The sequence below is a fragment of the Puntigrus tetrazona genome, chromosome 1 (genome assembly GCF_018831695.1).
Source record: "Puntigrus tetrazona isolate hp1 chromosome 1, ASM1883169v1, whole genome shotgun sequence".
In the NCBI taxonomy this organism is placed as follows: domain Eukaryota; kingdom Metazoa; phylum Chordata; class Actinopteri; order Cypriniformes; family Cyprinidae; genus Puntigrus; species Puntigrus tetrazona.
In genome coordinates this window covers 4,620,090-4,750,133 of record NC_056699.1, presented here as the reverse complement: position 1 = coordinate 4,750,133, position 130,044 = coordinate 4,620,090, and the positions used below count along the sequence as shown (strand labels likewise).

Genomic DNA, 130,044 nt, shown 5'->3' with positions numbered 1-130,044 from the left:
AATGATTTTTTTATAAATTGCTTTAAAATAATATGATTGGTTTGAATTGTTTTTTAATCGGTTTTAAAGTAATCGCATCATAAATACTTACTTTTTGCATGTCTGAAACATCCATAAAACTATTATTGTGGAAGGAAATGTTTTAACCTTTTTCCTCAGATGCATTTCCTGGAACTTCTTAAGATGAATAAAAATAGACCTAAAACAATTATTAATATGGCATAGAGTTAATACCGATCACATTAAATGTTCTTGAATGACTATTACACGAGGATTGTATTTAGACTGCATACTATCAGGAGAAATATCTGAAAAGCTCTTCTTATTTAAATATTTAAAACAGCCCATTTGTAATTTTGTGTTGATGTATACGACGTAAAAATATCCCGTCCATGTAGCCATTAGCAAGCCGATGGGATACATGAAATATTCACTTGTGTTTACAAGATTGCATTTATATTTGCATGAGCGCTTTCCCGCACGGCAGACATGTGCACAAATAAAAATGATTTGCGCGTTATGTCGTGTCACAAACGCTGTTTGTGTACATTAAAACTCCCCTCATTAACCGGGAAAGACAAAACACGAGCACGGACTCGGTCTCGTTCCCATAGCAACTCCAATCAGCGACGCACACGCTAACGAGCCCCTCCTTAAAATTCCTCATTTAACCCCGGCAGATCCACAGATTCACTGATGCTTTTATATTTCCAGACGGCTCTCCCAGCATTTCTCATTTATGCTCACAGAATGACATCGAACCCCTCAACATCAGCAACGACTGTCTCGAAAGACTGGATTTTTCATTATCTTCCTTGCACAACTTCTGTAACAATGTACTATATGTGTTGGTTGCTAGTTTTTTCATTGTCCATAAGGTAAAAAAAATCAATGTAATGGCTTAAAAGCAACCGCATGCCTGTCCTTAACATCACTTCATGAGCTACGCACTAAAGTTATTTAATTTCTGTAAAAAGTGACTAATATGCTTTTCAAACGATGCATCTTAAAAACTTAATAGACAGGGATTCACAATATTTAACAGACTGACTTCTTATTCCATTCCATCAGTTATCTGTATTTGTGATCTGTGTGTGTTTTCTTTATCCTTAGTTTGCTAACAATTAGCCCTGAATTGTCTCTTAACACCCATTGTTAACACCTCCTCGAGGAACCCTTCCCTGATAACGTCGGCCAATGAGTGTGTGTTAATGAGTGTTTGGATGGCTCTGTCTGACAGGAGGAGTGGCGGCTTCCTGACGGAGACGGATAGAGAGATGAAGGAGAACTCCAGGATTTCGAGAGGACCACATTGGTTGGGGCTCAAAGCAGCCGAGGAATGGTGTTTTCTGGATGAAGAGCTGCTCCAGGGGTTTTAAAGGTGCTATGGAGTAGTAAAAGGATTGTTTGCTTCTGCGTTATTTCAAATTAAACATTCGGAAGTTTGGGGTCAGAAAAAACGCTTTTATTTAGCGAGGATGCATTAAATAAAACAAAGGTCACAGTGAAGATTTTTATGTTGCTGCAAACTATTTCTGTTCATTCATCAAAGGATTCTGAATAAAAAGTATTATACATTTTCACAAAAGTATTATGTAGCATAACTGTTTTCATCATTGATAATAATAATAATAATAATAATACATATTTTTTAAGTATAGCATAGATTAGGAATATGTCACACCTATAAATTTTTAACATACATTAAAATATAAAAAAATTTAATAATATTAAAAATATTACTGTTTTGCTTGATTTTTTATTAAATAAATGCATTCTTGATGAGCATAAGAGACGTATTTAAAAAATAATAACATCGCTGACCCAAAAAATATAAAGAGTGCTAGTGATAATCAGTTTTAGTCACAGTTTTATTTTAATTTTTTAGGCAGTATGCATGAATCATTTTGTGTTAAAACAAGCCAATATATTAAAGTGGTCTTATTATGGATTTTTTAAAAAGATCTTTTATGCAGTGTATAACTCAGCTCCAAGTGAATAAAAACATCCTGCATGTTGACGTCAAGGTGAAACATTAGCATATTGCCCGCCCACATGTTGGTCTGAATGAAAATGCTAATTCATTCTTTGTCACTAGATGGCGCTGTTAGAGCGGTAAAATCAGCGCGGTTTCTCCGGTAACGCTGTACACAAAGCAGCACAGACCCTGCTCCATCAGGCATCACAGGCATGATGCAATGAAAACGAGTTATTAAATTAAAGGGGTTTGGAAAAATGAATAGCACAAATCGCTCGAGAATCGTTGTGGAAGTAAGGTAAAGATAAATGCACATCGTAAGACACTGAAAGTGTTTCATGACCGTGCACGCATGTCAACCTGATACTCGAGACCCCCAAAACATGAACCTTTCATTACCCATAATAGGGGCAGTTTGAAATAAGATGAGAAGTGTTTTACGCTATTGAGCATTACATGTAGACACCAGCGTATTTACAATGTTAGCAATGTCCCATGATGCATCTGAGAAGCGTGTTGTTTTGCTCATAATGCCCTTCGTATGGGGTCACTCACGGTGTTTGTTTTCTGCCCTCAGCTTTGGCGTGAGCACAGCTTTACCTTCACATCTTATATAATCAGCTGGCGTCTGATGAGAATGCTGTCATGTCACCAGCGAAAAGCACGTCCATCATCACATCTCCAGCCAATAGCCCGAGGAGAGGTGGGTCACGGGCCTCTGTGATTGGTTGAGAGGTCTGCGTTCTGCCTTCAGGCTAGAAGTACGTCTGTCTGAGCCTGTCCAGCTGCTCATATGCGTCTGTGTGTTCATATCTGTGTGAAGAACAAAGAAACATGGCTTTTTCTACCACAGTATGGTATTACTAACACCACGGTACTAGTTTGTACACCGTAGTACAGAATTAACTAACTACATACAACTTAAATGAACTAACTACGTATAAATACAGAAGATAAATCAGCCATGTTTAGAAACACAGTAATACCATGGTACATCCAAAAAAAATTTATTATTATAATTTTTTTTTATTAGTAACATAATATTTTACAAAGTGCCTTACGATACCATTTTACATGATATTTGAAATTATTCTGATATTATTCCCATATCCTTGTGCTGCCATACAGTATTGTGTTTTATTATCAGAGCAATATAGACATGTTACCAGCTCCAAAGAACATTATATTAACAGGGTATTTTTTATTTAATTTTAATTTTTGAGAACTAGTCTGGTCTGAGATCTTTCTCGCTCCCCAACAAAGGAAGAATAATTGACAAATGAAGTATAATGTCATCTTTGGCACTTTCTCTGGCTGCTGGCAGTCAACAGCCATTACTAAATGAATCTAATGATGAATCTTTTATCATCCTCTTAAGGTAAACTGTCTACTTTAATTATGGTCTACATGCTCTTTCCACAAATGGTCAGAATGCGTATATATGCACTCAGGCCCTTGTGATATCTACTATACCAGGCTCTCTTCCAAACCCCTGCAAGCTGCCTCTCCGTCTGCATTAACCACTAGCATGCTAAAATAAATCATATGCACTGAAAAAAAATTCATTCAGAAGGAACAAGTCAAATTAAAAGTAGAAAACTGAAATAGCTATTATTTTGAAACATTCTTCAATACGTTGTTTTTTTTTTTACTTTAACACACACAGAAACACATGTGTACTGTGTATATTTATTATTTACATATAAATATTATTAAATAAAATATATAAATAATATAATTATATATAGATATAATTATATATAATTATAATTAAATATAATTTATATATAAATATTATTTAATCAGTATTTATTAATATATGAATTAGCTTCTGTTTTTATATACTTTTTCGTATAAGATTATTATTTTATTTTAAATTTCCATTTGATACATTTTTGTTTTGTAATAGTAGTACTTTAACTTACTTTCTTAAGTTCTCATTTTGTTTAAATTTTATTTTAATGTGACATATATATATTTTTATTTCACAATTTAGTTAGAGATCATACAATAATTGATGGGCTTCTGACGGGCCTCTGTTTACCAAAATTGTATTTGTTTCACAATTGATTAATTTTACAACACTCTTGCTTTCCTGTTTATCAACTTGAAGCCGTTTTGAAACAATGCGTGCCGTAAAAAGCGATGCTAGTGAATGTGAGTTGACTTGAAATACTGTAAATCCAACTTTTTCCAAAGTTTTAAATAGTCCGGCTCCATGTGACGCTGAATGTCTGAAAATGAAGATGTTATTGCTAATTAGACGGCATTTGCGTTTATTGTAATATTTCCCCGCTGTGTATAAAAAAGGTGTGCTATGAACTCCGTGGAGTGAGTTAGTGAGTGTGTGTGGTGCACTGTAAGGGTGGGTCTCCAGCAGGATAGGTAGATTAAAGGATACATGCATAAATTACAGCGTGATGGAAGAGCAGTGGGTGGGCTGGGACGCTCTGAAATCATCTGTGCATATTTTTAGAGGAAAGACAGGCTTCAGTCGACGCTCTGCTGTGTCTCGCCACTTGTGGAAGACAAATTATCGTGCACTGTTCGTAAACTATCTTAGAGGAGTTCTCATGAATAATAAACCATGCTGTTATTTATGGCAGTGGCGGGGCGTATTTTCTGCTTCTTCATGCTTGTGTGTGTCATGGACGTTTAGACGTCATAGTCTTAGCTCTTTGTGTACTAAAAAAGACCTTAGAAGGCAATTTATGGGGGTGAGGGTTTATTTGAACTATTACATTGACTATCAGCATGAAGTTGCGTAGATATAGGAAGAAGCGTTATAGTATTAATAGTTATTTCAATCAGGTTTTATTTTTAGATTTTCAGTTTTATTTAGTTGTTGTTTTAGAATTTGTTTTTATTTGCATTTATTTATATATATATATATATATATATATATATATATATATATATATATATATATATATATATATATATAATCAAACTACATTTTTCATCTCATATTTACATTTTATATTATTTCAGCTTTATAATGTCAAATTATTCCTAATTTGTAAAAATTTGTGTGCATTTCTGAGAACAGATTAAATATTTAGCTGCAAATTTGACATACTTCTGGTATTTTTAGTAATTGTATTTTTTTCTGTTTAGATGTAATCAGCTTATTGAATTTTTTCAGTATTTTTTTCAGTAATTTTCCCCCCAAAAATCTTTTTTTTTTCTTTTTCTCCACTTTTTGGCACACATTAACATTTTACGTTGTTTGTTTCACATTTAGCAATCAAAATCTACAAACCTTTGTCCTCCTTAAGTCCAAAAAATGCTATTTTTTAGCCTATATGAAATATATATGTGCCTGGTGTAGTGGAAGAGTTTTCTGGACTGTCAAAAAATGGCTCTTTCAGCTTTTTAGGTGCCACATTTAGCATTGTAAGTTCCTCAGTTTCTGTCTGTGCGAGTTGCCCATCTCTGTTCTGAAGTCTTTGTAATGTGTGATATAAACAGCTGAGACAGGTTTATCCTGAATCCTGCTAGGAATGACTTTTAAGACTATAGTTCAGGCAGAGAGAGAAAGAGAGTGATGGTTGGAGTTGCGTGTTTTTCGCTGCTAATCTCTAATAAAGATTACAGACTCTTTCATTTGTATTCTTAATGTGACAGCACCACCGCCAACCAGGCCTTTAGCACACATCTGTTCCTCATCACTTTTCAATTATCCCCGTGAAAGTGACCCGGTCCCTTCGCTGTCGCCCCATCACGTTCTCAGCTCGTGCCATTCGAATGAAAAGCAAACCTGCACTGCTTCTGTTTTCTTACTTTTCCGTTCCTTATTGATTGACTAACATTCTCAGCACACCGTTGTTTGGTGACACTCGATGAGAACGCTCCATTGAAATCTATGAAGCTGAAATGTCACATTTGTTGCGGAAGCCAGAAGAAACACTTTCGGTTTTACGTGCCGTTATATGTTGAAAAACCTTGCCCTTTCCTGAACGCCAAAAAGCTGAATGAAAGTATAAAATAGGACTTGAAGCTACTGTCTAGTGGGCAGAAATAAAGCTTGTTTCTAAATGAACTCTCAGATGCAAAACTTGAGCATCTAACGTTGCTTTAATATCTCTCTTCATCCCTTTAAAAATGAGATATTGAAAAATGAGATCGAATGGAAGGCGGATGCTTCTCAAAGTGTTCTCCTCGCATAAAGATCTTCATGTTTTTCATCTAGAGTTTAAGTAGATATTTCAACAATGTTTTAAACTGTGCTCAAGTTTGGAATCACAAGTCAGCAAATTCAGTTATTTCTCATCTTATAGTCATTGGAAAGCAATCTATGCAACTGGCTCTGTGTCAACAAATTACTCGAAGTCTTATTTTCCAAGATCAAATGATTACGCATTATGCCCGTACTCTTACTGTCACACATGAATTTTTAAGGAAAGTGAATGAAATTTTAGAAGCAATGCCTAAGAAGCACATGCAATCTCCATTAGGTCTCAAAATAGAGGAAACAAAAAAACCTCAGAGTATTAAATGTTCTGTTTAAATGATGGCATCTCGACTCACGTTTGACTCATGTTTTCCAGATTCCATGCATGGATGAGGAAACGGGATGTGTGATAATGCAGCAGAGGGAATGTACGAATGGATGCTTAATGTTGACCTGTTACGGAGTAGATGTGACTCATGTGCTTACGTAAATAGTGAAGTTCCTGCGAGTGTCTGCGATGCCACAAGAAATAAACACATGTTGAGTGTGTGTGTGTGTGTGTGTTTATGCAGCCGTGCAACACAAGGGAAGGAAGCGCGCACGGAACCACCAGGAAAATAAAGGATCTTATTCACTGAATCGTACTTTCTGATTACACACAGGACGCATCTCACCTTCTGTCTCTGCTATTTTTGTGCCACAAGATTTGTTCGTTACAAATTCAGCGAGGACTTGGAGTCTAGTGTTGTATGACAAGAAAAATGAAAGCTCATTTTAAAACAAAGATGTATTTTTAGTGGAGTTTTAGAGGCGACTGACAGCAGGCTTTTGGAGTGAAACAGGACGTGACCTCATAGTCTTTGAAGGCCTGCCATCGCTCCCGTGTAGAGAGGGGTGTTGAGTGAGTGAGACCTGATGGCCAATTGTACACATGGCTCTCTGTTCCTCACGGACACACTGGAAAAATGATTCTGTGGTGAGGGAAACATAGCAGAAAGGACTTTCGCTGAATAGGTTACTTCGAGCTTGGCTTGAAAATGTCAAGCAAATCCTACATTTGCGCTTAATTCAAGCGTGACGAAATGCTCCTGTTTGTGTGTCCTTATGACCTGATTCAAAAGAACTTTACAATATACGCATTTTTTACACGATGAGTAATGAAATGAAATAAAACGTACTTTATTTGCTAGCTGACAGATTAGACAACTTATATTTATATCTTTACATGTATAATGCATCTTAAAAGTACTATGTATGACTGAGTTTATATATAATATATTTCATATCTGTACACTCTCTGTCAACCGGATGCTTTAAGGTGTATTTACTGACTTTAATTAATGCCACAAACTAGAGTTTACATGTTGTTACATCATTAAAATTGCCTCTTGAAGAAAGTCTAAACCTCTTATTTAAATGCCTTATCCATTTTTTTGTTCCTTGCACTAAAAACAGCCATAATTTAGCTTATCGACTTAGTTTGATCATTTCCACCCTGTACAGTAAATGAGTTATTCTTACCTTTTAGGCTTTCATATAGACACACACACACACACAAATGTAAATGTATATATATATATATATATATATATATATATATATATATATATATATATATATATATATATATATTTTTTTTCTGATTATTAGCATGTTTTTATTATCATCTTTTCTAGACCGTGGCAGAAAACGCACCCTAACTTTGTCTGCTTAAAGTTAACGAAAATTTGCATTAATGCATAAAAGCATAGCCTAGCAAAACAATCATAAATTGGCCTTTTTGAGTCATGGGCACTAAAACTGAATGTCAAACATGCTGCTGCGTTCTGCATGAAAATCTGTCCTTCCTCTTGCCTACTGTAAATTCCTGGTGTGAAGGCCTTCCCAAAAGCAGTTCTCGGTGAAGTATTTTCGGCATGGCATAGCTCTGCTGTGTCATTAAAAAACCTCTGTGCCTGTAGTTAGAGCTTTTGATTGTAGAGCAGCTTGGCTTGGGTGGGGTGGTTCTGTTCTGTGGCCGCCGGTCCAGAAACATACGACATTTCAGCCTTAGATTACAGTTCTCATCTAGTCCGTGCCAACGGGCACAGAAACACACCTAAAATCCTTAAAACTGTGTGGTCTGCATAAAAGACATGCATGTCGTGGCTTTAGTGTGGAACATGAAGTCACCGAATTCTTCACTGTATGCTTCTTTTAAAGAAAATATTTAAGTTTCATGATCTCGTCATGTTGCACGTGAGCGGCGTTCAGTAATCATCTGTGAAATGAAATTGCATGTATAATTCAGCTCGAATCCTAACTTTTGACTCAAGTAATCAGTCATAAAGATCACTGCTGTAATTAATTTCGGTTCAGTTGTCACACTGGAAGGGGAAGTTTGGGGTTATTGTTATTTTTTAAGATTATTATGAATTATTGTCAATTAAGACATTTATAATGTTACAAAAAATTTGGTAAGAACAAAAGACAATGAATAATAATTATAATAATAAAACATTTTACCAAACCAAATAATTTATATGCAATAAAATTGTATTATTTATATTACCAGTATTTCCATGATTTATAAAAGAGAATTATAGCACACGTAACACATTATTTTATATAATAATTAATTGTAGGGGGTTAAACAATAATTAAAGCTGTATATTTTATTTTATTAGCATGCATTTTAAATGCATTACTGTACTTTGCTAAGCATAAAAGACTAAAAAACATTAAAAAGTCAACTTTTCCGCTAATATTTCTGAACTTTTCTGGTAATGCTCTGATACCGCTCTTATTACATGCAAAATTAATAAGAGCAGTATGTTATATGCTCTTGCGAACACGGGCATTATGAGTAATGTCAAAGAAAAACAAAATCCTCAGTGTATCCTTTAACAGACTAAACAGATGAGATTTTTTTGAAATGAGAAACCGTGAAATGTTAGTTCATCAGGAAGGAATGGCTATGCACCAGACATTAATCTAGTCCAACTGCTGTGAAGGTCGACAGTTCTGGCTATGCTCCTGCTCTGCCCTTGACGACCCATGTTGTTCAGGTCCTGTGGTCAGGTCTGTCCCCCTGGAGGTCAAATCACGCAATGACTTCAGATTTCGGAGCTATGGCAAAACATGAAATAAACATTGCCACACATTGCCTCATGTAATTGTGCATTGCACACCTTGCCTCGTATCACTATGACCATTGCTACGCACGTGGGCAAGACTATGATCTTTGCATTTGCCTTGCGTGCAAGCCACCTTCCTAGAAAGGTGAACTGGAATTTGTATGATTTATCATGGTTTCATCATATGATGTGATATCTTGAAAGTTAATTGCATTTCAGGCTGTGTATTATTGCTAGAGAGGAAGGCCAGTCAAAATCCAAAAATAACATGCGCTGTAGCTTTGAGTCTGTCTGTGTGTGTGTGTGTGTGTGTGTGTGTGTGTGTGTGTGTGTGTGTGTGTGTGTGTGTGTGTGTGTGTGTGTGTGTGTGTGAGCCTGAGTTACTGGCAACTGATGAGGAACACAAGTGCGTGCGCGAGAATGAGAGAGAAAACGAGTGCTGATGTTTTATTCACAAATGAATCATTGTTTGAAACGGTTATAGCTACATTTGAATGTCACACGACTCTTTTAGTGAGAACATTGACACAATCTTGTACGAAAACATAGTGATAATCACATGGCTATTTGGAGCTTCTGATTGGTCGGTTGCATTCGGCAGATGTTTTTGCATAATGACCTAACCGATTAGTCATTTTTGAACTACTTCATTGAAAGTGATTCGCTGTAATGAATCGGACTGTCAAAACCGAGAACGCGCGCGCGCGCGCGAGAGAGGGATGGTTAAACATAAAAAAAGCTGTTTTAAGAAATGACTTTTACCGTTTACATTTATTCTCCTACTACCAACACTACAGATAATAACAGTCTTAAACGCGAGCTAATTGTATCTTTTAAGCGACTGATTCAATGGATCTTTTCATTGAAACGAACCGCCTCTCACAATTTAGCAAAATGCATTTAGCTTAGGAAACAGGAATGATTCGCAATCCTTCATTTTGAAACGAATCTACTAAGGACTCATTTGAATGCAACTTCTGTTAACTTTTAAACGATGACCAAATTAATGAATAGGTAGACTGAAACGAACCGAATCGCTACAACGAATCTGCCTCTAAGTTTTAAAACGCGAGAGAAATGTGGATCATCCACTACTGGGTTTATTTGTTTTTTTTTTTTTTTGAATGGGTCGCTTTTTAATGCTCGTGCTTATTTAAACGATTAAGCTAACTTTCGTGGTAACCTTTGAACGATGGCCGATTCTACGGATCTGTTCATTGAACGAACCGACTCGCTCAAACGAATCGGACTTCTCAACGCTCCGACAGAGAAAGAGAGAGAGAGAGAGAGAGAGAGAGAGAGAGAGAGAGAGAGAGAGAGATGTTCTCTAATCAGTGACTGAGGGGAGGCGGGCCAAGAAAGCTCAGTGTAATGCGATAGCTGCGCCGCTCAGAAATGCTATTACACACATACTGGCTCACACACACACACACACACACGCACACACACACACACACGCTCGCGCTCTCCCGCACATCCACACGCGCTACCACAGCTCCGCGCGAGCACAGCAGTGCGCTACAACACGCTTCTGTGCGCAACGCAATTCCAATCCTGCCCGGCAGTTTGGACAAAACTTGGTGCCTCCCGAGTACGACTGAATGACTCGCGAGAGCAAGAAGATATCAGAACATTTAAACCAGGAGGGCAGCGTGTTTTAAGCGGACGATTAAGGGAGAGATCCCTGCGGAAACCTCTATCAAACCATCGGAGACCAATAAGGCAATGGAGCGCAATAACGCATGCAAATCCGCGACGGCTTTATAACGGAATACAGTTGAAGACCTCTAATTTAGTGTTATTTGCGGGAAAAGCCGGCTGTGTTAGGACAAAGCGTGACTTTATGAGTGTATGAAACAGATCATGTTATGCACAGTTCGCATTAGCTGTGCGCAATTGGCTCAGAACTGCGTTTGAATATGAAATTCTGATCAGCGTAAAGACAAAAAGGCTTGCTTTCTGTTCTTTTCTCATTCTGTATCACCGGCGCGTGCTTCTCGAAGAAGATCACTAGTTGAATACAGGTCACTTCTTCAAGGCAGCGCAATTTTTGGGAAGATGGATTTCTGGGTATCTCACCAAGGGATTGCGTTTATTTTTTGCTTCGTTCTGAAAGTCGGCGCAACAGAAAGTAAGTTTGTTTGTCTCTCTCTCTCTCTTTTTTTTTTCTTTAGCTTTCATAACGGTATCCGCGCGTCTAAATTCCCATCCAGTGAGGCTATCCGCAAATGGCAAACAGATTTCTCTCCTGGCGAAGCGACGCGTGTTTCTGCTGTCCAGGCAAACCGTGCCGAGAAAACGAGAGCTTCTGGTTCGATTTAGTCGAGAAAAGCAGCAGATTTCTATCGAATAATTGGCAGCCACGCAAATAAATGTGAAACCCGGCAGTTTCACATCCTTAAGTGCTTTGCTGAGACGTTGCATTTATTATTAGTATTATTATTTTGGTGAAACAGAAACATTCTGACTTATCTGGACAACTTACGGCTTCCAGAACAAAGTGGGGTGTAATGCGTGTCACATGTGATCATAAAAAGTAACTAAAAAGCATGGAATAAATGTTCCGATTTCCACATTTTGACTTATCTGGGCAGCTTAGGGTTTCCAGACCAAACCGGGGTGTAATGCATGCCGTGTGCGATCATAAAAAGTAACTAAAAACTTAAAAATGAAGGTTCCTATTTCAACATTAAAGGCTAATCGGATAACAAAAGTTCTATGTAGATATAAAAGCATGTAGTTTAAACATAAAGAACATTTTCTATGAAGAACCGTGTAGATGCAGTCTTTATATAAACCGAGAGAGCACAGCAGAAACCAGAGCATGAAAATATCAGGACTTCCAGAAAATATCAGGACTTGATTTTAGGGTCTCGCAGGGTGCATCTCACTTAACCCTTATGTTAAGTTTCTTGCGCTTCTGACGAGATCGTGGGAGAGTTATAGCCTATAGTATTCCCCTGAATGATCATGATAGCCCATTCATGTATTCCAAGGGAGCTACCTCAAAATATACCGCCGTAGTCGATGTTTATGCAGAACGATATGGATTTAGTGCTAAATCAGAAAAGCGGTCAGTGTAGTGTCGAACAGGAATGGGCTACACATTGCAACGATGAAAAGACTACAAAACTATCGTTACATCACGAACACTGCTACGGCCTCAGCAGATGAAATTTACTTTAAAAAGTCGACCCGGAGGTGTTTGCATGTATGTTTGACAGTGGCAGTCGTTGCCCTCTTCTCGAAACGTGCCTGTGCTCGGGCATGGTCGGTCTTCTGAAGGGGTTTTACCGGGAAACGGAGCCACGGCGCGAGGGGACTTCAGAGCGCGCGTGCAAAACACGCATAATATATTAGTGTTAAGTGCGACCCGCTTCGCCCATTTCTCCCGGAGTAACAAAACAATGGTTCATTAGAAGCTTTCGAATAAGCAGAAGTGATAAGGCTGCAGCAACACAATGTCGACCAAGTTTCCACGGGAGATTGTTTTCGCAGATACCGTCAACAATGCATCGTTCATTTTAACGTTTGCAGCTAGCCTGTATTAAGTGAAAACGAGCAATCCGTCGTCTGGCTCAAAACCTCTTAGGTTAGATAATAATAACTATATGTGACGGTGTTTTGTGCAGTTTACAGTAGCTAGTCTCCATGCCCTAGTCCTCTCAAAGAGCATGCATTTATTTAGCAGCACCTGCAGTTTCCCACCAACAGGTAGAAACCCAAAATGATGAAGCAGCTAGAATTAGTGGCGAAGGGACTTCCAAAGATTAAAAGTTGCAGCTGCGAATGAATGAAGCCTACGCTTGCTTATGCACGACACTGTGGCTTGATTTAGGCTCTGTGCCATTGTTGCATTATTGCTCTTGACAGATAGGCTAAAAACTCTCATCATTGGAGCAGCTGGCTTAAGGGTACAGTGACATTGCAAATCATATTAGGCTACTTCTAAGGAATAACCACTTTGGATTGGCTAGGGTCTGAAGCAGCTTTGGAAAAGCTGGGCTTGCGCTGTTTGAAGCAGGTGAATAGACGTGGCATTTTACAACGTTGTTTACTTTCTGCGATTATTAGCAACGCCTGCAATTACATTTTGATAATTGTTTTCATGTTTACTCTAGGGGTGATTTGCGTAAACAGTTTTGATTTGCAAACCCCTATCTTGTTGCAGACAATTACACCATTATTTTAAGGTCGGGTGTTGGAAAAACCCATTTGGACCGCAGCCTGAAAGCGTACACATGCAGCGCCGTCGTAGGTACTCCTGTAACGCCCCTCTCCCAGAGCAGCCTCGACTGCAACAAGCACAACACAATGCACTGAATTATGGACAACAAAGACACAGCGTCTCTTGTGTGAGATCCATGCCTTTAGGGGCCTTTCTCAGCGTTGTCCTGGCCAAAAAGTGACACATTGACCCACATAGAACGATATCGGGCTGTCCTTGCAGTGGCAGATTTTCTGTTAATTGAAAAAAAACCAACACAATTTTCACCTGCCTCTCTATTTGTGCCTATTTACATTTGGTCAAACAATACCCTTAACTCTGGAGACTTCTCAACGAATGCTTCTCAGATAACTTTTAATTAAAGAGGCGGCCTGTTTGCAATTGCATGTTTACTGGGTATTTTACGTTTAAGGAACCTGTAACTGGTGGAAATCTATTATATTTCACCTTGTTTTTGGAAAATAACTGCATTTTGCTGTTTTTGAGCTGTCATTATGCTAGGATGTAATGGATGATTGCCAGGGTGTTGATATGCGGTTTAGGATGCTTTGCTAGGATTTTTTTGTTTATACATACCGATAAAAAACATCCTTCCATTATTTGCGGTCCCTATGTAGGATGATTTTACTTATTTTATCATCTGCCAGGTAAACTCGCACATTTGATTGACCACCTCTGCACAGGTTGTTCATGTTCATCACAAATAGAGCAAGTTTAACCGAAGTTTATTTTTTAGGGTTTATTTAAATCACTAGTATGAACAACGTTGTAGCTCTATAGTAATCATGATAATTGCATATGCTTTCTTTACTTCTAGGACAGCTTTTTTGTGTCCACTTTAGCTTGACACACCTGGTAAAAGGATAAAGAGACACATATAAATACTTCATGTGAACAAACAAAGCACTTAGTTCTCCCCAGCGTTCCTGCAAATAGACAGGAAGACGCACACACACATTTCCACACATCTTCTTTTCATCTACAACACCCCGAGTGGTTGTGTATGCCGTTTCATCCTATTTTTCTGGTTTTCGTGAATAGGAGAAATACTAATCTATGCAGAAGCTAGCAGTCTCGGCTCCGAAAAGAAGGTCAGAAATTTGCATTTGCAGGAAACCACGACCGGATCAATCCCCGCGGAGGCAGTGGGTGCTGAGAACTCCCTGGATTGCTTGAATTGAGGAGGAATTAAAAATATAGCATAAATAATTGAAACGGCCCCTCCTAGTTAGTGTCATTTTGAGCTTTTAGTGGAGCATGAGTGTGGGTGTGAGAGGGAAGACAGACAACGTGACACATTGATGTTTGTAAATTAGGGCACCGCAGAAGTTTCGGTGAGCCATAACTGTAAAATTTATGATGCATGATCAGATCGGATATGGGAATTGGTGACTGAAGTGCATTATGATATCTCTAAAATCTGATTGGATGAACTGCGTTTCAGAGTTTTTGCAAAACAGCTGATGCAAGGGCACATCATTTTTGAAACAACCATAAGTTGGTCTAAAAAACTGACTGTGATTACTATTAATACATGTGATTATTTATTGAACATTGTACTATTTTATACCACTTAGTTCTGGTTCAGTTGCTCATTTTGTGATTTATAATGCTCTAACTGTGAAACTTGGTAGCTCTTTCATGAAGTAATTAAGGTGAAGTGGAAAAGCGAAACCAAAATATTTCAGTCATGCAAATGAAAAATGCAGGGATAATTCAACTGAAAATTCTGTAATCATTTACTTGCCCTCATGTTTTTACATGTAAAAATCAGACCAAGTATGATAAAAGCCAATAAAAGTCAATATGACAAAAGTCAATATGGCTTGTGCGCTGTGTTTCATGTCTCCTGGATCCGTATGAAAGCTTTGTAACAGGAATAAAATGAAATTCATTTCATATGGATGACTCTTGGACTCTTTTGGCGAGTGCTCAGATGGTAGTGAGACTCGTGAGAAAGAGCGAATGAGAAAGAGTGAGCGAGAAAGCTTTGGTAAGGATGAATGGATCAGTGCTGATTTCCTCACCGCGGGTGACAGCACTTTTTAATTAAGGTGCGAATGCAAGGATGGAGAGAGAAAAGAGAGAGAAAAAGAGCGGGTGAGAGAGATGGAGATATGTCATGGTCTCTCTACATGGATGCAACTTATCGCCACAGAGACAGCTCAGCACAGCGATGATTCCATTAATAGAAATTAATACCAGCAGAGAGGAACACAAAACATTGGGTGTGTGCTCAAAATATTTAGAGTTTCAGATCCCCTTTTGTTTTTTGACATTGTGATTTTTTTAGTCTTTAAAAGCATCAACTAGATACATGTGTCACTATTTCCTCACTTTTTAGGTTGTTCTGAACGTGTTCGACTGAAATATGAGTCATTGTTTATCGCTAATCTTTTCCTAACCACTGCAACCTGAGAAGTAAACTGGTCTGATCCGTCAACATTTTTTAGGCTGGTTTTGTATGGATTAATTGAAAAGATCTGACTCAAAAGAATGATCTGTTTGCAAACCGGAAATTTCTACTTCTCTAATGAAGGTGCAAAGAAAAGCCAGGGATGTCACGTTTGAAATGTTATACGTATGAATGAAATCCTAATTTTGATATCAAATCTTTTCTGCGAATTGGTTTATTTGGTCCGCAAAACTGGTTTGAGAGATTTGTTCACAGATTCAGCGAACCAGTCACAGCTCGATGACTTTCAGTCTGTTCTTCACAAAAAAGATGGCACGCATATGGGCCATGTTTTCATGGAGGTTTTTGGGCATATTTGTTTGTCGTCCTTCTCGTTGCAACATCTGCTTCTGTGGAAAAAAAAAAAGAAAAATGTGAATTTGAAATTACGTAAGAGTGAGTAAATGTTTTATTTTCGGATGAACAAGCCATTTAAAGTTACACAAACCTTATTTTTATTCTTTGTTCATTCCTGCAGCCAGGTCTGAAATCTCTTCTCGAGGCTGTCTGTAGCCCCTCTCCCTTTCTGTCTCTCTACATGAAAGGACAGATCTGTCTAAAAAAAAGTGCCGAGCTCGCAAAATCCCCCCTCGTGGATTTATCCTCAAGACCCTCTTCCCTGAAAACAGACAATAGAGCGATAGACACAGCCAGAGAATACATGCAGACAGAATGAAAATGCTAGAATGATTGCTATCTGTCTGTCCTTTTGTGTTCCTATAATATATTGGGTAATAATACAGAGATGAGGTGAGGAATTCATGGGAGGAGGGCTGTGAGGGAACTGTCAAGTCATCTTCAGCACAAAATAAGAGAAAAAAAAATGAAGAAGAAAATGAAACCTATTTTTAGGCACTTTTTTTGCAACGTGACAGTATTTTCATGAGGACTGTAAACACAAAAATCCCCAATGTAATGCAAATAATAATAATAACACCAATAATAAATGTTTTTCACTGTAATTGCTAGCTTAATTTAGACAGATAGACACATGAATAGATAGATAGATAGTGTGTACGTATACATTATATATATTTTGTGAGTGCACTTACATTTTACTGGCGAGCTTTTCCCCTTCAGAGGATGTAGTTGAAAAGGTTTGTCAGGATTCGGTTGTTGCCTTAAATGCCACCTCATTTTAAGTGTACCTTTTAAAAAGACATAATAGCAGTGGAAATGTCAACACTTGAAAGAAGCCCCAACCACCCTTATACCTTTTATTCAGGCTCTTATGACTGGCACGAATGGGAGTCTTGGCTTCAGGCGATACTCAACTCCTTGTCTCAAGATTTTCCACCACACCAATGCATAGCGCTGAAGATCTTTAACATGGGTTTAGGATGCCCTGCAGCGCACCTTTGAAGGTCAATTTCACAAGTTTTCAGAAAATTCTGAGATATTGAGAGTTCTGGAGTTTAAGGTTGAGTTTGTGTCTCATTTTTCCGTGTCTCATTTTTGTTTTGATTCTTCCTGGCTGCATCGCTATTCCTTTGTTGCTTAAATATTAGCAACTCCATCTGTTCTCATCTGGGTTATGATCGTATAAGCCATGCAGTGTGCCCATAGATTCTGTTATATGCTGGAAACATTTGGGATAAGGGCGAAGTAGTCATGAAGTTTGTTCTGTCAGAAAGAGGAGAAGTTTTCCTAACGCTAGCTAGACAGCCATGTTTATCTATGTATTTGCAGAAGCCAACATCAGACCCAGAACTGTCAATCAAACCACCCGCTTCCTCTCTGAACCTGCACTATTCCCACTTTCCCTTTCCAACGTGTGCTGTGATGTATCCTGCTAAACATAAGCGTGTTAACCAGTTCCACTCACCTTTTGTGGAGGTGTACATTTTTATCATACAAAAAATGTAATCTTTAGGCTCGTCATCTCATAAGGTTGATGGCAGTAATCATGTGTACCCATGCTCTCAATGTCTGAGTCATTTCTTTCATGCAGTACCTTTTTAACTCTGTAACCTTTAAAAATGAATGTGATTCTATTTTCATAAATATGCACAGGTCAAGCGCAGACACTTCAGCTTTATTCAGTTTAATGTGATTATTTATTTGCATAAAATGAGCAGGACTGAAATGGAGAGCTAAAGTTAGTCACTGCATAAATGAGGCAGTGAAATATAGCTTACTTGAGGATGGTATGAAGCTTGCTTTGATATATCTTTTTGAATGCCTTTTGAACCAGGTTGAAATGTTTAAGAGTTGAATGTTTTAAGCTGATTACAAAAGACTGACAGGATATAAAGTGCATCAAGGACATGGGAAAAAAACCTATAAAATGATGACCAATTCAAAATGTATTTTTATGAAACATGTTGAATATTAAAGGAATAGTTCACCTGAAAATGAATATTCACGCCTTCCTCATGTCATTCCAAACATATAATCTTCGGAAGACAAATTAAGATATTTATGATGAAATCTGAGTTTTCAGAGCCTTCATAGCTGTCTATGTGACATCAGTGGTTCAACCATAGTTTTATATAAGCTATGAGAATAGTTTTTGTGCACAAAGAAAATAAAAATAGCAACTTACTTCAACGATACTCTTGAAAAAGTATTCCCATTACTTCATAAATTGACAATTATACCACTGATGCTGTTTATGCAGGGTCAGGAAGCTCTCGGATTTCATAAATAAGATGACACAATGACACAAGGGGGAGTAATTAATGAATTTTTATTTTTGGGTGAACTACCCTAATAATACATTGCATTTAATACAACAGCACACATGCCAACAATGGCATTATCATAATTCAATGGCATAATTCAAACTTAAATAATTAACTAATTTAAAATAAATATAATCGCGATGTTATGATGAAATAAAATATATTTGATTTCCATTTATGCAAACTGTGAGCTAAATATTTTTTTGAAGGAAAATATAGTAGGAATGACCCATCTGCTAATTCCTCAGTTGTCGTTTGGCTGGTATGCGGTTAAAAACCCCTCACTGCACGGTTGTCATGGTGAAAGACCAGAAAGTATTTCTGTCTCCTAATCTTAGCTCCATTTAGAATAATAATGACCAGAGTGATATCCTCTATGTGTGAGGGTGGCATGAAAAAGGGCTGTTGCGCATGTTAGCATGAACGCTAGCATGTGGAAGGAGTGTTTGGTGAAGATAACAGTGAAACCACGTTGGGTGAGGAGGTAGAAGAAAGGCTTTGTTATGCTGGATCCCATTGCAGCTTTCGGAGTGACCTCTTGAACCTCCAGAGAAGAGACCTGTGTGTCACTTCCTGCCTCATAGTTGACTGCGGTGGACTATTTTATTTTTTAGAGTGCAATGGAAATATGTTGAATGCTTCCAGACTTCTACATTAACATTGTGGGATAGCCTAAAAGAACATAAGGTAATTGGAAATGTGGGCTTCAAATTGTCAAATTATAAGCTTTATTTACTGTAGAAATACAGTATCCACATAGCAATGCCATTAAGGAGATGTTATTTTAGCTTAAAGTCAGCATTCCCATACATTTTCCCTCAACTTGTATAATGAGATGTGTTTTTGAGAGGTGAAATCATTCAACATGTACCAATTACTTGCAGGAACTTGTTTAAATGAACACAATAGGGCTAATGTTGATTTAATGACTTTTTTGTTCAACTTCATATAGCATTGCTTTTGTCCCTTGTGTGTTTTGACAACTTGATAAGCATTCCTGGCAGGCACGAATTGCTCACTCAGGGATTTGGTAGTTCTTGTGATTTATGTATTTAATTTGCCTTAAGTTCATGCTGCACTGCTTGACCAAATTAGCGTTAAGTATGTGGCTAATAACTAGCTTATCTAAGACTATACCTCACTTCACTTTCTTTCTATTTGTCTCTCTCCCATTTGTCTTAGTTGAGACATGCGGAGGCCAGCTGGATGCCAGTAACGCTGGTTACATCACATCTCCAGGATACCCTCTGGAATACCCACCCCATCAGAGCTGCCAGTGGGTGATCACCGCACCAGAACCCTCTCAGCGCATCGTGCTGAACTTTAACCCCCACTTTGAGCTGGAACGACTGGATTGCAGGTGAGAAGAAAGTCTGGGATAAAGGAAATTAGCTGGAAAAAAGGGGGAAATTAAGCACAGTCCTATGGAACGATAAGCACGTGCGTGCAATTAATTTACCTCCAATGGAGCATTTGCAAACCCTGCCCTGTGTGCGGAATTGTTGATGAGGCGAGAGTGGAAGATAAGGGAAAAGAGGGTGTGAAAGAGGAAGACGTCGAACACACATAATTTATCGGATGAGAGAGAAAGATGTGAGTCAGGGGGAAGGGGCAGAGAGGATGTGTGAGAAAGAGATAGTGGATTTGGGAGAAAAAGCGACCCAGAGAGGTGGAACTACTGTATGTGAAGAGAGCAATGATGTTGAGGGTAAAGTTAAGAGAGATATAATAGGGTTTAGAGCGAGCCTAAAGGGCTTACTCAGGGATGTAGTGCAGCTGTCACTGGGAAAGGGGGTCGTCTAGAAGGCTTTTTGTGGAACTGTTTCCCCTCAGCTGTAAAATTAATTACGTTCATCCATAGGCTCTCGCTTCTCAGAGTCTGACTTAAATTACAATGACCAGTAGATCTGCTCTACCAATGCCACTCTGCTTCTTTTACCCTATAGGACAGGGATTGGCAGCTCTGGTCCTGAAGGGCCACTATCCTGAAAAGTTTAGCTCAATCTCTAATCAAACATCAGCTCATAAAGCTTTGAGACTTGGGATATCCTAAAACAAGTATGCCCAGACCTGCTGCTGGAGGGCCACTGTCCTGCTAAGTTTAGGTCAAATTCTAATTAAACGCACTTGAACTAGTTAATCAAGACTAGAAACTTCCAGAAAAGTGTGTCGGGGCAAGTTGGAGCTAAACTCGACAGGACATTGGCCTTTCAGGAGCAGGATTAGACTTTCTTGTCCTACAAGGTAATTGTTTAAGACATTTGGAAATATGGTTAAAGATGTTCTGTTCACCAGCAAATTTTCAAAGTAAAATCAGTTTGTGAATTTTTTATGGGGTCTAGATCTCTAAATGGAGCATTTATAATGGGAGCAGTGACTGCTAGCAATGAAATAATATAAAGAAGAGTGTTAAAATTTGGCAATCCATTCAAAATCCATTCATAATTCACACAAATATTATAATTTTGTGATCATTTTCTCACCAAACTCGTATGACTTTTTTTCTTCCAGGGAATTGAAAGGAGAAGGCTATCCACATGTTTGATAAAACATGAGAATTAAAGAATCATGACTGAGTTTTCATTTTTGGGTGAACTATTCTACTAAGACTCTCTCGACAAATGACAAATGGTCTTGTACTTTGGATGCATTAGTCAAAATTACTGTCTGGGATTTTACTGTCTAAAATTACTGTCTGTCGTCTTCAGGGCTGTGTTGTCCCTGCTGGTGTGAAATTGATGTTGTTTTTAAGCGCTTTCTTTTATGAGTGGTTTAAACCCACTGTGGCTTCCCCACGGGCCGCCCATGTGCATGACAGCAACGGGGAAGGGTGTGTCTCAGTTATATCTGTTGGATAGCCCTAAAAAACAGCCAGCTATGAATACACGGGTACCATTTGAGGTAGGCCATGTGTTTATATATTTATGTTTGTATAAACAAGCAAGATATTTTCTGCTTTCTGCTTTGTGGTAGCTACATTTGGAGGCTTTATCCAAACTGTCACGGAAGAGACACTGGGAGAAAGTGGTAGAGATAGAGAGAAGGATAGACACCAGAAATACACACCTCAGTGGCTGATGTCTTTTGCTGATACAGCTCAAGCTAATGCCCCCTCACTCCTCAAATGAACATTCTGGATTTGCTGTGTACAAATGTTCAATCTCTTTTCCTGCTTGGGTGGCTTCTTGAGGTTGGACAGCTCTGGCTGTATTTGTGGTTCAGATTAGGATTCCTAAATGAGATAGAGTGCACACAGGTTTGAGAAAGGTATTACATTGAAACACATTCCCAATTGGACTCCAAAAATGGGTGAAAATGTCAGGCCTATTAGAGGAAAATGTAAAGGCGGTTGCTTCAGAGTGTGCAAATAAATACTTAGTTACAGTAAAACAGACATGGCCTGGTCTTGGAAGACAACTTTTCTGCAGAGTTTAGCTCCAACACACCTGTCTGGAAATTATTTAGTAATTCCAGAGTCCAATTCCAATATAAAGCGACATGAGCAACAGAGACTGTTGACGATATGAGAGTCAGCAGTACAGCTACTCGTCAATCTCCAGCAATATTATATCTGTAATAAAAATAATTGGGTTTGCTCAGGGATATGTTTGTAACAAAGTTCTTGGAACAGATTTCAAAGATTTTATGCCAAGAAAGTTCCAAATTTTGCCGAATTAAGAGCATAGTTTCTTGGAAGTTCCTTGCTTTCTTGACAAACTGATATAACGCTGTGCACCCTCCCATACTGACTAAAACCAGCCCATCAGATTAAAGGAAAGCCACTTTTGGAAAGCATATTTTTTGTTTGCTGTGTGTATCACACAATATCCAAAGCAACGGGCAATAATTTTACCTTTAGGTGCACAGCTTGTCACCGGGGCAATACTCTTTGCATTTTATGTATGCATAAAAGGTGCATATCAGTATCTTAAAGTGGTATAATATGAACCCTTCAGGTACTATTATAAACCTTAGGGGGAAATAAGGTGTAAATATCTCCTTTCATGGGTTCTTGACAACTCTTAGGTAGTATTGGTAGGTAGTATTTCATTTTTACAGAATGTAGAGTCCATCTGAGGCTGATATTCAACATTAGCAGGCAATTAATGTGGCTGTTTATATGCCGTCGGTTCAGTAGTGGGCTGAAATTGAGCTGCAGGGCTTTTGTAGTTGTGGCTTGCAAGATTATGATGCAAGAAAACACACACTGTCTATTGACCACACTCATTCTTAACCCTCATTACTCTGTCTCCCAGTCTGAATAAGGGCAAGGAACTCGGGAAGAAACGTGTGATGAAAAATTGTAAGAGGTGTCAGATGCTTTACGCTACTGTGCTTCATAAACTGGTCTCTTTCTAATGGTCCACTTCAAGCTTTCATCTCCTCCATCTGTATTTTGCTATATATACAATGAGTCATCGTCAGCACATTTAAGGGAGGTATGATTGAAAGGCCTGGCTCCGTCTTTTAGATGGCAAACACTTACACACACTAGCAAGCAAATTTAAATTCACCTTGTGCTTATGAGTGCTGGCTCGGAGTCTCTGTTACTCGGAGGAGCTGCCTCGGTTTCGCTTAGCTTGCACAATTTACTCTAGACAAGGTCAAAGCAGCTTCTTGTGCCCTAAACCATACTAACTAATGTGCTTCTAAAAAGCATTTTGTGGCTCACATGATGTAGTTAGGATAGGTGTGGTATCAGTGACATTTTTCAAGGGGCACTTTCAGCAGGGAATTTTTATTCCAGGAGCAAAGCCATATGGCTTTTACCTGGAGGGCTATGAGCAGATTGATCTGAGATAGATGCAATAAAAATGGCAAATGAAATATCTGGCCGTATCTTTAATGTGATGCTCCTCTCCTTTGAGATGAAAGAAAAAGGGCGGAGAGGTGAGAAGTGAACTCTGTTTTTATCTATCTATCTATCTATCTATCTATCTATCTACAAAACTGTATAGCTATCTATCTATCCGTCTGTCCACTATAAAGTCATTTTTTTCAGCCCTACATGTCTCCACCCAGTTTGCCTCATTATCATTCTCCAAATAGATCTCCATTATATTTTCTTGCCTTAACACATTAATCTGTATGCAAACAGCAAGTTCCTCCTGAATGCTAAATACTGAGTTCACGTAATGCATACAGAGGAGTAAGTAAATTGTTGTAGAAGGATTTAAATGTTGTACTGCAGTGGAAGGGCTTAAGTCGAAACCAGATCTCTCAGACATAAACTACTGACAGAGAGACAGTTGTTTGGGCTGAGGAGGGAATCTAGAAGAATTACTGGTAAGAGTGAGACAGATGTGTGCGATGAAGTCTGCATCACTCGAGGGAGTCTGCGCTCTACTCAAGTGATGAAAGTTCTCACGTTTACTATGCAGCGCTATCTGCAGATGTTGAGGTGCTAAGCTATTGAGCAGCATCAGCGTTTCTAAACTGCAAGCATGATATCACCCTCTTTCCACTTTTCCTCTGGGAATGGGATCAATGTATGTCCTTTGCCCTTAATGAAGAATCGATGAACCCAGCACGTTCAGAAGAGTGAGGTCATGGTCAAGAAGGTCACGGACCAGCGGAGGAAAGGCCACAGGGGTCATGCGCACAAAATCAGCATCACATAAATAAAAATGCCACAGATATAATAATGGCTATTCTTAGATCAATAATTGCTCAATTAACAGTATATATAGTTTCCAGCTCCTTTAGTCTTAAGTTGTGGTAAAATACCCATACAATGCTTTTGAATGCATATCAGTCACTGCTTAGTTTGAAATGCAACTATATGTTCGTCAGCATTATTGGCAAGTACATGAATTATTCCTTTGTCCACTAACTGGCCACAGTTAATCAATTGTCTGGATATCTTTGTATATGTATACATCAATGCTAACGAAGACTTGTCATAGTAGAGCTTGATGATTTCATAATTATTCAAATAGGTCAATAATGTTTTTTTAGGACACATCAGTGATGTTTTTAGGGCATCGGAAATATATCAGCAACCCCGGAGTGTATCAAGATATTGATAGCTCCAAAAAATGCAATCAGTCTGGAGCAGTATAAAGTGACACATTTGGGAATTCAAAGATTTAAAAAAGTCTCTCTTTACCCTGAGAAGCCAATTTTCCCCGAAAAAAAAAGTTTTAATATCCTTGATGGAAAAAAGGACCTAATGCATTCTGATAAGGCCTAAGGCTTTCAATGGCAACATAATGGGAATTGGGAGACGGAACGTTTTGACGGGAACTTGCTGATTCTCGGAAGGCCGGAAAATTCTCTATCCTTAAAGGTGTGAGTTTTGAAAAAAAAAAAAAAAAAAAAATGTCACAAATATTGCTTTAAAGCCAGTTTTAGTGTTGTTTATGAAAGCCTAAGGCTTCTGCGGTCTACCTCAGTCATCTGTAAATGTCAGCACTGTATCGGACAGCCATGCTATTTGTTTCCCGACCGGATTGAAGATGGCAACCCTCCCTCCCCCTTGGGAACCCTCCCCGGCATCTATTTAATATTTCACAGGCACTTATAGCTTATTAGGCTGCCCCCCCGGGGGCCGAGAGCGTGCGGCTTTCCATGCAGACTCTCAGCATTATTTAATTTCAATTTTAGTGTCTTGGCCGGTTGACGAGCCGTCCTGGAGCACGTCCTGCGGCTGCTGGCCTAAAAGCATGGCAGAATTCAAATGAGCGGCCATTGTGTTATTCGATATTGAAAAGCCAATGTGATTGTGTGTCAGACCGAATTATATTCTGAAAAAGCCATTGAGCTGAGTTTGAGAAAGATAGAGCTACAGGACGTCTTCATGGGATAATAAAGATATGCCATGCAGACTATAATAGCTGTTTGGTTCCAACAAAGTTTCATTTTCAGGAATCAGGAAGGAAGTTATACTTTGGTCACATGTGAAATGGCTTGTCGAAATCAGTTTTAGTTCCTGTACCAATGTATTTCATAATAAAACAGAAAGCTTAGGTACGATATAGTAGACTACATGTTACATTTTACATTACAATCCATTTTTTATTAGTTCTTGTTTTCTGGTAAAATATAACCCATGACTTTGGTGTTGCTAGCACTAAATGTTTACTAAAGGTTAACCATAACCATAATTTGCTGTAAAGAAATAATTAAAATAGTATATAAAGTATTTTAGAATATATATATATATATATATATATATATATATATATATATATATACTTTATATACATATATATATTTAATACTTTTACTTTTATATTATATTATTTTAAATTATCGTACGCTATATTATGTTACGTTACATTATATTATATTAGATTATATTTAGTGCTGTCAAATGATCACGATTAATCCCATCCAAAATAGAAAGTTTTTGATTATATAATATATGTGTGTACTGATTATGTGTATATTAATACAGGCACATTCAAGTTTATGTTTAAGGAAAATGTTACATTTCTATAATAAATGTGTTTATATATTATATAATTACAATAATATAAATATGTACATGTAAATAGTTTCAAAATATATGCTGTATATTTGTATATGTGCGCAATGCACACATATTATGTTAAACGAAAACAAACCAAAATAATTACATTATGGTATATTATATTATATTATGTTAAGCTCCTGAGCCAAATATAGGATTCAGCAGTGTTTTTTTTAGCAAGCCAGAGGGTGTTATGATTTAAAAACGCATGCTGAAGTGTTGTTTATTGTGTAGGTAGTTGATTTCAGGCGGTTCAGAGATTAATGGGGTCCAGGCTTATGTTACGCCCTAGTGTCACCCCAGCACATCTCTTTTCATTTGAACACTGCCAAGAAACAAACACGCTGTATTACTATATATGCACAAAACAAACACAGATAGTAGCATCTGCACCCCTGTGTATCTGTCTGTCTGTGCCTCTCTCCAGACAAACTGCTCTTTAGGGCAGCTAGTGACACCTCGGGGGACTGTGTAGGCCTGAAAAAAATGCTTGAAAAACACCGTAGGTGTGAAAAGCAATTAGCAGTGAAGCGGCTGGAGGGGAGAGGAGACAGAAAGTGAGATTGGAGAGGAAGACATGTCTGAACATGAGACAGGGACACGGGGCCTTTGCCCTCCTCGTGTCAAGCCTCTCTTCCCTGCTCACACTTACAAACATACCTCTGTCTGGGGAGTTTTCATCACCGCCTGTAGCACCTGAATAACCATTGAATCGTGCATAATTAGCATGCATAATTGCAGCTCTATTGCTCCCCAGTAAACAATTTGAGCTTTACGCCTATAAAACAATGTTATATTGTTGGGATAATGAGAAAAAGCTTCTTGGGTTCAGTCACAAGTGCTGTGAAATTGATACAAGCTTTTTTGTGAGGTAAATAAGCGATCCGGGCATTTCTGTTGATCAATGGGCATCCTGGTTTGTTTCCACTTTCAAGCGCATCTTGAAACGCACCGGAGCCAAGTGGAGGTGTCTAGAGACGGTCAATATCCACATTTGACACACTCACTTGTCACTGCTAATCCAGGAGCCAAGAGCCCCTACGAAATCAATTACAACCTAATTACACTTGCACACAGTTTACAAGCCTTCATCCCAGCTTTTCTAGTGTTCGAGGTGAGATGGACGCAGAAAGAAAGTGAGTGAGAGTTTGTGTGTGTGTCGTTTTACCTATGATATAGTTTGTACAGTAGCTTTAGTAATACAGCATTCACTGTAAAAAATAAAGAAAGATTTTTTTTCTTAAAAAACTTAAAAGTTTAAGGCAACCAGCTTCAGCAGATTTTTTCCCCCCCAAAATAGTTTATTTTAAAAACTTATATAAAATTATAAAAACTTATATTCATATATATTAGCATTTTATGTCATTTATAATATATATATATATATATATATATATATATATAAAAAATAAAAAATCTCATAGTTTGGGAATTTTTAAAATATGTTTATAAAAGTATAAAAATATATAAAAAATAATATAAAAATGTTACAATTTTAATCACAGTCTTGTAGTTTGCTAATGTATAATGCAATTTTTTTTCTAATTAAAAAAATTATGATAGCTAACTATTTGTATTAATAATCATATCAAAAGGCTGAAATATTTTCCCTAGTCTAAAGTTATTTCAAATGTTTCAAAATGATTCATCTGAAGTCTTATGCGTTAGAAGGATTTCTGATGCTGTACATGGATATGTAAGTTTGTTTGTGAATGTGTGTGTAGTCTAAATATACACTCTGTACCTGAAGTCTCCAAGTGTGCGGTCGGCCAGGGGGGTCCAGAGCAATGAAGAGTCAGAGACACCTGCCTCTTTATGTCATTCTGAGGGGCCCGGGGCCGTGTCAGGTTTTCACATACACACGCTCCCTGAGTGACGTGGAGCCAGCAGTTATGCGCCTCAACCAGGGATAAAACAAGGGAAGGAAAAGTTAAAAAAGGCGAAACATCACGTCTTCATTCTATTCTGGTTTGTAGAAAGTGCAGATACATTCATAGGCATCAGTGTATTTTTGAGTTTCTGTACGATTCTTTGGAGACTTTCTTTTTTTAGTGTTTCGTTATAGGTTTTTTCAGATCAGTGTTTTGGTTTTTGGATACTCTAAAGTACCAGAACAGTGATGGATTTCTAAAGAACTGGAGAATTACGAGTAACATTTTGAAGTTTGATTCATTTACTGAATCAGTTCATTCACGGAGTTCAACCTGACAGAAACCCTGATTTATATTCTTTGAGCATCTTTTCCACTTTCTTGTCTGCCTTTCTAAGATTACACACTTTACAAAACAGAAGAAAATATATAAAATAAAATAAAGTAAATGATGGGCTATATATAAGTCCCAGTGCAGTTTTATGTTTAACTCTTATAATAAAATCTTTTCCCATATTGTCAAATGTTGTGTTGGTTTTTTCCTTTGAACCATATTTTATTACCAAAATAATTAAAATGTTTATAATATAATATTTACTAATAATGTTTATTATTATTAATTATTCTTGCCATTTATGTTTTACCCCTGAACTCACAGTCCAGTTCTAAAAATGCTTTGTGAGTCAGTTTAACTGAATCATTTAATCAAATTACTTCAAAAGAATCATTTAATAAATTCAGTCAGTTTTAGGCTATGAAACATCTACAAGTGATTTTCCTCTTCATTTTTAGGAGCGTAACGCTAAGTTAAAATGCCTCGTACACTGTCTAAGTACGTTTTTTAAAGGTGCAGAGTAATTTATTCAGTATAGAGAGGTCTGGCAGTTCGGTTGGGAATGATGGCCTATGTTTACAGGGATCTTGTTCTTGTTGAGGGGTTAAATGGGGCAAGCATTCCTGAGGTGTGAGAAGAAGTCTGACTCATGCCTCTCTATGGCCAGATTTATTATAAGGAAGCACTCATGCAGACAACCGGCCGGATTTTTGAGAGTCTTTTGCCTCATTTAGACATTGTGTGTGAAGTGTTTTGGCAAAAGAGGGCAACGCACATTAAGGGATTATTTTGGCCGGACAGGTGGTCATTGTCTCAGCTCCTTCAGTCTGTCTCTGAAGTGACATGAAAAAATGTGTGTTTGTTGTGATAAGGCAGCAGTCCACTAAGGGTCAAAGGTCACCCCAGCTCAAATTAAAGCGACTCCTAGCAGTTCCTTCATAGTTACTCTTTTGCTGCAGAAGATATTGAATTGCACTTCCTTGTGTTCTTAATGTTTTTCCTTCCCAGAGGAACATTTTTTATTGCTTTTACTGCTTGGTAGACTTAGTTATGTTTAAATACCAACTTTATTCGCTGCAGATCATTTAGGAGAAGTATGTTTCCAAATGTTATTTTATTTGAACTTCTTTATTTTATTAAATGTGAAAATAACATTTTAGAGTTTTCATGGTTCGATTTTTAACTATAATATTCCTGTGGCAAACTTTGGCCTTTTTTTGGCCACACAGGAACATGCCAAACAGACAAATCCAAAAATAGCTTTTATGCATGTACTGTTTTTTTGCTTCCAGGTATGACTTCATAGAGATCCGAGATGGGAATTCTGAGTCTGCGGACCTGCTGGGAAGGCACTGCAGTAACATCGCTCCTCCTGCCATAATTTCCTCGGGTCCTGTCATCCACATCAAGTTTGTGTCTGATTACGCTCACCAGGGTGCCGGCTTCTCCCTGCGATACGAGATCTACAAGACTGGTGAGTGAGCTCAATTCTGCTGCTGCCGTGTGGTTAAGGAAACAGATAATTTTTTCCAAGGAAAATTTTTGGTTCCTGACAATGAACAGCTCAAGCATTCTCAGCCTATCCTCAGGTGCTTTCAAGTGCGCTCATGCTTTCTCCTACCACGTCAAAATGGGACTCTATTATACATCTAGATTGCGGCTATTATAAGTAGTGGAGAGTACCGTGTCACAATGCACCTTTACCTTTTAATTGTATATGCATATATAAATAAATCCATTCCGATTAATCTCAAACTGCAGTTGGGTTACTTTGATTAAGTGAAAAATGACTAAATATACAACCTAATTAACGCAAGAAAACATCCAAAAAAATATTAGAACGTAATAAAATTTAATACAATTTTAAAAAATGTATAAAAAAAATGCTTTGCAAAAAGTGTTGCATAAAATCTATTTTTGTAAATAAGCTCTTCATATTAATATTTATATATATATATATATATATATATATATATATATATATATATATATATATATATGTATATATATATATATATATATATATATATGTCATTGAGCATTGATTCATTGAGATTAATTCATCAAATCAATCGAAAGAAAGATTTTAGTTTGCATAATATATGTGTGTATATTTGGTTTATTTATTATTTATATGTAAATATATACATGCAGAATTTGTATATATATATATATATATATATATATATATATTAATGGATAAGAATAAGAAGAATGTGATTAATATTTTGAAAGTATAAATATATATATATATATATATATATATATATATATAATGCTTTTTTACAAATGTAATTTTTTTATTATTATTTTAGTCCTTCTGAAGTTACTAGTGTTTAATAACTAGTGTTTGGTGTCGGAGGGTCCTGCTGACAAGATCTCTGCAAATGTTAGGTTTCTGCATTTCAAAAAATAAACGGATTCTTTCAACGAGGCAGTATTTGTTAAGAAACGCCGGGCACACTTCACATAATTCATGATTTTTTTTTGGTCACTGTCTCTCCAGATGTTGAGACAAGCAACACATTTTCTTTAGCTGTTTTCTTTCATCACTCAGTGGTCGGGGTGTTTATGTGCGAACTCTCACTCGGCCTCAACCTTTGATTGATGGTTGATTGGAGCAGGCTGGTTTTTGAGGGTCACGAGTGGCTCAGGTTGATTTTGGAGGCGCTCTTGTTACGCTGTAAATCTCGTTAGCGGAATGACCCCCTGCGACCTTTAACTCGCTCTTCCAGAAGGTCGCTGCTCCTCCGTCCTGCTGCAAGGGCGTCAGACACACTGATTCTTAAATGTTCCCTCAAAGTTTCCGAAACGCTCCCAGACCAATTAAACATCAAGGGAGAGAAGAAAAGAAAATAAACTGAGTTTAGAGGAAAGGCGGAGAGGGGGCGACGCTTAACTCTTTTCATCCCTCCCCGAGCATGCCAGGAATGCCCTGTTAATTGGACTCTGATCTCTCGTCCTTGGGGAATTAGAGTTTGGAGTGCATTGGCAATTTGTGCATGGACTTTTGTAGCCATTTAGAGACATCTGTAGGGATTTTACTGTGCTAGCTGGAAATACATAATTGCAAGGTGTCAGAAACCTAAATTTCTATATGTTTTAAAAGTGCTAGGCCTGTGTGTGTTCATGCTAAAGTTGCTCCGGGTGGTTGTTAAGACAGTTGCTAAGGTGTTTTGGGTAGTTGCTAGGATGGCCGTAGACAGGCTTTGAAAATGAGCGAGGTCTGGGTTGGGGTTTACAATTGTGCTACAACAAGCCCTACTCTTTATATACACTTTGTTTTGAAGGAGGGGTGATTATTGTGAAATCATACCATATTTAGCGCATCAAAATTTGTTAATAGGTTTCTATAGGTTGGGTGATTTTATCAGCTGTTTATTATTAATGCAACAATATATATTACTGTTATAGTTTTCATTAATGTGAATTGCTAATATATAGATGGTAGAATTGTCTAGTGCTCTTGTCTTTAGCATAATGAAAATTTAACTAGGCCTACTGTACTGAAATAGCATAGACTTATTCATATTTCATTCATTCTGTAACCCACTTTTTTTTAGGTCTGTGTACTAGTGTTAAATCCTTCGGTTTTTGATAGCGTTGATAACATTTCTGACAGATAATATAGTGATTTGCTTTGCCCGTCCTGTAAACCTCAACTTCCTACTGTATTAACTTTTTAAAGTGTCCAATTAAGCAGAAAAGACAAGTCCAAGAAGGGTTATAATAGTTGTATCTAGCAACACAGCATAGGCTATTTCATACAATGCATGCAAAACTTTATTGCACACTATCTAAAATAAATTTTACATACAAACACATATATATGTAGTTTAGCAAATTAGACATTCAGAGAATGGTTCGAATGTAAATAAATGATTACATAATATATTCATATTATTAAATATAATAATAAAATATTTTTTTATATTTTTGATTGATTTATTAATTATTAGTACTATTATTATTATATTGAATGTAAAAAATAAGCTAAATAAAATAAATACAAATGTTTTTTTTTTTCAAATGTATTATTATTATAATTTAATACAACTATGCATATCTATATTTTATTTTTATATATATATATATATATATTTTTTTTTTTTGAATATTAATAAATATAATATTACATTTTAATTATGTACTTATTGGTTGCTAGATATATTTTAAAGACTTAATTCTGTCTGATATTATGGTCTGTAGACATGGCTCAGGTCCCTCCATTATACAAGTCTATGGGATTAGACATAGCTAAGTGTAATCAGTGGTAATAGTGATATTTGTCTTGGCAAAAGTCATTAACTACCACTACTGCGTTCCTTCAGGAACATTGCGCTAGCCGCGTACTCGTGGGAGTGCAGCGATTAATGTTGTTTTGCAACAGCGATGATTAGCCTGGTAACATAAGCACCGTGGCTTCATCATGGCTGATGGGAAAAACAGAGTTATTCTATCTCTAAGCCTTCACCTCACCTCAGTAATTGCTGAAATCATCACCATTGCCCTCAGGTACTGTTACCACAGATACAGTTGCTAACTCTAGTAGTATGACTCACGTGATAAGCCCACAATCTCATTTTACACTAACCAGAGACAGCCCGAGAACATCTTTTAATAAAGGCATGATATGCTTTTTCTCTTTTGGGATGTTAATATAGCCATGTGTGGGTGTAGCAGAGATGGAGTGGAGAGCATAGATATCTGACTTGTAAATGCTTTTCTGATCACTTGTCATCTGTGATGTGCCATTTTTGTGTGTTATGCCACTTTGTAGTCATTTCAGAATAATCTGTATATTTAATCATTTTATAATTAATTAAATTAAATAATGCATTTTAAAGAATAAACTTAAAAACATAACAAATATTTGAGTAATATTCAGGTTTTTGTGTGTATGTGTGTGTGTGTGTGTGTGTGTGTGTGTGTGTGTGTGTGTGTGTGAGTATGTGTGTGTGTGTGTGTGTGTGTGTGTATGTGTGTGTGTGTGTGTGTGTGTGTGTGTGTGTGTGTGTGTGTGTGTGTGTGTGTGTGTGTGTGTATGTGTGTGTGTGTGTGTGTGTGTGTGTGTGTGTGTGTGTGTGTGTGTGTGTGTGTGTGTGTGTGTGTGTGTGTGTGTGTGTGTGTGTGTGTGTGTGTATGTGTGTGTGTGTGTGTGTGTGTGTGTGTGTGTGTGTGTGTGTGTGTGTGTGTGTGTGTGTGTGTGTATTATGCTGCCTTCTAGTCATGTCGGAATAATCAGTATATTTAATAAATTTATAGTTCTTTTTATAGTAATGCATTTAATTTTTAAATAGACTTGTATAGAGACTTGATATATTTATATATTAAATAAACATATAAATAAATACATTTAAAAACATAAAAATTGTATTGTTTTATTGTATTGTTTTTCTATTAATTAAATATTAGGCTAATTCAAATGATTTAATTTGTTATAAATCAGTTATAAATATTTTTTGCTAAGTTTATGTGCACACTTCTACATTCTACATTTTATAATATTATATAAGTGTTTAATATAATCTGCAGTATCTGAACTTATAATTAGATCAATACCAGTGACTATAGTTTTATTTAATTGTTGCACATTCATATTAATTTCATTGTACCTTCCCATAGTTCTTAGTTGCAACACAAGAAGGTTAAAATACACAGATAAACCATTAAATGCACATCATTATATTCTTTTAGCGCTAAAAGGCCTTCTGTTTTTGTCAGGGGAGTGAAATATTAAATTTGTCCATATTTTTTTCTGACCGTAATCACTTGAGCGCGTATAATGTCATAATTGTGATTTTCAAACTCATTAGGAGCATCCCAGGAGGAGGACACGAAGACGGCATTAGTCTTCGTGCGTAAGATCCAGACGTTTCTTCTCAAAGCCAAACGACCGGCTGTTGCCATTTCCTGCGCACACAGAACAATGGCTGTTTATTTTTTTAATTCCAGGTTTTGAGGCAAAGTAGCTGAGAAAGTGTGTCTCTGCAGGTTTTGAAAGTTATAAAGACTGCCAAAAATGAGGAACAAAAAAAAAAAGGCGCTCATCTTTGAGGGACCTGTTGTTTACACAAACCGCTCCAATCAGTGGAATTGTGGGAAAGTGTTAGCGTGGGTGAGTCTCAGCGTTTATGTCTGTTTATGTGGAGAGGCGGCGCAGAGATAATGATCTCTGGTGAACACTTTCCTCCGATGCATGTTCTGTTATCCAGCACTGGGAACATCAAACCCTCAATTCATGTTCATGCAGAAATCCCACACTGCTCTCCGGCTGACCCTCGGGTGGCATGATATCACACTGTTATGTAGACAGTCTCTCAGGGCCGTTATGACTGACTAACGCTCCTTGATTTTGTTTTTTGGGCTTTTGCAGCTTGTTTGGCTTAGAGCAACAACACCTTTAAAGTTGAATAGTGCTGACAAGACACCTTCAAAAAGTTTACAGTGTGCAGCTCCAAGTGGATTAGCTCACGCTTTGCTTGGTCTTGAGCAGAATCTCAACACGTTTATGTAGTTCAGTGCGCACTGCATGTTCGTTTATTGTTCATTTTGTCTAATTTTGGTAACGGGTGCACACTACAAATGAGTTTTTATTTTGCAGGATAGGAATGAGTGAAATGTGTTTTAAGGGCGTGGAAAGATATGGGAATATAGGGTATATATAAATGCACCGGGAAATTATACTCACGTTAAACTTTATTTAATGTATTATATATATGCTATTAATTTATTTAATTTATTTTATGAATGTTATGCTGTTGCCACAGTTACTGATATTTAATGATATATGATATAATGTTAAAAAACAAAGAACATTTAATATTTTTACTATTTAAAAAAGCTAAAATAAAATAAAATATATTCCATGATAAACCTAAACTTTAAAAACTTCCAAAATGATGCTGAACCTCATTCATTTTCATTATACAGACAAAAAAAACACCCTTAAGCTAAAGCTAAACACTATGCATTTTTGTTCTTATAAAAGCTATAAAAATGAAATAAAATGTAAATATTTCATTTAAAGTTATGCAGAAATCAATAAATAAATTTACTAAAATAAATATGGTTAATTTAGAGTGTTAAAATTACTAAAACTAAAATGGAAATTTAAATAATTTCATTTTAAAATGCAAAAATTACTGAAAATGGTATATATATATATATATATATATATATATATATATATATATATATATATATATATATATATATACACATATATATATGTATATATATATATATTAATTATATATATGTGTGTATATATATATATATATATATATATATATATATATATATATATAATTAATGATAACTTATTTAATAAATACTGATTCAATAGTAATAGTAATTAAGCTTTGATTCTGCAGAAAAAATTTGAACGACTTACAGGAGCTAAAGATAATACGGTTTTAAGTCAACTACCCCTTTAAGCTCATGCATGTGTCTCAAGAATGAGTCTTGCTGCAAAGTTGTTTTAACCTTTAACCCTTTATCTCCCATGGTTGTGTATGACCTCGCAGGCCTGTCAAGACCCATCACTTCCCTAAACCCCCTGTTCATCTGCTCCCCATCCCTTATGCCGCCCCGTTTCTCTGCCCCAGTTTAGTCACGCCAGTCTGTTACCCCAGTGGCATGTGCAACACAACAACCCCTCCTGCCCCGGTCACATGACTGCTACGCTGTTGCCACGGTTACTGCGGAAGACTTCCCGCCGAGCAGCCTTCAGGCCCACCGCCTCTGCCGCCTTCTGAGTGCACACTTAAAAGAAAGCGCTAGAAGAAGCGATTAGGCCCATAGGTCTCTGTCGCTCTGGGTAACGTCACCTGTGGTGGAGAAGCGGTCTGGAGGCTGTGCTGCTCGGCCGCTGGAATTTACTGCCACTTTAACAGTTGCTTTGAATCAGGTGCCGTCTGTCTCTCTGTCTCGCTTCCTCTGCTCCTATAAAACGGCTCATTTAAAGCCTTCAGCCCTAAATACCTCTTCTCAATGCAACCAGACCCAAAGAAATATCTTTCCTCTAGATAGCATTGAGGTGAAATGGAAAGCAAATGGATGGACGTCGTTTTAGATTTTCCTCCACAGCAAAATGATCTTAGTCAAAATTAAGCTCAATAATGCTACAAATTTGCTTGGCTATCGACCCAGAAGAAAACAAACAGATCAATAACTTGGATCTTGGATGACTCTTTATCTCACAATTTCAACTTTGACTCTAATTATGACTTTGCATGTCGCAATAAATCTTTTTTTATTTATCTTGTTTTGAGTTATACTTTTTTAATATCATAATTTCAAATTATTGTATATTTATCACTTAGTTTCTCACAATTTTTAAGTTAATGTTTTAATTATCTTTTTTTTCTCTCAAAATTGTGGCCTTTTATTTTGCCAAGTCAAAATAAATCATAATGCAACAAATTTGCTTAAAATGCCAACCCCCCAAAAATATGTTGGATTACTTTTACCTCACAATTTCAACTTTTAAGATGATTATGATTTAGTATTTCACAATTTTTATTTTTATTTCTTACGTATGACTTGGTATGTCATTATTTCTACCTTTTATGTTTTAATGTATTTTATTAATGTAATTTTTGACTTCTTAAGATTAAGCATGTCACAAATTAGACTTTTAATTTAGATTTTTATTAGCTAATTTATATATATATATATATATATATATATATATATATATATATATATATATATAAATAAAATTAGAATTTTTCCAGAATTTGTGTGCCATTATTGAGCTTTACTGTCAGTTTTGATTAATTTAATGCAACCTATGGAGAAATGCTGGAAAAAGTACCGACCCCAAACATCTGAATGGTAGTGCAATATAATAATTATATATTAGTATATATATGTAGTGTTATCTGGTGGCAGCTGTAAAACATTTTGTTCAATCCTCATGTGCTGTTTTTCTATTGTAAGCACACATAATAATTAAATAAAAAAACGTTTCATCTTACAAAACTCGACAGCAGACCATAATAAACCATGACCAATCATCCGGAAAGATGTTACTTTTGTTATTTGTTAAAAAATCACCGCCATTCACTATGCCATGCATAGCAGAATGGCAATTTTCCATTTATCCGTTCAATTTAACGGTTAGATGCGTGTTATTTTTATTGTGAATTGAAATCCTGGGATGAACGAAAGACACAGAGCAGCGTCATCAGAGTTTCACTGACATCAAGGAGATCTCGAGCGACTGGTGAAAGCGTGTGAATAATGCGGTGAGTGAACACAGGCTTTGCCGTCCCGCGAGAGGTCAGTCGGACGAGCGACAGAAGGGGAAAATCCCTCGCACCCGAGTTTCTGCCCAGCAACTAACCCTTTCATTGCCACGCCTCCTCCATTACCGTACGGTCAACTGTAGTGGCAGGCGGGCCGCAGACACTGTACCGCAGCGGGAGGCATGTCCCGAGGAGGAGGAGGAGGAAGAGACTGTTTTTGGTGTGTTCAGAAGCATGAACTAATAAGCAGTAAGAGTGGGCGCTCATGCATGCATGCTCCCCGTGACTGCTCTTTACGCACACACAATGCACTCATGCAGCGGCGGTATGCATGGCAGGCTTGAGTGTGTCGGGCAGACGGCCAAGTGGAGTAATAGAAGCGGACTTTGACGGGACGACCCACTGCTAGAGGAGACTATGTGAAGAACTTAATTTAGAACAAACACCGACACGGATCTTCTGTCATGTAAAGGAAAACAAATAACTGCTGTGAACCAAATATGGGTCAAAATATTGATTTAAAACTATAATAGCAAAAATAGCAAATCCTAGGCCAAACAAAGTACACCAAAGTATTCGAACGTTAGGCCATCCATCTGAAAGAGCTAAAGCTTGGGTCATGCAACAGGACAGCGATCCCAAGAAAAGTGAGAGTATCAAGCCCAGTTAAAGTCCAGATCTCATCCTGACTGAAATGCGGTGGCAAGTGCTGTGCATAAACAGACCCCGCAAACCTCAAGAAACTGGAGCAAGGTTGTAAAGAAGAGTGAGCCACAGTTGCTCCAGAACAATGTGAGACACTGTTAAAGTCATACGGAAAATGATCACGTTATTGCTCTGGATCTTCAGGCAGTTGATTCATAGGGTGAACTTAGTTTGTCATCCATGGCTTATCCATATATGCTTTATTTTGGCTAAATAAATAATGACACAGACTTCAGTAGGGTGTATATTCTCTTTTTGAGTGTGTGCTCACACATCTATCTATGTATCTATCTATCTATCTATCTATCTACATATATATATGTACATCTGATTTAAAATGTCTTTCCAAATGATTCCAATTTCTCTTGTTAAAGGTGCTTTCTTCGTATAACATGGAGTGGTGTAGCGCCTCACACACGCTAAAGCAGTGATATTTCCATCAGTGTGTGTGGGAGAGCGAAGGTAGCGTTTGAAGAGCATGAAAGCTTGCGCGCGTTTGTATGTGCGCTACACTGCACCTCGTCTCATTTTTGCTTTCCTTCCTCCTGCTTGTGTGGCTTCCCGGGGTTTTTGTCTGCGCTCAGGAAAGCATGTGTATCCAACACATACATTTACCGCAGTACCGACCGTCACTCACCCGCGTGCTGAGTGTCACAAACATACTGGAACCTGCTGTTCATTTGGCCTGGAGTCGCACAGGTCCGCTGCTCCTCATTAGGCACGTCGAGACACTGACCTCTTGACAGCCTCCACAAGTACCTATAAGACCTGTCTCTACTTTTTATAGAATTCTGGGTAATTTGCTGCCCTCCTCACAGGCTGTTTACCACGAGGAACACTGCAGTGGAGGAAACAGCGTCGGTTAGGTGGTGTCACTGGTGCGAGAAACAAACAAGAGGGACCACGAGTAATTTGCACATGGTTTTACTGAGAAGAATCTGATTGCGGTGGCCGTGTTAGACACCGGAGCCTTTCTCAGAGCTCCTTAAAGGGACAGTTCACAAACGAATGACGATTCTGTCATCATTTACGCAAGAAATTATCTCATCCTAGTGTAATTCCAAACCTGTTGGAGGTCGCTCCTTCTTAACACCACAAATGGACATGTTAGGCAGGAGGATCATGCTGTTTTTTCCATATAATGATGACAGTAAAAGGCCAAAATACCCAACATATATATATGTATATATATATATATATATATATATATATATATATATATATTTTATATATATTATTTTTATATAAGATTTTTCTTTTTATTTCTAAATTGATCATATGAAATCATATACTATATAAATATTGAGTATGTATATATTTATATAATCTTTAGTATTATTATAGTGATAATATTATAGGTATACTTATATTATTATAATTACTGGTATTACTGCAATTTATTTTATTACGTATAAATAAGTTTAAACATTAATTAATTCATGTATATTTTCTATTTCTATTTTTATTTTTATTTATTTACTTATGTAAGAATGATAAATATTAAATAAATATGTTTTTATTAATACATTATATATATATATATATATATATATATATATATATATATATATATATATATATATATATATATATAACATATTTAAATAAAACTGTGCCAGAAGGCAAATATTGCTTCTAAAAACAGAATCAGTTCTGATCCTAATGTCATAAAACATCGCAAGTGGCCATTTCTATGAGATTCTAATACCTAAATTTGCTTCTGGTTCCTCCTTAATCTTTTATCCAGTTACACTCTTAGCGTCTCGTATAGGCGTGTTTGAGAGCAAGGCATGATGGGCTGCACTTTTGCTCAAGGTGAGCGTCCTGCATAATCTGTATACTTTACAAACTGCGTCCATCTTCTTGTTTGTTTCGTTTAATCTCTGCGCCTCATATTCGCGCTTGGCCCTCCTAATTTCCCTGATGATGAGGCTGTATTCATCCGGCGTGCCGACAGCAGTGGTGGTGGTGCCCATCAGCACTGAGCAGAGGTGGGAGAGGTTGAACAGCAGTTTGAAATGTGAATTAGAGGGGAGAGGGGCGTGCGAGAGCTCTCCGAGGCCAGGAATCAGTAACCACGCTTTCATTTTATGACATTCTCTCGCTCGAGTGTGTCTGGTAAACACATGCACAGAATACAGCGCCGCAGCACACCGCCGAACAAGAGCAGCCACGTTCACCAGAACATCTCAGGTTTACGAGTTCCTGAGGAATTGCTTACTTTAAAAAATCTGCGATGTGATGAAAACACACACGAGTTTTGATTTAACAAACTCAGTTTATTCATTGTTTGCGCGCGTTTCATGTGTGGGGCACGAGCAGGGAGCAATTGAACAGCAGTTTGAAATGTTTATGGGGTATGACAGAGGTATCACAGTTTGAAGGTGATTTATGAGGACACTGCCAATGTAGTTTCCCGTAAGGGGTAGGTTTATGTGTAGGGTTGGCGTAGGGCAACAGCACATACAGCTTGTACGGTATAAAAACCATTACGCCTGTGGAGAGTCCTCGAAAACCACAAATGCCAACATGTGTGTGTGTGTGTGTGTGTGTGTGCTCGTTTATTTCCCACAAGATTAGTAAAACATGAATTTTTGGTTCGGAATGTTTATCTGAAAGTAAAATAATGCAAACAGATTTTCTGTATGGAGCATGTTTAGGGTTACAGTTATTTCATTCGGTCAGTATAAAAGTAATAGTAGTCCATGGAATGTCTCCAAAATGTAAAGAGATGTGCGTGTGTTGTGAAGAAAGTCTGCTTATCGATTCCAATTCCTGTCGATTCTGGTTCTGATCAGTTCCCAATTTCGATTTAAATGTGATAAAAAAAAGTCACACATTTAGATATCCAGCATATTTATTCTTTGCCTCTTTTTGCTGAATTGCTGCTGAAAACCATAAACAAAAATCAGCCGGCTACGTACAAACTGGACTTGATAAGATCTGTTTGTGTGCAAAAAAAGAGATGCACAATTCTAGATAAAGTGAGAATGTTTTTTTTTTTTTTTTTAATGGGGGTTGTAGTTCTCTCACAGTTCTGAAGAAAAAATATTAAGCAATTACATACAATCTCACGGAATTTATGAATGGAACGATTCGATGACTCGCTCAAGATTTACCTGTTTAGGGATGAATCAGTTGTTTGAATGAGTTACTTCAATAAATGATTCAAAGACAAATACATTCTGTTCTACAAATACATTCCATTCTGAAATTAGAATTGATTTCCCAACCGTAGTTCCAAAACGAATCTTACCACTAGAATGTAAGCGACACTATTCAATTACAGTGTGTCTTAATCCACGTTCTCTTTTTGTGTTTCTGTTTGTTCTGCAGGAGCCGAACACTGTTTCCGAAATTTCAGTGCTCCGACCGGAGTGATTGAGTCTCCTGGTTTCCCTGACAAGTACCCTCATAATTTGGAGTGCTCCTTCATCATCATCTCTCCTCCTCAGACGGAGGTCACGCTCACCTTCCAGACCTTTGACCTTGAAAATGACCCTTTGCTGTTGGGGGAAGGAGAATGCAAGTATGACTGGCTGGATGTTTGGGACGGCCTGCCGCAAGGTTAGTGTCTGTATTTTTGTCATATACTGTATACACGCACAAACTACTGTTCAAAAGTTTGATATGAAATAAATACATACTTTAATCGATGCATTAAAATGATCAAAAGTGTCAGTAATGTTACATAGGATTGAAATTTTGAATAAATGCAGAAAATGAAGATTCTATTTTTTAGACAGCTCTGAAAAAAAGCAACACATTGTCTAGAAAATTATTTAAATGTATTTAATATTGGTAATACATTTTTCTTAAACACCAAAATAACATATTAAAATTATTTCTGAAGGATCATGTGAAAATGAAGACTGGAGTAATGACGCTAAATTGACATTTAAACAATATTACAGTATTTACTGTATTTTTGATTAAATAATGCATCCTTGGTGAGGATAAGATACTTTTTTCATTTGAAAAATGTTACCAGTTCCAAACATTTGAGCAGCGGCGTGTGATTTCTTGCATTTTCCTAATATATTTGATCAAGTTACACAAATAGTGTAGAAGATGTTTCTAGAATCGTGGACATCTTGTCCATTCACACAGCACACCAAATTTCTCACCCATCTCCCATCAGTCTGGGATCAAACTCAGCTCTTGTAGCGCTGACATCCAGTGATCACATGAGCAAAGGAGAGGGACAGTAAATCAGGGATAAGTAGGAGAGAAATCAGAGGAATACTGCGAGGAAAGCTCGTAATCCATGGAGCTGAGGGAATTTGATGTCTCAGTAGATCCACTTCACACTGAGAACCACTTCTAGTCTCTGTAACTGATCTCAGGTCAGCTCATTTCCCTCCTTTCTTGTGTTCAGTGGGACCTCTGATCGGGCGATACTGTGGGACGAAGATCCCTCCGGAGATCCAGTCTTCTACAGGCCTTCTGTCGCTTTCCTTTCACACCGACATGGCCGTGGCCAAAGATGGTTTCTCTGCCCGCTATAACATGACTCGCAAGGAAATTAGTGACAGTAAGTATCATTACAGTAGGTAAAGTGTATAATTTTCTGACCATGTCTGTTGTCTATCCCAGCAACTAAAATATAAACACTATAATGGAAAAAAATATAGATATAGTATATATATAGATCATGTCTCCCCCCCTAACTTAATTCAGCTTCCTCGTTTAAACCTCAAAAGGTTACCTCCTTCTCTTCCTCTAGACACACACACATCTCATGCATTTTATCCCCTCATTTGCATGTTGCAAAAACACTTATTGACAGATGCAACTCAGACATAGTGCTTCCAAACCAGTCTGAACTGGTTCTGTGGTCCGCTCTGTTTGTGCTCAGCTTGCTTCCCACTCTTCCTACTCTTGCAGTTTAAACATTCCCGTTGAACTAAAGCAATTAATAAAGGCAATAAACTCAAATAATGATCCAGATAATAAATGACAGCAATGAAATTCAACCACAGTTTGATGCATTTCATTTATTTTCATTTTAAGTTATTAATAGTTTATTTAAAAATCTTAATTTAATAAATAAATAAATAAATGCATGCAGATAACAAGAAAAAATAAATATATATGTAAATGCATTTTAAAAAGTACAACGTTTTAATGAATGTCTTTTTCTCTTTCATTCAGCATTTCACTGTAGCAATGCATTTGGACTGGAGTCTGGTAAGATCTCTGACGATCAGATTTCGGCGTCCAGCTCATTTTATGACGGTCGCTGGCAGCCCCGTCAGGCTCGTCTGAACAATGAGGACAACGCTTGGACGCCTGGTGAGGACAGCAACAAGGAATACATACAGGTGAGCCGGTCACACAACTCACTGGTCCAGTGGACACTCCTGCAATATTTGGACTCATTTTCATTTGATTGTTTTATTAAATTTATTTAAATAGAATTTTATTTAATCAAATCGTTTACATTTTAGAAACATTTCTGCCTTACTGTACAGGACATTTGTTTGTTCTGTTTATTTTATCCAAATATACACTACACCTCAAAAATCATTTATTCCTCTGATGCAATTTTTTTAATTTTTTGCATCATTACTCCAGTCTTCCGTGGCACGTGATCTTTTTTTAATCAGTGTAATATGCTGATTTGCTGCATTATTATCAATGTTGAAAGCAGGTGCGTTAATATTTTTGTGAAAATCTTATTTTTTCCCCAGAATCCTTAGATGAATAAAAACTCGCAATATTTTGAAAAATAATAGTTTTGTAACATTATATAAAAAAAAACACTGCCAATGGATCCTTGCTAAATAAAAAATCTAAATGTTTAAAATATAGTCACAAATAAATAACTGCATTAATAAATAAATCTGACCTGCCCCCAAACTGTAGCATAGCTTAATCTAGAAATATGTCATGTTATGAATGAAAAATGCATTTGTTGCATTTGTTGACTTTAAGATATTAACACATATTAAACGATTCTGTCCCTCACAACCACATTTGCGTCACATTAAAAAAGCCATTTACACTGTCCTTGATTTGTTCCCTTTAACCCATTGGGATTCTCAATCTCTCTTTCTCACACACACACACACACACACACACGTGTGGTATATTCCTACACACCACTACATTTCCAGAAGCTTCTACACCCTCAATAGAGCACTCCATCTTGCCCGTCAGCACACACCCCTCAGCTTGAGCGCTGCGTTTGTTGTGTTGGTGCAGAGCGATGATGCACAGAAGGTTGCTGTGATGCTAACCGCTCGATGATGGATGAGGACAGTCTGGAGAAATCCGTAGTTAGCAACCTTCTCCAGTGCTATTGATTTCGGAGCTGGTAGCGTCTCTCCAAACACCCCTCACCTGCATCCAAACGCACAGGATCCGGATAGCATTATATTTGACAGATGAGCATGTGCAGAGGTCAGGGAGTTTTAATTAGGCCAGTGATACATCATTGTGTTGAATTCTACTTTTATTGCAAATTCCCTGAATGCATTGTATCAAACTTGAACGTTTTATATCAAATAAAATGCAATACGGTATTGCTCAACAAAAATATTTTTGACCGGTAGTGCATATAATATCACAGTTTTCACAAAAATATTACATCAGTAATCTGTAAATATATTTAAAATATAAACATAACTTATTTTTACTTATATATTTACATGTATGTGTGTGTATTTATATGTATAATTAATATATGCAGTACACAAATATATGTTATGTTAAAAAATATATATTGGATAGCGTTTAAATTGCAATAAATGTCATATGACATATGCAATAAATCATGAATGAGGTTTTTTTGTAACCAAAAACAGACACAAAATTTCTTGGTGAATGTTTATAATGATTATTAGGATAAATAAATGTAATTATTTGCTGTTGCCGCCATCTGCATTAATGTCTGTGGATGTGTTTCAAGGTGAATTGTGAAGTGTAGGTCTGGTTTATTTATGTGTAAAATATGACCCTTGATTTTTCACAGATATGGCAGCACTAGACGAATAAACATGTTTTTTTATATACATTTTCAAAATAGATTTATTATCTGCAAAGGAACTATTCATTACTCATATCAGAAATCCTCATTGATCGGCTGTCAAAAGAAGCTAAGTTTGGTCGGATCAGTCGGGCATTGTTACCGTTCCTTGTTTCCCACTTTCATCAATCACTCTCCTTTCCCAGGTGGATCTTCACTTCCTCAAAGTACTGACCGGGATCGCTACCCAAGGAGCCATTTCCAAGGAGACCCATAAGTCCTACTACGTCACCACCTTCAAGCTGGAAGTCAGTACTAATGGAGAGGACTGGATGATCTATAGACACGGGAAAAACCATAAGGTAAAGACCATGGAAAACGTTTGTGTTCACTATGTGTTTACAACTGACAAAAAAAACGCGACTACAAAGAAATAACCAATTTGTAGGAGCAACACTTACAGCAAAAATAAAGAGAAATTTGTAAGAATATTCTAGAATTTTTTCTTGAAAAAATTGTCCATCACTTTTTTGGTTGATTAGAATCGATTATTTTAAGAACAGCTTAAAATATTCGTTTAAAAAGTAGTATTTATTTGCTTACTCATGGCATTTTCCTGTCTTATATATATTATATATATTTTTAGTGCTGCATATGAATTACAAATTATCCTGTTTGTAATCTTATAAACATTAGATAAATGTTATATTTATTTATTAAATAATTTGATAAATTAAATAAATTATATTAATATAAACAAGAAAATAAAGAAAACAATTTGCATGTGATTTTGCAAATTTCAAAGAAATAAAATTTTTCAATATTTTTTGTAATAATAATTTTTGTATTATTTACTTTTTTAATTTTAATATTTTTTGTAATATATATATATATATATATATATATATATATATATATATATATATATATATATATATATATATATATATATATATATATATATAGCCAGGTATTAAACATTTATATATATATAGCCAGGTACTTTTTTTGCCAAATCTATCATTAGACCTTTGTTTTCAATGAAAACGGTCGCTTAAATGAATTATTCTAATGAAATCAGTAGGTAGGTATTCAATTTTAGCACAAATCCGTTGAATTGAATTAGCATAAGCTGCTGTAGGAGGCAGTTGAGCATCTGCAGGAAGAAGCAGCTCTAGTTCCAGGTGAACCTTGCTGGTCTGAACAGAGAAAGTGACATGGGAACAGGTTGAGAGATGTTTATCTGGAGGTGGAGAACAATGAGGCCCTTTCTGCACTCTTATCTCTCTGGCCGTTCCTAATGCCTGCGAGCTACCTGCCGTAAACACACCTGCATGACCGGTCACACCTGGACCAGCGAGGGATATGCTGATGCGTGTTCGTACATTACCCCCGTTCATGGGTTTGACCAATTCGAAGACTGTTTTTCAAATCATTTTCCCTTTCTAGATAGGTTAAGACTGATCCCATCAAGACTAATGTGCATTTAGTTTTGAGGAAGGCATAATTTTCCGAATTCAATCACAGAGCTTCAGACAACCCTCAGTAACTCCATCAAAAAACGTTTAAGAAGGATATACGGCATTTGGGCTGCGAAGATTATTGCGGCAAAGTCAAATTACGGTGAGGACACAACTGAGCAAACCCGACGGAAACGCTTTTGTTTGGCTAGCATTAGAGCGGCTAGTAATTAAAGCATCAATCAAGCGCCATTGCTTCATTTAGCCTGCTCGATGACATCCTAATCTCTGTTTGTTTTGACGCTGTCCGTCGCTTGAAAGATCGTCTTTCTCGTTTCGTGACAGCTAATCCCACTGTAACCATGCTGGCCGCAGTTTAATCAGAGCCTCAGAAAGATGCTTATGTATTTTAACTCCACGTTACGCCGAGGGATGCCGTGTAATAAAAGTGCTAGGATTAACCTTTTGATCGTCTTTTTGGTGGATCTGCTTTTGATTAAAAGATCAGTCTCCTGTTTGAGAATAAGTTGCATGTAAAAGTAATATTGACCCGCAGACGTGCCTGGGATTAACGCTCTGGACGTAATCCTTGATCAGACCACTTTTACAACAGAGTTTGGGATGGTTAAACTTCTTTGACAATTTTGAATCCATAGAATATTGAATAGATCGATTTAATGATGGTTTTTAATTACATACATTTTTTGCTATTTGACCAGATTCAATTATATATTTCCAGAATATTATATATTACTAATGCAACAATTAAAATACATCAACACTTGAAAAGTGTATATAACATTGTTGACAATTTTATTGTAGTAATTAATTAATTTAGTTATTTATTGAGTTTTACGGTCCATTTCTGCTACCTATTCATAAGAGATTAATTCAATTTCATGATTAATTGTCAATGATTAATTGCCCTTGTCAAATGCATTTGCTTCTGTGGATTGACATATGGATATTTTCATCATGTTGGCTGTTTATAATTTGAATATATATATATATATATATATATATATATATATATATATATATATATATATATATATATATACATATAGACTTGTGTTTTTCCAGAACATTGAACAATTGTTATCCTACTCTGAGGATGGAAGCGCTTAAAAATATCACAAATATTCACTTTGTTGCATAATTATATGTATACAGTAAACACATCACAAATACATCATGAATATTTAATATCACTCAGCATCACTGCATACACATATATACATTTACTAAACCACATAAAGGTCCCAGAAGTGTGAGAAATTGCAACATACCCTGTTTATTATTACAATTCTCATAAATCCCTTGTGGACAGCTAGTAATAAATCTGTCACACACTCACTTGATACATGATGAATATAGCATATAAAGCCATTTAAGCCTTTGCGTTTGCCGCCCTTGACAGAAAAGTGACGATTGGGAGAGTTAAGAAGGATGGGACAAGAGACACAAAGATGCAGGAAGATGGAAAACGAGACAGACAAAAATAAATTGGAATTAAGGGTGTTTTGTCATTTCTTTTTCATTGAGAGAAAGCTCACTGGAGGGGAGCAGGTACACTCCAGTGTTCATTCGCTGTCTCTCTCACACACACATTGTCTGTTTTCCTTCTCTTCAAGACGTAGCTTAAGGCTGGTGAGCCACCAACCGGAACCAGCTTTGACTGGCAACATCTTCATCTAGAGACGAGTGAGAGAAAACAGGTGGACAAAGAAAAGAAAGAAAGATTTGATTCGAGTAAAGACTGAAAGCATGAATTTTTTTCCTGGTTAGTGCTGGTTTAGCTGGATTTCCAGCATATTGTTTGTGGCGCAGCTGGTTGATCCAGTTAAGAAAAGTATCACTATTTCTACGTAGTGAACATTTTCTTCTTATTCAGTTTAATTAAAAAGTATGTGGAGTAGAGAGTTTATTTTTGTTTTCAGAGGGCTTACAAATTTTTTCAACTTAGTTTCTCTGCTCATGTCTTTTGCTAGACATGCTCTTTCATGACTTTCATCAATACTTAAACACCTCGAGACCTTTTGTCCCCTGGCAGTCTGCACAGGACGTGTGTTCTGACCAACCCAAGGGTGGAGACGGACCCCTTCACCTCCTACCGTTGTAGGGACGGTGGAAAGGGTCTTTATAATTTCATGACCTATCAGTCGTAGACACACAACATGGCAGGTTTAATTATTTAGTTAGCCCAGCTAGTGCTCTACTTCAGCTGGATGGGCGGGACCATCCCGCCGTGGGTCGCCCCGTCAACAACTCTCTTGTTGTCAGGCAGATTTTGGTCTTGTTTACGACAATGAATAGGTTAAAGGTTAAACAGCTTATAAGTTATTTAAAATTTGGTCAATATGACACACGTCATTAGGCTTTACTAAAGCTTTAGTACTCGTTATTTAGAGCACCAAATTGCACAACCTGTTCCCAGAAAAAATATCAGCTTACTCTAGAAAGAAAGTTTTAAGCCATTGCTAAAATCCAGTTCTAAAGAAATGGTCTGTCATTATTAGGCAAGAAAAATAGCCTTTGATTGATTTTACAGGAAAAGGTCATTATTCAAGATGACTTGGTAACGCGTTGCTCAGACCTCTTTGTAATCTTAATTAACCTTAGAACTGTGTAACTAGGTTTATTGACAGGGGTCAAAGATCACTGTTGAACCACTGATGGAATCTTTATTCTCTGCAGAGGAAGAGAACTTGAATACATTAACCACAAGCAGTTTCGACCTCTGACCTTCCTTGACTGCTCTTAAACTGTACCATATTTCTTTTCCTTGTGTTTGATCTACACCTAATTCTTGTGTGATTAATGGTCTTTAGTAGATGCCAATCAATCTTTCTTGAAGTTTATATCATATTTCATTTTTTCAACCCATTTCTTTCTGTTCATGAAAATAAGTGCTTTACTCTTTTGAAAAATAATTTTTACAGGAATATATCTCAGCCTCGGGTTCATTCCTGTCAAATTAAATATGCCATTTACTCTGATTGTGGGCCAATCCTTCTTTCTCATATTTTTCCAATTCATCTGGTATTTCTGATATTTCCCCCCCACGCTTTTTCAGTCTTGTTGATTGGTCTGTGTTATCATCCCTCAGACCCTGTTCTCCTCCTCCCCGTCTCTTTCGTTTAACCTCTGTCTTCTCTTCCGTCGTTATCCGTGAACTCTGCGGAGCTGCCACAATGTTTTGCCACGGAGCTGGATGGCTGACTGCGTCCTATTGCAGCGTCTGGAAAGGGGTCATCCGTCTAGTCAACTGTCTGTCTGTCTGGCTTCAGCAGCCACAACACATTCGAGATCAGCATTTTAAAAAAAGGGTTCGAGAAAACCTTCCCCCACCTCTCCACCCTTCCGTCACTGCATCATTGAAGCATTATGAGTGTGGTCCTTTGTGAGTGTGCCGAATTCCCCTACTGGGAATACACACACACACACACACACACACACTGAGTTGATAGAGCATTTGTAGCCTTGAGCGTATAGCACAGAAAAGGGATTCTTCCATATGGATTGCTCTGCCCAGAGCCCGTAACTCTCGATGGGACATGACTTGTGGTCACTGGATGGAGAAGATGAGGCGAACAATGGGGATGAATGAGGTTTAGGCCTTGAGGATAAAAGGAATGGGGTAAAATTTAACGGTGGTGAAAACGAGCTCAATAGACTCTTTGTTTGTCTTCATCTAATCCACTACTTCTTCTAGTGCCACTTGACTTAATCAGCCCGTTTCACTGCCTCGCTGGTGTCGGTCACAGTCGCAGCTTTGTAAGTGTTTGTGTGTCTGCGTGTGTTCACTTTTGAAAGCCTTTACCGCCCATCTTGGCCTGTGTCACACTTGATCTCAGGTGAGGAATGTGTTCGCTTGGCTAAGACACATTCACCGTTGAACCTCCCACGTGGATGGAAGTGTCTGTCGTTAAATCATTTACAGCAAATCTATCATAAACATCATTTGCATCGTTGAATCATCCATTCAACCAGTTCAAATTGACTTTGCTTTAATTGCACTCAAGCAATTAGTTCCTTTATGAGTGAGTCATTGAATTATTTACTTAATCTGTGAAAACGTGTGAATGCTACTAGCTTCATGAATCCAGATAGCATTATGAAGTCATTGAGTCATTTCATTCAACCAATTCATTCTGGAGCAATGACTTATTCAGGACTTAATCAAGTACCGGGACCCTAGGAATGGATCTATGAATAATTTGCTCATCCAATTCATTTAAAAGAACCGTATTATTGAGTGAATCGTAAAAATGTTGAATAATTCACTCATCCGGTTAGTTCAAAAACATTTAAGCATGAATTGATTCACTGAAGAGACTGTATTGGAGTGAGTCACTGAATCTTTCAGAAACACCAGATGATTCTGATGTGGCTTCGTTTTGAAATATTTTTTATTGGCAAGACTAAAACAGAAGCAACTTTCAATATTGTGTCAACAATGTAAGTTACTCAGTATTAATTTCCTGTTTTTCTGGACTGTTGTATAAATTCTTGTGACAGTTACACAGTTACCTTCATTAGCTTTTACAAATTTTCTGTTAATACCACTTAAACCTCAACCTCACTAACTGCATGTCTTATGTTTTCCTCATATTGAGGGTATGTTGGTTTACATTTCAGTTATCTGTCAACCATTTGTCTCTACATGGGAATTTCCTCTCTTATCTTTAGAGATTTTTCACTGGTGTTCGGTTTAATCCACCCCTTATCAGGCTTTACTGAGAAACTGTAGGATCTCTTGTGGTTGTGGATCGGAGTGTTTTATCACAGCAGTTTATGATGTTCCTACCTTTAATTTGTAATATGTTTTAAGGGATGTCTTCGATAACAGCAAAGAGAAAATTACATTTACTGTAAGTAAGGTGACTCTATGGGACCAACAGTTTTTAAGACATTGCTATGGTGTTATAATTGCTAAATATGGCTCGTTAATGTATGACTATGATTTTGTCCTCTGGCCAGATACAAGTGTATACTGTATGTTTTATTGATGTTTTGAGCACAAACAAGTTACATACCACAGTTTAATACTTAATAAGGTTAGGGGCTTGTTGGAGTGAGTATCAGCAGTAATACTGGTGATGCATGGATTAGCCATCATCAACGATAAGCTTCAAGCTTAATAAATCATTCCTACTTTTCATATCAAACTATGATGTCCTTCAGCGGAATACCTCTTAAAAGGAGAGGAATAATACTTCCTTTCATTGATCCTGACTATGCACGTAGAAAAACAAAAATCTGAGTAGGGGTGTCGTGAAAGAACAAGTTTTTTGGGGGGAATAATTATTTCTAGTGTGTAAAAAGTTGAATGGATTTGTTGATGCTTTGCAGCAAGTGTAATTGTTGCTGTGTTTTCTCTCCTTTGCAGACTTTCCATGCCAACACTGACCCATCTGAGGTGGTGTTGAATCGTATTCCTCAGCCTGTTCTGGCCCGGTTTGTTCGCATTCGACCACAGACCTGGAATAATGGCATTGCACTACGCTTTGAGCTTTATGGCTGTCAAATTACAGGTGAGTGCTTACAGTCACAGTGTTTTCGTCTTAATGAAGGTCTTTATATAACTCTCGTCTGCTTAAAAAAATAGCTGAAAATGTTTTCCTCTGTTGAAGATCTCAAATCTATGGAAGCCCATTTCTGTCACTGAAAAAAAAATAAAAAGAGCATTTCTGACTTTTTTTCCAGAATTGTGTGATACAAACTCGCAATTGAGAGCGATAAAGGCAGAATTGTGAGATATAAATTCTCATATCAGTCTTTTTTTCTCTCAAAATTGGACTTTATATCTAACAATTCTGAGAAAAAAACACAATTGTGAGATATAAAGTCACATTTGCAAGTTTATTTCACTTTTTTTTCTCATAATTGCGAGTTTATATCTCACAATTTTGAGAAAATAAGTCAGAATTGTGAGTTTGTATCATAAGGCAGAATTGTGAGATAAAAAGCCACAAAAATTTTTTTTATTCAATGGCTGAAACGGGCTTCTATACAAATCTATGTTTGTTTGTTTGTTTTAGAAAAAATCATAATACACCTAAAAAAATGAGAATATGATGATCATATTTAAAGTAGAATTTTTTTTACTGTATTAAGTGTACCGTGAGACATTTTTGATAACAGTGTCTGCAACATGACCGTATCTTCATTTGAAGGCTGAGGAGAGTGTGAACTTCTCTCTCTCATTCTCTTTTTTCTCAGATGCTCCTTGTTCGGAGCTCCAGGGAATGCTGTCCGGGCTCCTCCCTGATTCCCAGATCTCAGCCTCCTCGGTGAGGGACCTCCACTGGGCTCCTGGAGCAGCACGTCTGGTGGCCAGCAGATCAGGTTGGTTTCCTGGCCCTGCCCAGCCTATAGCTGGAGAAGAATGGCTCCAAGTGGACCTCGGGACACCCAAGACGGTACGAGGAGTGATAACCCAAGGAGCACGGAGTGGGGAAGGAGGAACCAGCTCAGAGAACCGGGCTTTCGTTCGGAAATACCGTCTAGCACACAGCATGAATGGGAAAGACTGGAACTTTGTAATGGATAGCAAGACTAGCATGCCCAAGGTATTTCATTTTCTAAGAGCATGATATAAATGTATGCAGAATACTTATTTTAATAACATGCACTTTCAGCTTTGCCACCACAGGAAGGCAGTTATTTAAAATTGTAATAATATTTCACAGTATTGCTGCTTTTACTGTATTTTTAATTGAAAGAATGCATCATCGGTAAGAATAAGAGACGTATTTACAACAATTAGAAAACTTACCAACGGCAAAGTTTTGAATTAAAGTGTAAATGGTTTGTCGCTGGTAGGGTTAGGGCTCTAAACATCTTCACCAGTATGGTTGACATATTCCTGTTTATTGCTACCTGTCCTTACCTTGTCATCTACAATGACAAAATTCAAGTACATTAGATGGAAGCCCATTGGAAGATGATCACTGGAAGATGATATGAAGAAGATATTCCAGTAGGGAATCAGTAGGGAATCTTGCTATTGTAATTATTTTACTAGCAGGTTAACCACATCTGTGAGACCTGTTCAGATGCCTACATTCCGTGCGCGTGTGTGAAACGTCTTTTCTTCCTGCAGCTTTTCGAGGGGAACACACACTATGACACCCCAGAGCTGAGGCGTTTTGAGGAACTGGAGGCACAGTTCATCCGCATCTATCCAGAGCGCTGGTCTCCGGCGGGGATCGGAATGAGAATGGAAGTCCTAGGCTGCAACCTGCCAGGTAGGACACGGCTCTCAGAGACACCACTATTGTGAAATCACAAGCTAAATTACTTGCTGATGATTGGGCAGTTCCAGTTGTAGGGTGAAATTTATTCTCACTCTCTACAACTGACACCGAGCAGCTGCCCGGGAACGCAACGTCAGCTGAAAGCTATTGCAGCTTGTACAATGTTTTATTTATTTATTTATTTTTTCATTTTTGGTGGGGGGAAGTAAAAGAAAATGGATAGACTGATATGAAGAGAAAATAGAAACATGGAAACAGGAATTGTCTCTAAGCGAAGTGGATAGGAGAAAACAAGCATTAAAAATCGGTGGAGGCTATAATATAACATCTCAGTTGTTTGTGTGCTGCTGTTGTTCAAATGTTAAGACAGTAATATTTTTAAATAGTACTACAATTTTAAAAAATCTGATTTCTACTTGAATATATTTTACAATAGAATTCTTTTCCTGTGATTCAAAGCTAATTCTTCAGTGTCACATGATTTTTCGGAAATCATTCAAATATGCTGATTGCAGCTCAAAAGCTTTTCGTGGTATTATCAGTGTTGTAAAAATACCTCTGTTGTGCAGATTAATACTTTTGTGGGAACAATAAAAAACAAGTATAAATTCTGAATGCTGGTATATTGCCATTTATGTTCGTTTTAGATGTTTCAACTAAAATTTATTTGAAGAAATACAAATAGATGCATACATTTGTTATTATAATCAATGATGGTTGTTTGTAGCTATCTGACTTACTAGAGCATCAGCCTGGATGAATACGTTCCCATGTCTACAATAAAAACATGAAAGCCACACTAACACACTCATGCAGCACTACTATAATCAGACGGCGACCCTCTGTGCCAATTATCCTCTCTGTTGTATAATTTATCATAGAGCTGCTGGAGATACATCTGATTCAGTGTGTGTGTGTGTGTGTGTGTATGCAAATGTACAGTGTGCTCCACTTTTAGGTGCGAAAAACACTCAAAGTTCTAGAGACCTTTGACATGTATATAGTTTTACATATATATATATATATATATATATATATATATATATATATATATATATATATATATATATTATTTGTATAGACAATAGTAAGGATAGATCTTATATTGAACTATAAAATAGATTTTTGTAAGTAAAAAAAAAAAAACTATACATTTTTTTTTTTGTTAGAAAGTAAATCCTTCTTCATATTTTTTTTTCCAGTGGAGATTGTAAGATATAGAAAATTATTCAGTTCGGATGTAATTTTTTATATGAAAGGTGATTAAGAATAAAGAATAGGATTTTTAAGAATAATGAATAAAGAAAGGACTTTTTTGGTGAACTGTCCCTTTAAGAAGCACAACCTCTCCCTCAATTCCATTCTTTTGTTTTAACTTTTTTGCTTTCTAATCAGTCTCTTTTTCTCTTTCCCACCATTTGTTTTCAGGGAGTGTTCTTACTGTGTAAATGTTTTTCTTTTGGTCCTGTTCCTCTCACTTTTCCTCTTCTTTCTGTTTCTCATCAGTGACTATATTGCACTCTTTTCCTATGTTCTCTCTCCCACACACACAAACTCATATGTTATACATGTTCATCCCACGGAACAGATGTTGTTGTGTATGCAAACATATACCTGCCCACACTGTGTTACTTAGCATGTGCTTGGTTTAATCTTCCAGTAACTCTTTTCTGAGAGGTTGCTTGATTCTTCAGAAACATAAAATTAATTGTATTTTATTTCAGCCTTCGCATCATGTGAGCATATATTTTTCAGTTCCTAGGTTTTATACACTCTGGTCTTCATGAAGCGATCAAACGTATATATAATATATAGTACAATACATTGCATGCATCTGAGGTAAATTATGGGGCCCCAAAGGCAGCTATTTATTTTCCCAGCATGCACTATTGCACTCTGCTGCCTTGCCAAGCTGTGATTGGCAGGCTGAAATATGCAGGAAAGCTTTATGCATAATTGAGGCTCTGTTATTTATTTATTTATATATCTATTTTTTATTATTGATTTATAATTTTTTGCTGAATCAGGGTTTTTGGAGAACGATGCGACAGCTTTCCTGTAGAAAGGGTGAGAATATGATGAAAGCAGAAATGACAGGACAAGAGCAGGGAGAGAGAGAGAGAGGAGAATGATGGGATATGAGCTGAGAAAGGGGGAGCAGAATGGAATGGATGGAAGACAGATTACAGCTATCAATAATATGCTTTCATTTCTTTGCCTTACTTCCCATTACTTCCAACACACTCAGACACGCACACACGCACACACGCACACACACACACACACACACACACACACACACACACACTGGAGGCAATGATCTTCCCGCTAGTCTTAATCACATTAAGGCAACTGCAGCCTGCGGTGAGGTGTACGGTTACACGTATGCTTTAAAGAGACGGATAACATACACAGCCATTTTGAAACAGCAATAACCTTCACTCTAGGAAATGACTATAAAAATAAAGCCCAATGTACTGTTAATTCTTCTCTATTGATTTTCACAGGTGTTTTAACCATATTTTTGAGTTACACATTGCATTGTGTTGTGTTGAGTTAAAGAAAATCACTGCAATTTAGAGGATGATGTCCCGGCAGAAAATTGCAAGCACCTGTTTTTTTTTTTTTTGTTTGTTTTTTTACAGATAAAAAAAAAAAAAAACTTACTGAAATTTAAATGATTGAAAGTTTAGAATATGTTAAAGACTACACAAGCGCACACACAAAAAATTGATTTCTAAATAAAAAACCTAATGAATTGGGAGAAGTAAATAAAAGTTACTTTAAATTATTAATAGTATATATATGTGTGTGTATATATATATATATATATATATATATATATATATATATATATATAAATGTATTATAAATGAATATATTATAATATAAAATTTGTGCTTTGTGTTTAAATGATATGTGTGTGTGTGTGTGTGTGTATATATATATATATATATATATATATATATATATATATATATATATATATATATATATATATATGCTGTTTATAAACTAAATATATTTGGAATATCAAATATTAATATATAAATGTATATACATGCAAATATTTTCTAAATATATATATCGTATGTGTGTGTATTTATATATGAATAGACAGTACACATACATATAGTATGTAAACAAATTTTTTTATTTTGGATGCAATTAATCGCGATCGATCGTTTGACGGCACTGATATATTTATATAATAGTAAATAAATAATACAAAAACAACACTGCCATGCACATCATACCTATGCAGTGAAATTTACACGCAAAGCTGTCGCTGACTTCGAAGGATGCGTAATTATGCTTTAGAACAGCCTCGTAGTGTGACGGTCAAAGTACGGCGGTTCGTGACAGCGTTTCCTATATTTGTCTTGTCTGTTGTGCTGACACAACTGTCACATCTCCGAAAGGTCAAAATCATTACACCGTGACACACAGCGACCTTTAAACACTGACAGAGCGTCTTCAAGGCTCGGAAAGTGTTTGCACACGTGTGTACACTTGCACGAGCGCAGTCCCACGCAGGTGATGATATTTATCCGTCATCCCTGCACTAATTGAATCAGAAGACAAAGAAAAACAAATGGACGGAGACTGCAGGTGTGGAGGCATATGAAAGAATGATCGAGGGAAAGAGGACGGCGTAGAGAGGGAGGCGGTTAGCGATAGGGCAGAGGAAGTGGTATTAGCTGGCTAATTGCTTCAGAAAAGGCCATGGCATTACAGTGACAAATATCACCAGCTGTGGCTCACCTTTTATGAATTCAAAATATTAATGTATGCACCAATTCGCTTCCTTTGCAGAAACTGCTGTGAGTGACCGTTCGGTTTGTGTGCAAGATCTACTTAATTACGTCTTGATCCTATTTGTTTGTAAGGTCATTTTCTAGATTGCTGAAATATTATTTCACCCACTAGAAATCACAAGAAAAATCACAACTCTCTTAAACATCATTGCATAAACCATTGCAATAATTTCTTATTAAAAAAATGATCTACTTTCCGTTATAATACAGTGTACTACCGGTACAACAAAAATAAAAAAAAAAGTTTATGTCTGAAATTGTTTTAGTGTAAAAATGTTTAAGGCGTTATAGGAGGTATTTTGGTAAAATGCTTTAGGTAACACTTATTAACTATTAGCTATGACTTTTCCCTCATTCAATTCTTAATTTGCTTCTCATTAATAGTTAGTAATGAGTGCTTAATTAGTACTAATAAATGGCTAATATTGTAATAATATGCATGCACGTTTTTACATAGCTAATTATTTTCTCTGTAGTTTTTTTGTATCATGGATCGAAGGTCACATATATTATTATGCATGTATGTATACGTGTGTTGTTTTCCTTCAACGCCCCATGGCTTGTCTGGGCTTTCTCCCTAAAGCAACGCCATCCATCAGTCTGATGTCATCATTTAAGACAGACGCAAAACCTGCAGGCCATACCGGGACAAAATTGCAGTTTTGCACAGGATTGCATACTGCGCACATAGTTTATGCTCGCCTCTGCGCTGGCATAAATTCAGAGATCGGAGCTTTATGATTTAATTTATGAGTATCTGACTCATGGCTGGCTGCATAATTAAAATGAAAGGGAATCTCATTTGAAATGGAAAGAAAAAGAGATTTGTTCGAATGGAAATGAATTCCGGTCTGAGTTAAGATAAGATTGATAATTATGTGTTTCCTCTGCAGAAACCTCCACACCAGCTGTAGAGACATCCAAACCGACTCAAGCCCCCGCTGTAGAAACCAGCACAACACAGAAACCCAGTCCAGGTCGGTTCAGATCGAAGCACAGAATGCTTTTTTGCAATAAACAAATCGTGCTTGAATACATCGCACACCTAAAACCTCCAGAAATCAGCCGCATTTGGCTTGCCGTTTCATACATATGCAAAAGGGAAACCAATCAGATTACCAATAATGCGCAAATGTATTCTCACAAGAGAAGATTTGCTTAAGTGAAGCGTTTGTGTGTATTCAGAACAACATAAATATGTGCATGTGACCTTTGAGAACTTTTAACTACTTTTTTGTTGAACGAAAATCCAAATCCGTTTACCATAAGATAAACTATCAGCATTTTCCCGCGGCTTCTTTAGCAGAGTTGTTGTGATATTGTATATTTTTGCACATTGATGCAGCTTAAGTCAAAGGTCAAAACTCGGTTTAGTTTAAAGTGCCGTTAGCCGTCCAATGTTCTGCCAAGGTTGATGAATATTAATGTGAATGTATTGATGTACTCTGTCTGTCAGTTACCAGCGCTGCCCTGCCGTCTCACAAAGGACTGTGTGATTTTGAGCAAGGATTGTGTGGTTGGACCCTTGACCCTGATTCTGACCTCAGCTGGGCGTTACACAGCTCCAGCAAAAGCACCGCCTTGGGTCAGAGTCAAGATCTCTCCATGGGCTTAAACAGTGGGTATTACACACACACACACACACACACACACACACACACACACACACACACACATTCACATGCATACAGAGGTCGTCATGCCTGTAGGCTCCAGTCTGCGTTCACGCTTGGAAACACAACGCGTTTACAAAAACAATTTTCTACACAAATGTTACATTGTATTATATTATATTATATTATATTATATTATATTATGTATTTTTTTTCAGTTTATCTAATTACAAAAATTACGCAGCATACATTTTTTCTGCCATCATTTGGCTAGCATTACAGTATACTTTATGAAAACATTATCAGGCCCATTAAAAACAAAACAGAAGTTATTTCAGTACTGGTGTGCTGTTTATGAAACAGATTATATCAATATATATTTAAAATATGCCATCTTTATTTTGTTTCCGCACTGATTTGGAGATTCAATGTGAAATATTTTATTAATGAATTGCATGAATGAATTACAAAAATGTGTGATTAATTACTTCATTTTAAATGAATCGACCACGCTATATTAAATTATATTATATTTTATAATATGAAAAGTTTTGGGATTGAACGTCTTGACTCGCACCAAACCAATACTAACCAGTATAAACCAGCAGGGACCCACATAGAAACTGGTAGCAGTGTAAACTCATCTTAGCCCTCTTCCTCATGTAATACGACTTAATTCTGACTCCAAATCAGTTTCCATAATCGTTTTAACACCTGATGTTTCCAGGACAGCCTTTTAGTTTTCTAACTTCAGTACATGTTCTGTTAAACTCCTGTGACCTCATTCCCTCTGTACACGGCGGTCTGCTTTCCACATGTCAGCCACTGGCATGTTATCTAGAAGAGGAAAACAGGATGAATGCTCGGCATGCTTTCTCTACTCCCGAACACTGTCGCACTCCCTCTATTTCTATCCCATGACACATCGCAATTAGAAGCGTACACCGGGAACAAAACACGGCAGTGAAGACAGAAATAAGCTCGGCATGCCGAAACAACCATTATTTGATTGAAAGCTGGGAATCCGTGGGCTGCAGATTAATACATATTTATCAATATGAAAGCATATTAACGTTCCCAGTGCACCTTTCCGGTGAATGATTGTAAAAGAAAGAAATTATGTAATGCAAAAAAAGCCTCCCATTTTTTTTCTATTTTTTTATTAATATTTACTTTTTTTCTGAAATGCATCAGACTATGAAAGTAACATAGGTTACATGTCAAGTGTTGACATGGTAAAATCATTTTAATGTTTGGTCTCGACTGACATATTGCTTTTATAAAAAGGAAGCTACATCAGTATGATTGGGATGGCATTGTTTAATAAATAATTGCATTAATTATTTACAATAAACACAATAAATAATTCTTTGGCATAGTACTATAGGCTGTCAAATTTTGCCAAACATTAATATAGAATTCAATTGATGTGAAGTTACTGCCACTGATTTGCATATTATGGCTATTTTACAACCGTATTATAACAAACAGTTATATTGGGAAATATTACAATTTAAAAAGCAATTTTTTTGCAATTTATTTTCACATGATCTTTAAGACATTTTATTTGCTGATCAAGATATATATATATATATATATATATATATATATATATATATATATATATATATATATATATATATATATATATATATATATATATATAATTATTATCCATGTTAAAAACAGGAAAGCTAATTAATATTTTTGTAATCACATTCTTTGAGAAATATTTTTTGTAAAATTATTAATGTATTTACTGTCGGCTTTAAACAATTAAATGCATTCTTGATGACTGAAAGTATAACTTTTATTTAAAAAAATAAAATAAAATTCTTCTAACCCCAAATTTTGCGCACACCAGTATATATGATATAATATATATATATGTGTTGCAGAGGGTGCCAAGCAATATTGTTTAATGATTTATTTTCTTCCAAAACCGTTTAAAAGTGTAAGAAGCATTGCAATTTCCCATACATTCTTCCCGGAAGTTCAAAAAACCCTTATTTCAGCCTTTTCCAGCTGCTGTGTGGCAGAGGGTTGAATCTTAGTATCTTTAATTGACTTCAGAGGTGCAGATTCTCGTGGAAAACTGTGTTTCCAACCATGTATTCCAGTCCTTCACCTGCCTTCCAGGCGGATTTTTGCATAGACTTCCATGTACTTAAAGCCTCTTTCAAGAGATCATTATTCGTTTCCCCCTTATAAATATAGTACTTACGATCAAAAAGGGAATTTTTTTTTCACATAAATTAAAGATATTCGCTCCCCACCCCTTCACATCTCCTCATATATGCATTCCCAGTGAAGTTAAGGGGATTGTTATCCTAAACCTATTTTAAATTCATTGCCTTGGAATATTTTAAATGCTCTCTCTGAAAGACTTAACAAGCCGTGCCGACAGCTGCAAGGTGTTATAGGCGCTTTCTGACAGTTCTCAAAATGTTTAAGACTCCAATAGGTCACATGTCTCCTCCTCGTCCAATCGGACGGCTCAGAGAGATGCCGGGCCGCCGCCACGTGAGCTTTTTTCATGATACTTGTGACCTTGAAACGTCTGGAAAGATTATTCACAAATATATAGAGAGATAAAAGAGTACGCACCTGTCTCTTCACTCTTTCTTCACCGTGGGGGTCGTGCCTTGCTCCCACTTAACGCTCTTTCACTCTCGGCTTAGCAAACAGACACCTGCCGTCACCTCAAGTGCCTACAGTAGAGCCTAGTGGGCTACCGTCGCTTACGAACGACACTAATACTGATGACAAAGTGCTTGACTTTTCCCTCAATGACACACTTGACTTTTCCGTATAATCACACAGCGTGGCTTTTAGATGGGCGGGACCGGAGGAACATGTTGCTTGGAAACACAGTTTGGGCTGAGGAAGAGCTTGATGGGATGGAGCCACAGTGAAATAAACCAGACCGTTAAAATGTGACTTTTTGCCCAGCAGGGAATAAGCAAGATTACATGCGACTAACCGAGTGCCTGCAACGTTTTCATCTGCCGCTCTTGCTTTGTTCGTTCTCTCACAGGTTTGGGAAACTACCTGTACATAGAGGCCAGTCCTGAGACGCAAGGCCAGAAAGCCCGGCTGTTCAGTCCCAGCGTGGATCCCGACACCGGACCTCTCTGCCTGATGTTCTCCTATCAGATGGAGGAGCAGGGAACCCTGAGGGTCCTGCTGCAGAACAAACACCAAGAGGAAACCCTGCTCTGGTCCCTCCGTGGAGACCAGGAGCCCATCTGGAAAGAAGGGCGGACCATCATACCTCGATCTCCCAATGAATTTCAGGTAAGTTGATTAGACAAGATGCAGTAAAATTACAATTATATATAAGCGCCTAATGTGCATTAATTTGAAATATTGGAGCTGTTTTTGCCAGTCAGTCTGAATCGAGTATTCTGACAGACCATGAAATAAGAAAAATTTCATATATGGTAAATATTTACCTAATTTTTTTTTTTGGCTTAATCTTTGTATATCACAGCCAATTATAGTCAATTGAATTATCAACTATCATTAACTGTTGAGATTTTCTTCAACTAGTTTTAGCAGTTTGACTGCCAACTTTCTCCTTGAAGATCATGTTTTCTTTCTTATTTTCTCTCTTATTTGATGTAAGCATAGTAACTTAAGCTGAGATCACAAGGGAAATATGCTTTGTTCTTGACAAAGCAAAATGAAATGTAATAGTGGTATTCAAAACGTGAGATTAATTCAGTACATTTCATCCCAAATTCACAAGAAAATGTCTATTTTGTCTATAAAACATGGAATTTCGAACAAAAAATTCAAATATCTTAATTGTCTCAAAATGAGCCTCATGTTTGGCGTCATTTCTTATTCTCTTTTCGTTATGGGTACAAATGTAACAGAAAAAAAAAACGCCCAAGCATGATAGTCGTTTACCTGACAGCCTAATAGAAATCATGGTGACATTTTACATTTTGTTCTCATATTTCATCACACAGGTGGTAATCGAAGGATTTTTTGAGGGTACCAAAGGCCACATCTGGATCGATAACATCCACATGAGTGTGAACACACCATTGGAGGAGTGTACTCGTAAGTGTGCGCGTTTCATCTTTTTCTTCCATCATTAGGTTTGTCCTTTTGTCGTCATTCAAAGCAGCAATTTAAGCCAAAGCTATGCAGTATCTCGACCAGATGTTTCTCCCTGCCATGCTCTTTATGGTTTCCTGTGAAGTTCACCTTTATCTCTTCATTACAGACAGCACATATTCCAGTTCCACCATTTCACCATAATTCGTTGAGAACCTCGCTCCATAAACCTCTCTATTTGTTGTGATCAAACCTTAGCCATCACAGCCACTATCTCAAAGAGCTTCTCAAAATAGAATTTATTAACATGAAAGGAGGACACACACAAAAAAATAAAAATACTGCGGCTCGTTGTTTGCCGTCAAATGCAAAATGTAGAATCAAATCTAGGCCACAAATGCCCCTGGGCCCCGATGCTAATCTATGTTTCATTATTTCCTTTGCGCTTCTCCTTCCATGTTTGTAAACAGAGATTTTTAACAGAATTAGCTGATAGCCCGAGCTTTTTGAGGATGGATCTCGCACAGAAGCTTTGTGGTTTATGGTCTTAAAGACATCAGAATTTGACCATGTGCTTGCCGCTGCTACGAATCCCAGTCCATAACTGGAAAGCCTGATTTAGTCATTTTTGGCTCGCAGCGTCGCCGCTTGGCTCGCTCCGAGGCTACGGGACTTGGTGGTTCATTTCGAATCCAAAAATTGGAAGCCTCCTGAGCTCGTGTTCCACCATGCGCCTGCTGTGATTTTTCCCAAAGCATGCTGGGAGAGTTCTTATCGACCCGTGCAGTTGGACTCGCAATTCCCGCCAAAAAGAGATCCCCGAGCCGCTGGCCCCCACGATAGTTTCTCGTCTTTTTCTAATTGTTTGCGTTTCAAGAATTCAAGCAATCTTCTCCGTCCCTCCATGTTCGCTCCCCAAAACAAAACATTCACAACATGAAAACATCTTGAAAACACTTTTCTGTGCCAACAAACTGAGAATCAAATTCCTTATCTGAACACTGAATAGGGAGGTTCAGATAATTTAGCTGCAAGGAAAAAAGGCTTTTAAGTAATATTAACTGGAAACCTGGGTGAATCTCCAAACCTGTTCAGAACATGTCCAGGTCATAACTTATTACAGAAAATCAAGGACTGTGAAGATTTTTTTCATTGTTAAATTATTTCCATGACCAATAAGCACCTCATGGAATTAAAAAAAATGAATTGGCCACAGATGCACCAATAGCAATAATAAAAACAAGGTTTTTATTATTATTATAAATTTTTAGTTATTATTATTAATTATTATTAATAGTTTTAGTGTAGTAAGAAAATAATAATAATAATAATGCGAATAATAATAATGATGATGATAAAAAAAGAGTTTTTGGGTTAACTATAATGAAAATTAAACAATCCACAAAATCTTCAGTTTTCTGTTTTGATTTGAGAGTTAAATATTTCAGGAACCATCTTAGACTGATTTCCTTTGTGGTCGTTGATGTAGGATATTCAGTGCATGTTTTCAGAGTAATCAGCATCTGATACAGTAATGCATGGATCTAGCCCACCGTTAACCTCACATTCGCTCTGTTTGTTTTTCTCCCTTTCTCTGCCTCTCTCCATCTTTCTCTTTCTCATCTAGAGCCTTTTGCCGCGTTCCCTCCAGACATGACCGGTGAGTTTAAACTCTCTGCCTCGGGTGTGAATGTTTGCACTTCCTGCTCTCTGCCCTGCTCAGCAGTTATTGTTTACAGCGATGATCTAGGGTTCGTTTTACTTCCTAGCATGCGGTATTTATGCAGTGAGTTAAGGAGCCTGGGGTTGGGTCGGTTATTTGAGGTGACCAATCCGTTTTTTGGCGCATTTAAGGTCCCACTTGGGAAAGATGCTCAAATAAGGGCTGTCAGGCAGCTGAACCCATGAGGCTGATCTGCCAAAATGTGACACCATTTGCCATTCAAGGAATAGCTCCTCAGATATTACAGAAAATTCACCTTCGCGTGGCTTCAAAATTGTATGACTTTCTTTCTTGCATGAAATATTCGGGTCATTATTTGCTGAACATCATCCCTACTGTCATAGCTCTCAAATCTCATTGAGGTTATGTCAATACTGTATCGTTTGATGTCACTGGATATTCGTAGCAGTCCAAACCAGATGGGTACCCTGTCATTCTATTTTTGAGCCGTCTTCTCCATTCAGCCATGCTAACACTTGTGCATTCCTATGGAAAACCTTGGGCATACTTTAGGGTTTAACCATTTGGCCAGATTTTAGTTTGTGGACCAATTCTCAGTTTTAACTATTAACTATGGCTACTGCCTCAGTAATCTCCTTAATTCTGCTTAATCATAGTTAGTAAGGTAGTTGTTAAGTTTAAGTATTGGGGTAAGATTAAGGGATCTGAAATGTAGAGCATTAGTAATGTGCGTGCTAATAAGCAACTAGTTAATAGTGACAACTGGTCCCTAAACTAAAGTGTTAACAAACATTTTAATATATTCAGTCTTTAGGATATCTGGATAGGATATAGGATAACTCTTTTGTCACTCATTGGATGGCAAAAGATGCTAGTAAAAGAAAATAGTTTATAGTTTCATAAATGCATGTCTTTTTTATCGGAGACATCTGAACTTTTTAGCAATAGCTGATCCTGCACTCTGCTGATCCTTGTGTCAAAAATGTATTTTAGACATAACAGAAATGCTATAAATTATGTCTTTATGGAACTGTTGAAGAAAAGCAGTCATCTGTATGCTTATAAAATGCTTTCATTTTAAAATAAGTGATAAGTGGTACCTGACAGGACGAATTAAATCATCAATCTAATGATTTTTCTAATCCTAATACTTATCTGCAATCACAAATGACTAGAAAAGGCATGAGAATTGTGAGAAAGGTGTAAGATCCCTGGAGAACAGAGTATTTGTCAGTATGTTTGGACACATGGACTTGGACTGGAGTCCAACACTGGACACCGATGCAGTATGATGGTTTTTATACTTGGAGCTCCGCTTCTTTTTATTACAAAATTGTATTTTTAAAAAACTTGGATTCTTGCCTTGGCAAGAATACCCAAACAAGCTACCGGCATATTAGCACCTCCACTTTCTTTTGTGAAATGAGTGTCAATAAAAGACACAGTCAGAGCCAAGTCGCTCTCCCTAATGAGTGGCTCAGTCATGCTCCGTGGCTGAATATAGCATAACAAGATGTCTGCCTGTGCCGGGTTCTGCTCAGATGGCAGCATTGCATCAGAGACTCAGGGTATGTCTCGTTGGAGTCCCTGGAGAACTGTTTTTTTTTTTTTTTGGTGTCATTCTTCTCTCGAATGTTCGCTTCTCACACGGTGCTTACTAATCTGTGAGATAGACAAAGCAGAGCTGACAAGAACCTCTGCTTCCACTTGTTGTGTGATCGTAATATTTGTTACTATTTTGGTTGTTTTCGTCGAGATGTAGGGTTGGTTTTATTTTCAGTGCGTCAGAAATTGCTCAAAGCTGTTGAAATTTAAAGTCAACATGAGGCGTTTCACGTTGGCTTTCTAGGGCAGCTGAACTCATCCGGTAGCTTTGTGGTTGGTGTGAAATAACTCTTCAGTATTACACCAGGTGCTTTAATGGTTGAAATTTAGCTTACAAACTAAATGTATGCATATTCCGCCATAAATCTAAAGTCTAAGGACTAAAGTCTTTTTTTTTACTTTATAATGCATTAATTTATGTTTTTGATATATTTATTTAACTTATTCATTATTTTTAAAATGTTTATTTTTTGTTTAGTTAGCTATGCGTGCATTCATAAAATTTTTATAATAATTCATATTCATATAATTTGTATAATAGTTTTATCTATGACAATCAGTGATCATCATATTACAAAATGTCAACCTACTAAAAAAAAGATCAAAGTGGTGGCAAAATTGTGTTTATTGTCCTTTTCCACCACTCTATATTTAATTACTGATAAAGAAAACGGAATAGAAATATTAAGTCATAATAATTTAAAACATAACATGCCTGACAAATTTAAGTGAAAATGCAAAAAGAGATTCCACATCATAAGTCTTTTGCACAGCCACATTTGATCTATTTCTGATATAGCGGTGCATCGCAATGTATTGACGAAGCTGGCGATGCTCAGCCCTATTAAAAAACTGTCAGCATTCTGCAAGAACCAGAAGACCAAACTGAGAGAGAAAAGAATGCATGTGCCTCTGCTTGGCAAAACAGCCTTTTGTTTTGAATGCAGCCCCTATGTACCCCTAAGACATAAGAGTTTGGAGAACTACCAGCACTTGTAGTCATGTATCTACCTGCCCTTTGTGTAGTCCTGGAGAGAGACTTGTCCCAAAATCCAGCATGCAAAAAAAATCCAGTTTGATTTATAGTACGGCATTCCCACTCCCCAGGACTAGAGCAGGGCAGTCTTTATTTGCAACATGCTTGGAGTCTGACTCAGGTGCCTATTTGAAAGCACGTTACATAACAGCACTGCATTCACTCCCATTGTTTCACTGTATATGTCTCTATGCAAACCGAACGTAGGTCCCTCAACAACTATTCTTCTGCTGGAAAGGGGTTATTTCCTGGTGATTTCGAACAGTGAAACATGGAGCATGAAGCTTACGCCAAAACAGTCAATGCAGCATCTTCCATGGCATTCGTGTGTTTGCATTTGAATCTAGCAGTAGTGTGTGGCGTGTTTCACAGTTTGTATATCTCTCCACCAGGGGGAGCCCTACCAGGCAAGAGTGAGCCAACAATAAATACGCTGTCAGTACCACCTGTTTTGCCCAACTGGTATTACATAATGGCTGTTGGAGGAGCCGTCTTGTTCCTGCTCATTGTCATTGTCATGGCCATTAGCTGTCGCCATCTTACGGCCAGGAGGAACCAACCCACAATGGCCTACTACAGCCCCCACAATGCACATTACCCAAACGGCGGCATGCACAGGGCTGGGATGACTCCCAAGTTGACTGTATGGGTTGAGAAGGGCGATGGGAATTCCTACTGGTGAACACCTGGACTAAAGGTTTAGAGGTTTGCCTGCAAAGGCTGACTTCGTGAAAGAAGTCCTTGACAAAAGCAGATCTCAGACTGAAGAGTTGGAGGAGAACCTCAAAGAACGCTCTCAGATGCTTGGATTCGAAGGCATCCAGATGAACCCAACACTTCGATTTTTCTGTTTCCTCGTTCTGTTCGTGTTCTTTTCTTTCTTGGATACTGACGACCCTGTCTTACTAGCGTGCTTAGCTTGTTTACCACATCTAGCCAGCTCGTACTAATCTGGAGGGAACTTCTCCAAAAGCGAATCTGTATCCGGCCTCTTGACGAACGCCAAGCCAAGAGGACGTGTCATCCAGTGACCTCAATCACTGATCCTGGACTGACTTTGATCCAGTGTGCTGTACTTATGTTAAATCAATGTGATTGGACAAGGTCAGAGCATCGGCGAGTTCAGAGCTGTTGTGGACATGCCACAATGTTTGCACTTTGACTAGTCCCTGAGATTGATTACGAGTACTTTACCTTATTATAGCAGAACATGGGAACAGACCTTTGGTGAAAGAGAGAACATGAGCTTTCTGATAAATTAAAGCATACGGGCGAAGGCTCTATTACTGAGAATGTGCTTCTTAGCACTTTTTGAATACAACGCAAGCATGATTTAATTAGTAATAAGGGAAGGCGAAGTATTGCTTAAAAGGTTTCTGCATGTAAACAAGTCTGATAAATAGAGAGTCCACCTAAGATGATATAAACATATGCTGTCGTAATGAACACTGCCTTTAAAGTCAACATGAAATCAAAATTGAGTCTCTTAATATATCTACTTGGTCTTATTGTGAACAGTTGATCAATGCATTGTTATTACAATCGTGTAATGAGTTCTCATTCTAAGTTAATGAAAACATTACGGTTCAATGCGTAAGGTCTTTGTACACCTCTGAAAACATAGATACATATAATATATCACATTTCTCTGAAAAGATCCTCCTAAATATTACACACTGCACCTTTAAACCTTGCCAATATTTAACAAAATAGATTAATGCCAGTTGTCAAAAGCTTAATATAGAAAACAAAACCAGATTTAACTAATAAGCACTGAGACTGGGATTCGCAAGCCTCACTGAAAGTAGCAGGAAAAATGTGTAAACTCTCTTTCAGACTATATCCTTTTCACCATCCAATCAGTTCTCATTTCAAGTCCCATCAAACGTTTTTTCATTGTGCAACTAAAATGCATTGCAAATGTTCTTTCATGTTGACTTTAAACATTTTATTAGTCATGGTTTTATATCAACGATGTGCTCAACTTGAATGGGATGGCGCCACCAATGAGATAAGAGCATCATGGGAAAGAGGGATTAAGCAAGGGAGTCATGTTTTGTGTTTGTTTCTGTGCTCTCTGTGGCAGTATCTAGGTTATTCCTTTCTATCTCGCATTTCTCACATTTCTTTCCCAAAGATCACCCAAAACTGTGTTGGCGTGTGTTATTCTGAGCAAACGCTTGCTGGTGTGGAGGCTCCAAAAACAAGTCCCATAAACAAAGACAGCTGTTTCCTTTCTCCATCTCTGTGCTATGAGGAAGCACTAAGCGCTGGGGTGGGAGAGAACTTGTGCAGATATCAACACCTGGTAGCAATTTTAGTCCACTGAAGCATCGTGAAGCTTCAGGAGTGATTAGCAGTGAATGCTGTCCAAGATTGCCATATGCTTTTTATAGTCATGTTGAATCGTTTACTAAATTGAGTTGTCAGTCAGTTTTATAGGTTATATTATTCCGTTCTGTATAAGGATCGTGACAGGGACTTTGGCAGTGCCATTTGACTATCATTTGATACTGAAATGCTACTCCAAGGTATTGCCTTAGTACAAATGTCAAAAGCGGTAACTGTTTTAAAGGAATAGGTCACCCCAAAACGAAAACCTGTTATTCTAGACTTGTATGACTTCTGTGCAACACAAAGGGAAATGTTTTGAATAATGTTCATGCTGCACCTTTATGTAAATTAAAATGACCTCACAGTATATATCATAAATGTAGTTTTTATAGAACCACAGATTTAGGTGAGCGAAAATAAAAAGAAAAGAAAATTTGCATTGCCGTATAATCACATATGGTGGCAAATTTGACGTTAGTGACATTGACATTGGTTTGCCATTTACACTGTTAATCCACTTTTGTATATTCTTTTTTAGCAAAAGTGTAAACATTTCCTTTTGTCTTTCACACTCGAAAGAAAGGCATGCAGGTTTGGAACGACTTGAGTAAATGACTGAATGATCTTTTTCATGTGAACTACACCTTTAAGAATCAAGAAAAAGCATTTCAAAAGATCTTCATGTCAATGTAAGAAGTATAGAGCTGTTCAAAATGGAAATAAAAGGATAAAGACCCTTGGCTCCTGAGGGGCTTTTTAATGCCATTTCCTGCTGTGAGGTGGTAAGAGATGTTTTGGCACCGTCATGCAATGTGCTTTTAAAGCAGCCACTTTATCGCTCTTTTCTTCCCTAAACCGTGTCCCCCCTTCTTTTTTCACTCTTAATATTTTTTAATTAGTTAATGGACCAGATACCATTTATTAAAGCTGCTAAAGGCGTTCCGTCTCCCGCCCCGTGTCTCTCGTCGACTCGGGAAACCACATTAATGAGTGCAAGCGCTCTCTCGAGAACGCCGTCAACACGTCACCCAGCGAGGCGTGATGCCAAACAGCCATTCTTCTCGGGCTCTTAAATGCATCACGAATACTGAACCGAGAAGCTTCTAATAAAGCAAAACAGTCTATTTTTCAAAGCGAGGAGGATTGCGGTTGATGTGCACACCCCTGCCGATGTCTGCTCAGATCCGAATGACTCATGCTAGCTGTACTTTTGGACACGGGCGTCTCAGGGGTTGTCGAACAGTCGACAGCGCTCTCCTCGGAGGTGGGGAGTTGGGTAGAATAGATCGCTCACAATAGATCCAGCCAGGCTACCGCCTTCACATCCGTAGTGCGCGATCTCTCACATTGATTCTCTGCTTTTAGACACAGCGGGCTCTGACTCGGACATTTTTGGAACAAAGCGACCTGATCCATAAAGCTATTCGAAAGTTATGGGCCTTCTATTGTACCGCAAAGCTTACTTAGGTGGTGGTGGTGGTGGTGATGCTACTGATACAGACTATGAATTTAATCATGATAATGAGGATGATGATGATGATGATGATGTTGATGATAATGCACTTTGCTTTATGAAAGTACCTTCTAACTGTGGTCAGCCTATACCTCAACTTTGAAATTAGTAAATTGTTTAAAACGCGAATGTGAACAGAATATTTTTGCTTGATGAATTTGTGTCTTGAAAACCTGCTTTTAAAATGTGACAATAAAATCTTATTTTTCTAATCCTCACTACTTTTTTTATCTATTTATATCAGAGCAGTAACAATAGGCATTGGCCTATTTTTGCTGCTATATTTGTGTGTTCCCTTAATGTTTAAATGCTGGTGTGCTTCAATTAGTAATTATGTAGGTCACATGATGTTATTCTCTGTACTCTGTAATTATGTTGCATATCTTGCGACACTTTTAATAATTTATCACTTAGCCTTAAGTCCCAAAATATACTTATTTAGATTTCTGTCAATCGAAGGCCTATTACACTGCACAAGTTCATGAATACAAACACGCTTGTAAATTAGCAAGCTTGTTGAGGTTAGTTACTGTGCGTTGTCGACATGTTTATATCTAGTTATCTAAATATTGAATAATCAAATGTTATGATGTGAAGATGACTCCAATGCCCCATTTTGCGCTGAAGTGTGTTCATTCAAGAATGCACACTTATATTCATTAATACAGATATCAGCATCATATTATATGTTTCAATACAATGTTTACATTTCTATCCACAGTTAAAAAACCAGCTGTCGGAAATGGGCGTCTCTTCAATGGGAAGGACCACATAAATGCTGGTAGGCTCCCACTATTACACAAATACCATATATATGACTGTTTCCTGACAGGCTATTTATTCTAACCAAGTTCAAAGAAGTAGAACCAGAAATTAGAAAAACAGATGGTTTGGACATATTTGAAGTGAAATTACTGCAATAATGTATTTTTTTCTCATCTTATTATAAATGATTTGTCTATGCGCATTATCTGTCAAATCAATGTTTATTTGAAAATACACCACTTTATGTAATTAAATGGGTTGGGAATGCTGCTTCCCATTCCATTACTTTTTGGCACAAACTGCAGAGCTCCACGGTGCATCTGTGCATGTTTGTATGGGTGTATTTGTGGGTATGTATGTGTTTGTTCATACTTGCATTGCCCTCACCCTGCATTTCTGCAGAAATCCAAAAAAAACCCATCTCCGGTTATCAGACTCTCCGCCACTTTCCTTCCTGCTATCACACAGTTGGAATCCATCTAACTCATAAAGATATCTTTGTTTTTCGCTCTTAAATAAATAAATAAAAAAGTCAAGGACGAGTTAATTACCCAAACAAAATCTGTTCATCCTTATAGACTGTCAACCCCCCTCCGTCAGTCTTTCTTTCACTCTCCCTGACTTCTTTTATCGATGTCTTCCATCTTTTTCTCATTTTACCCCTACTCTAATACAATGTAATGAAGTCTGTGTTTAGCTTACACTCTACACAAGCTGTCAATCACCTCAGAAGCCATTTGTTGGAACTAAAAGGGCAAAAGCTTTAACAAAATGCAACAGATATCAGTCAAAGTGCAAAAGCAGCTCAGCTGGTGCGAGTTTTGGCATCCGCTCGCTGTCAAAAGCAGCCTAATTAAGCCTAATGCAACCGCTAGCAAGGCACAGGGTGCCACAAAAGAGTTTACGGCTTAGTTTTGTCAGCTGAAAACAACCATGCCGACACTGTTCTCCCACAGACCAGGCCATTAGTTAGTATCTTCCTCCATAGGATACTGTGTGGGAAAACAAACACAACAACTTCTGTTTAGCCTTCAAAGGGTGTAGTGTTGAAACAAACACTCTTACAAAAATATATTGTATAAGTACAGTAATTGCACTGTTTGCTATATTAATTCAAACCAAAAGGCTATACCAAAAAAAAATTATTTTAAGAACTTTGGAGTGCCACGGTGTTTACTTAAGAACACTTTGAAAACATGCTAATGGTAAAACATATTAATATTGTCATGCTCTTTCACTTACGTTGTACTACCATTATGTCTTGAACATTTGCCATACTGTGGTACTCTTGAAAGCACCATGGTTTACCATAAAATCTATCATGCTACATGCTATCACTGTACCATGATTTGTACCATCTGATACAATCACTATATACTTTGTGGGAGATGACATTCAGAATACCATGGTCTTTACACCAAAACCTTGGTAGTACCATGGCACAGTTTTTTGGACCGATTAGTCTGTTGGCAATGTTAGTACAATGGTGTTCTTCTAAAACTCTAAATAACTCAAAGAATACCATGTTAGTACCACAGATTCTAATAGATTTCACTGTTTGCCGAATTTCAGTATTGTATAAAATAGTACCATCTGATGCTTCACTGTACCATGGTACTGCCACCATGTATTGCTGCCATCTAATACCTTCAGTCTTTTTGGGGGGAGATCATACTCCTTCAAAGACTATGACATTACTATTGTATTAAATCTAAAAACATTTATGTCAAGAATGTCCTCTTAATGTTCTCTCCCTTCCACTTGTTGTAGGTTTCCAGTTTCCAGAGTGGAGCACAGCCGAAACGCCATCAGAGCCTCCAGTGACACGCATGGTCGACAAGGACAACACTTGGCTGTATTCTCTGGACCCCATTCTCCTGACCATCATCGTCATGAGCTCTCTGGGTGTTCTTCTAGGTGCTGTGTGTGCTGGCCTCCTTCTTTACTGCACCTGCTCGTACGGCGGCTTGACGTCACGCTCGTCCACTACTTTGGAGAACTACAACTTCGAGCTGTATGATGGGATTAAGCACAAAGTAAAGCTTAACCAACAGCGCTGCTGCTCCGAGGCTTGAGGAGAACAGATGGGGAGATATCAAGTATCCTAAAATGACCTCAAAGTAACCCGATTTGACTCTTTGAAGAGACGAGCCTCATCTCTTAGTATTCCTGGAATGCATGTCCATCTCAGCTGGAGAGCTCCTAAACTGAACTTCTCCTGGAGCTTATTTTCCAAGCAGTTGTGCTTATTCAGCTCTAACGCTGCTGCCAAGGACTTCCTCGTCTTTCACTGGATTACATCAAAAGTGGAGAGTTTGGTGCCACAAGGATTGAAACCCCTTTCCAGGTCTCAGCCTCAAAATAAATGTCGATACATATCAATGTTCTCCTATTCCAAAAAGATGAGAGTATATCAGTTTAGATTTCTAAGAGGTCTAGTTTTTAAAATGGGAGATCTGTGGCTGGACTTTAGAGCCTCAAACATCTGCCCACCATCATTCCCGAAAGTACAGTTTGTGGCCTAGGATGTGATGCATTGTTTTTAAAGGCTTTGATGGGTTTAATGTCGCTTTATTGTTTTTTCCTCGCAGAGAAGTTCAATAGCCCAGGGTGATTATACGTCATTATTATTGTGTGTTTACAACCCATTGCTTTCAGCCAACCATTTTGTTTCTCTTGTCAGTCTGACAGTTTGGAAATGGAAAAGTAAGACAGATCGAGGGTTCTTAGATTTAGTTTTCGGGCAGAGTGTGTTTTGTGGATTGTGTTTTGAAAAAAAAGGCACCGCACTTGTTTGAAACGACTGAGGATTTTGTCAGTGCAACCTATGGATTGCTGTAACTGGGAGACACAGACTGACAAGCTAATGTGTGAGCTTTGAGCTAGCAAAGAGGCATTAAATAATGTGAAATAGGAGTTGAAAGGCTGACAGATACAGAAGAATGGGTTTAAAATACAATTTGTCTTATTTTTTCTCTGAGCATTAATTAATGCCTCAGTTATTGGTTCAAAGAGATTCAGGTCCACTGCTTGTATTAAAAAAATAGACAAAAATCTATCGGTGCGGTATATCTTGGCTCTTGGGTCAAACAGATATTTTTACACCTCAAAATTAATGTTTAAAGGGTCAGTAAGAGGTAAGATAGTTTAGATTTGGATTAATTTGAAGTTTAAAAAAAGTGTATACAGAAATATTTAATATATTTTCTTGAAATTCTTTTTTGAGATGTCTAGAAGAATGTTAGAAAACCTGTCAGTGGTGACCAACATTATTTCACCTTAAAAAAACACAAAAAAAAAACATTTTACAGTTGTTGTTCTTTTAGGTTTTGTGCAAACAATGTAGGACCTAACACGGAGGCTTGAGGAACACCAATGATTTCAAATGTACATCATACAGCAGTTGTTTCCTGTTTCATTCCCAATTGGTATTTTTTCTCTCTTTTACTCAGTTTTATGTTTCCATGCTTAGGCTTTATGTTAACAGGAGACAGGTTTGGTTGTAAAATCTGCTCCCCTGTGGTTTTCAAAGACTGGAAAAAGGTGGAAGACAGATGCCGTAAATCTTTACCTACTTGCTCAGATGGGATTTCTCACCCTCATACATGCTCAAAAACGCATTATTGGAGATGGTGGAAAAAAATGCACCCAAAGCACACTACACCTCTGCAGAATAAGACACGTAATGAGAGTCTGGGATCTTTGATATGGAGTTTTGAGGCACTGACGGGTGAGCCTAGATGTTTCTACTGAACCCTGCTTGATCCGTACACTTACTTCTTATCTTCTTGAAGACTCTTGCTACTGGACCCCTGGACTTTTGCAAGTGCCTTGGAGCTACTCTGTTCCAGCCTCGGCTCTAGACCTGAAAAAAGACTGCTTTGGAGCGTTCGTCTGTCTTAAACACTTAAAATACTTGAGAATCACAGCACTGGGTATAATTCCAGTCTCTCTTTGGACACTTTGTACAGAAAATGTGCTTTTTATGATGATGATTATTGTTATTATGATTATTTAATAAAGGATTGTTAACATATTGGGACGATGTGGTGTTGAACATTTCTAAGTGGATCCATGAGGAACAGATTGATGTTTTACGATGGGTCTTGAGTTTTGAGTTTACAAGAGCACAGGCTTATGGGATTGATAAATGAGTTGAATACTCATTGCTCAACATGCTCACACACATGCAACTGATATTGCAAATACCAGACCAGCACATAACCTCCATTGACAACAAAAGCAGTCCATCAACAGAACCTTTGACTCTATTAAATATCAACACATTCAGTCATAAAACACATACAAACTCGCCCTCGCTTTCTCTTTCCAGCTATGTCTGCTACAGTTTCTCTCATCTCCCCATGGGCTCCCATTAGCACGGACCTTCAGTCGCCTTCATTTAGGGGCTCACAACATCAAAGCTTTGAAGTGCCTTACTGTTCCATCCCCTAAAGTTCCCTTCATCCCTCCACCTCATACAACCACCCAGTTGCATCCATTTAACTATTTCTCTACCTCAGCTTCATAGTGTGCCTGCCTTTGCCTTTACCAGTCTGACTGTTTCACTGACTAATGATGGGAACAGTGAAATACAGTCTAGTAAGCTCAATCAAATCCCAAGAATGCCAATAGTGTTGGAATTTGAAATGTGTGGCTTTTTCTACATGCCTGTTAATCTGAGGTAGTCTATGTTGGTGTAGTTCTTTAAAAAAATATTTTATAATTCTCTCATAATTAATTATACGCTAAATTAATGTAGCAAACGGACTGCAGCATAGAAATGTAGGACACCGAAGCTTCCAAAAAAAAGGGTCGCCCATATGGACATCATCATTTTTGGACACGGACTGTAAACTTCAAATACTGCAGTCAAGCTTTAACCATGATCTACATCTAGAGAAATATCACTTACCATCCTCACGCTTCGTATTGCTCTCAAGATCAGAATTCTGACTAGCACATCAATCATTTCTAATGCAGAGTCCCCAAGAAATACATCAGTGGTTTTGTTCACTCAAATAACACAATTTCCAAATATTTCGAAATCCTCTGTTGGCTGATTCTTGATTAATGAAGTTCTGTCTTTTAACTCAGCACAAGGCATCTGGATGTGTGGCTTTGATCGGCAAGCTTGGACTGGGCGATGGAGAACCAGGAAATTGCTCCGAGGAGCCCGGCCGTCGGGCTCTGCTTTTCCACCCAAATTATTCTAAACTTTTGTTTCGTAAATGTTGTTTTCCCTCCCTGTCAGATTGAAATCTAATTCTCCACTGGGGCCTTGCAAGCGAAGATCAGAGAGCTTTCCTTCTTTCTCAGTAAGCCGGACTTTCCATCAAAGCTCAGCCTTGCACGCTTGAAGCTTATAGGTGATCAGCTTTTGAAGGGGCCACGCTAAGAAATACAAAGAGTGCACGGCTAATTCATCTCTAGAGAACTTGACAAATGATGGAGAACTAAAGGCACGCAACTGTATTCCTCCATTCCACGATGGTTATTGAGTCTAATGTCAGTTTCTGATGTAAAGGGTTTGGTAGGTCTGAACGACTCCGTTGAGGGAGGGCTTTCATGTTCCAGATTATTCATTTACTTTGATGATTTTAGCAGATGTTGTTTCTTAGCAAGGTCACCATACGACCTGCTCGGCCTGGTTGGTTGCACATCAGAACGGATACAGAAATATTTAAGTTCAAGAGTTCATGGTTTCTATCTTTTAAAACAGCTTATTGTGCCATTGAGTGTCAATAACAACACAACATGTCCTACTGGTACTATTCATGCAGCCTTCCTCTGCTCTGTCCTTGTACATCCAACTAATGGGAATTATTTCCAAGCACCGGAGGTCAGAGGAAATATTTTTAAAAATGTTTTTTTTTTTTTTTTTAAGAAAATTGATCTCAGTGGCTCTGGTGGAAGCACTGGGAGGAAAAAGCTTGATAGAGTTTTACCAAATCAAACATGATTTCAAAAAATGTGAATTTTAATGCTGTCTGTGTTGGAAGAACAAGGCTGGGTTTAGAAACAGAACAAAAACATGTTGATCTAAGAATTTGAACTACCTGTAAAATCATGGTCACTGATTAGGGGATGAGAAACAAATGTAAAACTATTAAGCACAAATCAGCATCTTTATTTATCGGATGAAAGTTAATGTTGTCTGCAAATAGTACGGATTAATTTTCCCACATCCATGCCTGTTTTAAGCTCTGTTCGGGCCTTTGGCTCACTCAGCAGATTGTGGGACATCCTCCCAGAGCCCTCCTCTCCCCTCGGCCGGCAGTTGAAAGCTCTTATCTGGGTCATTCGAGGGGGAAGCGGGGGTCTGGGTTTCCACTGGAGCTGGTGACAGCAGCAGTCACTGCTTCAGACCTCCTGCATCTTCATTATTCGCTGCACAGGATTCAGGAAATCAGCTCTGGAAGTAAATAATCAGAGGAACTGAATTCGAAAATCAGTTAGTCAATGGAATCTAAATGAGGTCAAAACTATTTTTATCAACAGTTTATTGTGAAAAGACAATGAAAAAAACCTTGGGAAAGGAAGTTGGAATGTAGGCTACTAAAACACCATACTATTGTGTTGTGGACTGTTCATTTTAGCAAAAATAATATGCATAAATTTAAAGAAATAACAATAATAATAACAATAAAGTACTTTTCTTTAATGAAAATAAGAGCAGGTAAGTTTTAGGTGTTTTATAAAGAACATCTTTCTGTCTGCTCAGGCAAAGTGTTTTAGTCTTGGCTGTAAATGGAATGGACAGAAATGTGCAAAATAATGAATCTTACTTTGCTTTGCTGTGTCAGTTACCATACATTTATGATTTTAGTTGCTCTGCGGGCTCTTTAAATGAAGTAATATATTATAACTGACTAATTACATGTAAATGTAGTGTTTATGTGAGTTGTGCCTGTGTTACAGCTCTGAATGATGCGTGGATTGAAATAAATAAGACTCAAGGCACTCGGGAAATGAATTGCTATTTGGACGGAAATAATATTAGTTATAGTCCTCTAAAATGTGCACATATAGAATTAAATAAATAGGCCTAAATACATACCTATTATGGATTTTTGACAGTAACAGGAGTAAATGAAAACATCCTGTAAACTTTTAAATCTGAAAGTTCACCATGTGTAAGGATAAGGGAAAGAGTCGACTCTGAATCACTGAAACGAGAAAAAAAATGTTATGTTGATGTGAAAGTGAAACATTAGCCTATTGCCCTTCCATTTGTTGGTGCTGCTTTTGTGGCTCTTAAAGCTAACAATGGTTTAAATGAAATCGAGCAAGTGATTTGGAAACATTCATTGTTGAACGAATCTTTTGAGAGTTGTTGAAAGTAAAAATGAATGCATATTATAAGAAAATGAAGTGTTTTATTGCCCTTGCATGTATGTCAATTTGTTGTTTGGGACTCCCAAAACCAAAATATATTACTATTTATTTACCAGCAGGAAATAGCTAGATGTAGCCTACACTTACACACTACAGTCCAGCAGGGGGCACAACATCCGCCTCACTAATTTAAAAAGAAAAGAAGAAATTGTGCTTAATAACAACATTTTGTTCTTCACAAAAAGCTACCGTATGGCTCCAAAATAAGCACACGGATTTTATGGGCTACATTAACGGCGATATGTCATTGTTTTTGTTCACACTGGAGATCGTCAGCCCCTGTCACAATGTTGTAACTGTTAGCCTACGGAAGGAGGACCGCGTTTTTTGCGAAATGTCTTATTTGGTAGCCATACGGATTTGTTTCATGCAGGTGAGTAAATGCTAACAGCAGTATCTTAATTTTGCATTAATTGTTACTTTCATGACGAAAGTAGGATATTGTGTTCTAGCACTAGCATTGCTGTTCTGACTGAAACACGTTGCACTACTTTCTTTTCTTTTGTATCACTCCGCGTGTCTCGTGTTTGCTAGTTTCATGCTAAATAAATTGTGTCTCGGAAATGAGCTTCACACTACACACACACACACACACACACACACACACACACACACACACACACACACATATATATATATATATATATATATATATGTATGTATGTATGTATATATATATATATATATATATATATATATATATATATATATATATATATATATATATATATATAAACATAATATTTAAGACGTCCATTTATTAAGCTAAATTATGTAAATTATTTAGTGTAAAATATGCATTCATTTGAAAAATAAAAACAGCACAAGACTTGGATTTGTTTAACATTAGCCTATTTGACTATTGCCTTGACTGTAACTCTAAAATGTGGGAAATGGTGTTAGCAAGAAAGCTTTTGACCGACAGTGTGTGTTTGTAAAGTAAAGAAAGTCGCCTTCATGGCGATCCATCATCATGTGGACTGAATGAAAATGCAGGTAGTGAAAACTGCGGGCTCTGCAGATAGTGTACTGAAGTGTGGGAAGCTGCGAGATGGAAATCTCTGGATGAACTCAGGGAGATTTGAATTTTCTGAGCCTGCCTGCTGCCTATAAATCAAGATAAAGGCTTTTGTTAAGTAACAAAAAAATCTTTCCACAGGAAAACAAGACAGATAAAGACACGAGATATCTACTGAATGAGAGAAATCCACAAATGAACAACAACAAAAAGAGGGAAATAGTCAGAAAATCTGTCACACTTCACAGGACAAAAGCTAGTAATAATAAAATATGCAGTGGAGGAGTTGTTTTCATGTTCACCAGTGTGATAAAATTAAAACTCTGCTCTCCCTAAAAACTTTATCTTTCAGAAGATAAGCGAACCGCACATATCCAATTGCTTTCTCCTCAACCCACACACACATACGCATACACACACCCTGAGCCAGAAATACACACAACGGCCATCTCCAACAATAAACAGCACAGTCCTCTACACAAATATTCTCGATATCCGCTCTTTATTTGGGGATAGGCGTTGTCATATGTCATATGTTGGATCCCACGGGGACTCAAACAAACATCTGCTGGAAAAAATGGGATAATAAACATGCTCTTGCTCTCCTACTCACATTCTGTATCTGTGATGCCGTATTACACAAAGCAATGTACAAAATCATTTATATACTGGAATGAAATCTCAGAGGGTACACTTAGGAAGATTTGCATTTTCACGATTTCTGAATTTTCATTTATATTTGTTTCTAATATTTCTTTTAAAATGTGTTAGATAACTATCTATCATTAATAATGATTTGCTATAGTTTAGTAGACATATAAGAAAATATATATAAGAAATCTTCAGTCACTTGTTGAGTTTCAGGTAAAAAAAAAAAAATATATATATATATATATATATTTACTTTTTTTTACTTTTTTTCATTCTATTACTATTTGTTTTATATATATATATATATATATATATATATATATATATATATATATATATATAGTAATAGAATGAAAATATGTGTAATACTACTTAATTTAAAATGTAGTATTTAGTAAAATATCATTTTAAAATAGCTAGACTTAAATTTGATTAGAAATACCCATTTTACTTCAATAATGTAATGCAAAACAAGAACGGATAACTCTGAACAATTAATTATTCAATATTAGTTGTACTTACAAAGCAACAGGCTCGAATATGATGGTTTTTTTTTTTTTTTTTTTTTGACAATCAATCCATTACTCTCCCTATAGTCTTATTGGAGAACTAGTTATCATAAAGATCTCGTTTGTGATTGTCATTCCTCTGTCTGTCTCTACAGTGTGCCATACAGACGTGAGCCGCCGCCATTATATCAGCTGCTAACAAGGATCTTGCAGAATCAAACCGAATAAGCGGGTGGCTGATCATAGACCCCATCATCTGACAAAGTGGCGAGCCAAAAGTATCTTCGGAAGAACATGACAGAAAGCAGAATGTTTCAGGGTGGCAGAAACACGCCTCAGATCTGGTTAAAGCAGTCTTGGTGGCAGTTGTCATGGAAACAGAGGTGGGCGGCAGGGCTGTCACAGTCCCATTAGTCGAGGTGATGAGTGTATGGCACGTGGGCAGCGCCGAAGTGTTGCACTGCAATAATAAGGCATCATATACTGTATGATATGCCATATTAGCATTTCATTAAGGTTTCATGCAAGACCTAGAAGCCCAACATCAAGACGCGTTTGCGTTCGTTGTCCGATACACTGATTAAAAAGACAAAATGCATGCATCAGAGACGGAAGATACTCCGAAAGGAAAGTGAAATTTAATAAATATATATTTAGAAAAACTGAGAGGTGGAAGGAGCAAGAAAGACAGAAGCAGAAGAAACAATGGAGAAAACCCTCGCTTGTTTCTCCTAGACAGCAATGAGATTAAATTGCAAATGGAGATGGATTTTTTTTGCATAAATAAATAAATAATAGACACTGAAGTTGGAAAGTCATTTTTAATATTATCAGCAATCTTATGACAATACCTGATCCACATTAATTTTATAATTCTCTCAGCATTTTAATTGGTTAATATTCACTACCGTCCAAAGGTTTGAGGTCAGAAAGTTTTATTTTGAAAGAAATACTTTTGTTCAGCATGTATGCAGTGAATAAAGACTTTATAGTGTTGAACTTGCACAATACTTTTCTGTTTACGATTTATGGACGGATGGATGTTTCTCGAGCAGCGGATCAGCATATTAGAATGATTTCTGAAGGATCATATGACGCTTAAGACCGGAATAATGATGCTAAAAAAATTAGCTTTGCATCGCAGGAATAAATTACATTTTAATACACACTCGAATAGAAAACAGTTATTTCAAATCATAATAATATGTCACAGTATTACTGATTTTACTGTATTTTAATCAAATAAAAGCAGTGTTTGTGAGCGTAAGACTTCTTTCAGAAATCATCCTGCCCCCAATCTAAATGAGCTAAATAATTGTCATTTCTATAAGTTTTTGGTGCATGTGAGTGATTTTCTCATTGGTGTCTGTTTCAGAACAGAACGTGAGAGTGACATCTGAGACCAAAAAACATAGCCCTCACCGAGATCTCCATTCAGTCTCCTGAGATATAAAAGAGCAACTTCTGAGCTATGAGTCGTTCCTGAGGGGGTGATTTGAAGAGGACGGTCTCGTATGAGGTAATAAAGAGGTTTAGTTACAGAGGATCCAAAAATCGCATTCTCGTGATCAGTAGATGCATCATGACAAATAGCGCGTGCTGAATGTTTTGACGTTGACTAATGAATACGTCTTAATGCTGCGCATTTACGCGCAGCACCGACGGCAAATAAACACCGCAGGCCGTAATCATAAACAAACCGACGCTTTCCCGCGGCCCTCGACCGATCGGTGAAGTAAAACAACTCAAGCCCAGCTGTGCGTCTGTCTCGAGACGTCAAGTCCGACTTCTATTTTCACCGCTCCAGACGTCCTCTTCACAGATCTGGCTGGAGCCCAGTAGGCGATCATATTACCTTCATGTCACAGCACGCGGCTATGATGGATGGCCGTTGTTGGTACTGTAACGCTCATGCACATTATTCACCAGCATTGCTCTTCCAAACAGAGATTGTCTTTCCCGTATGGGGCCACCACAGAGCAGGAATGGAGATGGAGAGGTCTCTGAGAGGGACCAATGGCGTGACTTGTTTTGGGAGTTGGAGTTCATGAGGGTGTAGTGGTACCACGGTTCAATAGTTGCGGGTAAGGGTTGAAAGGCTGCTTCATGAGATCACGGGTTCCCAGCCTCTCTTGTCAGCTGAAACTCTATGATATAAATGATTTACTTGAAAAATCTCTTGAGACTGCAACTTGTTAAGTTATGGTTTATTACATACAATGATTAGCAAACAATTATTTATTGTTTTTATATATATATATATATATATATATATATATATATATATATATATATATATATATATATATATATATATATATATATATGTGTGTGTGTGTGAATATATATATATATATATATATATATATATATATATATATATATATGTGTGTGTGTGTGTGAATATATATATATATATATATATATATATATATATATATATATATATATATACTGTATGTGTGTGTGTGTGTGTGTATGTATGTATGTGTGTGTGTATATATAATAATATAATTTCAACTATATGCAGAATGATGACTGAAAAACGCTGTGACGACAAAACAATAGCACACTACAAATACTACATAATGCAACTACATACTCTTCCCCATATAGGCAGTATACATGCTTTACAGTATTAAAAATGGAAAATAATTATAATAAATATAAATAAACATGAAAAGTGTTGACCCCTAACCTTTGCCTCAAACCCTTGGTTGAAATGAGAAGAGGTATGTACTCTTCCATCTCAATACCTCAAGGAATTGTTGATATGACAAACAGAGCATATGTCAGTTTTCTTTGTCATGCAGTCAGTCAGTGATAAATAGAGGAGGGCTTCAGTGAGTCTAGAACAGGTCTTTGTGTGTTCAGTAGGAGAAGCCTGACACGAGGGAGATCTTATCCCTCATTTCTCTGATATGTTTAACTTCTGTGCGGTTGAGGAAGGGTTGTCTGATCTTTCCCACGAACACTGATCTGTGTCCCCTTTTCTTTACTTATTATAGCATTATTGTTTTATCTTATCTGTGTTTTCTGATGTTGACAGCAGTTTATATAGGCCTGCAAACATCTTCATTGATAGATGTGTACTGCCCTCAGCTGGCCAAATGGTGCTCTGCAATCAATGGTACAAATCACTGAAAATTAATCAAAAACATTCACCTATTTAATGTCATGGTATTTCTTATTAAAATTAAAACCCATTAATATTTAATTTAATTATTTGTTTATTAAGTCTATTGTTTATTCATTTAATAAACATCAATTATATATATGCTTTTATCACGTTTCATTCAAAGTAATTAGTAAATATTAAATGTAGGTGTTTTTAAATTATATTAATATTATTTACTGTTTTCTTTATTAATTTAATAAACAGTAATAATGACAATATATGTGCTTTTATTACATTTTATTAAAATTAATCGCAATTAAAATGTATTGTAATTTAATTGTCTATAAATATTAATTATTGTTTTATTATTTTCATAAACAATATTATTAATTATAGCTATGCTTTTATATTACATTTCATTTGATTAAAATAATAATAAACAATTTGTTAATTTAATAGTTTGTTTTATATTAAAAATAATTATAAATGTTTTAGATTTTCGCCTTTTTTTTTCTAAATAGACACATAATTCACACTAACATACATCTGAATTTTATTACATTAGACAGTGATATATATATATTGTTACACAGTTCTTGTTTGAGCATTAAATGAAACAAGTTTTTTTAAAAAAATCACATGATCCTATTTTGATAAAGTGGTCTAAAACCCATTAGCACTTGAGATCCATAAGGCGGTCAGTGTTGTCCACAGTGTGGTTGTGACTGTAATCGCTGCACTTTTGAAATTCTTATCATGGACATAGTTTATGATGGACATTGCACCCTGGTACGCTTCTTCACATGTGGGCTGGATTTGATCCTCAGGTAGAAGGAAGCTGTAGTGTCCTTCATCTCGTAACTCAATTGTGAAGGAGTATGGGATCCCTATGAGCCTCGCAAAATCATATGAAGAGCCAGAAAATTCATCTGCCAAGAATGTTTCAAAGTGATTAACTTTCATTCTTTTGATAGAAAGTGCATTATTTCATGCAGAGACACTTGAAGTTGCTAAACATCTGAATCTAGGTTTTTTCACTTTATCATGGTAGAAATGCATCACTGAATAAAATACTGTGTGATCCCAATTTGAAAACTAGTAAACAAAAATACAAAACTAAACACCAAAAATTATCATTTTAAATGTTTAAACGGAATTTCGACATCACGTACAGTATGAAAAATGGACATTAATTTTGTAATTTCTAATTTTCTTACTGTTCTTGCTGGCATATTATACAAACACACACACACGCACACACACACACACACATATATATATATATATATATATATATATATATACGCACACATAAACATTCAGAAAGACATGCAAGTGTGTGTTATTATATATATACATAAGTATTTAGGTTTACAGTACACATACATATATAAAATTTGTTATCTTAAATGCAAATACTTAATCATTTGACAGCAGTAATTATATATATACATACATATATACATAAACATTTTAGGGTTTGACCGATATGTGTTTTTTAGGACTGATACCGATACCGATTATTATACACCAAGTTAACCGATATTTTTAACTTAATTGTCTTCATAGGTCAATTGTACAAGTTAAGACCACCACTATTTTACTGAAAGTATAACTCTAATAGCCTTTTATAGGCAGACTTGGTTTAATATCCTATTGAAATATCTTCATTTTTGTCAATCTAATCTCGACCTATAGTTACAATAATTTTAGCTCACACACATTTAATTTACAATTCGGTGAAACTGAAGCCATAAAACATTAGTTCATTTATCTTTTAATCAAATGAGAGTTAAACTGTATTTTTTACTATTAAAATTAAAACTTGGAAGAAATATTATGGAAGAAATAGCGCAGCTAAATGGATTTTTTATTTTGACGGGTTGACGAGAGGACCTGTGTGTAGTCTGTCATAGGTCTATGTATATATGACGATAGTTTTATTCAAACGGTCAAATGCCGATTGAGTGACTCTCAGAGCAGTTCTAGGGATGTTGTTGATGTATTTATGTTCTTGTTACTGAGATGACAGATGCTGAAAACATTGCGATGATAAAACTTTGATAAATTGAAACCATAAATAGGTAATATTGAAGTGTTTTGCAACTTGAATGTAGAGTATTGTAATTTATTGCAGCTTAAGCAACGTCTGCTGCTGCCTTTGAGAGACCTGTGTGAGAGTGCCTTCAGCCTTGGTGTTGATTGGCCGATAATTGTAAAAAATACATAGTATCGGCTCCGATAATCGGCCAGGCCGATCATCGGTCAACCCCTAATATACAGTTTATTTAAACAATTTGACTATTCATGGGATTTAAATATTGCAGTTGACTGTTTTAGTCCTTTTTCTAGACATGGTTGTCTTCAGGTCATGTACACTGGTTTAAAATACTCACACAGTATATCAGGTGGAGTTCCCACTTTGTAGCTCTTCCCATGCACTTCTTTGATGGCTTTAGCTGCAGCGAGACCTACTTCCATCTAAAAACACATCAACAGACGTAAATATTTCTGCTTGAAAGCTTTCACTCCTAACTTATCTTAAAGAATTTGTTCTTCTTCTTACCAGTTCATCATAATTGGGTGCTGAGATGTTGGGGTGTCCGTACGGGACGAGGATAAGTTGACCAAACGAGTGTATGGTGAGGAAACAGAGCAGTTGGTTTTGATGTGCTCCCAAAAAGTCAGTGACGGCTTTGGCCTCTGGTTCAGAAAGAACAGTCGGTCCGTTGTAGATGACTGAACAGCAGTTCCTGGCGACCCCCACCACTAGTGAACACAACAGATGATTGTTTGGATTGATTGATAGAAGCACTGCAAAAGCACTGCATATTTCCATGCAAATCCACACATATGTTCAGCTCTGTGTAGTAAACGTGGCTCAATCGGAAATCACACACTATGTCCTTGTTAAAGTGTAGTAACATTTAATATAAAAATATACATGTCACATACATTTAAGTACTGAGTAATATTAATTAACAACACGCACTTACTATATGGTTAGGATTATGCCTTGGCTTAGGGTTACTTGCATGTAATTATGCGTAATTTATTGTTATTATAATAGTAAGTGTATGTAACAAGGATAGCAGTTTATTTTACAGTCTTGTGCCTTATGTACATAGTATGTACTTATTGTAGTAATTGCAATAAATAGGTAATAACTAGGCACCAATCCTGAACCTAACCCTACCCCTAACTTATATTGCAACCAAATAAAGTGTTACTAAAAAATGTTACTTACTCCCCCAGTTAGCATAAAAGTTGCGGTTAAGATCAGTGCCATAACATGTGCAGTTTCCAGGCCCTGGTGATCTGGACTTTCTCCATAGTCGAGTCTTTAAAACATATAAACATTTAAAAGGTGTGGATATTTTACCTTTATCAAATGCATGTTATGTTATACTTAACAGGATGAAACTCACTGTGTTATCCCTCCAGGAGTAAATATATCCGTCCATGTTCAGCACTGGGGTGATGTAGAAGTCCAGGTTTTTAAGCAACATGTTCACTTTCGAGTCTGTTTTGTAGGAGCCCAGAATCTTTTCCAGCATAACAAACAGTTCATTAATTTAATTCAGATTAAATATAACATTTTAGATTTGGATAAACACCTTCAGAAACATTATCAAACTAAATATCCATATGAAACTAAATGGTAAAGCTACAATATGACCTTTATATCCATTATAATGGTAGTATTAATATTTCTGAACACTGCACATATTCAAAATAGCATACATACTAATAACATAGAAAAAAACCTCAATGTCATTGCATTTACAGGCCTGTAATGTAGTAAAATGGATATGATATTTCTGGGAGTAACACTTCAGGTGTATCTCATCATGACTAAATACTTCATATTAAGTTTAAAAAAGTAAAGTCTCACCTCTTTAACAAAATGCTGGCAGAAAGCTGGAGTAATCCATTCTCTGGCATGAATCCCGCAGTCCATCCAAACAGCTTTCTTGGGTGTGCTGCTGTTGAGGCCGATCTGGTAATATCATGGTATTATTTCTAGTACTTAAAATGAAACGGCACCATGGTACCACCATAGTAGGAGACGCAAATTTAGTGTAAATTGAGTTGCAATTTTATTGTAAAACATGTAATGATCAGTAAATCATAGCAACATATGAAAAGTTTATTTACAAAAACAGATAATTATAATTATTCATTAATAATTATTCAGAAAATTAATTTAACCAATTTTAACATTGTTTTTTAATTATGGGAGATTTTAATAATAGAACTATAATTTAAGTTGAAATTAATATTTGGGTATTTTAAGTTAAAAACGTTAGATCAATTCAAGATGAAGTAGGCATATGGTTTGGAAATATATTATTTTATGGACTATCCATTTAATTGATTTAATTTGTGATATATTTTATTAGCTGTGTGTTTAATATAAACTTAATATCACCCAGCTGTGATCTGCTAAATGCAACTATAAGGCATGAAGATCTAAATATTCATACCATGATTTTAATATTTATGGAAATATGGCGATAACAAGTATTGCACTACAAAGGTAGTACCTTTAGTAATGTAATGTTCCTGTTCTCATAAGTTTGTCCATAGATCATGCTGGACACAACGTCTGGGTTTTCCCTTTCCATCTGATTCATCCAGGCTGAGATCTGTTTGGAGAGATTTAGCAGGTCAATGAAAGAACTAATCAATCAATATGAATTGCTAGTACAGAATAACCTCACCTCATCCATGGTGTGATACTTCGTGTAGTCATATGAGCTGTGTTCCAGTCCACCAGCAGAGCTGTAACGAATTATTAAAAAAACTTGCTAAATGAAATTAGTTAATTAGTTAACTCAGTTTTTAAAAAGTTAATTCAACTCAATCAGTCATTCTTGAGAAGTGGGACAAAACAGTGCAAAATAGAAAATTTATCCCATGATATGCCTGCATCCTGGCTAATGTTGGATATTCTAGTTCTATTAATGCAAAGCTAGAATTTTCTCAACTTTCCAAAATGTGTTGTTCTGAGTTCAACCTCTAAAGAGCATTAAGACAATATCATAAAATCTTACCTGTCCTGAGCCACCAAAGCCAAGACCACCAGAACAGATATTACTAAGCCCCTCATGTTATCCAGGCTTGTTGAATCCTGACGGTATAAACCTAGTACAGCCTGACAGTGACTTATAAAGAACTCTGATCTGATTGAGATACAGAGAAACCACCTTAACTTTGTTAATATATAAACCAAAGAAAGACATTTATTTAGCATCTAAGTAATCATAAATCTGGTCTAAAAGCCCCAGATTTGCTTGAAGCAAAGTTTTTTTTCATTCTTCGATTGACAGCCCCGCTGCTGCCGGAGGCGGGGTTTAGATTAATGTAAACATGACTAAAGATTTACATGTATATTTACATGTAGGGGACAAATTGGTTGAAATTTGTAAGTGTCGATTGTAGAGGTAGATGCGTTTCATTGCATGGTTAAAATGAATAATAGATATCTTATTTACTTTATTAAGCTTTCCATAAAACAAATCAATATAAATAAAACCAATAATAAGCCCTACAAAAAACTGATCTTCCATCTTTATTTCTCTGGGGATTGTTTTTATGATATCTCAGTTATCTGCATATCGGCATATCTCAGTTTTCTTTGTCATGCAGTCAGTCAGTGATAAATAGAGGAGGGCTTCAGTGAGTCTAGAAAAGGTCTTTGTGTGTTCAGTAGGAGAATTCTGACACGAGGGAGATCTTAGCACTTCTCACTGCCCCACTATCTTGGATCCCTCGAAGCTTGGAGCAGTGCTGTCACTGTACCACGGAGAGCCTCCCCATTTCCACCCTTGTGCTTAGTACTCCTGGAAGCTGTCCAAGCTTGTGCTAGAGCAATGGCGACACTGGCCAGAGGGAGCTCAACATCTGTTCGCCGTCAGAAAAACCTTGAATACCACTGCAATGCAAAACGCCTAATCCCTTGACAGCCCTGCTGAACCCTTTTCTTCACCCGTTTCCGATTTACCATCACCAACCTCCTTCCAATTTATACTCGAACGAGGAACCCTCCAACGTAGTAGAGCACTGGTTCCGAGCGAGCAAGAGTGTTTGGGACACAGCTCAGGTCCAACTCCAACAGGCAGCGACAAAAGGCCCATGCAGATGCTAGCTGCTCTTCTGCCCATCCCGGTGACAAGGTATGGCTCTCTACCCAAGGTCTGCAAGCTAAGTCCTAGCTACATCCAATTGCAATCAAGAGGCAGATCATTGAAGTCACCTATCAACTTTCACTCTCAGCCATGTACCATATACACCCTACATTTCACATCTCCCCTACTCTAGATCCGTCACAGATCCGGACGGACGAGCAGTACCTCCTCCTCCTGATGTGTACCCACTTTTTCCACTGTTTTCTTCAGAGAAGGGTTAATAAATAATTTATTGTCTCTCCTGTGCTCTTCTCTCCTCTGTCTCTCTCTCTGGAGTTTGATGTCTTCTCTGATCGGCTCCACCAGCATCCACTCACTCCCTTACCTGTCCCAGAAGATGGGGCTAAGGAACAGACTGACTTTAGAGGAGGCGGGAGAGGGAGGCTGGGAGGGAACACAGGGACACAAGAGTTGGACGGAACCAGGGGAGACACAGGAGATTCAGGGAAACTGGGCAAAACTTCTCAAAAAAAAGTCTATCAGGTCCTCCTCAAATAAGTTAAAAAGTTCCTTATAATAAGGTCCAGAGGCCAGTTCATGCTCACCCTCTGTGGCGGGTGTGTGGGCGGGGCTTCCCTTCAAGCCCTCTATCTCCACTATGTCTCCCTCCTGCACGAGCGCTTCTTGCTAACTTACACACTTGGTCAGACGTCTCTAGAGAGCCAGGCTCTGGGGAGACGTTCAGCTCTATCACAGGGCTCTGTGAGATTCCTCCGTGCAGCAGAATGGTAGCTTTTTATCACATTAAAAAAATTTTTTTTATTAAATTAAATTAAATAAATATAATAAAATAAAATAATAATTATAATAATTAACAATTGTCTGTTTATTAAATATATAATATAAATATATATATAATAATTTGATTTTTCCCCATCTATTCCTGATGTTTCTTGTTTTAAGAAGGCAGTTGGTTACAAGTTGTTTCTAAAAAAATATATTTTTCTAAATGGACACATAATTCACACAAATTTTATTACATTAGACAGTAAAATATATAACCAGGTGGCTTTTGTTACACAGTTCTGAGCATTAAATAAAACAACAAGCATTTTTGAAAAATAAAATCACATGACCCTTTTTTATGAAAAGTGGTCTAAAACACATTAGCACTTGAGATCCATAAGGCGGTCAGTGTTGTCCACAGTGTGGCTGTGACTGTAATCGCTGCACTTTTGAAATTCTTATCATGGACATAGTTTATGATGGACATTGCACCCTGGTACGCTTCTTCACATGTGGGCTGGATTTGATCCTCAGGTAGAAGGAAGCCGTAGTGTCCTTCATCTCGTAACTCAAACGTAAAGGAGTATGGGATCCCTATGAGCCTCGCAAAATCACGCGAAGTGCCAGAGTTTGCATCTGCCAAGAATGTTTCAAAGTGATTAACTTTCATTCTTTTGATAGAAAGTGCGTAATTTTATATAGAAACACCTGAAGTTGCTAAACATGTGAATGGCTTTGTTGTATTCATACAAGTAAAAATATTACATACAACATTACACAGAGACTGATATATTTCCAGACTGATATAAAACTCCAAATTCAGTGTCTCAGAAAATTTGAATATTATTTAAAACCAATACAAAGAAAGAATTTTTAGAAATCTTGGCCAACTGAAAAGTATGAGCATGCATAGCACTCGATAATTAGTTGGGGCTCTTTTTGTCTGAATTGCTGCAGCAAGTTTATTTAAACAATTTGACTATTCATCTCCTTTTTCTAGACATGATTGTCTTCAGGTCATACGAGTGTACACTGGTTTAAAGTACTCACACATAATATCAGGTGGAGTTCCCACTTTGTAGCTCTTCCCATGCACTGCTTTGATGGCTTTAGCTGCAGCGAGACCTACTTCCATCTAAAAACACATCAACAGATGTAAATATTTCTGCTTGAAAGCTTTCACTCCTAAATTTGTTCTTCTTCTTACCAGTTCATCATAATTGGGTGCTGAGATGTTGGGGTGTCCATACGGGACGAGGATAAGTTGACCAAACGAGTGTATGGTGAGGTAACAGAGCAGTTGGTTTTGATGTGCTCCCAAAAAGTCAGTGACGGCTTTGGTCTCTGGCTCAGAAAGAACAGTCGGTCCGTTATAGAGGACTGAACAGCAGTTCCTGGAGTTTCCCACCACTAGTGAACGTGAAAAGATGATTGTTTTATTAGCTCTTTTAACCTTGATTGCATGTATGCTCTTGATACTTGCTGTATAATGCTCGAGTCTGCAGAAGCACAGAAAATGTGAATGAGTTTTGTGGGGGTTATACTTGCAGCTTTTTATTTGTTTACTACTATAATAAACACACCTGCAGTTTATGACCTGTAGAGGGTGGGATTGTAGGAAAGTTGAGATTAAAATAGTACACTGCTCTTAAGTCATATTTATAACCCTTTATCTATCTTTTCTCTTTCTCTCTCTCTCTCTCTCTCTCTCTCTCTCTTATATATATATATAGATATACATATATATAGATAGCTAGCTGATATTTGAATTCCATTTTTTTAAATTACTGGCCTATTGTAATAATTTGCAAATGTAAAAATTGCATCTTTACCGGATTATTTATTTGTTTATTTATGTAATACAGTTATGTCACCATTATTTAACTCCTATTCAGCTTTGCTATTTTTAATTAATTTGTGTATTTGTCATGGCACAAAATTGTAAGCCTTTAGAAAGAGTACTGTAAGTTACCGGATGTTACTTACTCCCCCAGTTAGCGTAAAAGTTGCTGTTAATATCAGTGCCATAACATGTGCAGTTTCCAGTCCCTGGTGATCTGGACTTCCTCCATAGTCGAGTCTTTAAAACATCACATATATCATATGTTAAACATTTTTACATTTAAATGTATGTTATGTAGTAATTAACAGGATGAAACTCACTGTGTTATCCCTCCAGGAGTAAATATATCCGTCCATGTTCAGCACTGGGGTGATGTAGAAGTCCAGGTTTTTAAGCAACATGTTCACTTTCGAGTCTGTTTTGAAGGAGCCCAGGATCTTTTCCAGCATAACAAACAGTTCATTAATTTAATTCAGATTAAATATAACATTTTATATTTGGAGAAACAGTTACAGAAACATGATCAAATTATTAATAATTTATTTAAACATTTTTAATATTTTGTCAAATATCCATAGTAATCTTAGGGGTAAAGCTACAATATGAGCATTGCATTCATTATAATGGTAGTATCAATATTTGTCAATTCTGCACATATTTATTCAAAATAGCATACCATAACATAGCAAAAAAAAACACAACTCAAGAGTAATATTATATTTACAGACAGATGCAGTAGATTATACAACCACAAATTAGAATAAGTTGGCATAGTATGGAAAACTCAAATAATAAAAGTACTTTGACTTGTATTTTATTTTAGACAATATGAGCACAAAATATTTCATTTTTTGTTTTGTCAACTTCAGTTCATTTGTAAATATACATCCTTTCCTATCATTCAGACCTGCAAACATTCCAAAAAAGGTTGGGACAGGAGCAATTTAGGACTAGTAATCTGGTAAATTGGTTAAAAATTATGTGATTTGAAACAGGTAATTGTAATTATGATTGGGTACAAAAGCAGCATCCAAGAAAGGTCTAGTCCTTTAGGATTAAACGTGGGCCGAGGACTGCCAGTTTGCCAGCAGATACGTGCGAAAATTATTGAAATGTTTCTAAACTATGTTCCTCAAAAAAAGATAGGAAGACATTTTGGTATTTCACCTTCAACGGTGCATAACATAATAAGATTCAAGGCATCTGGAGGAATTTCAGTGTGTAAAAAAGACAAGTGCAAGCCTAAGCTTAACTGCATCAAGAATCATCATTCATCTAGAAGCAATATCACCACATGGGCTTCTTTGGCAAACCTTTGTCAAGTAACACAATACGTAGTACATCCACAAATGGCAGTTAAAACTGTACTGTGCCAAAAGGAAACCTTATGTTAAGAGTCCAGAAGCACTGTCGACTGCTCTGAGGCATCTAGGATGGACCATCATACAGTGGAAAATGCACTGTGGTCAGATGAATCAGTATTTCAGTTCAGTATCCAGACTGTTACCAGCAACAAGTCCAAAAGCCAGGGTCTGTCATGGTATGGGGTTGTGTCAGTGCCCTTGGCAATAATAACTTGCACTTCTGTGTCACGTCAATGCTGAAAAGTACATAGAGATTTTGGCGCACGATATGCTGCCTTGAAGACCTCTTTTCCACGAATGGGACAAAATTACACCTGAAAAACTTCATCACTTGGTGTCTTCAGTCCCTAAACGTCTTAAGTGTTGTGAAAAGGAATGGCAACATTATGAGGTGGTAAATGCTTTACTGTTCCAACTTTTTTTTTTTTTAAATGTTGCTAGAAACAAAAAGGGAATGGTGTGTTTTTGTTTTGGAAAAAGGGACACATTAAATGTGCTGTTGACTTGTTTCCAATGAAATACAAGTCAAAGTAAACGTAGAAATCTTTTTTTCTTTTTTTTTTTCGCCGTTTTTTGCCATACTGTCCCAACTTTTTTTTGATTTGGAGGTTGTAAACAAGCTACAAAAGCCTATCATGTAATAAAATGTGATTTCATTTTTGGGAATAACACTTAAAGTGCATTTTTATCATGACTAAATACTTACCTCTTTAACAAAATGCTGGCAGAAAGCTGGAGTAATCCATTCTCTGGCATGAATCCCGCAGTCCATCCAAACCGCTTTCTTGGGTGTGCTGCTGTTGAGGCCGATCTGAATATCAGACGCAAACAAAGTACTATGGAAAAAACATGGTAAAATCTCAAGTACTTTAAATTTACTGCATCATGGTACCACCATAGAACTGTTAGTAGGAAATGCAAGTTCAGGCTAAATTAAGTTGCAATTTTACTGTAAATGTCACCTTTTACTTATTTCATTTTTTTTTACAGTAAAATTGCAAACTGTTGTCAAATCATGTTTTTGTTAAACTTGTTAAACTGAGTTATCTTTTTTTGCTAATCAACTTTTCATGTGTTATTCCTTTACTTTAATTCATCAAATAAATTTAACTAATTAAAAAAATGGTCATAAGAGAAATTAATTTTATAGAACTATAATTTAAGTTGAAACATGATTTTCCATTTAATTGTTAAATTGAATTATTTGTAATATATATTATTAGCTGTATGTTTAATGTAAACTTGTTAAATGTACTATCACCCAGCTGTGATCTGCTAAATGCAATTATAAGGCATGAAGATATAAATATTAATACCATGATTTTAATCTGCTTTCAAACCATGTGTATTGGGAAAAGCAATATAAAAATGCAAAGGTAGTACCTTTAGTAATGTAATGTTCCTGTTCTCATAAGTTTGTCCATAGATCATGCTGGATACAACGTCTGGGTTTTCCCTTTCCATCTGATTCATCCAGGCTGAGATCTGTTTGGAGAGATTCAGCAGGTCAATGAAAGATCTAATCAATCAATATGAATTGCTAGTACAGAATAACCTCACCTCATCCATGGTGTGATACTTCGTGTAGTCATATGATCTGTGTTCCAGTCCACCAGCAGAGCTGTAACGAATTATTAAAAAAAACTGAATGAAATTATTTAACTCAAAAATTTTAAAAAGGTAATTTAACTCAATACATATTTGTAATATGAACTCAAAAGCTAATTAGGTTAAGCAGCACTCATTTTAAATAAGTTACTATAAATTAATCTGTTGTTATAGAATAGAGGGAACATTGTCTTTAAACACTGTTATATATTATTTTGCAGTTGTTTATTAATGTTATTATATAAATTTGAAATATATTTTGTTAATCATTTCTTTGTTTGTGTGACAAAAACAAACAAAAGTTAAACTCAATAGAAATGAGTTTGTAGTACTTTAATTAATTAACTTAATGGTTTAAAGACAGTCAGTTTAAGTTACAGTAACATGTCAGATATACAGTGTATGAATCACTGAATCACTTATGCTCAATCAGTTTGTATTCAAAGGTCATCCCATCTCCCAATGTTGCACATCATATTATAAAAGCAGTTTTACTATCTTTTTTACATTAACGCAAAGCTAGAATTACGCAACTTTTAAAACATGCTTTGTTTTGTCTTAATTCTGAAATCTTACCTGTCCTGAGCCATTAGAGCCAAGACCACCAGGACAGATATTACTAAGCCCCTCATGTTATCCAGGCTTGTTGAATCCTGACGGTATGAACCTAGTACAGCCTGACAGTGACTTATAAAGAACTCTGATCTGATTGAGATACAGAGAAACCACCTTAACTCTGTTAATATATAAACCAAAGACGTTTATTTAGCATCCATGTAATTAGAAATATGGCATGTCTATAGAGGAAGGAGGCGGAGTCTTTCCGTCAGGAATATAGCTTGTTTCCCCAGCAACCGCAGTACACAAAGCAGCTCGCTATATTAAAAGCTGCCTTTAAAAACTCAGGAGGGGACGTCTTTGGTTTACGTTTTTGTTTTTTTCTGGCCACGAGATATGAACACACAGATCGAATAACATACCGATCACAAACGGTTATACTTGTCTTTTCAATGTGTATATGGACAATGTCTTCAGTAATGAGGACACTGATCAGGGAGTCGGCCATTTTAAGGGCTGTCTCAATCGTGAAATCCACCACAAAAACTCCCTTCACTATGCTCCCTTATCAAAAATAACATCACATTTCTGAAGCATGAAACATAAACCACACAAGTGAATGCGATAAATATAATGACACACGACAGCAGGCATACTGTTTTTTAGAATATTTCAACAAACACACAACGCTAGGCTCGAATGTTGTAAGAACATGGACCAGAACGATGCGATTAAATAGAATTAAAAGTAATATGAAAATTTGATTGGTTCTGCGTGTTGTTTATTAATTCCAGTGATGAAATTTTTACTATGTTGCACCCTTTGAAACTTGCAGCACTCAAAGTTAAACAGTTAAACCATAGCCTTTTTTCACACAGGATATTATATGTCTGATCAAAAAAATATCTATTTATCTTATTTTTGCATCATCTTTTATCTTATCTTATCCACCCGCAAATAATCAGAATGCATTTTTTTATTACCAGCCCTGTGGATATCACTGCCGTCTGCGCATCAGTGCTGCGCAGATATCAAAAGCATCACTGGGTGTAAAGTTGCCAAGTTTAGGAAACAAACGAGTTAAAATATGTAAGTGTTGATTGTGTGAGAAGGATGCGTTTCATACTATTTTTAAAAGCTTCTTGCCGTCAGATATATCGGTGGCAGCTCAGGTATGTTTATAGTGACTTGGAGATGTTGCTTCCTTGCTTGACCTTAGCCGAATGATAAAAAAATGCATCAAAGGTGGCAGAGTTTTGAAACACACCCACCGATTGTATAACCGCCTAGCACCAATGGTAGCTCAAAGGTGTTTAGATGTCAAAATTAACTCTCCAAATGCCGATTCAAACTGACCTAAAACTATTGATTTGTTCAAAATGATGTAATTTCAGGTCATTCTTCTTTTGAAGGATATCTGGGCCTTAACACACTGAGCTGTAATCAGGGCGTGGTGACAGTACATATTAAAATATGCATTGACTAACCTTTACTGTCCAATCGTCTCAGTTACTTTATCTGATGCTTAGATATTTCAGTAGTTTTGTCGTGTGTGAAAAGTTCAAACTGCACTATAACTGTAAACAATCAGCTCACATCATCAGTAATGATATCTGAGCCATTTAACGTCATCAGCATGTAGACTATATGCAGTAATCACTTGTCAGCAGTAATGTGTTTTTCCCTTAGACTGGGCAGTGTTAATTAGCATTTATTATAGTATTGCTCCTTTGACTTTACAAATTTACCATTATTATAAAAAATATATATAAAAAAAGGCACAAAATCTGACAATTGATGACTGGCAAACCGTCTAGCAAAATCATCAAAGTTAAGACATTTGGCTCTCCTCACCTCAATGATAAGTCTAAGTCTGTCATCAGTCATGGTAGTGCGCAAATGTGTTTTTACGAGCTTAAGTGCTGAGAAATTATGCTCACTTGCACTACTGACTGGTAGGGCCACAGCTGTGCAGCACAAGCGAAAAAGCTGGTAAAACACTTTCTTGAATGGCTCAAGAAAGAATGTAGACTCTAGGAGACCAGAAAATTGAATTCCAGTCTGTAATTTTCTTTCTATAACCCTCCTCACTTTTTGCAGTTCATGTTTTGCGTCTTCAGTATCACACTTATAAATCCCAGCAAAGCTGAAAATGGTCTCCTTGTCTAGAAAGTTTTTGCTTTTACGGTTCAGCGCTTGTATACCTTGCGTTTGATCTACTGAAATGCCTCTGCATCGCCCAACTCAAACAGTCCAGAATGGGCTAAAATATATCACTGAACATTTATCTGAACACCCTTTCTTACACCTCCGGTGTGCAATGGTTGATTTAACAACTGACCCGTTTAATCTAGAAAATGTTTGGTGACCTTTTCACTACAGTTTTGACAGCAACATTACACTGCTTTCCCGTGTCTACAGTGTCTTTCCAGATTTAATTAAAAGATGAATCACTTCTTTGGTCTTAGAGGGTGTCTTGAAATGAGGCACCTGAGGTGGCCAATCGGATTTCAGTGGGGGCCAGTGTCACTCCTGGCCACCACGTACACACGCCCCTGAAAACACCGCAATATGCAGAACATTCAGCATGTAAATATATGTTAATATCCCAATGCATCCTATATTACATTAATCAGATATGTATGTAGCTAACCCAGACATCCCATGACTTCAAAGCTAAGCTTCTTTCTTCTCTCACGTCTATACTTTGAACCACATGCTGTAGCAAGCTGAACAAGCTCTAAATTTCGCCCAAACTGTTATAACCAATCAGAATTTTTTTTTTTCACAATCATCGTTATTATAATCAATCACCCCTGTCAAGGTCGAGTAATTCATTAATCTATCGCTGTGGCACATCCCCTTATTTGTAGACAGATTTAAAGTTTTACTTTTGCATGATTAAAATGAAGAATAGGTATCTTATTTTCCTGATTAACTAAGCTTTCCATGAAACAAAAAAGAGAGCTTCCATCTCGATTTCTCTGGGAATTGTTGTTATGACACACAGGGCATATGTCAGTTTTCTTTGTCATGCAGTCAGTCAGTGATAAATAGAGGAGGGCTTCAGTGAGTCTAGAACAGGTCTTTGTGTGTTCAGTAGGAGAAGCCTGACACGAGGGAGATCTTACCCCTCATTTCTCTGATATGTTTAACTTCTGTGCACTTTCACCCCTTGCTCTTAATTCATCTTGTTTCCTTCTGGAGCATCAGTGAATGTTTTAACATTTTTTACTAGTTAAAGAGTCCCTAAACTGTAGTCAGCGTGAAAAGATAATTCACATTTACATACATCTGAATTTTATTACATTACACAGTAATATATATATATATATATATATATATATATATATATATATATATATATATATATATATTTGTTACACAGTTCTTGTTTGAGCATTAAATAAAACAACAAGCATTTTTGAAAAATAAAATCACATGACCCTTTTTTAAGAAAAATGGTCTAAAACACATTAGCACTTGAGATCCATAAGGCGGTCAGTGTTGTCCACAGTGTGGCTGTGACTGTAATCGCTGCACTTTTGAAATTCTTATCATGGACATAGTTTATGATGGACATTGCACCCTGGTACGCTTCTTCACATGTGGGCTGGATTTGATCCTCAGGTAGAAGGAAGCCGTAGTGTCCTTCATCTCGTAACTCAAACGTAAAGGAGTATGGAATCCCTATGAGCCTCGCAAAATCACGCGAAGAGCCAGAGTTTGCATCTGCCAAGAATGTTTCAAAGTGATTAACTTTCATTCTTTTGATAGAAAGTGCATTATTTTATACAGAAACATCTGAAGTTGCTAAAGATCTGAATGGAACACATACATATATTTCATAAGCAAAAAACTTTATTTTGGACATATATACGGTTTATTTAATGGATTTGACTATTCATGTGATTTAAATATTGCAGTTCACTGTTCTAAAGTTTTAAAATACTCACACAGTATATCAGGTGGAGTTCCCACTTTGTAGCTCTTCCCATGCACTGCTTTGATGGCTTTAGCTGCAGCGAGACCTACTTCCATCTAAAAACACATCAACAGATGTAAATATTTCAGCTTGAAAGCTTTCACTCCTAACTTATCTTAAAGAATTTGTTCTTCTTCTTACCAGTTCATCATAATTGGGTGCTGAGATGTTGGGGTGTCCGTACGGGACGAGGATAAGCTGACCGTACGAGTGGATGGTGAGGTAACAGAGCAGTTGGTTTTGATGTGATCCCAAAAAGTCAGTGACTGCTTTGGCCTCTGGTTCAGAAAGAACAGTCGGTCCGTTGTAGATGTCTGAACAGCAATCCCTGGAGATCCCCACCACTAGTGAACACAACAGATGATTGATTTATTAGCTTCTGTATAATGCTTGAGCAAATGTGAATGAGTTTTGTGGGGTTATACTTGCAGCTTTTTATTTGTTTACTACTATAATAAACACACCTGCAGTTTATGACCTGTAGAGGGTGGGATTGTAGGAAAGTTGAGATTAAAATAGTACACTGAGTGCTCTTAAGTCATCTATTAAATCATATTTATAACACTTTATATCTCTTATTTTTATATTTAAAAAGGAATTCAGAGGATTTCTATATAAGCCAAAAGAAGACTGGTTTTCCATTGCTAAAGTGAAGAAACGTTGTTTCCTTTGCTTCTACATTTCCCAGAGACACACATGCGACACATACATGCTATGTTATCTTCCGGGACTCCTTCCATTTACCACACTGCATTCTTGTAGGAGGCAGTAAATTCACCTAAATTTGGTTTGGCAACCGCTATAAAACGTTAAAGGAGGAGAAAAAGAAGAAGACTGCTTCTGGTTACCACACAAAAACGCATGGCCTTAATTCACCCCCAGAGCCATGTGAGGCATGTTTTATTAAGTTTGCACATGCTTTATTTAATGTGTTTTGTACTGTTAAAGGGAACCACCTGCCTACTGCAGTGATAGTTTTTAGAAGTGTCAGGATGATTTTTAATATAATTGCATTGGAAGAAAGTCACATACACCTAGGATGCTTCAAAGGTGAGTAAAGCACAGCCTAATTAAATTTTTTTGGTGAACTAGCTTTTAAACATACTTTACATTTAGCCCATGACCGTGCTGAAATGAAGATACTCAATACTCAATAATTAAGTAAAAAAAGTAGCACTTTATTTTAAGGTGTCCTTGTTACAGTGTTTTAATTCACATTTAAGTACATAGTAATATTAATTAGACCCCGTTCAGGACTATACAAGTCATACACCACGAGAGAGAACCTCTCTGCTGTTTACTGCATGTTACGTGTTTTCATGTGCCTTTTTTGTAACTGGAAAAATAAGCTGTGTGTCATTTGAAAGTTTTATCCTGTCAGTTTTCCATCGGGAAACATTTGTGTTCAGCGCACACCATGTGATTCAAATGCTTCGCTCTCCACCCAAATTTAAGAACTGATGTTTGTTAATGATGGTTTGAAAAACTTATGGCTAAATTGGACTCTTGTGGTGTCAGAAAGTGATAAGACCGCCATCTTTGATATTACTTTGATTACTGTCGTTATGGTTACTAAGGAATACAGGCTTGGCTTCCGTTGCACGTTTATGTAGACAAGATTCTAAACACAACTTTAAGCTGCTGTGTGAACAAGACATTTCGAGACTAACACCTGTAAAGAAAATACGGTTGTCAATCCAAAATGCAGGACTGACAACCGTATTCTACTGCTGTGTGAACGTGGCCTTACTACATGGATAGGGTTAGGATTAGGGTTTGTCTTAGGGTTACTTGCATGTAATTATACATTATTGTTGCTAGAATTGCAAGTACATGTTACGCGTAACAAGGAATCCTTAAAATAAAGTGTTACTAAAAAATGTTACTTACTCCCCCAGTTAGCGTAAAAGTTGCGGTTAAGATCAGTGCCATAACATGTGCAGTTTCCAGTCCCTGGTGATCTGGACTTCCTCCATAGTCGAGTCTTTAAAACATCACATATATCATGTTAAACATATAAAACATGCACATATTTTTACATTTAAATGTATGTTATATAGTAATTAACAGGATGAAACTCACTGTGTTATCCCTCCAGGAGTAAATATATCCGTCCATGTTCAGCACTGGGGTGATGTAGAAGTCCAGGTTTTTAAGCAACATGTTCACTTTCGAGTCTGTTTTGAAGGATCCCAGGATCTTTTTTCAGCATAACAAAAAGTTCAATTAATTTTTTATTAAATTAATTTAATTCAGATTAAATATATTTTATATGTGGAGAAACACTTACAAAACATTATCAAATTATTATAAACAATGGCCAATCATGTAGTAAAATATGATATGATCTTTCTGGGAGGTGTACTTCAGGTGTATCTCATCATGTCTAAATAATTCATATTAAGTTTAGAGGAGTAAAGTCTCACCTCTTTAACAAAATGCTGGCAGAAAGCTGGAGCAATCCATTCTCTGGCATGAATCCCGCAGTCCATCCAAACAGCTTTCTTGGGTGTGCTGCTGTTGAGGCCGATCTGCATATCAGACGCAAACAAGAAAGTGCTATGGTAATATCATGGTAATATTTCAGGTACTTTAAAATATCGCTGTACCACGGTACCACCACAGAACATTTAATAGAAGATGAAAGCTTAGTCTAAATTGAGTTGCAATTTTAATGTAAAAAATGAAATGACAAGCCAAAGCAACATATGAATTGTGTTAGCTGTATTTTTTAGTTATTATTTAACCTGATCAAAATAACCCAGTGCACAATGAAAAAAAACATGATTTTTGAGAATTGTAAAAAAAAACAAAGCAAAAAAAATCTGTTTTTGCTAATTAACTCTTCATATGTTAATCAATTACTTTAATTCATCAAATTAATTTAACCAATTATTTTACTTTTGAGAGATTTCAAGTAATAGAACTATAATTCAAGTTGAAATCAATATTTGTTAATTTTAAGTTAAAAACAGATCAATTCAAGCTGAAGTAGGTATATAGTTTTGAAATATATCTTTTTTAATTTTTTCCATTTAAATGTTTAATTGATTTAATTTGTAATATATATTATTAGCTGTATGTTTAATGTAAACTTGTGTTAAACGTACTATCACCCAGCTGTGATCTGCTAAATGCAATTATAAATATTAATACCATGATTTTAATCTGCTTTCAAACCATGTGTATTGTGAAAAGCAATATAAAAATATAAAAAGGTAGTAGTACCTTTAGTAATGTAATGTTCCTGTTCTCATAAGTTTGTCCATAGATCATGCTGGACACAACGTCTGGGTTTTCCCTTTCCATCTGATTCATCCAGGCTGAGATCTGTTTGGAGAGATTTAGCAGGTCAATGAAAGAACTAATCAATCAATATGAATTGCTAGTACAGAATAACCTCACCTCATCCATGGTGTGATACTTCGTGTAGTCATATGATCTGTGTTCCAGTCCACCAGCAGAGCTGTAATGAATTAAAATACTTTACTATGAATCACTGAATCACTTCACTTAAACAATGCTCATTTTAATGCATCAAAGTCTCTTTGTATTCAAAGGTCATCCCATCTCCCAATGTCGGATATTGTATTATTAAAGCAGTTTTATTTATCTTTTTTCCATTAATGCTTTCTACCTCTAAAGAGCATTAAGACAATATCATAACTCTGAAATCTTACCTGTCCTGAGCCACCAGAGCCAAGACCACCAGGACAGATATTACTAAGCCCCTCATGTTATCCAGGCTTGTTGAACCTGACGGTATGAACCTAGTACAGCCTGACAGTGACTTATAAAGAACTCTGATCTGATTGAAATACAGAGAAACCACCTCAACTTTGTTAATATATAAACCAAAGACGTTTATTTAGCATCCAAGTTATCATAAATCTGGTCTAACGCACTGAGCTGTTCTAAAGTAAAACCTCCTGTAATCAGGGCGTGGTGACAATAAATATTAAAAGATCTATTAACTAACCTTTACTGTCCAATCATCTCAGTTACTTTATCTGATGCTTAGATATTTCAGTAGTTTTGTCGTGTGTGAAAAGTTCAAACTGCACTATAACTGTAAACAATCAGCTCACATCATCAGTAATGATATCTGAGCCATTTAACGTCATCAGCATGTAGACTATATGCAGTAATCACTTGTCAGCAGTAATGTGTTTTTCCCTTAGACTGGGCAGTGTTTATTAGCATTCAAGATTGTCTTTTTACTTTGATTTATTGCCGTTTTGTATGACACCCACTTAAAAGCAGTCCAATGGTCATGAATGTTGCAACTTTTTATATTATTATAGTATTACTATGACTTTATTAATTTTCCATTATTACTGTATATACTCTCAGAAAAAAGGTATAAAAGCTGACACTGGATTGTACAATTTCTTTGATATATAGAGCTTGACATTATTATTGTTATTATATATATATATATATATATATATATATATATATATATATATATATATATATATATATAGCATATATATATATATATAGCATATATATAGCAATTCCTATCCATTCCTGTATTTATTCATTCATTTTGAATTTTGATATGGTTGCTGTTAAATAGTTTCTGTGTTAAACACATTAATAATAACAGCAACAACAATATGCTTGCTGTCACTAAATTAGGTATATGCATTGTTGAATACATAATTCAAATCTAAAAAAAAAAAAAAAAAAATCTAAGCTACAGTATAAAAAGCTAAGTATACTGCAAATAAAAGATGTTCCTAGTAATTAAAACAGATGCCATTGGTATTCATAGCTTTTTAGGAATACAACCACTAGATGGAGACAGGTGGCTTTTTTTTTCTTTTTTATTCATGTTGAATTACTTTAAATAATTGTTTTCTTTATGCAGTGTAATGGTTTCTTTAAAAATAATATATTAGAATTAAAGCTTACATATACATACATGCATCTTTTAATAATATTAAGAAAAAGTGTAATGAAATTCTTTCGGTAATCCTGTAATGAAATGCATCATAACTGTTTCGCACTTTCAGTACTTTTTCTCTAGCATGCAGTCTACTTAAACTTGAGCTTACTCAAAACCTTATACATAAAATTGAATACATATTATTTGCAGACATTTTACAGTAACCCATGGCTGTAATTTTCTCCAAGGCTGCATTTTACAAAATAGCCTAATTGTTCCAGCAACCCTGGCAACACAGCAAGGGGCGGAGCCAAGGCAAGAGACTGACAGAAGAGCACACGGCATACATAAAAACAAACAAACGTGACAGAAGCCATGTGCTCACACAAGACAAAACAGTAGAGCGTGTGACAAACTTTCATCCATACAATACAATACACTAAGGATTAAGAAACACTGCCATAAAGCAAGTCTAATAAGGGTGTCAGGATCCCATCATCACTGATCCATCAAAAAAATAACAGGGCTGAAAGCATCTTGACACCCTTATGTGGAAAAAGATGTGAACTGCTATTGGCTGGGGTCCATTAGTTTAGTTTCTGTGCAGTGTTGCACTGTAATTAACACTCATAAATTCCTTTTCTCAAAGTACAAATAAAGCCTTTGGCTAATTTTGTTATTGTGTTGCACGTTTTAGGCCCCGTGCTTCAGACTGAACTTGGTGGTGTTGGGCAGAATGACTAATAGGATACTGTTTATGCACAAAAATATAGACAGGAAACCACAAACATCTTAGCACCCCTTCTGTATAGAGAAAAGATAAAGGTTGAATTCATAGCGTGAGCATGTGTTTTGATGGATGTTTTGGCACGCGGTGTAACAAGTCGTTGATCTTTTGTTAAATACACTCTTTGGGACCTCACAGGAAGTGTCTTGGTACCAAAGCTGGTGCCAGTTTTTTTTAGGTTTATTATTAAAGTTTTACTGTTTTCCACACGTCTCCAGTCAATCAGTTAACATCTAAATTTCAAAAACTGCATGTTTGTAAGAAACATTCATCAGTAAGGCAACTTAAAACATTTTTTCTGGCCAATATACAAGTCCATAATCCTTAATAGCATTTCGTCTAGTATGAACTGTTTGTTGGCTGTGCATGATCGATCTGTGTATATTTTTTTCTTGATTCAAGATGTCTTTTTGACCGGGAAAAGTAATATTGAAGAAGGAGAACTCATATTTTTACTTCACAAGACGTTAACTGATGGATTGGAGTTATGTGCATTACTTGTAAATTGGTGTGATGCTGCTGAAGTTGTTTGAACTCAATCTGACGGCATCCATTCAATTGGATCATATCATTGGAAATAGCAAAATGAAAGAAATTTGTAATATGGATTAACACAATGTTAAATTGAGCATCTCTCCTGTGTTTTTTTTGTGCAGCAATTACTCTTGCACAAGCTGCGCATTGGAAGTTATATCACGCCTGGTCAGCGTAATGTGTCTGGTATGTTGGGAAAAAGATCTGCATTGCAGTTCGACAAAAAACAGAGCCACTCCTGCTGTTTTACTATGTATGAGAGCAGTTCCTCTTTACAATCTTTGTTAACGAGTATTGTTTGTTTGCATACTTTTGTGCATTGTGTTTGCCTTTTCCTGATTGTATTTTTGTGAAAAAGAATTCGAATATATGGTATTACCATAAAACTGACCATGAAAGAACCACGGATATACCTGTAGACATCGAGTGGGATACATCCTTATATACAGAATATTGATTTCAATGGATTTAATTGGAGTTAAAAATAATTAGCCAATTATATAATGTTATATAATGGAATCGCAATGTAATTATTTGATGAAAGGCATTGGATTAGATGTGTTGAAAGATTTCACCCTAAAATTGCAGAAAAATGTTCACCAAACTTGCTCACCAATGGATCCTCTGCAGTAAATGGGTACATTCAGAATAAAAGTACAAACAGCTGACGTGACGTAAAACATCTGTGATGTTGCTGTTAACCCGTATTAATGGATATGCATATTTCAAATCATTTGCTGCAACTGAAACTCTTTATCAGTCACATAGTTTTCAGACTGTTGAGACTACGAATACGTTTTTTTCCATCACCAATTCAAAAACAGTCTGGCAAATCTGGCAAAGCCCAGCTGTCTGCGTCATTCTTGGAAGGCAATAAGGGATCTTTGGAATTATGTTTGCAGTATTTCTCTCTCTGAAAAAGTGCATGAAATGAAAAGTGCAGAATATATCGACACCTATCTGATTTCTAAATCTTTATGTCTGAAGAGTTTCAAGTAGTTTAGCTTTATATATAAGCATCAAGTTTTTTGTCAAATTCCGTAAAATATTCAGAAATGAGACAATTGTTGATATACAGTTAGAGAATCAAGCTTATTTCATATCAGACCTTTTAAAGTAACATTTTAAGACGCTCCTGTGAGAACGTCTTTGTTTGCTTATCAACATCTTGAGTCATAAATCTCTACAGTGATCTCAAGCCCTGAGGAACAGGCAGTTCTCTGAGCAGATGCTTTCTTAACATGGCTGGACTGGAACAACACAGCTGCTGATTGTCAGACACGATCACGAGACTCTGCTGGACACAGAGGAAACTCGTATTGCTCAGCTGTCTGTGAATGTTACCAATCATGCTTGATCTATCGACTTGTCTGACACAAATTGCTGACAATACAGAGGATGAAGATATTAAATTGGATGGATAAAAAAATCCTGTTGGGATGATTTGGTAAATTAATTTGGTGGATCCCTCTTAAAAATAGGTAGGGCATGGAGAAATGTTCCTTAAAAAGACCTTATTTTTGTCCTTACAAGTACTTAGGAAGTCAAAGTCCACCTCTGCCGACCATGTACTGTGATGTCATGGGTAATCTGTCTCTTTACAAATTGAAGCCTGTAACTTTTAGCCAAGATTAAGGGATGAAGAACTTTTGTGGCTTGGGGATGTTTAGTTTCTACATTCATTATATAATTGTGGTGGTCAAGGCTCTCCTTAAAGACATGAAGATAGTCATTATATTAGTAAGGGGTTTCTTAGATCTAGAGCAATGTTCAAAGACAGGGAGACGGAGACAGAGTACAGAAACAGCCTTCCGGATCCGTGGAGATTATGTCATAGATTTTATCATGAAGAAATAATCTGTTATTTCATCTATAAGCGAAAGATCAGAATAAACCTCACAATTTGACTGCCATCTGATTAACTTTCTGTATATATCACATACTAAATTTAATATTTCTTAATATTTGAATCATACAACCCCCCCTTGAGGTGAAGTTCTGTGTCCCTGTGTAGGGACAAATAAACATAACTAGTATAGATATTGCTATTATTTTCGCAAATAATGTGATTAATTTGGTGCACAAAAGTTACAGTTTTCCCTCGTGACCCCAGTAAGTTCTGTTGTAATAAATTAGTTCTGCTATTAGCTACTTGTTCAAAATGTGAAAAATATTGTTTATGAAAAAAATATATATTACTGTTGTTTATATATTAGAATGGTAGCAAGCTGTTTAATCAATGCATCGCATGCAGATGGCTTCGAATGAGATTTGATGTTTAGTCTACAACCTCTCCAAACACTCACCTCGTAAACAGTTACCATAGATGTTCCCTTAAATATTCCCAAAGTGTGTGAATGAACAAGTAGAATTGTTTATTTCGAAAAAGTAAAATACTCACGAATGAGACGTGTAATGGTTAAACGTTGGTTAAACGAATGGTCATTTTACTACACCTTCTGGAAATCTCATGGCACTTCACGAGACTCTTCCCTGGCTCCAAGTTTAGCCGGGGAAACAAACTGTACCTCGCATAACCACATTAAATAGCAGGCTTATTTGGTCGGCCTTGTCCTGGTAGTTTACAGTCTTACCCAATGTTGTCGCAGTCTGAGGTCTGACCATCGCTCACTGTACGCACACATACTGTATGTTTGAAGAACCACGAAGAGACGGAAAGTATTTATTTCCTCCCTTGGCTCTCGTCTAACAAAACCAGACTTGTTTGCACTCAGTCTGCTTATTAGGTTATGTAAGACTCACTTCCTTTAGAAAGCGGGAGTGATACACACAACACGGCACCTGTGGGCTCTAAATTATAAGGAGTGACCATAAACCAACGCCTTTCATTGTTACCCCATCCAGTCCAAAATTCACTTTTTTTTTTTTTTTTTTTTTTTTTTTTTACACAGACAAGAGGTTAATATCGATTAACATGTATTTTAGACAAAACACTGCTCTTGATTTATTTGTTTCTCCAGCTAAAACAAACTGCATAGGCGTTTTTGGATGAATCACTGTTTCTGAACAAATCGGTTTAAATGACTGAATCAGTGAATCAGTGCATGACCGAATCACTTCTTGTTTTTGTATGAATCTCGCTAATAGTTTTTCTCAGTTGCTTTTCTCATGTCAGAAATGATATTTTCTAAACTACTCGTTCAACCACATCATCTAGTCACTTGTGCATGTCATAATATATAATGCATTATATAATAACTCTTTTCAACAAATTGCAATTGCTTTGGTACATTCGTGCGGATTATGTACATTTGTCTGTGGTTTCCTACATTTTCAGTTGCTAATATCGTGTTGCTCAAAATGCATTATATAGTTTTTTGTGCTATAGTCATACCCCTCAAAACATCGAATCATTAGTGCATTGTGCATTTCTATTAACTTTTTGTAAATTTGCCATGAATTGTGCAAATGAATCTTGACTTTCACTAACGAAGAGAATGTAGATCAACCAATTATTACATTTAGTGTCCAGTCTGGAAAGGATATATAGATAAAGGACCACACAATGTTCCAAATTTTTTTTTTTTTTTTTTTTTTTAGAAGTTCAGGCTTTTGCAAGAAATCCATTGTGTGGTGCTGTTTGTATGAATTGTTTTGAGAATCGCACATACAGTACTTTTTTGAAAATATTAAGGATGATTCAAGAAATGCACCAAAGCGACTCACTACTTGAATAATTTCTGGGACAATCATTGTTTGTAATTTTTCAGTTAAATGACTTATTTAATGATCACTCAAAAAGTCAGCTATATTTTGTTCATACACAAATCTGTGTTTTTTATAGATGTTGATTTAATGATCTATGGCTCATTAATAAACTTGTGAAACTCCTACAGATGTAAATATAAAAAGATGTATTGCACACTTTTACACTTGTTTTAAACAATATCTTAACAAACCTATCTTTAAAAATATCAAACTGGGGTTCATAAAGGAACTGCAGAGGGTTTGTGAGTTCAGTAAAAGTTGAATAATGAATTATTAATCATAAAACGTAAAACCAATAAAACATTTAACATTTTATTTGTTTATCTTCATGTTAATTGACCAATATCCAATGTCAGACAACTATGAATGTGATACTATTAAAATATTTATTTTAAAATCTTAGGGGTATTTGAAAAGTAGAGGAATTAATGTGAATTTGTGTGTTTTAATGTGTTAGCAAGACAAAATTAAATAACCAACCAATGATAATTACGATAATTAACGAATCACAGAATTATGATATATGAATAAATATGTATATGTAATCATGTAATAAATAAAAAATATAGTCTGACTGATCAGACTGAATATAGAGACTGCTCTGTTGAATTTATATATATATATATATATATATATATATATATATATATATATATATATATATATATATATATATTTATTTATTTATTTTTTTTATTTTATTTTTATTTTTTATTATTATTGCTAATCAGCCATTACTTGCAGTATGCAAACTGATTCCATCATTTAGAGAAAAAGATGATGACACAAAATATATTTATATAATTGGATGTGCAAGCTAAGAACAAATCTATCAGATTTGTTGTTCTTTAGGTTACATAATTTAGGAACATAATTACCAAATTTATATCAATATTAATATATTAGGTTTTTTTTTCAGATTTAGTTTTTTTCTAACTTTTTTAATCAGTGAGTTCTCTAAAATTCCACACACAGCTTTGGAACAGTTCTATGAAGTTCATGCAGCATCCGGTCATGGAAAATTTCTGGCAATGTAAAATGCCAAACAAGTCCCTGCAGTTATTCCCTCCCAAACAGGAGTTATGGTTGCTGGGAAATACCTTAATTAGCACCGAGTCTACGCCTCCAACCGGCAGACAGGGTCTGAGTCATGAGGTGGACAGCAGAAATGACTCGGCTCCAAACGAGAGAAAGTTTCACCCCGCAGTTAGAGTCCAACAAAAGCCAGCGTGCTGACTGGTGTTTACACTTCACCTTTTTAGTCCTTCTGGAGTTCCTGTGTTAAAAGGAGAGTCCAGGGTGCGGTTAATAACCATCTTCATTTTAGAAGTGTGTGAATGTACCGCATCTGAACAGTTTAGATTCCTAAAATACTGTGACGAAGCTATGGTGAGATCTTGAACCCAGCTGAACTCAGCAGACAGGTCCATGTTAAATACTGTGTCCTGTGTAAAAAGCTTTGTTTTTCAACACGCCGATGACTCTCATGAGATGCAGTTATCGCGCAGCGCAAATATGTTCTGCAACAAAAGCCCATTACATTGGCAATTGCGAGGCATTCACTGGACTCAGAGTGACCTGTGAAAGAAAATGTCACTGGAATGTGAATTTGACATTCTCCAAAAATAGTCTGGTATAGCCAGTGTCAGGCAGAGTATTTGAGTCTAGGCTTTGTAAGAAAAAGTGCATCATTTTTTTTTAGATAGTACTACTGTAATACCATTTTTGGACATACACAATTGTTTTTGGACATGTACAATGGAGTACTTTGTAAATGCATAAAGTCATTTTGTTTTTTTCTTATTGTAGAAATTCTGTAGAAAAAAATGTAAAGCAAGTAAAAAAAAATATTCTCAAGCAGTTAAAAGCTCTAAGCTGTCAACACAGAGATTATAGCCGCGAGTGACCTGTGATTTTAAAGAGCTACAGAGAAAACCACTGAACCCTTGAGAAAACAGCTCTGTGCAGGAAAACTGTCCTTTAAGATTTTTCTGTGCAATAAGTACTGCTTTCAACATTATGAATCATAGCCAAGTACAATCTGTTCGGTACAGATTGTGTCTTGTTTTTGGCTAGAAGAGATTCGGATGTCTGAACCTTACTTTCAAGAGTTTCGTGTGGTCTGCGAGTTAATATTTGCTTATGTCAAATTAGGCTTTTAGGAAGACTGGCTGTTCATTAGAGAAAATGTGCTTTTTGAAGGTTTACTTCAAGGAGCAAGTGTTTCATTTCCGCCAGATTCTAGGACTGATTCGGAAGTCTAAATAAATGTTTACTATCCTTTGAATTTTGTTCTCTAGATAAACACGTTGAAGTTTTTGTGAACGGGATGAAGCTGGTTATCGTACAGACAGTCTGAAAGCTGAAATACTAGGGCGCCAGCAGCACATACAGCTGTTCAATTACGTCACCTTCAGATACCACAGAAATGAAATCTGAAACTAAATCTCTGACTCATTTGTTTTGGCTAACTGGATTTATTCAGTTTTTGTGAATGGGTAAGGTTTTTTGATACTCATATTCTTACAAAATGTTGATCTTAATATTTTTGGCAGCCCTAATATGTTTTAATTTACAGCATTTAATCTTAAGAGTTTTTGTTATTGGATTTTTCTATTCAACTTGACTAAAACAGGTTAAGGTGATAAGTGCTAATACAACTTAGGCGACAAAGCAAGAAAACAACTGCATTTATTAGCTTGCCTTTGGTTGGATGAAATGACTCAGGACATTTTTTTGCTGTTGGCTAGCTGAGAAAACACTTGCCCATTTTAGGCATGTCTCTTTCAACCCAACCTTGTGTGTGTGTGTGTGTGTGTGTGTGTGTGTGTGTGTGTGTGTCTGTACATTGGGAGAACAGAGAACTCTATTACTTCCAACAAATGTTCAGGTAACACTATCATCACCCACTAAATCAACATCGACTGGGCATAAAACTGGCCTGGTTTAGGCAAAAGAACCAGGATGGATGGTGCCAAATAGAGAGACTACACTCATCAGGATGGACATCAAGGACAGACTGTATTGCTAACAAAGAATTGTTTGTAAAATAGGTTTCATCATCAACATGGGATATTCAGAAGATGTAATGATGAAATTCATGTTGCACTGGATAAGTTTTCTATTGCAAATTAAATTGAGGGCGTATGAAATATTTGAAAAATGTGTGTGGGAGGACTTGGATGCATGAGTCAAAACGTGAGGGTACAAACATAGACTTTTCTAAAAGTTATAATGGTTGCTACGCCCCTGAAATGAGTATATATAGATTTTGTTAATTGCTTTGCCTATATATAATAACACAGTGGCCCCGAAAAAGAATGCGGACACATGAACTTCACGTACGAAAAGTCATTGCATCAGAAACAAAATGCCATTTGTAATGTTTTTTTCTTCCTTCACTATCTTTATTTCACGAGTTCGCACTTACGTAGCAATTAATCATAGTAACGGTAAAAAGTAAGCGTGTTTGGCGAGCTGTCAGGAGAGGCTGGCTCGAACTAGGTGGACTTCCAGAGTTTTTCCTCTTGTCCGTGAAAGCGGACAGGACTCGTGTCCGACCCGATCCCTGAGTGCCCCCGAGAGGGATAGTAGAACTAGGAGGAATGGAGATTGGGGTGGTGGAGGGATGCTCGGAAACGAGATATCGAGGTAAGAAGCTTGTGCGAATTTATAGTAGGCTTCTCTTGCTCTGGTTGGATAATTGCGTGATTAGGAAACGAGAAGCCAGCCGCGGCATTAATTATCTGCGTGCAAATTTGTTTATAGCTAAACATCATTTCACGAGTTCGCACTTTACGTATAATTAATCATAGTAACGGTAAAAAGTAAAGCTGTTTGGCGAGCTGTCAGGAGAGGGCTCGGAACTAGGTGGACTACCGAGTCCAGAGTTTTTCCTCTTGTCCGTGAAAGCGGACAGGACTCGTGTCCGACCCGATCCCTGAGTGCCCCAAAAAGCCAATTAAGACAGCAGCCGAAAACACGTGTAAGTGGCTCTCTCGAAAGCTACTGGCTTAGCTAGAAAGGAGGAAGAGCATGGATATGTTAGTTGAAATTGGAATGGTATTAGGATGATATTATGTAGGTGTAGGAGAGTGGGCATGAAAATGTTGTGAGCGTCTCTGGCGGGAGTGGTCCACGGCGGTGGGTGCAGTAAAAGAGCGGTCCACTGTATTAGCAGCATGTGTGAACGACCGTCTCCGGCGGAGCTGTCCACGGCGTGTGGGTGCAAAGCTCCGCTTTTGTGGTCTGCTGCTAAAGGCAGTGGGTGCGAGTGAGCGTTTCACAGGAGCGGTCCACGGCGGTGGGTGCAGGGCTCCGCTTCGAAGCGGTCCACTGTAACAGCAGCATATGTGAACGACCGTCTCTGGCGGGAGCTGTCCACGCGGTGGTGCAGAGCTCCGCTTTGCGGTCTGCTGCTAAAAGCAGTGGGTGCATGTGAGCGTTTTGCTCCACGGCGGTGGGTGCAGTGCTCGGCTTAGAGCGGTCCACTGTAATGGCAGCATGTGTGAACGACCGTCTCTGGCGGAGCTGTCCACGCGGTGGGTGCAGAGCTCCGGCTTTGCGGTCTGCTGCCAAAGCAGTGGTGCGAATGTGAGCGCCTCTCTGGTCCACGGCGGTGGGTGCAATGCTGCTTAGAGCGTCCAGTAATAGCAGCATGTGAACGATCACGTCGCTGGCGGAGCTGTCCACGGCGGGTGGGTGCAAAGCTCCGACTTTTTGCGGTCTGCTGCTAGAAGCAGTGGGTGCGAGTGAGCGTCTCTAAATGCTCGGCTGCAGTCCACTGTAATAGCAGCATGTGTGAACGACCGCCGCTGGCGGAGCTGTCCACGGCGGTGGGTGCAAAGCTCCGGCTTTTTGCGGTCTGCTGCTAGAAGCAGTGGGTGCGAGTGTGCGCGCTTGGCGGAGCGGTCCACGGCGCGTGGGTGCAATGCTCCTGCCTGTGTTGGCCACTGCGGTGGCTAGTTTTGTATACCATCATCTACGGCGGAGCGGTCCACGGCGGTGGGGTGCAATGCTCCTGCCTGTGTTGGCCACGTGGCGGTTTTGTATACAATCATCTGCGGGAGCGTCCACGGCGGTGGGTGCAATGTTCTGCTGCCTGTGTTGGCCACTGCGGTGGCAGGTTTTGTATAATGTCATTTACAGTGAAGCGTCCACAGCGGTGGGTGCAATGCTCCTGCCTGTGTTGGCCACCGCGGTGGCGGTTTGTATATTGTCGCGTGTACAGCGAGAGGTCCACGGGCGGTGGGTGCAATGTTCCTACCTGTGTTGGCCACTGCGGTGGCGGGGTTTGTATATTGTCGATACGGCGGGAGCGTCCACGGCGGTGGGTGCAATGCTCCTGCTCGTGCTGGCCACAGCGGTGGCGGGTTTGTATGTTGTCATGACAGCGGAGCGTCCACGGCGGTGGGTGCAATGCTCCTGCTTGCAGTCTGCTGCTGAAGGCAGTGGGTGCGTGTGAGCGCCTCTAGCGGGAGTGGTCCACGGCGGTGGGTGCAGTACTCCGCTGAGAGCAGTCCACTGTAATAACAGCATGTGTGAACGACCGCCGCTGGCGGAGCTGTCCACGGCGGTGGGTGCAAAGTCTCGGCTTTTATGGTCTGCTGCTAAAAGCAGTGGGTGCGAGTGTGCGCTCTAGCGGAGCGGTCCACGGCGGTAGAGCTCCGGCTTACAGTCCACTGTAATGCAGCATGTGTGAACGACCGCCGCTGGCGGAGCTGTCCAAAAAGCTCCGACTTTTATCTCTGCTGCTAGAAGCAGTTTGTTCTTTACGGCGTGGGTGCAGGGCTCGCTGGATCCACTGTAATAGCAGCTTGTGTGAATGACCGCCTCTGGCGGAGCTGCCCACGGCGCGGGTGCAGAGCCCGCTTTGCGGTCTGCTGCTAGAAGCAGTGGGTGCAAGTGTGCGTCTCTGGCGGAGTGGACCACGGCGTGGGTGCAATGCTCCTGCCTGCGCTGGCCACTGCGTGGCAAGTTTGTATACCGTCATCTACGGCGGGAGCGGGTCCACAGCGGTGGGTGCAATGCTCCTGCCTGTGTTGGCCACCGCGGTGGCGTGTTTGTATACCATCATCTACGGCGGGAGCGGTCCACAGCGGTGGGTGCAATGTCCTGCCTGTGTTGGCCACATCGCGTGGCGGGTTTTGTATGCCGTCATCTACGGGCGGAGCGATCCACGGCGGTGGGTGCAATGCTCCTGCCTGTGTTGGCCACTGTGGTGGCAGGTTTTGTATACCGTCATCTACAGCGGAGCGGTCCACGGCGGTGGGTGCAATGCTCCTGCCTGTGTTGGCCACTGTGGTGGCAGGTTTTGTGTGCTATTGTACAGGAGCGTCCACAGCGGTGTGGTGCAATGCTCCTGCCTGTGTTGGCCACTGCGTGGCAGGTTTGTATACCATGATCTACAGCGGGAGCGATCCACGACGGTGGGTGCAATGCTCCAGCCTGTGTTGGCTACTGCGGTGGCAGGTTTTGTATACTGTCGTGAACAGCGGGAGCGGTCCATGGCGGTGGGTGCAGTACTCTAGCTAGAGTGGTCCGCTGTTAAGGCGGTGGAGTGTATTAGCATCTACGGCGGAGCGGTCCACGGCGGTGGTGCAGTGCTCCTGCTTGTGCTGGCTACCGCGGTGGCAGGTTTGTATAGGGTCGCTCACAGTGGTCCATGGCGGTGGGTGCGATGCTTCTGCTTGAGCTGGCCACTGCAGTGGCGAATTTTGTATATGGTTGTTTGCTGCGGAGCCGTCCACGGCGGTGGATGCGATGTTCTGCTTGGCATTGCCACTCCTGTGGCAGATTTTGTATACAACGTCTATAGCGGGAGTGGTCCATGGCGGTGGGTGCGATGCTCCTGCTTGAGCTGGCTACTGCAGTGGCGAATTTTGATGAAAGCGTCCACGGCGGTGGATGCGATGCTCCTGCTTGGCATTGCCACTCCTGTGGCAGATTTTGTATACGAACGCCTATAGCGGAGCTGACCAGGGCGGTGGGTGCAATGTTCCTGCTTGGTATGTCCACTGTGGTGGCAGATTTTGAATATGGCTGTTTATAGCGGAGCCGCCCAGGGCGGTGGGTGCGATGTTCCTGCTTGTGTGGCCGCTGTGGTGGATTTTGTATTTGGTCGTGTGCGCAGAGCTGGCCGTGTAGAAGGAGTGATGACGTGCCTGGGGTGATTTCTGCGGGGGTGGTAGGTTTGGGAGTTCTGTTGGGACTGGTTAGGGTCTGGAGGGCTTTTTTTTGATGAGTGACTGAACAGAGAAAGACCAGCGGCCGAGGGTTTGGATTTGCTGTTGGGAGAGACCTTTCTCTGCTGCAGTGGTGGCTGCCCTATTCTGAAGGAATGTGTGGAAAATTTTTGATGGGATTCCGGAGTAAGATAGGACTGATTTGAGGTGCTTTTGGAACCAGAATCGAGATACTGGTTGGAATCATCTGTGAACAGAGGGTCGAGTGGAGTTTTAGTTTGGGATTTCATTGGAGGAAAGCTATGTTTGAAGGGGAAAAGTAGGAGTTTGGAGGTTAAAAATATATATGAAATGCCCATTTTTGGTCTGGTCCGTTTTACTTTGTTTGATGAAAAGGATACGGTTTCTGGTCTTTAGGCGATAGATAGGTCGGAAATAGTGGGGTGAATATTTGGGTCGATTGACTGTAAATTCTGAACATCTGAGGAAACCGAAAAGGCCAGAATGAACATTGCATCGAGAGTGCGAGCAGTATGGATAGAAGAGTAGCCTCTGCGGGAGGGTGGATATGCATTTTGAGAGATTTCAAGTGATGGGCATCCTTGAGTCGGATCGAGGGATGCCTTGCAAATTAAAAGTGAAGTCTGAGCATTGGTTATTTGAGGTGAGGCGATGCCGTGGATGAGTTTATGGAAAACTGGATACCACTCAAGTAGCCCTTAATAGAACTTTTTTGAGGTGTTAAGAAAGGAGATGAAAGAAGTGATGGATAGCAGGGAAAATCAGGGAATTGGAGGTTATACATGCCTGGAAAGATTTAAAGCATTTCCAAGCGGTCAGGTAAGATTGCAGGGTTCTGTGAAACTGGCTTGTAGGATTGAGTCGAGGAGGCTTCAGGGACCTAAAGGATGGTTCGCTGGGATATTAGTTGTGAAAAGAGAAGCACCTGCTGCATATTCCGCTTCTGGTGCCAGCATCCTGGATTTCTGCAAGGATCTGTGCTTTGATGGAATTGGGGACGGGGTGGGTCATTAAATTGGGCGATGGGAGAGTTGGCGGGGTAACTCATGGAGAGCTACTTGTGGGGTGGGTTGAGTCAAATATGGCAGGGGATCTAGGGAAAAGAGGGAAAAGATAGGAGGTAAAGAAGAATAGGTGTGTGAAGATGGTGGGGGTCTTGAACCTGGGTTCAGACTGGTAGCAGAAAAATAGGGGAGGGGAGGAGGAATAGGAGGTGGTAAATCAGTCAGTGGAGGCATCTGTGTGCCTGTGCTGGCACCTATGGCTGGCTGGGCTGTGGGAACAGAAATGGACGAGTTAGGGTCCTGGAGGAATAGGAGAAACTTGAGGCTGGTAACAACGGACAGTGGATTGGGGGCTGGTTGCCAGGCATGGTCGGGAGATTGGGCAGAGTACTGTTGGTGTGGGTTCAACTTCCAATGAACAGAGTGGGTACAGGCTAGGCTGATGGCTTGTGGGGCTGGAGCCGTGGTGCTTGCTGGCGTGGGTTGTTTGCTGGAAACTGGAGGAAGAGCTGCTGGTGTTTGGGTCCTGGGCTTTGCTAGCAGTAGCTGGGAGCCTTCTGCCGCCTCCTGGTGGGCGGAGGCTTAATACGGTGCAGATGCTGACTTCTCGGTCTTCCCTGGGAGAATTACGGCTTCTAGTTGTTTCCTTTCTTTGGCTGAGAGAAATGTTTGGCGCGCTGCCTGTTTGATAAGTCGAGTACAGCGAGAGAAGCTCGGCTTTGTTAGCGCGGCGGGAGACGGAATGTTCGCGTTTGCAGTGCTTGACGCAAAGTCGGAATTGTCCATTTTGTTGCGGATGGAGCGGAAGAAAAGGCTGCACGGTAGGGAGAAGCTGGGGATTGAGGACGTCTGGCAGGTGGAGGCGAACGTGATCTTAATCGCGTTGGCGAAAGGATAGTCACCGCGTTAGTTTTCTGCCTCTGGGCGACCGCGCGCTAAGTTCCGGGCGGGCGTTATTTTTCAGCGACGTGGAGGGCTCGGTGTCCTCGATTTCGTAGGTTTCTAATTGGTCTTGTTCGGACATGCTGGATACCATGCTCGAAAACGAGATATCGAGGTAAGAAGCTTCAGCGAATTTATAGTAGGCTTCTCTTGCTCTGGTTGGATAATTGCGTGATTAGGAAACGAGAAGCCAGCCGCGTTAATTATCAGTGCGTGCTGACTCACCATTGCAATGATTTTCCATCAAGTGGTCACGAGGGCTGCATCTGAAATCTCATTCTTCTCTACCATATAGTATAGTAGGCAAAAAGTACCCGAATTACTTACTACTTCCAGTAAATATTCTTTATTGTGTTTTAATTAATGTTTTTGTCAGCCAGTGGTTCTGAACATGTTTTGCAACCCAACAATACCAAACGTATAATAAAAAAATGTCTAAAATTTTGTATAACCATGAAAAGCATAGATCAAACACCCTGTATAAAATTATTACCAAAACGTTACAAACTTAAAATTGAGTTTGCTTGTCTCATGAATTTTGATAATTCATGTTGTCACCTAGTAATCTACCTCATAAACTACAAGATTTGACACAAATATTGTTTAAAGGATGTTAAGCTAATGTACCTTGCCATAATGACGTATGCCTAGAGTATATTATAAAGACAAATGAATCTGCATACAGATTACGTTTATGTTTAGTTTAGTTCATGCGTCATGGTCAGTGGCGTTTCATTATTTGCAATTAGATTACCTCTTCTGTTGGTTACATCTCAAGTAGCATTTTGCTAAGATGCGTGGTTAAGATATTTCATTTCTGTGCAAATATAAAAAGTATTTCACTACTTTGGGTTCAGTTGAGAACAAAACTGCTGTTGAACCATAGTGTCATTCAGACATTTTAGTGGACACATGAGATAGAAAAAGAAACCAGTCAGACACCTTAGCAAACAGCACCTCTTGGGTCTTGTAGAGGCAGCTGTTTCACTAGTTCCCCTACCCTGCACCTGTAGTGTGTGTGTGTGTGTGTGTGTGTGTGTGTGGGATCAAATCCTGCCCTGCACTGCCAGTTTCCAGGCACTGTTTAGACTTCACTAAGGTGTGCTGGCTGAAATCTGAAGTCTTACAAGCACCTTACAATGGAAACTTTTTGCACTTGAGTTCCAGCTATATCAGTGTGCATGGTAATTTTGTGATTTGTGTCTTTATTATATAAACATTTAGCATTATTATTGCATCGGCGGAATGTCTATAAGATATTTTTTGTCTATTTCCAAGTATTTTCAACTGTCTTTGTGCTTTATTTTCTTCAGTTATTAAATTTCTTAAAAAAAAACGGACTGACATTGGAAAGAAAAAAATAGGTCAGTAGTAGTAGGTCACTTTTACATGTTGGTTAAACAGTCTTGGTGGTGAAGAATATGCTACAAATGTGAATAGACTTCATGCAGATAGTCTGGCGCTGTGTGACTAGCAGACCCCCGGCCCACAGTCTAGACAGGAACATCTAAGCAACTCTTCAGGTTATTTGGCATATCGCATGGAAATAAACTACTTCTAATAAATGGTTTTCCATATTTAATTGTAAAACTGCCATTATAATCTATTCTCTTATGTTTTTAATTTACGGGACATTTATTTCTATAATACACATAATTTAGACAGGATCATGTCACCAAAACACATTGAGGTTTGGGTTGATTGTCCCTTTGTGAAAACTTGCTGAGGTGATGCCGTAATGTAGTGATGGAATCAGATTGAAATGTCATGGTACTGGATTACTTTTACATTTATTTATTTAGCAGCTGATCTTATGCATAGTGCTACCAAATACATTTAAATAGTGCACTGGAATAATACTGTGGTACTGCTTTAGTATAAAAAACCCTATGAAAGGCTTCATTATTTATACCAGACATCATGGGAACACAAAAAACAAGACACATCAATGAACCAACAGTCCGCAGACACAAGCAAACTCTGAAGACACGTCAGAGACGCTGCTGAGTGATTGAACAACCATTACCGTTCACACACGGTCAACAAACACACACTCACATCCACCTGAGCAGCAGCGCTGAGTCACTGAGTTTCCCTGAGGATAAGGTAGTCTCGCCGCCACTGACCGTTCACTATAGAGTGTCCCAGCAAACAGGAACTGGATCAGTGGACCATCATGTTTATGTGGAATCCAGCACGTTGTCAAAGCTCCATCAGCCGAACATGAGCTGGACGAGGTGAAGTGACGTTCTGCGAGATTAGTATGCAGAAACCGGAATTCTGTGTGTGAATGTGAAGTACATTTCACATGAAGGTGATGATTGAGGAAGAGAGAAAGAATAAGTGACGGAAGGAATTCATCAAGCCATTTTCAGCAGCCATCCCATTGCAAAAATTAACCATGGTTTAACTACAAATAGAGAATTTAAACAGAAAGCGCTAGAGTAAAGGATCAAATAAAGATGAAAGAGATGTGTTTTTAGGTGATTCTGGAAGATGGCTAAGGACTCCATCATCCAGCAAGTAATAGACAAGCTGAGATGCGAGCAGCAATTGTCGGATCATCAGGATGAAGTAAAGGTGGAGTTGAGTGTCATCAGCATAACAGTAATATGAAAAGCCATGTTTCTGAATGACAGAATAGACAAGAGAAGTGGTCCAAGCACTGAGCCCTGAGGCACCCCAGTTAGATGTTGGCGACTTGGACACATCACCTCTCCAAGATATCTTGAAGGACCTCTCTGAGAGGTAAGACTAAAACCCCTGAATTGCTGTTTCTGAGATACCCTTTGCTAATAGGGTTGACAGGAGGATCTGGTGGTTAACCATGATTTTAACTCCACTCTTGGCAATCTTAGGACTTCAACAACTGACAGTCTCGGTTTAATGCTTTATTTTGATGTGTTGAACGTCTCTTGTGTTTCCTTTCTGTTTTCTGATGTATTGTATCTATGGTAGATATATATTGTCTATTCTTTGTTTATGTTTTTAATAAACTGCATTTTGGATTTGTATTGCCTCGTTTCAGTTCATTTTATCACTGCAACCAGAAAATCATTCACTCCTATCACGCAATGTCATAAAGTTTCACAAAAATTGGTAAAATAATAAGTCCACTTCTCAACCGTCTTAGAAACACCATAGTAATGCTATGTACTAGAGAATTTATTTTTCTGTCTACTTTAATAAAGAACTGAGACAAATATTTATGATGGTTTGCTTGAAAAGTTATATCTGTAATGATCTTCTGAGTGTTAAAAAGTTCCTTATTATTTAAAAACAAAAAGACAGTTTAGTCAGACATGGATAAAAGAGACTACTATAATATATTGTGCAAAGGTAATGTAAACAAAAGACCTGTGAGAATAGTGTATTTTAGACATATGGAAGACGTTTTGCTTCTTTATGTATTAATTAGTAACATCTGGCATTTTAGAAATGATTTAGCCCAATCTATCTAGAGACTAAATGGAAACATATCTCTTATGTTTAAAAGAAAGAGTTTTAAATCACTTTTATTATGAAACAAAAGCCAGTGATTCGGTGGGGAAAAAATGCATGCATGCATTCTGACTGGCCAGGTGAGTGAATCTGTCTTTTCCTGCAAAACCGTGTAAAAGCACTCCACCTCCTAGACACACGTGGGAGAAGGACTAGATCAAACTTCACAAATACGGATCGGGATTGAAATTCAGGCTGACCTAACATTTCAGTCCTGGAGCATCTGCCATTACATTCAATGAAAATGCATATAAGATGCATATAAGCAATTTGTTAAAAAAGGCATTATCTCATCATATCAATTAAACATTTCCCAAATAAAGTATAATTGTGATAACTGCTTGCTTGTCTTGCTGCTTGCCATCAGCATAATGTCTGGTCCATTTTTTCTAACCAAGAATGACCAACTTAAACCTAAACAAGAAGTGATAATCTGATTGACATGTAAACTGCCATTCAAAAGTTGAGTCTATAAGATTTCTTTTACTAATGTGAAATATTATTACAGCTTAGAATAACTGTTTTCTATTGTGATACATTTATCTATGTAATCGTTACTCCAGTTGTCAGTGTCACATGATCTTTCAGAAATCATCCTAAAGTGCCGAATTGCTTTATAATTATCAACGATTCTTTGACTCTTACAGTAAGTTGAACATAGTGCTGCCAAAAGGAGGCGATGACGCAGATACTGGGGCTTTAGTGTTGGACTCCTGGTGTTTGGGAGGGGATATTAATCAAGGAACTTTTATAGGCCAAAGCCGTTATGAAATTTAATGAGCATTTTTCAGACTCTGTTATCTGCAGCATGCCATCTGTATATCATTTGAGAATGCTTTAGCTATTTAAACAGTGAGTTGATAATGCTCAAAGCAGTGAATAATTTCGAATAATGGTCAGCGTGGGATGGTCAGTTCACGGTCGATTAAGACGCAGAAATATCAGTTAAAATCTGTTTATCTCAGGCAAGGTAAAAGAGTAATTTGAGGTCAGGTGAAGCTTGTGGGCTGTCTGGGAGACTTAGAGAATGTCAGGTCATTTATCAACAAAGTGATCTGGTATATATCTGTACCTGCGCACTAACATCGCTGTTAGAAAGAGAAATACTGGAACTGGTGTTACTGGAACAATATTTAATACTTTAATTATCTGTAATAACTGCTCCAACATCAAATACAAAGGTTTGTCAGCATAAATTTTGAATCGTGGCATGCCAACATTAACTTATTTTTTTTAGAAGAAAACCAATATATGCATATTTTTGACAGCTCATATGACCCTCTAGAGCAGTGGCCTGGGGCGGACTAATTACTTCACAGTGACTTACAATTATATATATTATTATCAATGTAATTAATCTAATAATAATAAATCTAATTTATATTATAATATGTAATTTAATAATATATTAGTAACTGATTAGAAACTATTTGAATGCCATTGGAAATATTATTAATGTAATATTACTGAATAAAATTGCAATAAATATTTGATATCATTAACATTAATAATACTGCATTTGTGGTTAATTTAAACCAATTATAATCGCAGTCATTTGTAATTAATTTATTATCCGTTTATTTTATTAAAATGCTATATTTATTGGCGTTTTAAGTAATTTTTTTTATTTAATTTTTTTTTTGCATCCACATCTATGGATACCTCTAACCATGCAGCGTTACAGATTTTAAAATCTCAATTTTTGATTAAGAAGATGCAAAGGATGTATTAAAATTCACAGAATCACTAAAGATGTCTATTGCAACATCTACAGTATGCATTAAAGAGAAGGCAAATGTCTTGTTGCACTGCTAGAGGTAGAGGGCTTGCAAACCTTTGGAGAATGTCAGGCGGTCCTGTCAGTGAAGTCCTGTTCTGCATCAGTTTTAAGGGGAAAAGTTCAGCAAAAGTGTTATGGAGCAGATGTAGTACGCACCCATCAAAACTGACCTTATATTAAACTTACCCTATACAGATCCACTCTGTTATGCAATTATATGGCTTTCTCCTTGACGTGTTGTTTAAACATCTAATCCTCTGTTGATCCCTTAGCATGTAAATAAAAAAAAAACATGAGACAGCAGTTTTGCACAGGAAAAAAATAGCTGGAGGCAAAAACATGTCGAGGCCGTATCTCCGTCTTGGTGAGCTCACCCGTCTGTCTCTGAGTCACGGCCTGTTATGTCAGTTCACTTCTAAATCATGAGGTTTTTGAACTTGTCAGATGGTCAGTGTACTTTTGCTCCACGCCTGCGGTGTTTGTGTAAATGCTTGTTTGCTTCTGATTCAGAGGGTCCCTCGCAACACTGCTGTACTGTAACTGGATATGGGGTGTGAGACGACTTCATACAGAGGAGTGCTTGTGAGTATGCGGCGTATACAGCGTTGTGAAAAAGCATTTGGACGGCTAACAAGCACAGCATTGTACAAATTGTAATATTTCACAAGGGAAACCCGATTTGAGTTTGCTCTTTAAGTTAAAATACTTCACACAGGCTTCTGAGCTTCACTGTAATGCAGCGCTGATTTCTTGCTTTGTGTCTGATTCATTTTCCAACGGGGATTTTAATTGGTGACTTTTTCTATATCGAATTAACTAAAATTGAAATAACATTTCATTATGCTGCTCAGCTGCATGCTTCGTTTTGATCGGTCAGTTACAATGTGAAGCCAAAATATTTCATTACATTTTAAATACAAATTGAAATGCGCTTATTTTGCAGTTTATATGAGCATACTTTTTAGTGAAAACTTGCATTGCTTTATGCTTTAAAATATGTTTAATTAGTAAGTAAAAGTTAAATATATTTTATATTCACACTGGAATCTACATGATCTTCTCTGATGTTTGTAATAACTGTAGAATATACGAAGATTATATTGAAATATATAATTAGAAACATAAAATATTAAGTTAGTAATTGTCACGGTTGCGCTTTCGCGGGACGGATGACACGAGGCTTAGAATAAACTTAAATGGATTTAATCTCAAAAGGCAAAATAAAGATACAAAACGGCAGGCAGGTAGAACAGGCAGGCAGGATAAACACACGTAAAGACATCAGGTAAGGACCTCGACGCTCGGACAAACAGAACTCAAAACACAGGACTTAAATACACAGGGTAATTGACGAGACACAGCTGATGACAATAACATAATTAACACAGAGGGAAGGTAGGGCACAGGGAGCACATGGCATGAAACAAAAACATAAACACAGAGTCCAGAGATGTGACATTACCCCCCCCTCCCGGAAGGTGCGTCCTCGCACCTAAAGGGTAACAAACAAAAACAAACAAAAACCAAGATGACTAGGATTTGGGGATACCGGGTCTTGGGAGGAGGTTCTGGTGGAGGACGGATCGCCAGGATGGGGCAGGCAGAAGGCAGAAGGGTCCAAGGAGGTGTAGATGGAGGGAGGAGCCAGGAAGGAGACAGGAGGAGTCCGGAGCAGGAGGAGATCCAGAGCCCAGCTATGGTGGTCCAAGGTGGAGCAGACGGAGGGAGGAGCCATGGAGGAGGAGCAGCCATCGACTCCATGGGGCCAACCGACGGCGGCGGAGCAGGTGGAGGAGGAGACCGAGGTGGAGACGGAGAGCCGAAGAGCCAGGGTGACGTCGAGGCGCTGGAGGTCCAAGGCGACGCCGCAGGCTTCGGCGACTGACACGGAGACGGGGGACGGGAAGGACGCGGCGGAGCCAGAGCGACTGAGGACTGAGGTGAAGCCGGAGGGAAGGAGGAGCCTGACAGAGCCGGTGGGATGGAGGGACGAGGCGAAGCCGGAGGAGAGGAATCCCGAGGCGACGGATGGTCGACGACAGACCAAGGCGGAGCCGGAGGGACGATGGAGCCTGGTGGAGCTGGTGGACTGACGGACCACGGTGGAGAGGAGGGAGCTAGGAGCCCAGGGGGAGCCGACGGGTCTACGAGTCGAGGAGGAGTCTGGGTCTCGGAGGCAGGACGGTGAGGCGAGGGATCCTCCACCTCGATGGCGATGGAGACCGGCAGACCCGTGGCGAGCTCCAGATGGTTTGCTGAGGATGAGCGCAGGGGCTGCTGGGATCCATCGACGTGGTGTGGCATGGGTGGGAGGGTGGGAAAACTTGAGGCGGCACTGGACGGAGCGCACGGGCGCGGGCACTGGAACGGGACGGAGCGCACGGGCGCGGGCACTGAACGGGACAGAGCGCACGGGCGCGGGCACTGAACGGGACAGAGCGCACGCGGCGCGGGCACTGAACGGGACAGAGCGCGCGCGTGGCGCGCGGGCACTGAACGGACAGAGCGCACGTGGCGCGGGCACTGGAACGGACAGAGCGCACGTGGCGCGGGCACTGAACGGGACAGAGCGCACGTGGCGCGCGGGCACTGAACGGGACAGAGCGCACGTGGCGCGGCACTGAACGGGACAGAGCGCCGCGTGGCGCGGGCACTGAACGGGACAGAGCGCGCGTGGCGCGCGGGCACTGAACGGGACAGAGCGCCGCGTGGCGCGGGCACTGAACGGGAGAGCGCGCGTGGCGCGGGCACTGGAACGACAGACAGAGCGCGCGCGTGGCGCGGGCACTGGAACGGGACAGAGCGCACGTGGCGCCGGGCACTGGAACAGGACGGCTGGGCGGAACCAGCGAGCTAACGGGGCGGCTGGGCGGAACCAGCGAGCTAACGGGACGGCTGGGCGGAACCAGCGAGCTAACGGGAAGGCTGGGCGGAACCAGCGGGCTTACGGGAAGGCTGGGCGGAACCAGCGGGCTTACGGGAAGGCTGGGGCGGAACCAGCGGGCTTACGGGAAGGCTGGGCGGAACCAGGCTTACGGGTAGCTGAACGGGAACAGGAACTCAGGATACAGGAGGTGCCCAGTCTAAGTCCAAGTCCAAGTCTACATCATCCAGCTCCCTTTGCAGATCCAGCAGCCCCAGGTGGATGATCAGCTCATCCTCAGCCGATGTGTAGTGGGCGGAGCTCCACTCCGCGCTCTCCTGACAGACGGCTGTCTCCACCGCGGGGAGCTCTGTTGCTGGTTCGCGCACCTGGTCTGACGATATCGGCTCGGGTCCTGTTACGCCCACGGCTCTGTCGCTCTCTGTGACGATGGGTCCGTGGTCACGCTCGACTCCGCCCCCGTGTCAGCGGTGGGCTCAGGCTGGGGCTCGACCATGCGGTGAAGGGCTGGGCTAGGCTCTGGATCTGGAGTGGGGTTGGTGTCGTTGTCCTCAGGCGCAACCATCATTGTTGATTTGCACGACACCAGCACCCACTCGACGTATGCGGCGAGGCTCTCTCGAGGACCGCTCCGGACAGCTGCGCTTGGCTGGAGGTGTTAAGTCCACGGAAATAGAGTTCGAGCAGAGAGCAGTCCGGGTAGCGGGAGTCGTTGGCCAGTTCGAGGAACAGTTCGGTGTAGTCCTCGAGAGAGCAATCCCCCTGCTCCAGCAGGCGGATGAGGAAGTTTGGGTCTTTAAACTGGGCAAACATGGCAAAAAAAAAAAAAAATAATAAGGGGGAAAATACGCCGCTATTTACTTTTTGTGGGTCCGAGCGTTCTGTCACGGTTGCGCTTTCGCGGGACGGATGACACGAGGCTTAGAATAAACTTAAATGGATTTAATCTCAAAAGGCAAAATAAAGATACAAAACGGCAGGCAGGTAGAACAGGCAGGCAGGATAAACACACGTAAAGACATCAGGTAAGGACCTCGACGCTCGGACAAACAGAACTCAAAACACAGGACTTAAATACACAGGGTAATTGACGAGACACAGCTGATGACAATAACATAATTAACACAGAGGGAAGGTAGGGCACAGGGAGCACATGGCATGAAACAAAAACATAAACACAGAGTCCAGAGATGTGACAGTAATATACTAATTACTAATAAAGTATTTCAATAATGTAGTTTAATGCAAAAAATATTTACTATAAACACGCTTGTATAGAAAAAATATTTAATAAAAACTTAGTCTGCTCTTTGGGATGCTTGATTTTGATTGGTCCATCGCAGCATTAAATCATAAAGGTGTAAAATGCTGTAATGTTATACATTATACGGTACACTACACTGATCTGCAAATGC

General features: G+C 37.9%; 4 protein-coding genes and 2 long non-coding RNA genes across 7 annotated transcripts in view; 2 read left to right on the top strand and 4 right to left on the bottom strand.

Annotated features, from left to right (window-relative positions):
- Window positions 1-10,673: 10,673 nt before the first annotated feature.
- nrp2a (neuropilin 2a) lies at window positions 10,674-76,445 on the top strand. Of its 2 annotated transcripts, XM_043240460.1 has the most exons (17): window positions 10,675-11,399; window positions 19,818-19,995; window positions 29,606-29,787; window positions 41,609-41,839; window positions 42,651-42,806; window positions 43,427-43,596; window positions 45,449-45,604; window positions 52,095-52,239; window positions 52,928-53,277; window positions 53,811-53,955; window positions 58,676-58,759; window positions 59,239-59,400; window positions 62,433-62,692; window positions 63,373-63,466; window positions 65,091-65,123; window positions 72,357-72,416; window positions 74,171-76,445. In XM_043240460.1, exons 1-17 carry the CDS (start codon window positions 11,327-11,329, stop codon window positions 74,473-74,475), a joined length of 2,784 nt encoding a protein of 927 aa, XP_043096395.1. In that variant the 5' UTR covers window positions 10,675-11,326; the 3' UTR covers window positions 74,476-76,445. The 2 variants fall into 2 exon arrangements, with proteins under 2 accessions (XP_043096403.1, XP_043096395.1); XM_043240468.1 differs by lacking the exons at window positions 72,357-72,416; window positions 74,171-76,445 and adding an exon at window positions 68,181-72,339 and having other exon boundaries at window positions 10,674-11,399.
- Window positions 76,446-85,623: 9,178 nt separating this feature from the next.
- Window positions 85,624-90,264, bottom strand: LOC122346006 (carboxypeptidase O-like). Its single transcript, XM_043240631.1, has 9 exons — window positions 90,152-90,264; window positions 89,819-89,879; window positions 89,642-89,743; window positions 88,990-89,094; window positions 88,523-88,639; window positions 88,342-88,435; window positions 87,661-87,863; window positions 87,491-87,575; window positions 85,624-86,023 (listed from the first exon to the last, which is right to left on the bottom strand). The coding sequence occupies exons 1-9, from the start codon at window positions 90,205-90,207 to the stop codon at window positions 85,758-85,760; spliced, it is 1,089 nt and encodes a 362-aa protein (XP_043096566.1). The 5' UTR covers window positions 90,208-90,264; the 3' UTR covers window positions 85,624-85,757.
- Window positions 90,265-92,241: 1,977 nt separating this feature from the next.
- LOC122346016 (carboxypeptidase O-like) lies at window positions 92,242-97,502 on the bottom strand. Its single transcript, XM_043240644.1, has 9 exons — window positions 97,403-97,502; window positions 96,779-96,839; window positions 96,602-96,703; window positions 95,925-96,029; window positions 94,175-94,291; window positions 93,998-94,091; window positions 93,219-93,421; window positions 93,062-93,146; window positions 92,242-92,647 (listed from the first exon to the last, which is right to left on the bottom strand). Exons 1-9 carry the CDS (start codon window positions 97,456-97,458, stop codon window positions 92,382-92,384), a joined length of 1,089 nt encoding a protein of 362 aa, XP_043096579.1. The 5' UTR covers window positions 97,459-97,502; the 3' UTR covers window positions 92,242-92,381.
- Window positions 97,503-100,766: 3,264 nt separating this feature from the next.
- LOC122346000 (carboxypeptidase O) lies at window positions 100,767-105,200 on the bottom strand. The gene is made up of 9 exons (XM_043240618.1): window positions 105,050-105,200; window positions 104,775-104,835; window positions 104,598-104,699; window positions 103,796-103,900; window positions 103,452-103,568; window positions 103,260-103,353; window positions 101,511-101,713; window positions 101,341-101,425; window positions 100,767-101,116 (listed from the first exon to the last, which is right to left on the bottom strand). Exons 1-9 carry the CDS (start codon window positions 105,103-105,105, stop codon window positions 100,851-100,853), a joined length of 1,089 nt encoding a protein of 362 aa, XP_043096553.1. The 5' UTR covers window positions 105,106-105,200; the 3' UTR covers window positions 100,767-100,850.
- Window positions 105,201-122,215: 17,015 nt separating this feature from the next.
- Window positions 122,216-126,087, bottom strand: LOC122346166. The gene is made up of 3 exons (XR_006251104.1): window positions 125,932-126,087; window positions 125,800-125,840; window positions 122,216-122,744 (listed from the first exon to the last, which is right to left on the bottom strand). It is a non-coding gene; the product is annotated as an uncharacterized LOC122346166 (long non-coding RNA).
- A 125-nt stretch (window positions 126,088-126,212) lies between these two features.
- LOC122346147 overlaps window positions 126,213-130,044 on the top strand; it is a 4,676-nt gene continuing 844 nt past the window's right edge. The window contains exon 1 of the long non-coding RNA XR_006251101.1: window positions 126,213-126,327. This is a non-coding gene — a long non-coding RNA (uncharacterized LOC122346147). The remainder of the gene's footprint in view (window positions 126,328-130,044) is intronic.

Bases quoted from the DNA above. Each gene is read 5' to 3' on its own strand.
- nrp2a (XM_043240460.1), top strand. From the start codon at position 11,327: ATGGATTTCTGGGTATCTCACCAAGGGATTGCGTTTATTTTTTGCTTC. The intron at 42,807-43,426 runs GTAAGTATCATT...TCTTTCATTCAG, and splicing joins TCGCAAGGAAATTAGTGACA to CATTTCACTGTAGCAATGCA. The intron at 59,401-62,432 runs GTGGGTATTACA...GTTCTCTCACAG, and splicing joins TCTCTCCATGGGCTTAAACA to GTTTGGGAAACTACCTGTAC.
- LOC122346006 (XM_043240631.1), bottom strand. From the start codon at position 90,207: ATGAGGGGCTTAGTAATATCTGTTCTGGTGGTCTTGGCTTTGGTGGCT. The intron at 89,744-89,818 runs GTGAGGTTATTC...CTCTCCAAACAG, and splicing joins AGTATCACACCATGGATGAG to ATCTCAGCCTGGATGAATCA. The intron at 86,024-87,490 runs GTGAGTATTTTA...CATTCTTGGCAG, and splicing joins AACTCCACCTGATATACTGT to ATGAATTTTCTGGCTCTTCA.
- LOC122346016 (XM_043240644.1), bottom strand. From the start codon at position 97,458: ATGAGGGGCTTAGTAATATCTGTCCTGGTGGTCTTGGCTCTAATGGCT. The intron at 96,840-97,402 runs GTAAGATTTCAG...AATTCGTTACAG, and splicing joins GCTCTAATGGCTCAGGACAG to CTCTGCTGGTGGACTGGAAC. The intron at 94,092-94,174 runs GTGAGTTTCATC...GATGTTTTAAAG, and splicing joins ACTCCTGGAGGGATAACACA to ACTCGACTATGGAGGAAGTC.
- LOC122346000 (XM_043240618.1), bottom strand. From the start codon at position 105,105: ATGAGGGGCTTAGTAATATCTGTCCTGGTGGTCTTGGCTCTGGTGGCT. The intron at 103,354-103,451 runs GTGAGTTTCATC...GATGTTTTAAAG, and splicing joins ACTCCTGGAGGGATAACACA to ACTCGACTATGGAGGAAGTC. The intron at 101,426-101,510 runs GTAAGAAGAAGA...ATGTGTTTTTAG, and splicing joins CACCCAATTATGATGAACTG to ATGGAAGTAGGTCTCGCTGC.